This window comes from Prinia subflava, chromosome 5, assembly GCF_021018805.1.
Source record: "Prinia subflava isolate CZ2003 ecotype Zambia chromosome 5, Cam_Psub_1.2, whole genome shotgun sequence".
In the NCBI taxonomy this organism is placed as follows: domain Eukaryota; kingdom Metazoa; phylum Chordata; class Aves; order Passeriformes; family Cisticolidae; genus Prinia; species Prinia subflava.
In genome coordinates this window covers 36,732,729-36,841,293 of record NC_086251.1, presented here as the reverse complement: position 1 = coordinate 36,841,293, position 108,565 = coordinate 36,732,729, and the positions used below count along the sequence as shown (strand labels likewise).

Here is a 108,565-nt window from a genome sequence, read left to right as displayed (position 1 = left end):
CCGTGACACTACACACAATGTTTAAAAGATTAGCTTAGATTAAATACACAGCTTTTTGAGAGGTAAAGCAAAATGACACGATTTTCACTCAAGCTGTTAAAACTCTGATCAAATACAGGAGCACGAATACTTGGTTTTGTATACAATGCTCTGTTACCACAATGCTCTGCCAGTTACCATCATCAAGCAATGTATTCTGCTTGAAATTAATTTATATGTTTAATGCCCTTCTTAAATTTTTTTTGCCTAATGTTGCACTTTTCATTAAGAGTCCCAAAATCACATGGTAACTTGGTGAAAAAGTATTTGTTTTCTTCTGTTATTTTGCCATTATTTTCCCTTTTATCTGTGCTCTGTTGTGAATGTGATCTCTATATAGTGATCATGAACATAATTTTCTTAACTTTGATCTGCAAGCGATATCATCCATACAGAGCACATTTGTCCTGCCTTGCCATATAACATAGCAGATTCAGAAGTGGAAATAGTCCAAGTCTCCTCTTGAAACTGAATCTCTAATGTGGGCACTAGGGAGCTACCTTTGTTTTTATCAAATGCACATTATAGAAACAGCAAAGAATCAGAAATTAATTCAAATTTAATAAGGACCAGATTCATAGTCATTTTTTTATGACTGTGACCTTAGCCTAAGGACAGGACCCTTGGAAGATTTAAAAGCAAAAACCTAGAGACAGAAATTATGGTATTTAATCAACTTCATGTATCCAGCATGTCGAATGAAGACTTACATTTCTTTTGCTAGGAGAAACAATTGTCTCAGTGTCTGAGACACTGTAATGGTTTTGGGATACTCAGTCTGTGACATGCCTGTGACAAAGGCTGGTAAAACACATGTTCATCCCACTACAGCTTAGAGAAATACATTCCATCATGTCTGTACACCTCCAAGATTGTGCCAAATATGTTAAAATGTAATAATGGTTCTAGTGATTATTTGTTTGAGCATAGCTTTGTACGATAGCAGACTGAGGTAATGCCATGTGAATACACAACACGAATCGTGTACAAGCAGTTCCTTTTCCATTGCCAAGTCTTACACTGTCTGTGAACAGCTATGGTCAGAGTACATTTCATAACAGTCTCCTGCTAGTTGGGGTTTGGAAAGGACAAATACCATCTCATATACATGGTTCGCCCATTTAGCCTTTTTTTTTTTGTTAGAGCTCACCTTTTTCTCTTTCTTTTTTTTTTTTTTTTCCCCAGGAGTTATTTCAGTAGTATTTTGAGAGGCAAAATATTTACAGTTGGAAGACTTATTTTCACTTAAATCATGTAGCTTTGTAAATAAGTATGACACAATTTAGTAACATTTTCATAACGGGGCTGGAGCACAAGCAGATGATTTTGACACCTACCCTCTTAGCATCTGCAGGGTGAATATTTCAAGTGAGTTACAATAGTAGAGGGTAATAGAAGTTTCTAAACAAATTATGCTTTTTTATTCCAGCTGTGGAAAGATAACCAGACAGTTTAAACACACCACAGTGCTTGGGGTGATTTTGTGTCTGAGTCACTGCAACAGAAAAATGTAAGAAAATATTTGGAAAACAGCAGACTGGTTCCTCAGAAAACGTCTTCATGCACAGCTGCTGACTGGTAACTGTTTTGCTCTCAACTGAGACTCAGAAAGATGGATGGGAAAAATGCACTCTTAAAATCTACATTTTAAAAAACAGAGGAGAAAAAGGTGACCATAGGTGACTAAACAAATCCAAATTAAATTAAAAAGTGCTAAATAACTTTTTCTTTGGGACAATTCAAGAACAATTTTCAAAACACACCATTGCCCTGTTATCCAGAGAACCAAGACCCAGGACAGTCCTTAAGCCCAGCACCAGTGCAGGGTCAGTAGGACAATGCACAGCTCCAGTTAACACCCCAGTAAAATCCCAGTGCTGTGACTCGGTCAGGATGTTCTCTCTAGCTCCATTCAGAACAGGTAAAAGTAACAGAGCTCTTGTGAGGACAGGAAGTTCAAGGAAATCAAACTTTGAATGCCACTGATACATTTCACATGCTTCCAAGAAGTGAACTCCACCTGTTCTGTAAGCTACTAAACTTCTGTCATTTTAGGATATTATTCTTTTAATATCCCCGTTACTACCTCAGAAAGAGACTGCACCTGTTCCCAGATCTGGACTTAACATATCCCACAGATTTCTCCCTCTCCTGCATTTAAGAGTCTAGACAGCTATGTATATACTCACCACACAGAACAGTATCCTCTTAAATCACTAGGAGTTTTCCATAACAAGAGAGAAATTTACAATAAGAAAAATAAAAAATGTTCCAGGCAGCCAGACTTTGAGTACTGCAGAAATCTTTTATTGGCAGACAGCACAAAACATCATGCACTAAACTTGAGAGTGAGCACTGAGTCTGCCCCCAATGGCATTGATCTCATTATCAAACACACAAAGCTGCTTCTGGTTCAGAGCCAGCACACACTGCACACGTTCCAAAGTTATTTAGTACATCACAGACCAGAGAGCAGGCAAAGATGGACAATGCTGTACTCACCTTCTCATCAAATACCAGATACCAGGCACCCCAGGTGAAAACAGCTTCATTACAGATCATTTATTTCAAAGTAGCATAAGTATCTCCATAGGTAAAGAAACTGATTCTTTTTGCAGTGTTGGTAAAGAGCCCACGAGTTTGTCACCTTCAGAGATTTCAAGTAAACAAAAGCACATGAGCTGCCAAAGCTCCTCTCCTCATTTGTGCCCCTGAAATTAATATAGGCATACCAGATTCTGGTGCTACATGATAGTCCTGTTGTGCTCCTGATATCACACAAAATGCCACGGGGGACCTCACAGCAGACCTTATCACCAGTGCAGCTTCCAGCCCTCTGGTGATAGGAATCCCAGGTCCACCAGCTCCAGCACCACCACAATAACCCCACAGGCAGTGGCTCACTCTCAGCCTAACACACACCACAGCTGAGAGCACCTCCTGACTTCCTGAAACTTTCTACCTTTGCCTGGACATGCTGGGATTTCCCTGTTTCCATGTGGATTTTCAGTTTTTTGACATCTCAAGATAGACAAGAAAAGTGAAACGTGAGAAGAAGAAGAATGACAGAGAAAAATGAAGACTGATACAAACAATCTGGAAGACAAAAGATGCCTCCAGGTTTATCCTGCAGCATGCCTGCACAGTGACAGAGTCCTGTTCCGTAGTGTTGCTGCCTGATCTCAGTTCCTAGAAATCTCCTTTGAAATGATAAATCACATCATCAGTCCCAAGTAACAACATGCAGCAGAGCTGGACCTTAACTACTACACAAAAAAGAACACTCCACTGTAGAGATCATACGTAGCTCTGGAAAATTTTCTCTAACTCTGGTTCTGCTGAACCTGTGTCCACTTGTGCATCTGAAATCCTGTGTAGTGATATATTTACACATCTTGCATACATGTGATCTCATGTATCTATTCAGAATCCTTAAGAATAAAATGGTGCTTATCATCTCTCTGTATTGTAAGCTCTTCACTGTTCTCATGACAAGAAGGAAACATACTCGAAAGTGTAAAGTTAGGGCACAGAGGAATGAATCTAAAATAAAGCTGGAGCAAAATCAGAAAGGGGCTGGATGAGGCACAACCAGGAAGAAACATCCTGGGCAAGAAGAGTGTATTTCTATAAATGGGCTATTAGTACAAAGAAGACGAAGACAAGAGTTGGTTTGCTGATCATGGGGGAGAAAGCTGTCAGTAGATATGTAAGAGGCCAAAGAACTGAATTCATGTAATCAGTTTGCTAACACTAGGAGTACCAACAACAGATGGGTTAATAGAGCTGCCTGGAAGAGCAAAAAAGACATCACTGAGTAGCTGGATGGTTTCAGTTCAGCTGGTCAGGCTAATTTCATCATGGGATACTTGAAGGAGTAGGTGAAAAACAGTGTTATGAGCATTAGCAGTTCTCTCTCAGAGCTCATAAATATCAAATGATGAGGTCTAGAAAAAGGGAAAAAGAGTGATATCATGCTCTTATTTAAAAGAGGTGAATGGAGGGGCTGGGGAATTTCAGACCAATCTATTTGAATACTGTAGCAGCAGCAGGGTTTTGTGTCTTAGACACTGTAGAGATCCAAACCAGAAAAGGTTGATAGGGAGACATAATGAATTTCATAAAGAGAAATGACATAACATATTAAAAAAATCTCAGAGATGGTTTCAGGAGGAACGCCTTTTTAAACCAGTCAGGAAAAGCAACAAATAAACAAACTACTTCAAAGATCTTAAAAGGAGAGGGAGAAGAGTAAAAGCTAATAATGGATTTGCCAAGAACAAGCCATGTCAAGGTACTGTAATTTCCTTCTTTGTCAAAGAAGCAGATGTGGCAATAGAAAAGAATAAATGCACATCATCTTGACTTATTAAGGCTTTTGGCACAGTCTCTCATGATATTCCCTAGCACAAATAGGGTAGAGAAATACAGTCTAGATGAAACTATTGGAAGATACAGAACTAGTTGGGAAAAAAACCCAGCAGAATGCCACTGTAAGAGTGAAGGATACAAAGACTGGGTAGTGAGATCTGCAACAATCTGGTTTCACCTCAGGTCTCCTCCTGCTGAATAATTTTCTTGGCAGCCTGAACTTGGGAATGTGAATTTAATGCACCCACAAGTGACAGAACTCTTAACAGGGCACAAACTGTTTGGGCAACATAATTAATCAAACCACAAGAAGCCCACCTTGCTAGTATGTCTTAGCCATCACTTCAAATGCCAGTGTCTTCCAGGTCCTCCTTGAAGGGCTTTGCAAAGCCCCCTGAGCAAAATGTGGGGAGGAATGGGAGAGACAACGGAGTTGATTTATGTGTTTGAGGTTACTCTAGGTTCGAGGAAAACTGTAAAATATATGGAATGCATTTCAGAAAAGTAGATGTTGAGAAAAGAGATAGGAAAAGAAAAAGAAAATGGAAAAATCAACCAAACTGTATTTATATTGGTCATTTTTCCTGTCCTATCCCAGCCAAGAGGTATGATGGAACTCTTCATTAGAAACTGAAGAGCAAAGAATAGACTGTAGATAAACAGTTTATTAGCTCTTATCTACGCAAAATCATAGAGCCATTATTTAAAAATATTTTTATTTGTCTGGTAAAAGATAAAACCTAGCCTCTGTTTATTAAGCAAGTGAGCATTGCTCACCAGCAGTTCAGCTGAATTTTAAAAGTGAAACAACGCAGAAGGAATTTACTTCCACTTAAACTTGGGCAGGGATGCTTATCTTTAAAGTACACATCATTTTGTTATGATTATTGAATGGTGCTTTACCTGCAGCATTCCCTACCCAGAAGCCACTGTTTCCCACAGATGAGCAGTAAACAGCAGTAACACGGACACGTGCCTTTTGCACGGGGTTTGGTGAAGCAAATGAAGGAAGCTAATCGAGTCTCCTGCCTCAAGATTGCTTTTACTGTTCACATCCAGCTGAGCTTACAGCGCACCAGCAAGCAAAGGGTGTAACAAAAGACTTTCACACAGGCAATTTGAAAATGTAATGGGTTGAAGTCATTGTCAGTGCCAACAGGGGCACAAGTTTATGGGACAATTGGTAACAGAACACAAATACTACTTGTGTGAAAACTACTGTGCGTTTAACTACATGGAAATTAGCATGTAGTGGCAGGCTGACAACACAGTGAGCACCATATCATTACAAGATTATAGCCTTCCAAACCACAAGGCAAGACTACAGGTTATATGCTAATTCATTTTGGATCCTCTAAAGGTAATTACATGGTAATCTCCATGTAGTTACATGGTGTTTAATGGGAAACCCTATTAACTAATCATATAATTAAAGAGTAATTGCAAGATACTCCTTCCTTGTGACACCCATGGTGGCCAGATAAATTAAAAGTGATAGACCTTCACAGCATAACCTGTTCCTGTTACCAGACTTCAGGGCAATATCATGTCTCTCAAGACACTGAAGTAGATGAGAAAATGTACCAAAAGCCAGGGTGTTAATAATTCACTCAACACAGAAAATAGCGCCTCATACCCAGAACCACTGCTTGTTTCCACAAAATTACTAGGAAGGGAACCTCGCCATGCTCTTGGTATTTTCCTCACTTGATTTTCTTTCCATTTTCTCCCCACTTCTGCCTATAATTTCAGTTTCTGTAGCTTCTCAGTCGCAGCCATCCTCTTTTCTCTCAGCATGTTTAAGGCACATGGAGTCAACTCTTGCTCCATTATCTTCACTTTTTTTCCCTTTTCGTCCTCTAACAAACTTTTCAGTACTTCTGCTACTATTTTTGTTAATGTGAAAACTTCATCAAATTTTCCTTCCTTTTTCTTTCCCTTCTTCTGCTTTCTTTTCCTAGGACTCTCATTGTTTCCTCTCCTTTTTGCAGAGGACACTGCCATGCAAATGATAAATAAAGTTATTGAAACTCTCCCCTCAGACTTTCCAAAGCCAGGTCTGCAGCCAGAGAGGTTTCTCCATCTTTGTTCCATTATCCTGGTATCTTTTTTGCCTGGCTTTGACAGAAGTTGCTCACTGGTGCCACGGTGTTTTTCCAGACTGACACTCAGCCAGCCTTTCTGTGCCTCCTGACAGGTCACAGCGCTGACCCAGCCCGAGCTGCCCAGCACAGCCAGCTGGGGAGAGGGGCACGAGCAGTGCAGACCAGCACACAGCGCTGGCCAACTCCAAAAGGCCTCTCACGTGAACTGCTGAAGTTGCAAAAATGGCTGCATGCCAGAGAGGACTGAAAAATTGGAATTTCCCACAAAAGAGCATAAAAAATCCACTAAATCAAAACATTCCTGTTTTCACTTTTAAAAAAATTCTTTTATCTTGGATCAACTAAAATTAGTTATATAATAGCATCATCTACAGTAAAATACAAGTGAAAAAAAAAAAAAATCCACATCCTCAGCACCATTCAATGAACAAGCATTTTTCCAAAGAAAAACATCTGCCCAGAAGTTTCCAACCATATGCAATACTAAGCCTGTTCCCAGGACTTCCCCAGCCTATTGGGGATGCAGAATCATCATTCAAAAATGCAAAAGCAAGTGAAACATTAGACTAATAAACTGCCAAGAGCACAATGTGTGATCATCCATGACTGTGAAAGGACTATGGACTCTGCTTAATGTTAAAATACCAAGTCCCATTCACTGCTCTAATGAAGCCCGAGTCTCAAAACGTTGCTGAGCCCCCAAGAAAGGAAAGAAATGTTCCCACTCTTATTTTTTTTACAGAATTCATTCTGCCTAATCAAAGCACAGAACCAGCAGTGGATGCTGCTCCATCCTCACAGCGAGGAACAAAATAAAGATGGGTATGAACTCTGAAGGTAAGCTCCTTCAAGCTTCACCATGGCAGAACCTCACAATAAGGTAAGAAAACTATGGGTGACTACAATGTTACAGGAACACTGAGAGACAGGATTAAAACTCTGTCCACAAAATCGGGGTAGACAAAAGAGAGCAAAAGTGATGTGGTGTAATTCAATACAACAAATGCTTTATTCTCACCTTTCACTTTTTTACATCATATTTGTTCACTGCTTTTTATACAGGTCTAGAGCTGGATTTATGCAACAATAACCAAGGACCTTGAGGAGTCTGCTGTTATCCTAGAACTGCCTGCTGCAGCCATAAGAGTGAGCTCTGCAGAGAGGAGGAGAGACCAGGTAAGTGCATAGAAAAAGGACCAATTTGGTCTTTTTACTATGCTGAGCTTCTCTAACACTTTGGTGGGAAAATATATCAGCTTCTGTCCTCCCACCCGAGGGGGTTTGAAGAAACACGCCAGACTGGATCAACGCCATTGTGCCAGTGAACTGGTGATGCTAGGAAGGGCCATTCCCTTCAGTAAACTTGGCCCACAACATCTAACTGTGTACCTACTAGCAGGGAAAATGCAATGCCTGAGAAGTTTGAAGGTAGAAGGAAGTTTGAAGGTATTAGACCTACTGGTAGTGCTGAAAAGGCTGGGCAAGCTTTTGGGTTTCTTCAGTTCTACAGCCACATCAGAATGGTGAGTTCATACTTGGGCTTCTTGTTGCTTGAATGGCTGTTTCTTGATCAGTTTTTCACAGCTCTCCCAGCTGACACCCCGAGATTCTCCCTCCACCTGCAAACTTCACATTGTTTATATTGTTGGTCTACCACAACTGCAACAGTCTGAAGCAGAGGCAGCCCCACACTGCACTGCCATCACCCACAGTCTGAGACAGCTGTAGGTGCAGGTTGGTACCCAGTCAGGCCCAGTGCAACTCTTGGTTACACCCCACTGGGAATTACAGGTCACAGGGCAAGGGGCTGGATTTTCTGTGAGGGTGTCACACTCCTGGCATTGCACTGTCAGCATGCCAAATGATACCATCAGCCCTAAGTAGAGAATTTGGGGTGCTTGCATTTCTCTTCCAGCTAAATTTATCTATATATTTCAGTTCTACATCTCCTAGTATAATTCTTCAAAATACAGGTTCAGAGGGCATGGTGAAGCTAAAGAGAAGGGGAGGAAAGTGGGGAAAAAACCTGCTTTCATGGCCACTGCTACCTTGGCATTGGAAGGGAAGAGAGGCAGTGGTCAAACCAGACAAAGCCCTCCCAAGTCTCATGGCAGGTTTTACTTCCCCATCTCTGAAGCCTGTGTCAGGAGAGTTCCCTGAAAGGGAATGTGACACTGAAAAATTACATCTGATTGTGAGGCATTTTGGCAGTGAAACGAGTCTGCTGGGCCAGCGTATTCACAGCACAAAGCTGTTCCCACGTGTCCAGCAGCACACTACAGCCTGCTAACCACAGACCCTCCGAGCAGGGGAACGTACCAGCACACAGACCTGGCATCCAGGTTAGCCACTGCTGCCCCAAGGGTCTGCACAGGTAAGCAAAGCTAAGCAGCAAGCACGAGTAGCTCACAGTATTACTTCAATTTGGAGATAACAGACTTATTAATTAAGAATAGCAATAACTAGAGTAAAAGAGGTTATGAACTCTTTCTTTTCACTATAAAAGTCTGTATAAAAGTCTGCATGCTGTGCTGACACAGACACTTTTCAGAAAGGCAACTCCAGTTTATTAGCATTCAGAAATAAGCTTCCAGAGCAGACTGTGGCTTAGTAAAAGACACTGGAGTGCAGAGATTATTCTCTCCATCACTGCTTCTCTTTCCATATGCATTGGCAGCATTAAGACCCAGTCTCACAACACCCACTTCAGCTCCAAAGTTGTGACATTGGTGCCTTCCCTCTCCTCACCCTGGGCAGCTCTGGTCACTGCTTCAGCAGCTGTGGAGCTGTTGGATTCCAGATGCATCCCAGGAGGGAGCAGAAGAGAGGAGCAGCACCGCTCCTCACAGGCACAGAGCATGACATTCTCTGAGCTCCCAAAACAACTTTTACTCACTGATCTGATTAATTTCAAACAGCCATTATCTCATAATTTATTAGTTTCAAAATCTCCAGAAACCCTGGGGATACAGAGACTAAGGAGCAGCCAGCACCTGGTGAAGTGTAACAAGTAAGGTCAGAACCAGGTGCACGAATGTCAAATGGAAATCTGCTGGAGATTTGGAAAACCAGTGCTTTTCTGGTCTGTGTGAACAGTCAGTCACCCTGGGATCTCAGGCTGGAAGGGACACACACATGAAGGGTACAAGAACCTTATGATGAACTTTAAGAACTGTTCTAAACTTAAGATCACTCTGAGCCAGTATTAGCTCTTGATATTTTGCTCTCACTTTCATTTTCATTTGTCTAGAGGTAGTCACATTAAGAAATATAAAATGTGTTTTAAAATATTCACCTTTTTGAGACCCATACCAGCTGCATTTTAGACACTCTGACCTCTTTTTCCCCCTAGAAATAAAGCCAGAAAAGGCCAGTGATGACTGAATTCTCTCTTTATAGCATCAGCTGGTGCCAAGTGAAGTCTGTGAGAGCTGTTTGAAAGGTGTCACAGGAGAGCAACCTTATGGTGTCTGAAGTAATCTGTTTTCAAGCTGTGTAGAAGTGCTTTGCTCTTCACAGTCATTTCTCAATTCTTGCTTAGCTTTAGTTATCCCAAATAGTGCAAATACACCAGGAACTCACATGGTTAGCTCCTTTGTCACTGACTCAGATCCCTACTTTGATAATGCACCCTCTGCAATGCTGTGTAAATCAGCAGGTTAGAGAAGAGACTTCAGGATTTAAACCTTTCCATTAATTCACACTGTGCAGAAAAATCAATATTCAGCAAATGTCCAGGTGCCCTGACAGGCCATATGCAGCCTGTGCCAACTTGATAATTATAATTTCTTTAGTAGATATGCTATGCTGATAGGGAGGTATATCATGCATGAAAGCATACTGGAAACAAAGAAGCTGTAACTTCCTCATCAGAGCTCCAAGTCACAAGGAAGTAACCTTGAAACACAAATCCAGGAGGTGAAATGTAAGCTCTAAGAAACCACATCTCAGCATGGAAAAGAAAAAAGTATTGGCAACAGACATCAGAAAAATCTGGATGACAGGACTGCAGGCTAAGGTCATCATTCTAATGCAAAATCATAAAGCAAATCTAGGTACTGGTTTTGACTCTTTAAATTATTCACAGTCAATGGTGACCTTCCAGGATTTGGTTCCCGGTTCAGCATTTCAGTGTCTCATTGTATTGAAAAGATGTTTTCCCTGACCTTTGCAAAGTTTTATCCACTACCTGTTATCTTGACAGAAAATATATCTGCTGCAGATACAGAGGGGGAAAAAAAAATCAAAAATTTCTCACTTCTCTGAAAACAAAAAAAATATATCTCAAACATAAATTATTTCTAAAAAAATTATGTATTAAACAGTATGTGCTTATTAATAAATTACAAGGCAAACAGATGTAGAAGTCACTTTCATTGTATTGTTGAAGGTGTTCATGTCAATAAAACACGCAGAAGAATTTTTAGATGATTGTTTACATGAGATAAATACTAAAATAAGGGCATACTAAGCAACTTCGAAATAGGAGTGATGGATTGTTCCCTATTGTTCTGAAAGAACATCTGGCAGTATTTGTTCACACACACTCAAGGTGACCTTTCCTCATTAGAAGTGATTTCCACTCCAAGTTTCCAAACTAATTGCTTGACAGCCTATTCTATAAAAATTACGCAAATCATACCTAGATAGCTGAATTGATATAAACATAATTTTAATAGGAGCATCCTAAGTGTTCTATGAAAATTATAGTAAATCACAAACTTATTTGTTCTTTTACTATCTCCTGCATATCAGAAAGTGTAACTGAGCATTCAATCCACAGTAACTTACTGTCATAGTGGTGGCGAGAAGAAAAGAACTCAAAGGCCTTGCAGCAGCCCTCTTGTTAGAGGGCAGAAATGAGTTGAGACACAGACTTCTTGTTTATCACATCATGAAGAGGGTCCTGGTTTATTCCTCTTTACAGCTCAGCCATCCTGACTCCAACCATTCACTGACTCTGGCTGCAGCAAGCTCCTGCTGGAGGTTTCCCTTGCAGCCTCTCATTGCTGGTTATTTCTGCTAAACTCTGACTGCAGGTATTGGTTTGCAGGCTCTGACTGCAGGCTTTTACCCAGCTAGACTGTGACTGACTGCAGGTTCCAACAACAGCTCTGACTGCAGACCCACACTGACCTCACTGCAGGGATTCTCTTGCCCCAGGATCCTCCTTTTTCACGGCCCTCACGTTGATGATCCTCCATGATGATCCCCTCACCTGCTCACCCCCTCCCTTCTATCACACTGATCTTTACTGGATACAGCTGTGACTCATTGGGGTGAGGCTGTGCTGGGTAATTAACACAGCTGGGACTGATGAGGGCCAGGCCACCTGCACTCCCTTCTCCACCACAAAGGAACAGACAAATAGAACTCCTCAAAAGTGGTGAGTTTTGGCCTTGATTTACTTATTTCAGCTGAGGAAGGTCTCTCTGATCTTGCAGCTCTTCTGGAAGTACGTTTTGTTCCCCCAGACAAACTGAAGGTTGCCAAGGGGGCAGCAGAAACCTGTGCCACACGCGGGGCCGCAGGCAGGGACACCAGCGATGCCCAAGCGCTGGCAGCTGCAGGGAGGCACAGCCAGGCCTGTAAGCAAAGTAAACGTGACAGCACAGAGGCTTCCGGTGGAGCATCACTAGGCACAGACATAAATAAATGTACCAAGTATTGTGTCCCTATACAAAAGTAGCTCCACAAAGCCCTACTGCTTTATGTATGCTGGAATTAAAGGCACAGAGCAATCTGGGCTGAAAAACCTTCCTGTTTTGGTAGCATGGTTTGCATTCCTTCTTACAGACAGGTTTACATCTCTTCACAGGCATTCAGTTAGTTCAGGCCTGTTCATTCCCTGGAGCAAAGATTCTTTTGTATGCCAAATTTGAGCACGTGAGTATTTTCAGTAGAAAGATTACACCTTCAAGATATGCAGGCATCAGGTATTCAGGATGCAGATGAAGATTACATCTTTGTACAAACTGTATTCAAGGCAATCGTACTGGAGACCGAGATAATTTCAGTCCTTTTGAGTATTTTTTTTAACATCATAAAATTGGGCTAAAGCCCAATTCTCCTCCTCTGAATGACAATTACCTGAGCCAAGCCATGATCTGTGCCATCTCCTCATATTCCATTTTAGCAATGGAACAGAGAGGATTTCTCAGCCAGAAGCTTCCTTGCCTCTGCTGCTAACGTTTTTGTATTTGTTTCTTCAGTAGAAAACGACTACTTCTTCTACTAAAGAAGTAGTAGAAGTCCTATTTCTACTGTATTTATTTGTTTTGTAGGTCTTAGGAGAAGACCCCAGGGGCATCCGATTGAGCCACCTCCAAACTGGACAAAAAGAACAGAGGCTGCAAGGCAGTGCCTTACTGAGCCACACCAGGTGTGCTTCACAAAGGGAGAGGAGGAGGAGAGTTACTCTCTCTTCCTTTTTGAAGTCACACTAATTATATAAGTTGTGTAAAAATAATGTTATAAATGTACATTGTAGTGTTTCATGAAATGTAAATTGCAAGCCTGTAGAAGAGAATGTTACATAAATATAGTCACAATCAATTAGCTGGATCTAGAATCAATTATATATGGTATATATCCTATTACTGTACACTTAGACAAAGATCTGAGGTAATTGCACATCTATTTATTTTTGTCACAAGATTTTAAATTAATGCACATAATTTTAACAATGGCCCGGTATACAATATACCAAAATTTAGAATAAAAATACTTAAGAAATAAGATGCAATTCATTCCAGTTTGAAAATCAAAGCCTTCATATTACCGATTCTGTTTTGAAAATGTAAAGAAAATGTATATCTATTTTAAAATAACACATAAATGTCTTGAAAAAAGCTTATTTTAACATATTGTATGGGTAGGCATATAAATCAGAAATTACCAAGGAACATAAGTTTCTTGACATCTGTCATACAGATAAAGCCAAGAAAAATAAGGGTATTTTCTGGTGAAGAACTAAATTAATGGAATCTGCCTCAAATGACTATACTGCTTGGGTTGGTACATTCTGAAAGTCTTCACCCAAATGCTGCTGTCAGTTCCAACACCTCCTGCTCTTTAGAACATAAGACCTAGCTCAGTGTTCTTTGTTTAATAACGGAGGCATTTCAGGAAAACAGAAAAAGTAAGAACCAGGGAAGTTTGGTTGATAGTTTTTGTTTTGTTTGCATTTTTTTTTTAAGAATGAAAAGCAGAAGAAAAAATCAATGCAAAGGAAGTCACTGACTTTCCATGGGGAAAATTTTTTATGAACAAAAGTGTTCATGTCTCATGTATCTTCCCCGCTGTGAATGCAGTTTTCATATTTTGTGTGTTGAGCTACAAAAAAGCACTCCAGCAAATTTCTAAGAAATAGAATCTGATTTTTTAAATGCTATTCCTATTAAAGATAATCCAGAGATAAACTGCTACGTGTTACTTCATTCTGTTACAGCCACTCAAAAAACCAATCTCATTGATGGAGCAGAAGAACCAGGCAATGATAGTCATCACCACTCCACAAAACTGCTTGTGCTGAAGAGTTTAGCACTGTGACTTCCATCTGAGGTTAAAAAGGTGACTCTACATGACTCAACAGCATAACTCTGATTTCTAAAGTGACTGCAATACAAAATGAACTTTACAGGTAAAATCCCTGCCCCCAAGTCACTTACTTCCTTCTGTATTAATAAAGGCTGTTATTTCATCCCCTAATGGAGTAGTGAGATTAAAGTTATGAAAGGAAACATCTCATTTTGGGAATTATGTCAAGACAGGTGATTCTCACAGTCATTGTGAGAAAAAAAAGGTCATGTTTCTCTTTGAAAGGGAATAACTAGGTCAGATTCTTAACTCAGAGAATTACTGCATTAGTCACATGTGTGAGAGCTTCCCTGTACAACCACAACTTTGCACTTTTGCTCTTCCTCGCCTCCTAATGGAAAACATGCAGTTATTAGGACTTTTTTCTTAAAAAAAACCCTGCATTTAGTTTGCAAGCACACACAGAGACTTCTGTGTATCTCTGTATTTCTGCATACTCCTAGTCCTCAGCTTTGGATGCAGAACTTCATTCCCTATTGAAATTTTCACCACGTTCCACTTTGCTCCACTGTGGCACCCGAACAGACCACAGCTGACACACCTTGCACCAGTTCCAAGGAAGGGGCAGGAAGTGCTAGGCAGGCCAAAAAAGGGATCTGCAGCACCTGGATTTGATTTACAACCTCCAGAGCATCAAACAGTGAAACCCATTTGGATGCAGCAGGGATGGGCCATGCCCCCACCATGGGCTCTGGGAGGTGAGCCTTGCTCAGCCTGTCACTGAGCCCCAGCACTGAGGCCCATTCGAGCCTCGTGTCTCCCAGAGGGTGACTTGGTTAGGAAAATTTCTCATACCAAGAAATGCTAGAAAAAGCATCTCCATTTCACAGCTCTTTCTCAGTGAATTAAGGAGGCTGATTTTTCCCTTTCAGGAGGAGGTTTTGTGTTTTGAGCCCCTGTAATGCAAGGAAAGGGGCTGGTCAAGGTCTATACAACAAACACCAAGATGCACACAATGTCTTGTAGTCCATGTGAGTGACTTTAGCAGGACCACCCCACTCCCTGCCCCCAGCTGGGCAGAGCAGCGCTGCCCACACGTTCTTTGTGGGGAGCTGGAATTACATTCCAACTGCACTGACCCTCTGAAAGCAGTGTGATCCTCTGTTGTCAGATCACTTGACATTGCTTACACCAAGACAACAGCAGAAGAAGACAAAATGACAAACACTGGTAATGAGCAGTCAATACAAGCTTCTGGATGAAGGTTTTGACAGTATTTCTGCTCTTATGGAACCTCCGCTTCACAAGACTATCTTCCAATGTAGCTCATTAAAAGAGCAAAAATGCTCCAAACTCCCTTCAAGGAAGCAAGGCCTAAAGTGAGCCAGGCAGAGGTTTCCTGGGCAAGATGATGAATCAGTACAACTCGGGCAGCGCGTGTCTCCCCCATGCACACACAGAGCTGTGCATCTCAGGCTGGAGGTCAGTCAACGATTTTTGGACCACGTGCCAAAATAAACTCCTAGATGTCTTGTGGGAAAAATCCCTGGAGATTAAAATTCAGCAGTTTCAAGTGCTGAATCTAATAGTTTGTGTACAGTCATGAAACAAAATTGATCTTAATCAAAATGAAACAATCCTCTTGAAGAGTTTGGCATTTATTGCTAGGAAACTTCACTGCTGCTGTCTTGTCAAGCTGTTAACTGGCCCTCTACAGAAACAGAGTGATCCGGCTCTCTCCGACACATCACAGGAGTGAAATGAAGTCTTTTGTACAACTAGGGATTAGTAATCATTGTATTTCTAATTTGCAGAGAGATGACTAAGAGCTTGGCTCTGAGATAGAGGCAACTTACCTTCTTTATGCTACTATGCAAACAACAGATCTACCTCTCTGCAATTTATTTGACCCCTTCTGCCCCATGGATGCCAAGCTCCATTACTTTGTATTTTACTGGCACTAAGATAGAGAGGAGAGGTTATACAAAACATACATTTCATATGGCCCATCAGAAACTATAAAACTGTATTATAAACAATTTCTGAGTTTTCTTAGTTGAACATATTAAAGTGCTAATTTTTAAAAGAAAACAGTTCTTCTAAAGATAATGAACACACTTTCAAAATAACATGAGACCAACAAAAGTTTTAGAAACATCTTCACATTTGGTTCCAAGTCATGCTTGACAAATGCACATTGGAATAGTAAAGGTTTATTCCAAACTTAAGAGTTACTTAAGCAGAAACCAACCAAATGTGTACTCCTATTTTTGCAGTTGAACCTCAGTGGAAATCAGGAGAGGTACTGATTCAAAGATGAACCTGCTTCTGGCCATTGCCAAGCTGCCAGCAACAGTGGTAGCACCTCTGGGATAATGTATTTAAAAAGGGGGAAGAGTTATTGGGCAGAAGCAAACTGCAGCCAGAGAACAGAGAAGAAATGTGAGAGGAACAACTCTGCAGACACCAAGGTCAGTGAAGGAGGGGCAGGAGATGCTCCAGGCACCAGCGCAGAGGTTCCTCTGCAGCCCATGAGGAAGACCACGGTGAAGCATCTGTGACCCTGCAGCCCATGGACATCCAAGGTGAAGCAGAGATCCACCTGAAACCCATGGAGGACTCCATGCAGGAACAGGTGAGCCTGTGGGAAGCCCATGCTGGAGGAGGCTCCTGGCAGGACCTGTGGTGCCATGGAGGACCCACAGTGGAACAGTCTGTTCCTGATGGACTACACCACGTGGAAGGGACCTCCGCCAGAGCAGTTCATGAAAAGCTACAGCCTGGGGGAAGGACTCACTTTGGAGAAGCTTGTGGACGACGGCCTGGCTCCTGCTGGAGCAGGTGAACGGTGCAGAGTCCTCTCCCTTATGAGGAAAGAGCAACAGAGACAACATGTGACAAACTGACTGGAGCTCCCATCCTATGTGGCTGCAGAGGAGAAGGTGGAGAATTCAGGAGTGAGGCGGACCCCAGGAAGAAGGGAAGGATGAATGAAAAGTGCTTCAAGATTTGGGTGTATTTCTCATCATCTTATGCTGATTTGATTGGTAATAAACTAATTTTGACAAGTTGAGTCTGTTCTGCCCATGACTAACCAGTGAGTGATCTCTCCCTGTCCTTTTCTTGAGTCATAAGATTCCATGACATATTCTCTCCCGTTTCATGTTTGAACACAACTTGGCAGGCTATTTTCTCATACCATTTTGTTGACCCTTAGCTGTCTCTGTGTCCCAAGAGGCTCATGTAAGTCCTTAATGAGAGTGGACAGCTCTGCCACACTCTCCCATCACCCATGCAGAGATCCTTCCAAAGCAGCAGAGTCACAAGGGTAAGGTGTCATTTCCAGAGGTCACTCTGAGCACAGGATTTTATCTTGGGACCGGTAACACTTGAGAATTTAACACAGGGTCATGTGTTGCCTGCAAATAACACTGCATTACTCAAATGCAAGGCAAATCAAAGCAGAGATCAAAGCCTGGAACAACTGCAAGGTCTGCTGCAGGTGCAGAACAGGAATACGGTTCCCGAGTATTGCACACAGCAACTGTCCTTCTACAAAGGGAACAGCAGCAGCCAACAAACACTGACCAGCACCAGCCCTGGCAGCGACATTGAACAGTCTGATAAGAAGCACCCACACACTATGGAGTAAATAGATCCCTGTTTTCCCAGGGAGAGCAGATAACAACACGAAGAACAAACATTTCAGTGAGTCACTTCCTGTATCAGTGACATGCAAACCTACAGTCTAAAGGTTCAATGCTGACACAGTTCAGGGTGTGACTTTTCTCAACAGCAAATCACAGAATGAGTTTGGAGTTCACTTAAAAGGCAAAAACTGCTGTTCAAATGCTGCTGGCTCCTCCAGGGCCAGTGCAAAAACATGCTGCATCCACAACCTGGGTTGAACAGGTGTATTTTCACAATCCTGAACCATGACCATTAACTCATGTGGTTTTCAATTCTAAAGATCATATTTTATCTACCACAGTTCCTCATTTTTCCCATGCCAATTTAACCTTAAGTAAGGTTAAATAAAGAAAGTCATATACTTAAAGAGTTTCATGTTGCTTGTGGGTTTGTGTTCTCAAGGTATGATATTAGCAACTGGTTAGAGGAGTTCCATTCTGACTATCCAAAATTATGTCCAATTAGTATTCTTCCTTCTGGTGACTGCAGTTCTTAAAAACTAGACAGAAAATAAAGAACAATCCTATCTCTGACCATTGTTTTAAAGAAGTTATAACCTCACTTCTAAGCACAAAATTCCCTCTAGGAGCCCCTGTACATAAATCTTTTTATCTGAGGAACCAACACCATTGAAGTACTGGAAATGGAAATGTGAAACCTTATAGAGAAAAAATAACCGGAATAGAATGAAACGTCAAGTTACTTCATATTAAGCTCAGGTACAATAATTCAGCAGGGTATTAAAATTTTTCCTGACACTTGGTATCACCTAAGTGCATGGCAAAGTGCTTTGCAGAGATTGTCTTGTTATTGTGTTCAACTTCAGCTCCTGTGGTAAAGACAGCCAAAATGCTAACTTTAATAAATGATCACCCTGTGATGGCACATTATCTGATGTGAAACAGACTGACCAAGAACTGAGACATCCCATTCCTCAAGGAACATTCTGTATTAAATGTTTTCAACTATTCACTTGAAAATACATTTTTCAATTGCTTCCCCAAATTGCAGAAACAGTCATAAATTAGGGCTCCTGATGCTCTGCTGAGTCCTGCCACCTCTCTGAAGCACCAGTACCAACACAACCCCAGAGTGGCCAGGCACCCCAGGTCATCTGGCTGTACTTTTCTGGCAGAAGTGGGAAAGATTCAATTCCCATTTTATTTCTGACCATATAATGTTTTATTTCCTTTCATATGCCAGTCACATTTACGAACAGATAAAATATCCCCTGCTTTGCCCTGACCCATCTGCCTATCCTAAAAATGCAACCCTGCTTATATTTTTTGCTGTGCCAAACAAATTCCTATTGCTTCCTGGCATGAGGTCATTCCAGGCAAATACTGGTACATCATCTCTCTTCCATCCTGTCACCTGCTACTGCAGATTCATACTTAGGATTCTGTAGACAGGCACTGATGGGGAATAATACATAACTTGTCTGAGTCATATTCTTTGTGAAAATGGCAGACCTTTTCAGGCAGTGGAAAGCAATCCATTTCAACAGCAAAGACCTTGTCCAAACATCTTAAATACTATCAGTTTCTTAGAAAAATACATTTTTAAAAAATCGAAGTATTTTAAATAAATTACTCTAGAGTATGATGTTTTCAATGTTCACGAGCTGCAAACTCTAAATAATTAACAGGCATTTTATCAGAAGTTTCATTTTGTTTTAATGAAGATGTATATCCCATCAGGGTAATAAAATCAACAATTCACTGAGACACTGACTAGTTTCCTATATTAAACCTACAGGGAAGAAGTTATTCAGCATCAAACAGCTCTGTCACTTCTTTCTCTAGAGAAATAATTTTTTGGATGCATTACTAATAGACAAGGAAAACTGTTTTACAAAAAGAGGTTTATTTACAATATCAAGAAATCAAGACAAAAGTGATACAGCACTGTGTTAATAAGAAATGCATTTTTTTGAAGTGTTACCAAGCTACAACTCACAGGCTTACAAAAGCTTAGGATATTAAGGCATTAAAAAAGAGGTGCCAGTAGTGCTGGCACTCATGAACAAATGTGGGGTTGGTTTTCAAAGCTGAGGTGTATTTTCCCAGACTTTGAACACTTGTGTTAAAAACTAAGTCTCCAAAATAGCCATTGGGCCCCCATTATCCTGCAGAGGCAAGAGTAGAGTGCAAACTCAAAACCTCCTGACACCATCTCAAATGTAATTAATTAGAGGCCACAAGGTACCACAGACAATTTTCGTTTACATGGAAATTCTTCCTCTAAAAAGAGACATGTAGAGACTTCTCAATCCAGCAAATAAGTCAACGTGGAAATTCATCCCTGTCTGTCTGGCCAGCTACAGACTCATCTCACATCACCCTCAAATACCTGCTGCTGAGCAGAAGAGTATTCAGGCTCCTGAACTTCACTTAGCACAGTATTTTTAATGAGATAAAAAATACTTCCAACATTCACACAGTAGACAAAGATTCCAAAATTACATCTACCAAATGTGGGTTTGGCTAAATAAGACAGTTTCTCACCCTGTTTATTCTTCCTAAATATGCAGCAAAACTTGGCTTTAAAAATATATTATAGCATTTCTTCCATAATTATTGGGGGGAAGAAAGTTGTCCCTAAAAGTAAAAAGTACTTTTAATAACCATTAGAGAGTCATAAGCTAACTTTTCAGAAAAGGTAACCAGAACTTTGTATTTTTAATACAGACCTTGTTTAGTAACAAGAAGCACACATGGTGTAGGCAAGTGTAGGGAGTCTCCTGCCTTTCTCTCAAAGAAACAGGAAAACCTCTGGACCACAGGAAATAACACAAATTTTAGAAAATCCCAGTGGTATGAGGGAAAACACTTCAAATAAATCTGTAAGCCCTCAAAACAATGTTAAAGGACAGCAGATGTTCTTCCCCCCCACTAGCTTGTTTGGAGACTCACACACTCCCTAGAAGAAGTCCTTTATTTGCATTGACTAAAGTGGGTATTCAGATCCAGACTCATACAAATGGAGAAATTGAGACCAATAGGTGCATAAGGAAGGACAGGCTGTGCCCATCCTCCTCTTGCTGAAACACATCCACCCACTCTGAATACACAAAGATAATGGAAAAAGATAGACCTTCCACTATATTTTTTCTTCAGACTTTAATATAACATAAAACAGAGCTCAAAAAAAAAAAGGCAAGTCTTAAATTTTAGACTGAAAACTACTTTGGGAATTAATTTTTTCTTTTGCTGCTTTGTGGTATGTGGCTAACAAACCAGCACCTTGGCTGAAATGCTGCCAAAATAACATGTAATCATCATTGTAACTCCTGCCATTATAAGTCAATTCTGAAATTAAATCAGCAATTCAGATTCACCTTATGTCAACTGTTTTTAAGCGGGAGGCTTTCCCCCAGCCATCTCCACCAGGAAGCATTTCTGTTAAATAAAAATGGCAACAATATAGGTCCAGCTATGGCCATGAGAAAATAAAATCACATGTGGGTATCAAAACCCAAATGCAAAACTCCAGAGCTTTATCTCAAATTTGTAAGCATCTAAAATGCCAGGTATTAACCTAAGAATTGATAATTTTATTCATTGCCTCATTAGGTAAGAGCAATCAGTAAGGCTGGGAAATGAGGATCAAAGAAACCCCAGTCTAAGTCATTAAGCCAAAAAAAATGAGCTGTGATTATAACTATGTTCTTTACTTGCTCCACAAGCAATGCAGCTTTATCAGAAGGAGTGATGAACATTCCGTGATGGTCCTGAGCAAAGACTAAGCCAGGTGACTGAAGACCTCTCCTAAGTTTAGGAACTATGGATTTGAATCTTCTTAACCAAAGGTGGGTGTAGAACAAGTTTCTTGGGTCTTGGACAACTACTGCAAACCAAGTAGGAAAATAAGCATGGAGATCCTATCCCCACCAGGATCTGGAAGGACAAGAGTAGTTCCTGTGACTTGGGTTGTTGGGTACTGAGCCCATGTGTCAGTGTCAGGACTGGGGACGCTCTGAAAGCAGCTTTGCACATAACTACCAAAATCCCACAGTGTAAATTGTCACACAGCAGTCGGCCAAAGTGAAACCCACACTTATTATGTGGAAGATGTTCATGGGGGTTTCACTTGCTGAATGGGATCCAAGTCCAACTGTTTGCAGTAAGTTCAGAATTATAGAAGGTGTTGCTAATGCACAAATTACCTGCTTCTGCCACTTCTCCTCTGTATTAATACTAATTCATCAACACAATCACCAATCAGAGCAACTAAAACAGGTTGTAGTTTGAACTCGAATTAGTAGAAAAAACTAACCTGCAAGCTACTTTTTTCTCATAACTTCAAGTAACATTTTTTTTTGTTATGAGGATCTAGCATCTAAGTATTGCACAAACTATAGCCTCAACAGCTGAACAATTCATTAGCTGAACATACCAGTATAAATTTTACAGCAAATACTCCACTAGCACAAACAATTTTATACCTTCTTTCAGTTTCATTTTTATTAAAACAAAAAACTTCTGAAAGCCAAGAAATGCACTGTGTTAAGACACAGTCGGTAGGCTCCTCACCCAAGGAACTGCAGGAATTATATGCAAACACAAGAACTGTTGTGGTCATTATACAAAGGGCCATGTTGTAAAGACAAAACTAAGTCTGACAGCAATGCAAAAGGATCTTGGGAGTCTTGAGAATCTTGCTGTTAACTTACACAGGAGGCAAACTGGGACTGATAATTGCCTCTGTCTCTGGTCTCGTGCCTTCCTAGCCTTCCTCTTTCCTCCTCTGTGGGATTTTCCAGTGTGTAACTGAACTCCCAGCACTACAGACTTCAGTAATTCTGTGCTGGTAACCTACGAGCACAGTAACTCTCCCTTGCTGGTGACCAAAGATCATCTACCCATATAGCTTAGAAAAGCCAGGCCCTCTTGCTAGGATTAGCATTTTTAGAACAAAAACGTATTAGTACGCAAGGAAATATCAATTAGAATAAAGTGAAATATTTGAGCTGAAAAGAGCAAACAGCACTGTGTGTCAAGTCTGTAAGTTATATTTATAAACTACAGTAAAATACCACTGTCTCCTGCTAAATCTAGGACTGATCCAACCAACCTCTTCATCCAACAATTTACATCAATGATTTTATGAATACAACTTCAAATGCAGTATGTTGAGCAGAATTCATTACTATGTATTTAACAGTGCACTGTATAATAAAAAATACAAATATGTGTTTCTATAACATTAAGAAGCAATAACACTTTGCCAGTACCCTTTATTTACTTTACAGGAGGAAGTCTGGGAAACAGTTTTTCACTCTTATTTGGGTTGACTGTTGGTAACCTTAAACACAGAAATGTCCTACCAATTCTGTACAATTATATACATATATTTAAAATTACTGACAAATCAATAACATTATGTAATCCTTCCACAAAACTGATAACTAAATATGAATTTTCAGGCTGGCATAGAAACTATGCTTAATCATTATAACAGATAAAGGTATTCAAAATAGTTCTGCAGCTGAACGATTCAACAGAGCAAAACCACAGTACTTAATTAAAAGGGGGGGAAAGGTAAAATGGAGTAAAAATAAAAGAAAACTTGAAAGCAAATTGCATCCTTCAACTAACCCAAGAAATAATGAGAAAGAAACAAAAGGGGAGATGAACAACCACCTATCTGAATACTGATTATTCACCCAGGCTCAACATGAACTGGATGTCAGACATTTAAAAACCTTTTAATATAATGAAAATTACAAGTACTAACATTCAGATTGTATCACTGCCTTTTAATAAAACTAGTCAGAAATCCAGGTTTTCTACTGAAATGTGAGATTATACCAGCCAAAACCACCACAGGATTATTTACAGACATGTATACCAACAATTAAGCTATGTAAAGCAAAGCTAATAAATATGCAGAGACAAAACTTAACTTAAAAAAAATGTTACCAATAAAGTATGAAAGCAGAACACTAAGCCAGCTCTAATTTTTGTAAAATATATCAGACAACTGAGAGGAACTGAGTATTTTGTCAATTCTACAGACCACAATAATATGCTACTGAAAAAGCTGACCACTGATATGAGACTTCATGGGGGAGGGTGCAGGAAAGGAAGTTCAGAGATTGACCTGAAGCAAAAAAATCAGCAGTCTTGGACTATGTAATTTACATATTTAGAAAATCACATAAGCCTGAAATTCAACTCATCACTTGTATCCAGATTTTTCATGTTAAACTCTGGGTAAGAATATTATTTAAATATTCTTAATGTAAATGTATACCACTTTTTAATGTTGTATCATTCCAATAAGAAAAAAAAACTACATCCAAAATTCTGACTAAGGAAAATCTTGGCCCCTCAGGGATCAATAGCAGAACTCCCTAACGGTTAAATTCACTCTATGGTAGGGTTACAATGTATGTTTAAGACACCAATACTTGACTGTGTAGATGGAAAAGCCTAAATGTCAACTCAAAGATATAATTGTAAATGAAAACTCAATCCCTGAAGGCATAATCTTTCACTTCCACACATCAACACAAAAATAAAGATCACAGGCAATGAAAAAACAAACCAGAAGGCCACGCAGTTTGAAAATCAAATATTTCTTTACCTCAAAAATGTATCTTTACATTCAAATTCCAAGTTGCTGCGATGTAGTAGGAACATGCAATCATAAATTTAATTTATCTTGATCATTTGCATTCCCTGGCAAACTGAGCTCAGGAAAAACATCAGTTTTCAGTGAAGACCTCTGTTGCCTTGTCTTCTGTCTGAGTTCATTATAATGTAAAACAGTCAAGAAATAAGCCTCAGGGTCACATAATCCATTCTCCACTAAACTGCGAATTGCCTCACGATCGAACTTTATCCAATAATGAATGAATTTGCTCATCATCCATCACAAGAATTCTTCAGAGTGTATGTGGATTTTTTTAATTTTCTTTTAAGATGAACACACAAAAGTACAGCAGTTACAGAACTGATTTGCTTCTTAAACTTATGGTTAGTTTGACAGTTAACCATGTAAAAAGCTGAACAAAAACTGAAGGAAATTAGAGCATTGCAAATTTGATTTTTTCAGCAGGATTTATGTCTAGGCATACCTCTCACTGTTCTCCTTGCATGGAGAGGCATGTTTTTTGTTCTTGACCTTAAAATAGGGCACACATAAAAAATGTACTTCATCACTTCTTGCTTGATGATGTTACAATTCAGCAGTTAAATACTGTCTGTCATCATCTGCATACTTGAACCTTTTTGGACATGGCAAAACAATGATGGGAAAAGCAGTAATTATTACAATCATAATTTAACCTCTGGTAAACTATTTCCTAAAGAAGTTCTTAGAACTAACATGTGGCCTCCATGTAATTAGGTAGCAGGACTCTTCTGCACCGGCTGCATCAAAAATCACTTTTTTGCTAAGTTTGAGTGGTTAATGCTTCAAGCAGGAGGTACTGGTAGTCTTCTTAATATTTCCACAGCTATCTTTAGATAGGCTTTGGCCTGCAAAAACAGAAACATACATTGAGCACTCCATTTTCTATAAAAATGAATATTTCACAACTCATTAGGTATTTGTTCTTTTATACAAAAAGAGAAAATCAAAGCTGTTTAAATAAATAGGTTAAATTTAGCCAGTATTCAGGAAGAACAATGCATTAAATACACAGAATAAGCACAAGCATTATATTAAAAATTGGGGGGGAGTTTAAATTTAACTTAACAATTTGTCTTTAACAACAAGCAGAGTCAATAGTCTTCTAGAGAAGAAGTGATGAGGAAGACAGACTCTTTAGTCCCACAGGTACTATTAATTATAAACTTCCCTGACAACCAGGATGCACTGTGCACAGGATAGAGAATCAGAGAAAACAACAACATTCAAAAAAATCTGAGACAATTAATTCACTACAGACTAGACTATCACTATGGAATTTCCTATTCAGATATTTAAAGTATTTTTTAAAAAAGACACCTTTCCGAAAGACTGAAGTGGGTATTGGAAAGAACCAGTTCCACAACACTCGAATCCACCCAGTTACAGCTTTCACACCAACCTGTGGCACACCTGGTCATACACCTTGAGCTGGAGGGCACAATAGCACAGAACTGCAGGACTATGGAGAGTAACCACAGCAAGCATACTTACGTTAACATCTCTAGAAACCATGACACAGCTAGGACCATGATCAATCCACCATCAATTATTAACAAATCTAATGTCAAGGGACTTGTATAAAAACACTGTCCAAAGTCCAACACAGAATAAACACCAAAATGAAACCAAATTATTCCTGTACCAAGTTCAACAACTCCTAGTCTAAAGAGAACTTCTTTTAAAAATCTAAGATTGATAAAAGAATGTTTATACACACTGCACACTGTTCCAGAGGTTGATTACTTCCATTATTAAAAATCTACACCTTAACTATAATTTGAATTTGTCATACTTCAGCTTCCAGCTGGTGCATTACATTCTGTGTCTGGCTAGTACACAGCCAAGTCCCCTGAGCTTGCTCTTCTGCTCCTACTCTGTTCAATCATGATAAACCTACTCCATCTTCTCCAGTAAGTCTGCGTACAGAGACCACACTAACAACCTTTCCTGTTGTCCTCAAACAAATCTCGACAATAAAAAAAATCTCCTACCACACTGATTTCTCCTGTCTCCTGCAGGATGGCTCTAACCATGAATTAGTCTTTGTGTCCCTGATGACCCTTTAAAACAGCAAACAAACTGACACATGCCAGAGGCCAGAGCTTGTGGGGCAGGAAGAGAAGGCCTGTCTGTCACACCAAGACCATCAGCACTCACTGTCACTGCTCTGAACAAGGTGTCAGCCTTCTGCACTGCTCACATCTCCTTTTTAGGGATTTGCTTCTGGTTTGTAGGGTTTTCTATCCGGGCACTCCCACCCTCAATACCTCATAATCTCAGTGCTCACCTTGCCTTAAAACTAAAGCCATAAAATCTTTGAGTTTGGAAGAAATGCAAACGGCAAGATGTCTCTTGTCTTGGAGATAGCAACACATTTTCTCTCACATACATGACTTTGTGGCAAGAATGATAAAAAGAATTTAGAACTTAATTCACAATCATGAATTTCAAACTTCTATGGTCACAGTTGCAGTGCAGTTGGGTAACAGCCTGCGCACAACACTCGCCTCACTCAGCTATTACTGCCCTGGGTGGTCCAGCTACCCCCAGCTAACCACTCACCTAGACAAGATAAGAGACTCACTTGAAGTAAGGTGACTGACTGAAGTCAAGCTGCCTTTGTGGTTAAGTACTTGACTAATTGGTGTAGGAGCACTCCAGGTGGGAATTTCAAACTATCTGGAACAGTCCTGCAGGCAGCTCCCACTTTTCATGCATTTTAATGAGTCAAGTAAGAACCTCTATAAGAAACCTGGCCCCTTCTAAAGACTGCCCAGGCTGTTTGCCTGCTCCAGAGTTGACCAATTTGTACATAGAATTATAAATTCACTGTAAACAAACTCAACTGCTTGCATAAATGTTACTTTATCTCAAGATCCCAAAAAACTTAAGATACTTTTCCCACAAAATGCTGTTAATGAGTGCCTGAGCAACACTTCCCAATGTAGACTGACCCTCACTTGCCAAGCAGCTGATCACCACTTTGCAACAGGAGGTTCCTGCTGCAGCTCTTTGTAGCCAGCACGCCAGCATTACCTAGACAGTGTTCTCTGCAACAGATCTTGCCTGCTGAGCTTCAGTTTTTGTTTTCCTGGAACACAGCTTTGTCTGTTGAACAGACCAGTATCTCATACATGTCCTTACAAAACTATACTAGTCACCTAGCTTTGGCAAAAATAAACTGTTTCAAGCCTTGGTTTCCTGTTTTTGAAGAAATCGTTTAGCTGTGAGTCTATTAATCAACACACCTGAAGGGTCTAAACAGAATCCTGGTGACCATCAACATGCACTACATAAAAACAACCCCACATATATTGAATAGTTTTTTCCTGCTTGCGATCTTTCCAATGTGGCATGTGTAGACAGAGAGCACAGCTCAGTTCAGCTGTTTAATCCATCATTACTTGGCAAAAGAAGTTGGGTTGCAACTGAAAACAGACAGGGTTTACTATTTTCTTTCCAGGTGAAAAACCAGCAGAGAAAGAGTAAAGGATGAGTTCTTATTCATGATCCATAACCTTTTTCATTTTAACAGGATAAAAGCAAACTTGTCAGGCCAGTTTGAAAGTTCTAAATTAATGGTTTATAGACTTTCTGAAAACCTTCTTTTTGCTGACAGACAACTTTTTATTGATTAACAACATATCAGTTATGATTCCTTCCCACTTCATGAGGATGAAGTGCACAGGAAGACGGAATGCCCTAAAACCAGACCAGACTTGTTTGTTATGAACACTGCCCAGATGGGGTCTGAGAGCAGCACTAGGACAGGCAGAAGTCGAAGGTGATGTTCAGAGTCAAAAAAAAGCTGGGAAACAGCCACATGAGAGACTGCTCACCTCTCAAGCAGTGGTACAGTGCCAGTAGGGCACAGTTCTTAAGACCCCAAGAACAGCTGATGATGAAGTGACTGATGACAGCATAGATGGTGGAGTAGGAAACAGAGAACTTGTAATGAAGTTCACCAGGAAATGGAGTGAAAAGTCCTACTTAGCAGAAATAATCAGAATATCCTGATTCATCACTCTGTAACAAATCTATATTATCATGGGCTAACAGATGTGGGGTAGATTTAAACTGGAAAACGTTTCATAAGCCCTACAGGAATCCTAGGGAAATATGAGCCTTTCTGTTATGGCATTTCATTCTCCCTAAAAATCTTACCTGTGAGGGAAGTATGCATCATTGCTAAGATTACTGCAGGCTGTGCAGGTCGTAGCTGACTCTGCCCTGTTGTCATGGATTGAATTGGTGTGGCCTGACCTGCTGGTTTGCTTTCCACTGGACTGCAGACCTCAGCCTGCCAATAGCTCACTACAGTGCCTGCCAGCATCTGGCACCACAGCCACACAAACACAAACCCCAACTTACAATCAACAAAGTCAAAGCAGGGGGGAGCTGATATCACATCTTCCTTCAGCCAAACCGCTGCGTGCAAACAACTTCAGACCAGAAAATCAGAAACACACACTGATGCCATCACTCGGCTGTAGGCCCCATACACCATAAGATATAAATCCCAGGACTGACATGGCTTCTAATGTCTATTTCTGATTACAAGACTCCAAGACCATTAAGCTGCTTTATCCAGCCCAGCAATCCAAAGGAGAATCTGTGCAAGTCCTGACTTTCTGGAATATCAAATGCTGTGGATGCTAATATACCCGAAAAGAAGGAAAAGGAATTTAAATCTGCTAAATAACCTATAAGGACTCACAGTTACTGAAGAAAACTAGCTACTTTGAGCAACTAATCCAATAGTGACTATCACAAGGACAAATACTAGTCTTAGCTACCATCCACATGAAAGAAGCATAGCCAGCCATGTTATCATTGATAACTTTGGTTCTTAACACTCCCTGCACAACCATGTTCCATTTGCCAGTTCAATCAGATTTTTAAATAGCTTTAATCTCCATGGAAATTGCTAGTTACTTTGACAGAACTCTAGCCTTCAGTGCATAACTGGAGCTGCCTTCCAACATCTATTTTACTGTGATCAACTCAGAAGGCACTAAAAACATGATGACAAACACAGCTTTAAATGAGTGTGCTTCAGATAAAAGCTTCGTGCCACCCAGAGAAATTCTTGGTTGCTACAAGAAGTCCAGAGACTATCCCACTCTGTCCCCCTCTGGGCAGTTCCACCATAACATTCTTCTTTGTATGTGCTGGCAACTCTTGCCAAATCAAGTTAGAAAGGCAAACTTAAAGACAGTAAAAGTCAATTCATACACTGTAACATGAAATGGAAGAGACGGGTAAGTAAGCTGGGTTTACAAAACTAAAATCTCAAGACCTTAGCACACATGGGAAACTTCCTATTAATTCCATGTATCAGCAGTTGTAACAACCAAACCATTCTTGGAGGCAGCCCCAGCTGGGTAACACTGCTATCCCAAGGTGCCGCTACAGATCTCTGAAACACACCCTGCCCAAAACACATGGGTAAGTAGAACAGTGCAAATCAAATGCAGTATAGTAACATCTTTCAAATAGACTATCCTACACTCAGTATTTTCTTCAGCAGACAGAACCATAAATGAGGGTCTGATGATACACTGTACTATCTACACCCTGAATGAAGGATTTGAACCCACACGTACCAAATGCTATCACGATAATTCAAAGGAAGCCTCGATGATAAAGGCATATTATAAATCATACCTCTGTATAAATCATACTTTAGCCTTCTTTAGGGTTTGCTTTTCTTTTGAAAAATATCACACCCTGGATTGACCACTCATTAAATGGAATTATTGATGACAACTAAACCACAAAACAGGATTCTATGACTATCTGCTACCAGTACTTCAATTTTTCTCCAACTACTTCTTGCAATCTTTAAAAGGCTGTATGTTTTTATCCTGCTTATATATCACCCTTTCATAAGCATTCTACAGCAAATGTGTTTCTGAATACAAATTTGAGTTGTCTCTTTGGATGGCACCACAGCAGGGTTTGTAACATTCTGATTTAATTGAAAAAGGATTATTAACTTATTTTGCTCTGTTCTGTGGGAAATGGATATGTAGAGAATTCTCAAAACCTGACAGAAGGCTCACATATAATATGCATCTGTATGCAAACTCAGAGATAAGAAATGCTGACTTAGAAATGCCATGGATGAGGACGGACACTGTTGAGAAAGAAATGGAACTAGAAACAAGTTTCAAAGGATGGCCTTGCAAATAAGACTAGATACTTTAGAGAAATAGAACGATCAAAGGTGCACTGTAGTAGGACTCACAAGGGGTAATTTTATATGATTTGCTTTAAGGCATCAACAGCATTGTGTGGCAAAAGCTGATAGGCCAAGAAACACTTACAATGTATTGTAATTAGGAAACAGTCATCTTCTTATTCTGATGGCAAGAATTTTAACATCTGTATTGTCTCGCCCTTCATATGAGACTGAAAATGCAATAGAAGTTTTTAAAATGCCTCTCAGTTGCCCCATCTCTGAGTCAGAAAAGGGCATAATCCAACACTGTTCCATCAGACTGCTGATGCCTTGTGTCCCTGCTTTCCACCTGACTGGGCTTTTTCTCTTCCCTTATAGATCAGTGTGCAATTTATTGGACTCAAAATCCTTCACCTGTATATATAGGATATGAATGGACACACTGGTACAGCAAATGTATTTTGTACTTGCTTGAGCTGCTTCTTTGACCTTAAGACAGGTGGGAGTTTGGGGCTCAAAAATCACAGATAGCCTGTCTGTTCTGCCAAGGTATTGATAAATCCACTGTGACATCCAGGCTGTGATAGACCCAAAAGTTTCTAGCAGGACTTCCTCCCAAGATAACCACCAACTGCTCCATAACTCTCTGGGCTTTAGGCTCATAGAAGGAAGAGCTCTCAGGAATCTCTACTTCTCTTTCTCCCAGTGTGATGGAGAGTTCACTGGGCATTTAAGCAGCTCCTTTGGTGGATGAATAACTCTACTGCAATTAATCATGTTCTATATCTCTTGTTGTGCATCTTATCTGCAAGCTTCAGGATGTTTCTTCCAAACACCTGTTGTGCTGCTGGCTCCTTTCCATGGTCCATAGGAAGTTCCAGTACATCTGAGCATGATCCATTTCACCTGCTTTCAGTGATTCCTCATTAGTTTTCCCTATTCTACCTTTTCCCCTTTTTCCCCCTATTCTACCATTTTAGCAGCATTCCTGATTTTCATTTCCAGCTCTTGCTGTACAGTGATTCTTGCATCTGTCTGAGTATGCAAAAAAAAAGGAGCCTTGGCCAGCTAATTCACCTCCACAGTGTGATGGAGGAGAGAAATGCTCAGGTAATCTCCAGAAGGGTCTCACTCCAGAAGGTAAGCCCTCACTGCTGAATAAAGTAAGCAAGCATTAGCTTCTTGTAGAGAATCTTGGATCACTCCCAAATACTGCACTAGCCTGACCATGCAAGTACAGCAATATTCTGTTTCTTCATCACAAAGTTTTATCAATTAAGAGTATTAAGAAAAAGCTACAAAAAGACATGATTTAAACAACTAAGCTATTAGAAACACTAATGTAGACAATGTTATACCAAGAGCAAAATGATTTTACCAGCACTTTTACTTCTACCAGGGGACTGCCTCAAGCTTTACCAGAAGAGAACTCCAGTCATCAAACCTTCCTATCCTTTAGCTGTATTTCCAACACTTTCCATAAGCAGATTAGTCTTGTGTGTTCTGTGCCTTCCCTGAGGAAGTACTTTCTAAGTTCACATGCACCATTCTACAAGTAGTTTTCCTTTTTAGTTCTTTAGTAATTTCCTTGTCATTTATGAGAGGGAAATCCCTTTTCCACCAACTACATCTAAGCTTTAAAATAATAAATTTAGACAAATTTGCTTAGACATTTTGAAATTCTAGTGTGAAGTCAGAGATATACTTTAATATATCTACAAGACAAGATGAAGCCCACAGCAGATGTGTAAGCAAAAATGTATTAACTGACGTATTTTAGAAACCATCTTATTCTAGAGCTCAAGAGATGTTACAACATGCTGGGTTTCTAAGAAGTCAATCACCATCCCTATTTCCTACTGTTTGAATCTGCTCGGTATTATTTCAGGTCTGTGATTCTGCATTTCATTTGCAAGGGTGTTCTAACAAAATCAGAAGAGAATTTTGTACAAAAATCCCCAGCAATTTAAGCGACAAGAGCAGAGAATTTCAGCAGACATTGTTCTCTACTCAGAAAGTTGTTATTGCATGAATAGCCACAATTTCAGTTTATTTGAGAAACATGGTGATGACTGTCATGTATTAATGATTAGAATCTGACCTGATATGACCTCTCCCACCCTCAGTTATGTGCTAAGAATTTAGTTTTTCTTTGAAAATGTAATAGAACAATATTTTTTCTGTCCTTAAAATGAGAAGAAAACCAGGGATAAAGGGAAATTCTTTTTCATTCTGTAGAGATTACTGACATTTAAAAAAACCCACATTCTCCGAGGAGAATGATTATCTCTCAGACACAATGGTAGAGAAGGATATTAAGGGTTTTCCCCAGAGTCACACATATTTGTCAATCTTTATTCCCCTGCATATTTAACTTAATTGCCACAAATGGTGATTATAACCCACCCTTTTGTTATCAAGAACATAGTTCAAGGAGGAACAGATGGCAACACAACAGACTTTCTTGCCTTTTTATTTTCAGAATGCTATCCCATACACGTCTGAATTCTTAGCTCAGCAGTCCAGCAGGCTGCACACTCCTGGTCATTACAGATTTCAGATGCGGTGAGCCTCCCATCTCAGCTTCCCAGCTGTTTTACTACAACTTTGACCAACGCCATGCATCCATTCAAACCTTCACACTGCTGATCAATCTTCCCAGAGAGAACCTACCATATGGACTATAGGGATTCCTTTTTAAAAGGACCTGGACTCAAGATCACTACATTATTCCATAGCACGGGCCTTGCCCAAACCTAGCAAAAATACGGCATTCAATCAGAAGTCAACACACCATAATGCTGCCCCTTGTCTTTCAAAACAAAATTACAATTATAAGACTGTCACTGATCTTCCAGAATCCTGTTCAGCACGTTAATAACACTGGATTAACAACGTTCATGCTCTCCTCCTCTCTTTTTTTCCTTCCAGAATACTGGGAAGGAAAAAACATATTTCAGCATGTGCCTAGCAATCATGACATTGAAAAAGCTACCAATATTCAAATGTTCCATAGGTATAGTCTACCTTATTGTGAATTGATTCTATCTGTTATCAGCATTAATAACTTTTTCACTATACACCTTTACATCAAAGCAGCAGTCAAGAGTGGGGCTGCATTATGCCATATACTGTGCACAGCACCCTGCCCTACAGAGCCTGGCAGACAAACTCTAGCAGAGAAAGAAAATCACAGACAGGAAAATCTTACTCTACACCAGCATTAATGGAATTCTATATGTACAACTACTTTTCTTCACAGATTTGCATATCTGACTCCCACCACCTCACCAGCTCGCATTTTCCATTGACAATAAAATGTTATGGTAAATACACTGAAAAATCCATGTCCTCTTGTGTATAAATGGTTCCACTTCCTGCTGAAAACAACCCAGGTACTGACAATATGAAATTTTGTTCCAAACATCTTTGGGTAAGACCCTTTGACAGTTTCCAGGCTCAGCTACCAAAGGCTTAACTGACAGTTTTAGAGGACCTACATTAGCTGCAAGATCTCATGAGGCCTGACACTGACCTTCCTCCTCTTAGCGTGCCAGGACCTGGATCAGATCTTTTCTATTCTGAATGATTCAGCCTAATTAAACAAAACCAAACCCACAGAAGCAGAACAAATGACCAGCATTCCAAAATCAAGGGCCCGAGTTACTTACTGATACCATCTCCTTTTACTTTATTTCCTTACTTCATTCCAAACCACATTTCTTTCCAAAGAGCAGTAAGAAGCAGCACTCTCCACTCACTTTCAGAGGAGAGCTTTCTGCTCTAAGTGCAGTGCACCAAACTTACAGCATCACTTTGAGGCTGAGAGATCACAACAGGCTGTCCTGAATCACATGTCTCCCGTATATTAACGTGCAGTGGAACATCTCCTGCATCAAAAATACCAAGAAACACATATGTGAATACCTAGTATTTCCTAAATGTTTCCTTAAAATAACCCTAAAGCAACTTGAAATCCAATTCTCATTCAGTATACTTTGTGAATTGCTTTATCTCCAAAAATTAGCATTTAAAATGAAAATTGGCTGCAGTGTAGCTTCCTTACATCCATAACGAATAATGCCAAATATATTTTAGATTTTTCATTCTCTGAATATAAAGGACGATGCCTTAGTCATTTATTAGAGAAGGAAGGGCTTTTTGCTTTAAACACAAAAAATACAGGCTGAGATACAAATTATTTTGTTTACGTGAAACGAATTGCCTGAGTGTTAGGCAACTGTTCACCATGTAACTTACTGTTCAGCCTATCTCCTCATTGTAAGTTCTTTTCAGTGCTGTTTTAAGATTTTAATCACTGTTCAAAGACTTCTTTGAATACTTTATTTCCAAATAATAGCATTTGTTATTGTCCTTATTAGGCCTTGGATTCAATTCAAAGGTGGACAACTATTCAGCTCATTCTTCTTTCCAACAGAAATCTTCTTTATATTCTGCTTTTATAATGAGCAGGGAACTGTCAGAGAGGAAAGGAACATTCTAAAGGAGAATCAATTAGCAGCCCTTTTCCATTCTGAGACATACTTTCTGAAACACAAATTTCACCACTACAAAAAAACTTGGGAGATTCCTACGTTTAGTTCACTGCTACATAAATAATTTTGAAGTGAACTGAAGACCAACTTTCTTTTACTGGAAGACACAGCTACATTTTACATTATGGACAGATGAAGACAGAACAGCCTACCTTAGTTCAATCCTGACATATCAGAATCCGTGGAAGTTTAATTCATACATTTTAGCAACCTGACTTAACTCAAACCAAGGCCAGTGTAAATTACTGAGATTCAATGTATTCAGAAAAAGATAAAACTGTAAGAAAATTGACCAAGTTTAATAAATAAATAATCCAGAACCCAAAGCAAGTAGGAATACCAACAAATAGTAAACACAAAAGCTGTGGCTCCATGATTTGTGTGTGGAATTTTGAAGAACCTTATTATTATTTAGGATAATTACAGTCCCTTCAATCTTTTTTTCTTACTTCATCAGTCATGAATAAAATCGGGTATAATACTCTGTTCATGCATTCGTAAAAAAATTCAGCGAGTCCTCTGAAAGTTTTTTAACTATAAACACCCTTAATTGAGTAAGGTAACTTTGTAAATCTCCCTGACATTCACTTCCAAGTCTTATTTTATGTAGAGACTAATCTTCTCTTTCTTCCTAAGATGTTCTGTTAATGAAAAAAATACTTTTTCACTATCAGCTTAATAACAATCTCCAATAATTACAAAATAACAGCCTTTCTCAGACTTACAAACATATGCTGGTACTACAGGAGCATAACAGGACTTGTAAGAACATAAGTGCAGTCAGAAGAAACAGAAAAATGCACTATAATTTTAAAAAAATCAAATATCTATAATTTCAGCAGAAGACATCAAAACCATCTGCACAGCTGTTTGGGTAATAAGGGTTTAAGGAAAATAAAAACTTTTGCAGTATTCTTCACTACCCAATATGATGAGAACTTGTCATCCTAAGTTTTTCTGATATTAACAACTACTGCTGACTACAAAGAAAGAGAGAAATTTAAATTTACTGTACGAAGAAAAACCAAAGTTTTAAAAATCTGGCAGTCATTGCTGATGGTCAGGAACCAGATAGTGTAAAAAAAAGCCAGGAATTTCAAAGGTCAGGATGGAACACACAGAAATTATTATCTCAGTATCATGTATACCAATGGCATAGCTTTCTGGTCATGGTAACAGCCCTCAAACTTGGGGAAAAAAACGTCAGAGATGGGGAGAGAAAAATCAGCAGCACAAAGTCTCTCTCACAAACCTTGTCACATTTTCCTGTAGAGAACAGTAAAAATAAAGACAATCAGAAGTATATTAAATCATGGACTACACTTGAAAGTCTCCTGGCAACTGCTGATTGTCTTCTATCATAAACAAAAATAAGGTATTCAGTAATACCAATGACAGCCAACTCTGAGCAAGTGGAAGGATGATACTTTTCAATCCTGCACACTGTTAGCCTGTGGAATTCGTCAGAAATTGAGTGACAAACATCTTGTTGGGTTTCCAAGGATGACTAGGTACTTATCTAAACAAACACAACAGCCATAGGAGTCGGAAAATATAGGCAAAACAAACACATATATGCACTTTAGAGATATATATTTAAAAATATGTTCTCAAGGTTTTTGGGCAGAATTCAAGTAATCCTGAGATAAAACTTCCATTTGGGATGGATTAACATAAAATCTGTAAGCAGTAATTCTTGCAATATCATATGTTATTATTATGTAATGGTCAGGCCTGGAAAGAGGACCATGCTAATCAGATCAAGTACTGTAATTCTAAATGTAACCCTTGGGGCTTTACTCTTAATCTTAGTCTGGTTTTGCATTGACAGCTTCAAGTTAAACTTCACCCTGCTGTATTTTGTACATCTCATCTATGCCCTGCTAAATCTGTACATCTCTCACATCACTCCTAATTAAATCCAATCACAATCAGTTCTGCACTCTCAGGAAATAACAAAAAACACCTATGAGACCAATGCCATGGTACATCATTTGTGCCTCTGTATCTAAATGCATGTTTGATTCAACTATTTGCAGAGCATCTGCACCCATCCATATAACCCAGGGCTGTAGAAGTCCCCTTGGGCTCTGATCACAACTCATTATACATTCAGAAAACTAAAAGATAGCCCAAAAGCATGTCTTTAATTATGTGTTGCCTTGCTATCTTAAATCTATGTCAGACCTCGATGTTTCTGTGTTGATCTTTCTAAGTGAGCTTCCTGGTTCTTCTTAATGAATTAGCTATGGAAAGTCATTGAGATAATTAGAGTAATACATGGAAACACATCATTAGCACATGCAATTACCCCATTTACCAACTTAATTACGCTGTGTTATGTTCTTTACTTACAGCGCAGGTTGAACCATGCCTTTTAAATCAGTAATGTATATTTTAAAGATCCATGTATATTTCAGCCTACAGGCATGACAGATAGCTTAATCATAGCTAATTATTGAATGGTTTAAGTCAGAAGGGACCTTAAAAATCATTTAGTTCCAAGCCCCCTTCCATGGACAGGGACACCTTCAAATAGCGCAGGTGGCTCAGAGCCCCATTCAACCTGCCCTTGAACATTTTCAGGAAGGGAGCACCCATAACTCCGGACAACCTGTGCCACTCTCTCACAGTAAACAACTTCTTCCTAATATTGAATCTAAATCTACCCTCCTTCAGTTTAGAGTAATTCTCCATTGCTCTATCATTGCCTGCCTTTGTAAAAAGCCTCAAGCTTTAAGACCCATTTAGGCACCAGAAGGCTGCTGTAAGGCCTCCACTGAGTCAATATGTAATAACTCATTTCATTTAATTGAAATAAATGAAAAAACATTTATTGATATTACTGGACAGGTCTGTCCTAAGACTAAACAGGATTCTTGGTGACTTTTAAAAATTGCTGTACAGTCAACCACATAATGAATTTCAGGTAATACAGCACATTGATATCAAAACAATTCACGTTCTGAGTTGTTTGTAAATACAAAGATTTAAGACACAATTCAAGAATTTTCATAAGCAGTCAACATCACCATTACAAGACTGACAAGGAACAGAGTATATTACTTATTAGTTCCATTATATCTGAAAACAGTCTGAATACAAAGTAATCTAGGATTATGCAGTTTCATAGTTCAGTTAATGCTCCATGCACATCATTAAATTTTTTTTCAAAAATAAAACCATTTCCATATTCTTACCCAAAACATCCAATCCAAGGGTTTTTGCCAGATCTCTTACGCCATCAGCTCCAAAAATATGTGTCTCATGCTTACATTTGGGACATTGAAAAACACTCATATTTTGAACCAGTCCTAAAACCTGTCAAAGGAAAGGCAAAGAAAGGATGTTCAAAGCAAGTACTGGTATTTCCATTTTTCATCTCTGATAATACAGAATAAATTATCTACTAAGAACCAACACAGAGTGGTTATTTAAAATAGGAATCAGACTCATTAATATCATCAGCTGTTACTGTCACCTCAGTGGCACCAACATCTGTGCATTATTTCAATTTTTTCACATTTACACCACTTGAAGACCAACAGCCTTATTTGTAACAAAAAGTAACTCTTGCACAAACCTAACTTGCTAAGAATTCTCCCTGCCAGTAATTCAGGTGGTCTCTCCTTATTAGAGAAGAAAGACATCCACTATGCTAATGAAGCATGTCTAGGAGGAAACAGCAGTGTTCAATGAGACCAACAAATATATCTAAATAGAAGTGAATGTACAACTTCTGGCACTGAACTTAAAATAGAGTGTATTATTTATAATAAAAATATGTAATATAATATATATATAAAAGTTTCCTTAGCTATAAGCTGAAATTTATCAAAAGATGGTCACCTGTTTTTTCTATACAACCATAAAGTATATCTGCTAAAGTATCTGCGTCTCCCTTTATTTATGTAAAACTCTCAGATGGTTCAAAGCAAGGAACACCTTGAGAAATAATAATGTTTAAAAAACTTTTTCTGCTTCCAATTTAACACCTCAAACTGACTTTCCCCCTTTTCTACTCTCTCCCAGGGACGGTCAGAGAAGCAAGAGAAACAAGATTCTATTTACTGGCACATTATTACAAGTCATTTTATCATTCAGTTCTTAAATTAGTAGAGACAGGAAATACTACATGACCAAGGGTAGAAGGGGCAAGAACAGCAAAAAGGGACCTGTACAGCCACAGCCTTCTACGGATGACCTTGAGGCAGGCAATCATCCTGCTCTCCCCTGAAGTCAAGTCACAGCGTTTTTACTGTGTTGGTAAACCAAAGAACATTGAAAGGAGTATTTTTTGACAAAAGAAAAATATTATTTTCACCAGGATTATAGGACAGCCATTTTTGACAGTACACAGGGGGAAAAAAGTAATTTGAAATATACACTTTAATTAATTTATTTTCAGGTATCTTGGGGTTTGAACTTTCTGTTCTCTTCAAAGTAAACATACAACATCTATGATTCAGCAAATTTATCATTAAAGAAAAATTTATGTAGTCCATTACTGTTTTGTGACTATTTAAGCATTATTACAGATGTTTTGTTCATATTTTAATAACCTAGTAATTAAGAAGTCCCTCAGCCAATACAAAGGCAAATACTGAGATACAGCTGTATCTCCAATGCTGGACCAGTTTTAGAGGCCTTATACACTGTCCTTTTTTGTTTCCATTTAAACAAACCTTATTAAACGCAAATGACATCCTCATGACACAATTTTAATTTTTCAGTATTAGTCCTGTTTGTCGGCCAATAAATAGTGCATATTTAATAATATATAATTTATTCTACTGGAATATGAAGACACCACTTAAAAATACTAAGTATAATATAGAGCATTTGCAAACACACAACTTTACTGCTGAAGTGTATTTTTACTATGCATATTTCTGCACATATATTTACAGAAGGGAGCTGATTATGACCTTCAGAGCTTTTAAATCTACAAAGTAACAGGTCTTGCTAATGAAGTCAGTAATAACCCTCATTTCCCTGCCCAAATAATAGACTTGTAATAGCTTCAATGCAGCTGTTACTGTCTACACAAACTATTCCATAAGTGTGTGTGAATTCTATTCTAGTCCTTGGTGAGCTGGGCAAATTTGGCTCAGGAACAACATGAAAACTTGTAAGCATCACAATACAGAAGCTAACCTATGGTAGCAGCACGGAGCTGCACTCCATTTAGTGTAATCGTTATCTTAAATGGTGAAGAGGCATCTGGCAAGAAATAACAGGAAATGAAGAATTCTTTCATTAAGAGTTATCTGCACACAATTTCTGAATGTTTACATATTTCTTGTGCTCAGCTAACTTTTTGGTTACACAATAAATCATGCTTAAATCCAAATATACAACCTTCTAAGTTAAAGAAAATACAGCAATGAAATGAAAGCTCTCTGTATTTACATTAGGAGACAATTCCTGAGAAACCCACTTCAGTCACTCACTGAACTTACGGACAGATGGTGCTGAGGTCTGACTTCAGTCTGATGGGGACTGAAGTGACCAGGGTACAGTTGCTCTGCCATCAACTTCCTGTGTGGTCAGTCACTTCACACTGAAGTGCTTCAAGTAAACATGCACAATATTTCTGTCTTCCTACCTTTCACCTTATAATGAGCAATTTCTGCCTCCAACATCTGATTCCCAACATGAAACCATAATCACAGCTAGTTACTCTGGATGCTTCAGAAATACCAGTAAGAACACAGCAAAATAAGCCATTTTACTACAACTCAGAAAGAAACACATAGCTGAGTTTATCTAAGCAGTTTTTTGAAACCTGCAAAATCCATGGCATAACCTTCCAATTCAAGGAAACTTCCAGAAAAGTTGCAGATTTAACTAAAACCTTGCCTTTTCTTTCAGGGATATGATTGGTAAGAAACTATAATGAACTGAACTCAGCCTCAGCAGGTAGAAATAGGCAGCTTTTTTCCTAAATACTCAAAATTATTCACTTTGAGTCACCTTGGGAATGCAAGAAAACATTGGCCAAACTTGTGTAACAGACAAGAATTTTGAAATTTGTGATAGGAGTCAGCAACACTTTGCAAATTCCTTCTTCACTGTAAGTGTAGGTGTCCTCCACTGCACAAGAGATGTCACCTCTTTTAATTATTGTGTCCTAAGACTGAAAATATGAATTTTGCCCTGTAATCCTGGCTTTAATGCTGACTCTCCTTGCCAGATTTTCATTAGTTCCTTTCAGTCATTCTACTTCAATTTCAATAAAGGACAAAAAACATTAACAATCGTGACTTTACTGTGGTAATACGACATACGTCAGTTGAGTCTTTGATAACTTTAATAACTATTACCAGGTACCAGTGGAGTGAGGGGAAGGTGGAATACAGGGCTGTATGTACATGGGAGAGACCGCAGTTCATTAAATATAAGAAAGCATACTCAGGAGTTCAACAACCTATAGACTCTGCTTGTTCAAAAAGTCAGCTCTTTGCAAGCACTTCCTGAAAGATTAAAGACTTTAGACATTAGAAATTTAAAGATCAGTTAATTATGTAATCAGGATATGTAATTTTAGCACAGACCTGCAGATTCCACCTCTTTGACATAAACCTCAGATCTGAACTTTTCCATGAAAAATTACGTAACTTCACACTCTCTAGATCCTCATATTTAGTTGACATTTAGAAATGAAGTACCTAGGCAGAAGCTGCTTTAAAACTCAAGTAAATGACACATTTGTACACATGTACATACAGGGCAGAATAAAATGAAGCAGGGTAGAATAAAGTAAAGCAGCTTAATGAAAAGGTAAGGCCTGGTAACTGGTTTGAGCACATTCAAACTCAATATGTTGTGTAACAGCTTTATCGTGACTTTTCACTTGATTTGACAAGATCTGGTAATTCCAATGAATCAAAACAGATCATATCTTCCACTAGTCAAATCAGTATTAGCCAAGCTCATCCTAGAATGCACGATTTTCTTAGAGGCCATTTTCTTCAAAAACATTGAACAAAGCAGTTTTAGAAAGAAATCTTGGTAATTTCTCATTAAAACAAAAGGAAAATTCAGTGAAGTATTAACTTGAACACAATTTAAATTGAAGAAAATAATTGTACATCATTTGAGCAAACCCAATCATAAAACCAAACCAAAACGTTCTGTATATTATTCTTCTTGTTTTCCTTCCGGCAGCAAATTATAAGTGTTACAGTACTTTAATTTTGATGCAAATGTGCTTAAAGAATAGTTATTAATAAGGAATTCAAAGTATTTCTTTTGTTAAGCCATCCTGTAAATTAAAAAAAGGGAAAGCATTCAATTCAACTTTCTGTTGCATATTTTTTTAATTAGGAAAGCACTAGCTATGAAAGAAACTTCCTTTCTTAAGGAAGATTAAAAGTGACCCTCACACAGGTAAGCAAGAAAACACCTTTTTTCCTTACAATTTATGATAAGGAAGCATTTCAAAACATATTCTTTCATCAACTGCCCATTTCGAAGTAAAAATGAATCTCTACATAAACATTTTCCAGAGTATTACATTCAGTTACTTAGCAACTTGTAGCACCCAGAGAAAATATCAAGTCAAGGATGTTAGTCTGTTTAATATTTTCTCCTAATTGTGGATATTCTTAAATTTCTCATTTCCCAAACAAGTAAGCTAAGATATAAGCTATAAACCTCATGAAAAACAGTGATGAGACAGCCTTCTACTTGTCACAATAGTTACAGAGCCCTTCAAATGGCAAAATAACTAGATATACACATATTTACATAAAAATTTGGGGGTTGTTTCTTAAAAAATACCAATAAATGAATTTTCTGTATGTCACGAAATTTTAGGCCCCAATACAGACAGTGCTGAAGAGGACATGTAATGAGGACATACACTACAACTGAAAGGCATGAATTACTTGGTAAAATATTCCATTCATCAATCTGTCCCGTTCCACATGATGAAACAAACAGATTTTAAACAAATCTCAGGCCTCGTCCTGAGAAAATTCTCTCCTTTCTGTTTAACCAAGTTCCTGATACAGATAGAAGATGGATTCTAAGCCTTTTAATATGAATTTATTAAATACAGGTGATTTCTGAATGTTCCCCTATTACTGCATATGGATTTTTTTTACATTTTGGAAAAAGAAAAATCTACTGGTATATTTTTTATATAGAGACTTACAGGTACATGGACTTTTCTAAACATTTCAGCTCCTTTGTGAGCATCCAATAAAGCCACATCTTGTGGAGTGGAGACGATCACAGCTCCTGGGGGAAAAAAACCAATGAAATCCCATTAAAACGAATATTATTAATTATTCTGCTAAATGTTTTAAATATTTAGTACATGCTACTAAATTCAAAGTAGTCATATGCATATTGTCAAAGCCAGAAGTCAAACGCATATATATATATATGCTTTTAAAGAAGAAAATTATGCCAGATTTTGTATTATACAATTATCAAAATAACAGATATGGTATGAAGTGATAAAAATATTTTAGATACTTTCACCGTAACTTTTTCTATGTAGAACCCATTTATAAATGAGAAAAATTATCTAGTATCATACAATCATCTACATGCTGACAGACTGCAGAGGTGGTAGTCTGAGAATACCTACACAGTAACGGTCCCGTGCCATAATTATATTTGAAAGCTTTTAACTTAACAATAACCCTTGTTCTAAAATCAGAAGGCAGCTGCTTGTAATCAGACGTGTGTTTTCTGAACCTGCTACACTTTGTTGAACCATATCACACCAGACACCACTTGTATGAATGACACCACAGAGGAAGAGGCCAACTGATGCACGCTTGTACTAGGTTTGAACAAAGTGTTGCTCATTGTTCAGACATGGCTCCAGGTTACCTGATAATTAGCACTCCTGAGAGTTATTAAGCATACAAAACAGAGCTCCTTGTCAAAGTTAGATTCTAAAGTAAAGTAAGCCTACAGGTTACTACCCCATATAGTTATTACTTCTTGATTAATACAGCATGAAAAACAAATACAGACATCAGAATATTCCACATCACTTCACAAAGAGCATCCTTTTCCAAGTGCTCAGGGGTTTCAAATCTTATTTCCTCAAAACTTGCAGGGAAAAACTGTTCACGCTTGTCCCCATTTTATAAAAACGTGATGTACAAGGGAGCATTACTGGTCAATTGATTAGCTTTGGTTTCATATTGATCATCTACTGTCAATCTTTATTACAAAAAGATTTCTGTAGAGTGACATTAAGCCAACTATGCACAAGAAATTTATGTCAAACTTCACACTAGTAGCAATTACAACAGAGAATTCTAAATGCTTGGGACAGTTTCCTACTGGGCCTGCAGTTTCCAATCCTCAGTGTACATGGCAAAGGAAGAGGTGGGTAGATTTCCAGAGGCACACAGCGCTGGCAGGGACTGGAGCACCAGAAGCCTTCCAAGAGCACTGCTGGCTCTGGCAGCACTGGGACAGGGAGCCCTGCCCCTTACACCATCCATCCTCCTACTGCCTGCTGACAGCCAGCCGTTTCCAAACACCGCCTGACAGCGTGTTTGAATGTTTTCAGCCAGCATTCTTAACCACTAATTTGTGAAAGAAAAATACAATCTGGCACCTCACTCCTGAAAAGCTGCCAATCTCTGCCTTACACAGTATTGTATACAAGTCCAAAAACAGAATGGCACACATCATGTACCGAGCAAATGCAATCTTCCTATTTGCTATAACTCTGGCATCCAAATAATTTTCTGGTATTCCCAACCAACCTGTCTTCAATGGGATCACAAAGAAAAACGTGTAAGCCTTTCAGTTACACTGAAATCACCTTAGCTCCTCAATTTACCAAGCACAGGGTTACTTTACAAGCAGCATTGAAACATAGGGTCAATGCCACAAAAGGAATATACCTTTCCTTAAAAACACAGGCCATAAATAATTAGACTCAGTGTCCTTGAGATTTTTGCATATTTGTAAAACCAAAATCTTTCAATACTTGAAAAAATGCTTACTACTTTCTTTACAAGCAAAATTGGAAATATATGCCTTGTGTGTATACACACTTTTATTTACACTCCTCTCTGAAGATGCTGGCTCAGCATTCCTGGGATCTTCACACAGAACCTCATATGCAGTTAACAAGACTGAAGTCTATGTTTTCTATTTTATTTTTAATTGTTTCAAGAATCTAACAATTGGCATGGCATGAAGGACAGACTATGCAAAACAAAAACACCCTCTAGAACCACAAGCAGCTTAACAGAGCTATTTCTTACTAACATTCTCATCCAAAGGGAAAAAAACCAAAAATGCCAAAAATACCCAGTGGCACATAACAGAGTTTGGGCTGCCACAAGCACCAACTGTCTGAGCAAAAAAACCTCTGGCTCCTGAAATACAGGAGTTAAAATTATGCTTGTGGGCAATTTCCATCATTTCTTCCATAGAATGAAGGTCAACATGCTCAAGAAGCTTCTGTTGAGGGTGTAATAGTTGTTTCTCTCCTATTTTCCTTTTTACTCTGAGCTAGCTACAGGCAAAATTTATCTACAGCCAGCTTGTACTGACTTACACCAACACCCTATAAAACAAGTATCTTCTCTCTTTCTTTGCTACATTTGCTAGTCCAACAAACCCAACCTGAAGTTCAAGAATTTCAATTATTTGCAGCATTATTTCCTTTACTAGCAACTAAATATGGCAAATGAGACTTTTCACAGTGCTCCCCTCCCTGAATAAGTTTGCATATATTTAAATCAGAAAATGATTGAAATAGTAAGCCAGAAAAAACACAGCCCACACTCTCCTTGCTATCTTGACTCCACACAGTTCACAGGAATATCAAGCAGTAAAAGAGTTATTTTGATCAATAAAGTAACAATGGAATTCATACACACAGTATGCCTCTTGAAGTAATACGTGCAATGTTTACACAAGTGTCTGAATGAGACAAACTGAGGCTGACAAATTGAATGGAGAAGCTGCAGAAACTATAATGCTATCACATCGCACATTGAAACATACTAAAAATTCTGTTTGCAGTTGTGTGCAGAAAAATAGTTCTTGTGCCTTGAGCATACTAAGGATATCTAAGTAGAGCACATTTATGTTTAACTGACTTACTCATGCATTCCATTTTTTTTAAAATTTCCATGTATTTCCTTTGACAACAAGCTGATGCATGTTCACCGAATCACACAGAACCTGTGAATGGGTCAGGCTGGAAGGCATCACTGCAGGTCACCCAGTCCAATCCCCCTGCTCAAGCAGGGTCCCTTAGAATATGTTACTAAGCATTCTGACCAGGTAACTTTCGAGTATCTTTAGTGATGGAGACTCCACAACCACTCTGGGCAGCCTGTCCTGGTTTTTAATCCCCTGCACATTAAAGAAGTTCCTACTGATGTTCAGGTGGAATTTCCTGTACATCCGTTTCTGCCCACTGCCTCTCTTTCTACCACTCAGTATCAGCACTTTCTACCACTCAGATCCTCCTTGACATCCTCCCTTCAGATACCTATATACATTGGTAAGATCCTCTCTCAGGCTTCTCTTTTCTCTAAACAGCCCCCAGTACCTCATAAGTGACATGCTGCCATTCCTTGCTGGTCTACCTACAGCAGCTCCATGACTCTTTTGTACTGAGGGATCCAGAACTGGACTCAGCACTCCAGGCAAGATAATATTAGTAAAAACTCTGTTAACTGTGTTTTTAATCCTTAGGACACATTATAGAGACAGAACTAACAATACTCTGTAACACTGATGTTTGCCTATTTCAACCCCAGGTCCTTGTAAATCCTCTTTAAAGAAAGATGTGCCTACACATCAGATTGGTACCCTTCTGGTGGACTAGTGCTCAGGAAATTACAAGCACTGAAACAGTCTATAACTTCTGTGTTGAGAAAATACCACCTATATTCACTAGATCATTAAGGCTTGCATTAGATGCTTGGAGTTACAAAGCATAAGGTGAAATCTCACCAAACCTTAGCTATAGTCAATTTGTACCCAAGCAAAAAACACAGAGCTCTAAAAAGCTGCTGATCAGCAGCAGTGAAGGAGGTCTGCCTTAGGATGAAAAGGATGCCCCTAATATATTCTTTGTCCCCTCCAGTGTCTTCACAGACACATTTCAGAATCAGGCTGCGTGTCTCTCATCCAAGACAGATGATTAAGAATCCCACCACACACAACTATTAGACCATGTCTTCTTGTATCAGCCTCTTAGCAAACAGGGCCACCTCAAAAGCTGTGAGTATAACTGTGAGTTCTAGAGGATAAAGACAGAGAATAATCATATCTGCCGACTGACAGGCACTGAACACCCTTGGCAAGGAAACACATTCAGGCCTCAGTACAACTGTAGATGGCCTGATCTCACCACACCACTTGTACTTCTTGTAGTTTTTGCTACCTTTTCCATGCATCAAATTCAAACTTCTAGGTGACATCTTCCAGTCACAAATTACCTGGTTAACCAGACTCTTCTCTACTGCAGATCTCTTCAGAGCCCCTCTGACCTTCTGGTAAACTTGTCCCTTCACAGATAAAATTTGCTTGCAATTACAGATACATCTTTGCACTTGAAGATGCAGAAAAAGGTCTTGCAAGAACAAAGACTTCTGTCTGTGCTGCAACTTCAATTGGCAATGATTAGAGATAAACTTACATTAGAAAATGGTTCATCTTCTTGGATAAACCTTATAAAGAAGTTCCTTTAGCTTTTGTGTGTGGCATCTCATTACAAACAGCAATTTAAAATAACCACAAGTGTGATTTCTGCATTACAGGATCTTCACTTATACCTTATAATATACCTCAGACCTGTCCCAAAGGCTGGATCCTATCTGCATCACACCTCCAGCTACCTTCTTCTTGGAGGAGTCATTGGAGAACTGCTCAGACAGGGGATGTTTCCAACAGCTACACCTCCTCCTCTGCCCAGGAACTAGCAGGTAGTAAGACCCAGGACACTACCAAATTGCCCACATGAAAAGAGAACAGAAATCTTACAGCAATATTCCTCAGGCTCTGTCACATGCTGGATAAAGCTGTCACCCTAAAGCTAAATTGCCCTCATCTACACTGATCAGTAAGTATTACAACACCCATCTCACACCAGATAACACAGGGAAAGATGCGGAATGACAACTCTCACAGTGGTACAACGTTTGGTTTTGGTCACGGCAAACTGAACACATATGTTACACTAATGCAATTTACAATGAAGTATTTATTTAGTGAAGTGGAAACACTGAAAACGTTCATAACAACATCTGTGAACAACTATCTGCAAAGTACAGGCCTCAAACAAAAAGCTAACCACTCACAGACACTGCCACTGCCCACTCTTTCTTGGCTATCTGAATTTGCATTTTTCTGCTCAACTCCATTCCATCTCCTGCTTTCAAGGGCATTTGCCAATCATATCTAGATTATTATGAGAATTGTACTAGGCAAGAACGAAGTCCAAATAGTCTCTTTGACAAACGAATGGGTTTTTTTTAAATGAGAGGTCCTAATCCAAAGAGGAGAACTGGGTAAAAGAGTAATTCTACTGCAGAAAAAAGACAACAGTGAGATTACTTCAGAATCAGCTCCCCAAACTATTTTGTTGTTTACCTGTTTCCCCTGAAAGTGGGGATGGTAAGGAGCAGATTTGAACATTACTTTTTCCAGAAGAAATAGCTACAGGAGAAAATGCAGTACCATTATTCACGAATTTCTCACCTTTAGCAATCATCAGCTGAACACCAGGCTAGTTTGTTCTTCCTATTCAGAATAATTGGTCTAAAAACCAACAAGGCAATTGCAGTTAATCTAGTACTTAGCATACACTTAGCCACTGTTGCCAGACCTCAGAGAGCCCAGTTTGCAGAGCCTCTACTCTTCACAATTTTTTCCCGTACCCAGAAACTATTTTTCAGAAACAATAAAATTTAAAGAACTTGCACTGAAGACACTATCAATTCAGCTTCAACAGGTAATATGTGTTAAATCAAACTCCATGAGCCAAGAATGAAATTTAAATTCATATTGAAAGTGTGAGGTATTAACATATAAACTCATACTCATATTTTGGTCTCTAAATTAAGTTTAGAGAAGCTACTGAGTCTGACAATTCATAATGAAGCAACAGGAGTGTCCAAAACTAAGATAACCCTAACAAGAATTTACATTTGTCAATTACATTTATTTTGACAACAGAAGCAGACTATTTCAACATGCAAATTATATTTGCATAAATATAAAGAAATGCTTTAAAATCCCCACTGGTGCGACTCAGCATCTTTTTCTGTTTTTCCATCTATCCTAAACCCACTTGCCTTTCCTTTCCTGCAGCTATCTAAAACATCAAAATAGAGCATGAAATGAAGGGTAAATCTACATCAAAATCTGATATTGAAAATATTTGCTGTTCAGAATTAGATCAAGTAAAATTTACTATTACCCAAATGGCTCCCATAAAACAGCTTCAAAAACTTACTGCAGAAACTAATTATGCATCTTCACGGTAGAAGAAGAAAGCAAGCTCAGAAACTGAGAAAAACATTGTGTATTACCATTAAACTGAAAGGAAAGATCAGATGCCTTACACCTGCGGTGTGCACCAAGGGGTAAACAAACACTTCAACAAAGAGCAATGACAGAACACAGATACACTTCTTAAACTGTATGCTACACACAATTTGTCCTGTAGTACTGGGCTTTTTTGATCATTTCCCTTCAGAAAAGACAAGAGAACAGCAGCATACCTACTCAGCTTTCAATTTCAGATAGCTTAAAAAGTCACCCTTACACAAGTCACAATTCTTTTCTGTGCCAAATCATGCACAGTTTTATAAAACATCAATAGGATTTTTTAAAGCTGATTTGAAATTCTCCATTTATTTTGTTTAATGTTCATTTCTGAAGAGGCAAAACTCCCTGTTCGTCACCTGTAACTCCCTGTTCTTGTACATTATTACATATTGAGCAAAGATCTGGTTCTGTTCAGTCCCACACACTGCTATAAAATAGTTGTGCACAAGGCTGCACCCTGGTCTGTGTGACACTGACACAAATAAATAATTTAGTTTGCAAGTTTGGTGTGCTACATGGCAAAGAATTTAAAAGTGCCAAATGTCTTCAAGTTGGTGGCATCCTTTTACTTTTTCCTATTCAATGTACATTGAACAGAAATAAGACTTTTAATGTTTAACCAGTACAGACAAAAATAGCTTTTTGGTTTTATTTAAAATAATCTATCGAAACACTGCTGCCACAAGAAATCCTATTAACTACAGTTCTTTGAAAATTCATTATTGAACTAACAAAAATTCCTTTAATAAATATTTCAGCCCTACTTGGAAAAGGCATTCAGGAGATAATCAGGACATACATATCGCTGAAAGATGCAAACATTCAGAAAAATTACACCATTTATAGGATAAGGCAATTTAAAAACGGTAGGAACTCTGTGTTATGTTGATTTTAAATCTGAGAGGTGATGAAAGTAATTTCCTGTATGACTAGCAATGACAATGCTCCTGCTTTTATAGAACTTGAGAAACAAAATAGTATTGACTTTGCTTTCACTCTGCTTATCTTGACTAATTGTCTTCCTGATGCCTATTAACAACCTTTTTAGAGCTTATTATTACAAAGATTATATATGCTTTGTATGGGGGAAAAAGTTACTTTTAGAAGATGGGAAAATTAAGAGCACGCAAATAAAACCTGAAGCCTTTTACCTTTCCATCTCCTTTAAAAAAGCAGTCAGCTGAATACTGCTTACTTCATTAAAATCATTAAAAGATAGCTCAATAAGATGTGAAATTATTTGTTAGTCTCAGTCAGCTTCCCACTGGGCAGATGTATACATCTAATGGGTTTCACTGCTCTGGTACCTCAATATCCAGAGAAAAGGGTGATATGACCAACTTCAGCAAATGGAACAATTGCAGTATTAACCTGGAGCTGGTTTTGCCAGCTAAGACAGGATCAGTCTCTAGAGCTGTCAAGCTGTCACCCTTGAGTGCCTTCCCTTAAACATGAATAAGGAGAGGGCAGCAGACAGGCTAACTGAATGGTCAGCCCCCACAATGCAGCTTCTCGAGGCACAAAGGCTCGTGCAGGGCTCTGAGACCGCCTCTTGAGCAGAGATGCTCTTGCTGCTTCCCACACAGCCCTCGCACTCCAAAGAGAGAGAATAATGAACTGCTTTCCCAGTCTTTAGGGAGGCTAATTATCCATCTCCAATAATATTTATTAAATTTATGGCTCCTTTAGCTAAATGATCAAACAAATCCACAGAGTTAGATTTCGCAATTTAGCAACTCGGTAATGCAAAAGAATCACAAGCCTTATCTTTCATAATAGCATTAGCTCATATGATATCTTGATAGCAAACATCATATCTGAAATCCTCTGGTTTTAAAATGTTTTAAAAGCTGGAAAATGTGTAAGGATGTTTCTAACTTTTCCAAGCATGTATGCCCAATACATGTTAAAGAACTCATTTCTGGAAGTTTTGTCCATGCAAAAGATGGAACAGAAGAATAAAGTAGAAGTATGGAAGCAGAACTCAACACAAATTAATTAACAATGGACATGAACAAAGCTATTTTCAGACTGACCCTGGATTTCTATTTGGAAATGAAACTTGCACCTGAAGAAAGCAGTGGTGTTTATGCAGAAATAGGCAGCACATTTTCAAGCTATCATAACATTCCTCTACAAGTTTGTTGAAGAATGACTGCAACGTGAGCAAAATTACAGATGATTTGCGTGACAGAATACAGATGATAGGCTAAATAAAATGTGTTTCCTTGTAAGCGGACTAAGTCTACTAAAACCAAAATCCACAGTTTCCTTTTCCACCTTCTTTTAAAGTAGGACAAGTTCCCACACAAAACTGCTGCTCCAGCCAAGGCTGTGTGAGACTGACAGTCTCTTTAATGACTAATGGAATTATACGACACATCTTGTTGTGCTGCTTTTACACCCTTTAGATATTCCTCTAGTCCCCTTTTGACTCAAGAAAGCTATGGGATGTGATGCAGGAGAAGAAACCAGTCCTGTAAAATTAAAACCCAATACCATTTCATATATCCTGTCAATGTCTCTCTTACACTCAGATGTTGCAAAGCTACAGTTTTTCATGCCCCATCTGGGAGAACCCACCACAAGCAAAACATCATTACCAGTGCTCTTTGTCCCACTCACAGAAAATTCTCTAAGTGGCTGGCAATAATATGTGTGTGGGTTTTGTACATTTATTTACAGGCAAAATAAAAATATTCTACACTATCTATCCCGAGAAAGTCACAGATTAATAATGAAGGAATCATAATGCAAATACTGTATCTCACATATGCACAAATGCAAATCAAAGAACAACTTTCATGCAAATTAAATAATGCACTTTAAATTTACTAAACTAAGATACATATGTTGTCTCTGAGGAAAAACAGAAATTATTCCACTAATACCATGACTGTTCAAGGCATCTTCAAAGGATAAAGAAAGAACAAGAAAATCAGAGAGGGAACAGAGTTGCACAACACCAAATACTTTCTGTACCAAAGTAAAAGACAACAGACAGCTTAGAAAATATTAATTACAAATGAAGATGGAGTTCCCAAACCAAGAGAATTCTGTACACTGCTCCAAAGATATGCTCATCAAAATCTGTAACATTCTCTTCCACACCCTTGGAAGGAACCAAGTTGAAGAAAATAAAAACATGCTAACCAATGTGATGGACTCTTTGAGAGAAGAGACAGAAATCAAGTAACGAGCAAAAGAAGAAAGAAGAAGAAAGAAGTTGTTCAAGCTGCAATACACAAAAATATGTCCTTCCAGTGAGGGTGAAAAATAGCCACAATAAAAATGAGAGAAAACTCTTCCTAAATCACAACTTCATCAAGCCAGTAAGAGCACAGGGAATTATACATCTTATCACTCCTTGTCTGCAGTGTTTGTCTTCATCAAAAGCAGAACACATTATTTTTTTTAAACAGCAAAAGTCAACCTCAGCACAGTCAACAAAACTAGCTAATGAGAAATACAAATGCAAAGTGATGCTATCAGTCCTAATTTTATGAAGCTAGGATTGACGAAAAATAAGCTGAACTGAAAAACTGTAGGAATAAAGCAAAGCAATTTCAGATTTCAAATAAAAATCAGACATCAGCAAAATTTAGAAGACATACAGGATTAAAGTAATTTCCATCACCTCTTGGTCCCAGAGGACCCAGTGCACCACCACAACCACTCAAAATCCTGAAAGCACTGCAGAGTTCTGTGGGGAAAGGGCACAACAATCCCTTGGAAATTAAGAGTATAATGGCCTTTTCTATGTTAAATCAGGACATTTAGGGGCACTGTAGTAAGCAGAAATTATCGATACCTGTTGTACTTTTAAAAGCTCCTAGTAAAGTCATAACTCCTTAACTTCATAATTTTACTGCCCTTATGTACATTATTTAATTAAATTCTACCTTACCAAATACTTCTGTGCCACGGTAAAGTTTCACCTTATTGCTTAAAACCCTGGGAGTTAAAGGCCTTCCTGCTTTGCTACTGACACATGCAACCTACTAGGCACTACATCTAAGAAAATGGGTATGAATCACTCCTTTATTTTATTCTCTTCATTATGTAGTAGGTACAGAGAAAGAAATTTTCTACTACAAAACTTATCAGTTTTTGGAAAGACTGTCTTTCCTTCCAGAGTTACAGTTGACTTCTCTATCTTGTCAAAACTTAGCTTAAAAGAAAGTAACACAACTGTAATGTTAACATGTTAAAAATCACCAATAATGTTTCCAACACAACTGATGAAACAATTTATTACCATGTTGGAAAGATAAATAAAAGTAATTTTTGACTGGTGTTTTAAGAAAAGATTTTTCTAAAGCTATCAAACTTAATTAACTACAAATCTCTGGAATCGTTCAAGCAATACACGTACCTGCAATTGGAATATTCTGTGATACTGACAGCTGCACATCTCCAGTCCCAGGGGGCATGTCAATCACTAAGTAGTCCAGTTGACCCCAGTCAACCTAAAAGACAACAACATAAATATATGTGGAGATTTACATATTTTTATTTAGGGCACTTTGTGCAGGTCCTTATTTCTTGTAATGTAAACAAGTGAACCAAGGACATCTAAAAGAATAATACTGAGATGCCCTCTTAGTGACTCTTTCAGCACAAGATCAAAACATTAGTTTCCTGAGACACCATCTTGGCTGATCACTCAAAACTATGAGTGCAACTTTATCATTAACTTAATTAGTATAATTATTATTTAATTATTTACCACCCCCCCCCCCCAAAATTAGAAATAACTTAGGATGTTTACTTTGCAGCTGCTTAATTATGGATTAGAAGCAAGTATTATGTTAAACTCAAGTTAAAAACAAGGGGTTTGTGCAACAAATATCACTTAGGAGTTATTTCCATTAATTTAAGACTACTTTCCTTCTTTCTTTATCACTTGTTGAAACGACATTGTTTATTTACTAAATACATACTTGGCCTTTTTTTTTGTTTTATTGTTATGACATTAGAGCTATCAGTACTGGATTTTTTCCTAGGAAAAAGAGGTCTTGGGAGAAAATAAAAATAAAGAAACAGAATATCTCAGATTTGTTAAATCATAATCACCAGGTATGATTACACAGAGTGACAACATTGTTAACATCCCCGAATTTTAAAAGTTTAATGGTTGCTAGACATCAAATGAGAGCACCCATTAAAGATATTAGACTCCTTTATGAAAATGCTGGGATTACTTACATTTTTTTTTACTAGGACAGACTTTACAGGAGAGCCAAAAAACTCTCCCTAGAGCATAGTGCACCAATATAAATGTTTTCTTGATGAGAACAGAAATTATCCTAGGCCTACACTATATAATGGACAGCCTATCTATACTTTATCTAAACACTTCCCAACAGATATAATGCAATTATATTTGTTGGGAAGTGTTTAGATAAAGTATAGGTATGTTTCTGATTCATACAACATATACAGGATACAACTGTATGCACTACTTTAAAACAGGAAAATGCCAAAGTAGAGTATTGTATTTTACACATTTCCTCAAGTGTCACTTTAACAGCAAAAATAATCAACACTTTGCCAGTCCCCTAGTTACTGTCATGGAATACAAGACCCTGTCAGGGCAACACTCATCCATTTTCATTCAGTTCTTGTATGGATGATGACCTTCCAGGGAAGCACATCCCACATGAAATCCAGATCACTAACCCACTACACAGTACAGGGAGAAATGGAATTTTTCAAGGCAGACTAAGGAAGATTTTAGAGCACTTATGAGAGAACAGGGATGGGAAAGGTTAGCTGAAAATTTTTATTTAGCTGTCTAAATTAGAGACTCTCAGGCACACCTCCCTTTTCTCATTTTCTATATAAAGGCTGCAAGAGCACTAAACCATGCCTAAGACTGTCTAGCTAAACAGGAAATGCCACTTATGTTAACCACAGCAAATGCTGCACTTTTTCACGTTGGATTTTGACCTATGTCATCTAACATCCACATTTTGTAAAAAATATGACATACATCTAGCAGACTATATCTAGCCATTTATAATCATATTGATACTATATAACCCCAAAGAAAATCTACATAGATGTGCAAAAATACACATAGTGAAACAATCATGGGTAGAGAGGCTGTTTTATCTGAAAAAAAAAGTCTGGTTTTTACTTTGGTTTTCTTAACTGATCTTGTTTATATTCACCAAATAAATACCAGTGCTGATGAATGCCTCCATGTCCAGTAAAAACTCCTTTGCTCACATGAAAGAATGAACTTCAAATTTCTGTGCTTCTTAATTAAAAATCAACCACTATAAAGGTGACAAATTGAAGTTCTATAGATGTAGTAGTTTACAACATGAATAAAGCCACATTCCTTGAAGACTTGCAACACACAGACCTTCCATAAGTAACATGCACAAATCTCAACATGGAAAATCTGGATCTTTCGTAATAATCACAACCATTTTGAAATGCTAGGTAAGTATAGGCAGTTTTAGTTTTTAAAAAGGATTAATGGATTAATTCAAAATACCTCCCCCCTCCTACATCTTCATGAAGCCTGATTCTGGCATCTTTTGTTAAGTCCATATATATATATACACAATATATACAATTCCAATAATGATATTCTCCTTCTTTAAATGCTTCTACAAAATAGAACTAATAAACTGGTTTTTTGCTTTCTACCTTGCAGCAAGATGCAGTCTGGAAACACATCTATGAGCAGCACAGCACTACTGTCATTCTAACATGGTTTCTAATCACTTGGTCTGCCAAATGCACTTGCTTCTTGGATACATTGTTGGAAAAAATCTGGATAGTTCGTAGCTTTCAGCCCTTTTCTCCAGGAACTACAATTCAAGTCCTTTTGGGTACAGCACTGCCTTTTGGAGTAGTATAAAACAATCCAAATCCTACCCTTATCAGAGGTAACTGGAATGAAAAATATTTTCTCAAGCTAAAAACTGTCTGGTTTTTGCTAACTTTAAGCTAGCTCCTTCTGTGAAACAAAGTGAGCTTCTGGGCTTGACCTAGAGTTTTTCTTTTCAGCCTTACCACGTTTTGCTTCTCCATTCTCTTCAAGCACTAGTATCCTTCATTAAGCTCCATGTGATTGTCCAACGTACCAAGCATTACAGTGTGCAACGCTACTGGAGGCGACCGCAAACGCCAGCAGCCCAAAGCCCTTCCTAGACATTCCGATTTGTGGGGATACACAAAGTTTTGCTCAAGAAGTTGCTTTCAAAATTTACCCCATGTAGGAGCAGGGGAGGAGGGGTACAGAAATGAGAGGACACCAGAGCTCTCTGCCTCAAGCTTCTCAGTAGGAAGCGACTCCATGACATCCAATATGCACTTTCTGCACTGTCCTACAAATAATGATTTTTAATAAAGTTATAAACCTTTGAAAACTGAAGTCAATAAAAGAGTCTTAAGCACATGGTGAATCTCATGGTAAATCTCATTGCTAGGCAACAGCAAAAATACTCTGTTAACACATAACAGATTAAATTATTACACTTGAAATTATGACACTTTATTTAATTTATGGCAGTGTAAACATCTTATTTCATATATTTTCTTCAAATTCATAGATTGAAATGAAAAAGAAATTAGTTGCCTATCAAATTAAGTGTATTCTCTTTCAATACTTACAAAATTTGAGCACAGAAAAATGGAGAAGCTACACCATTCCAGCAGCAATGGAGAGGACATTTTGCCACTGTGTAGAGTAGGAGGAAGACAGGCTTCTGTCCTACAAATTCAGAAAAAGTCATAGTAAAGATGCCAAGGTCCCTAAGTACTGAATATATAAGAGGACTACCCTCCACAAATCTCTCTGAGCCACACCACTGCTGGTGGTGCTGAAATGGTGAAAGTCAGGGGGCAAACTAGACTGGAAAACCATCCCTAATTAAAACTAATCTTATTTTTTATTTTAAATGTAATCGAGTAATTATCCCCAAAATGTCATTTTCCTCTTTTTCATTTGTAATTCAGGTCAAGAAGGAAGAGCTGCACCAAAATGATACGGCCATAATTTCTGGAAAGAACTGAGCTACTTTATTTGTCTTGTAGTGAGCAGTGGTGTCTAGACATTTAGGTCTGCTCAGACTTGGGTTTGGTAATGCTGCACATAACCCCATTTCTCACTGTGAACTTTCTCTTACTGGCTTCTCTTCTGCAAGGATTGGATGACATTCAGTTGCTCCTCCATTACCCTCCCACAGGAATACCAGCAGCGTGAAAATCTTTTATTAAACACGTTATTGAATGTAATTTGGATATTTTGTTATAGAAATGTACACTTTATTTAACGGCAGAAGAAATTCCAGGTCTGTTACTAAACTGCAGCATAGTAGAAAGAAAGAGGGGAACGATATTTTTAATTAAATTTAGAACTGGAACATAAAATCAAGACTGGCTTTTTGAAATCTACTACTGCCATTAATTCAACATTATTAAAATGGAACACATAATCAGGCTGTGATATAAAACACTAATTTGAATGCAAATCCTGTTTATATGCAACAATTTACCAAATCAGGACCACTGTCCTCATGTTCTCAATGAGTTCCAAGAAGTGTGTCTGTATGCAAATGCGGTTTCACACAAGAAAATGAGCTCAGATTAACAGCACATTTGCAAGCAATAGGCAGACAGGGCTACAAAAGCCTGCCTTGTAGCATCTGAAATCTGTCAGCACCTTTGCATGTACAGAGGTGTTAATGTCTTTGCCCCTCTAATGTATACAGTGTGTAAAACATTTCAAAGCATAGAAATGTAATTGCATTTTCCTTAAGCACAGCATTCATCTTTTTTTAAAAAGGTTTAACTTGACATTTATTGTTAAGCAAAGTAATTAAGTGCCATGTGCTTCTGTGTATTTTCCCATGCTCAGAAACCCCATGAATGCTTCTATGTAAATCACTTTAATCAATCATTCTGTTTATGTGACAAGCCATAATCAAAATACCAGATATGCATTTTGAGTAGGGGTTCTAAATAGCAACTTAAACCCAAGGTAGAACACAGATATAGATGACATTTCTGCTGAGGATCGAAGCCTGAGCATCCTCTGTGCATGAGGCAGCAATGACAGAGCATTAGAACAGAAGAGGGATTGCTACTCTGAAGTAATACTCATGTTTGGTTGTTTGGTAAATAACAGAAGATATTACTCATTTGTTCTTAATAAGAGGAATACATGCAGAGTTACAATCAAGCACGATGCAGGTGCAGACTTGGCAGCAGCCAGCCAAACTCTGAACACCAGTATCGGAAGGCCAGCAAGAGCTACACTGCAGGCAGCTTAACTTCTATTCCTGCCAGACCCATCCTCCTCTCCCAGCTACTTTGTGTGTATGTTAATGACTTAATACAGGCAAACAGCTGAACAAAGTAAAGGTAAGAAAATTGTGTTCCTAAACCAAGATTTATATACCTATTCACGTGTACTTATGTGTTAAGATAGAACACGCATTTAAAATAAAACCGTGTATTTTAAGATAAAACATGTATTTAAAAATAATTCCTTGCAAAATTACTTACAAGATGCTGCTTAGACACACACACACATTAGGAACAAGTAAATAGCTTCACAAGGTAAGCAAACAGATAATTTAGAAACAGTATAATGAACTACGGTATTTTAATCTAATTTTTTAATGTACTCTCAGAAGTATAAAGATTTGATAAAGAAAGGAGACATTCCCAAGACATAAACCAGAAAATTTTTAGCCCCTATGGAAACTTTCTCTTTGGTAGTATCATAACAGGATACGCCACAGTGCTTAACACAACTCGACACTTTCTGAACAAACACAACTGTCCCTTTGACTTGTCCTCTGATGCTTAACCAATCTCCAAGCCTTGCAATGTAACACCACAAAAAACAGATGCACTGCAACAGTTCAAATTCCCTCTAAGGTATTTATGAGCAGTCTGTTTTGCCAAGTTCAAAAAGAAATTGAGGTGAAGCGTAAGAAAAGTTTGCTACAAAGACATCCACAAGAAGGAAATTCTCCTGGTCTTTCTCTATGTAGGTTAAGAGTAACTTCTAGAAATAAGTGCCTAGGAAGAATGCCAGAGTGCTGTTCAATTCAACAACTGAAACAGAAACTGGCCTCCTCCTCTTCCTGCCTGTTGGCTTTCAATAGTGTTAAGTACTGAAGGCAAACACACCAATCTGAAGTTTTCTGCCATCTTCATTTGTATAACCAACAAAACCAAACACCTGCCAGAAGGCAACAATAAGGAGGTTATTCTCTGTGGGGTGTTCCAGGAGACAGGAAGGCACTCAACACCAAGCTTCTTCAGCAAGCCCAGTCAACATCACATCAGCTTGAAGGGAAAATGGAACCCAGCTGTGGGGGAGTCTGGGATGTCCACAAGAGCCTGGGGACGAACTCTGGGGGTGACTGACAAGGAATAATTCTGATCAAGACGGTATCAGCACTACCACAAATAAAAAGCTCCTCCTCTAGGTTCAAGCTGTTACTACAAAGAGCATTTGTGAGCTGTGATTTCCATTTCCCAGTCTGTTCTCCAAAAGATGAGAGTTTGGAAAGTTGACTTCTGTTATGCAGTCTTGAGATTGATAATTGGTCTGCTGTCCTCTATCCTTGAACCACAGTCTGCAATACATAATGTGCAGAAACTTATCTTCAGAAATACAGCATGGGGTTTTTTTCCCAGGTTCTACAACACAGAACTGCCTGTAGTTCAGTTGCTGAATAATGACAACAGGAAAAGAAATAGAGAATAAGCAAGTGTCTATTCCTGTGTCTTTCTGAAATAAAACTAAATACAAAAGTAAAGATAAACAAATCAGAAGCAATTAGGCTAGCTTCACATCTCCTAATTAAACTAATCACCAGGTTGATACAGCTATGTTAAAAATATCATCTAAACCACAAATTCTCTTTGAGTTCTTCTTACTAATATACAAAGGCAAAATCATTGTTTAGCTATCAAACCCAAACAAGACATTTTAAAGGCAGTATTATCAGGACCCAACTTCAGTTCATAAAATTTATGTAAGCTGCCTGAATCAGATTTTCCCTAAAACAACAACAGAAGGAAATATTGAAACTCTTGGGAACACATATCAAAAGGGAGACAAAAGCCCACCCCCCATATGTATTTCAGCCTATACTTCTGTAATGATGTTAAAAGCTGATATATAATTTAAGACTGAATACTTAAAACTGTGCAATGGAAACCAATGTTCTTAAATTGCTCCCTATGTTATTTAACTTCCCTAAGTTTCAGTATATTTTCTGTAATTAAAAAAAAATGTATAATTTCCTTACCAGGGTACCAACAGACTATTATCAGTATAATTTAAAGACCCTCACTGAAACAATGATTTTAAATCAACAATTAAACTAAAAATCATTAGATTAAAATGTCAGAAAATTCTGTTTCTCAGCTACAATGCATAATGCTTTTTTTGTACAGAAAAAGGAACTTCTAGGAAGGCCACGCTAAGGCCTTCTGAAAAAAGATTACTGAAGAATTAACACTATAGGTGTTATTCAAGTAACTTCAAATGCTGCTGAAAAAAATCCTCCAGTATTACCATAAATAGTGCAACACAAAAACTAAAATAGAATCAAGATGTAGACCACTGAAGACAGTAAATCTCAATACAGAACTTAATTTTCTGCCTGGTGAGAAGTCACCAGATTTTAAAGTAACTAGCCTTGAGTTGAAACATGAATTTTAAACAATAAAATGCTGGCTTGTTGTTTTTTTTTTTTAAACAACCTGTTTTTCACAAATACGGATTAAAATTTGTCTTCCAAAATTTCTGTACTTTAAGTCACAGGTGTATCTTCCTCAGTCACTGCATTCAAAAAAGTCACCGCTTGCAAATGAAGCCAGTGTTGGAGAGTCTGCTTGAATTATCTCGAAGCACAAAAATCAATACTTTCAACAAAGTAACAACAGGGCTGCACAAAATACAGAACCTTTCAACTCTACAGGAAGATTGAAGAAGATGAAAGAGTGTGAGAAAAGAATGTAAGCAAGAATATGTATAAGACTGAACAGAGCAGATTTACGACTATGGGACTGTGCCTGTGAAGTTGGTATATGTTCTCTGTCAAAAAAACTGCCTTTAGGTCAGAAAGGTGGAAGAAAAATTGGATATACATTGTCCTTACAAATAGCAGAACACAGAAAGGGTATTAAAGAGACATACAAGATGTAAAAACAAAAACAAATAGTTTTTAAAACTATATACATTTTGCTGTCACACACATACCATAGCCACAGTTTAAAGATGTGCTGAATGTCATAGTCCTGGAGTATTAAGAGCATTTATAATGAATTAGACAACAGATAATCTGCTAAAGTGTCAAATTACAGATTGCCAAAATAATTGCTATACCCACAAAACCATGCTTTTGCATTCACCTGTGTCCTCAGTTATGAATCTGCAACAATAGAAGTGTTACTATTTGTATTTTAAACCCGATTAAAATATTTTGCGGAAGGTGCTGATACCATGAGTCTCAGGGACATCCAGAGATCAGTGCCAAACAGAGTGTCTTCATATTTTTATTCATTTCTTAGCTTTAGCTCCAGTTCTTATTTAATAGGTTTTTTAATACAGAATAAAAAAATCCAGCAGAAAAAGAATTTTAAATGAGTTTCCACTTTAGTTGCATAGTAAGAGCTGGATTCCAAAGGCAGCATTCTGCTAGGAAAGCATACTCTTTCCTTTAAAAGGTATTATTGATGGAGCAAGACACAGTAAGAAGTGAAACACCTTCTACAGCTTCATAAATAGTACAAAAAAACAGGTTTTTCTTTGTTAGGGAGGGGGAGGGGGAAAAAAGCCCCGTGACACTAATCTCTGGTACCTTAAGCACAATTACTTTACGTTTGTGTCAATCACTTGGGATGTGAGAAATAATCACTTTCTACAAAGAATACTGGTACAAAACCTGCTGCTATTCTTGGATATCTGCAGTTATTTCCTGGGAGCAAAAGAGATATGGGAGGATGGTTTGAGTGAAGGATCAATCTGTCAGCTTCCAACAGACAGAATTAAAGCTGGATTATTAAAAAGAAAAGAAATAAGTCTGCGCAATCAGTTTAACATATGTTAATTCAATATTAATTTTTAAAAGCTGTTTATACAGTTACCTTCATAGCTATTTAGTAAAACTGATGTGTAATGCTAAACAATGTGTCAAAGTTTAATCAATATTTCAAGGTAGCGAGGTTCCACTTGCATTTTGATCAAAAAGATCAACAAGAAAGGCTGAAAGATGGGAAAACAAATGCTCAAAAATCAACTTTGTGTTGGTGGAGCTAACCATTCTCCCAAACACCTTAACTGCTCAGAAAGGGAAACAGAAAGTCTCCATTGAGCACAAAATATCATCCTGAATCCCATTTGGGATCCATTAATTATACACACATTTGTGGGAAATGAGCAAGCCTTACAAGCCCAATCTAGCAGGCACTCTCTAAATGCACCTGCCACTGGTAACACTGAACCTAACACAAAGCTGAGCACCTGGCCATTAAAAAACAGAAGAATCAAACCAAAAGCAAAATCACAAAGCCTGTGGTTCTGCTGTTATAATAGTAACAGCTTAGTATCAGAATTAGACATATGAGAGAACTTACCTATGAATGGGAATATGTGAGTTTTCACTTCCCAGGCAGGTGGTATTTATCTGGATAAAACTGTGTAAGCAAAAATGCAAAAGCTACAGAAGCCACCATGATCCTATGTAAGGCCAGCAGTTGAGGTACTCACCTGGAAAGCTAAAGCTTCAGGTTAACTGAATTTCCTGCACAGACCTGGTCATGCTCCCCCTTCACAGGTCTAGTCCTGGCCTCAGGACTCTTGCCTCTCTAGCTGCAGTGCAGAGGTGCTTGCAGAGGTGACCGCAGGGCACTCTCTGGGATGGCAGCTAATACAGCCTGAAATGCTAAACTGCTAGCATAACCAAACTTGCACCTCTCATGTCCAGGCTTCCAAGGCTGTTATTATGAACAGTGAATAAGCCTGTGAAGTTCAGCTGAAAGAAGGATATTGGCACATGACAGAAGATGCTCAGTTTTGGCTTTAAATCTTCACACAGCTGTCCAATAAGGTTACATTTAGGTGCTGAAATCCAGCACAGAGACAGAAAGTGAGCCCACAGGCTTTTCCTTATAACCCTCTTGCTCAACATCTTCAGCACTGCTTAATTCCCCCTGGCAAACCTACTCCCACTAGCTTAGACCATTAATTTCCACTTATTCCACACTAAGCTCTAAATTTCAGCACTCCCAAGATACAGCATCTGCTTAACAAGAATCTGCTAAGCCATTGCCAAAGAGTCTGAAGGTACCTCCAGGAGTGCAAAGCAACCCCTCAATAACACTTAGAAAAGTAAGGGATGTATTCTCAGCACTCCAGGTAGGCAATGACTCCAAGCTAAGCTTTGGTTTAACGTTTCATTCCTGCAGGTAGTGCACCAGCTTTAGGCATAAGCACAGCCATGCTCGTGTCCCTTTTTGCATCTAGCCTACAGCAGCTACAAACAAAGAACAAACCCTCTTATCAGTAGAGGAGAACAGAAAAAGCAGAAGAGTAGCATTAGGTTCCCCTATTTTTTTTGAAAAAGTTTACATAAATAATGGAAGTTTCATTTAAAAAAGAAAACAAGCAGTGCCTTCTCTTTCCCTCACGCCTCTACCACCACTATTCTTGTTTAGCAAACACTTCACATCATGCTTAAATCACTACCCTCTTTCCAAGAATGATGCCATTTAAGCACAAAGTTCTGAACTCTGCCACAGAGAAACCTTAAACCTCAAAACACTTTCCTTTAAAACTTTGAGGGCAAAAAAAAAATCTAACCCCACCACAGCCATTTTGAGACACTATGAGCTCTCTGCCATTTCTTCCTGTCTAGTCAACAAACCCAGCAGAACAGTTGCATGTTTTGCATTTGTTTTTTATGCAAAGGAGTGCAGACACATGCATACCTGTGCAGTGTGTGCAAGAGATGAGACTACTGGAAGCAGAGCAAAGAGAACACTTTCCCAGCCTGTTCCCACAGCAGCAGTAACTGCACAGTCATAACCATGACAGCTGAGGAACCAGGCCAAGAAATGTTTGCTGTAAATACATTCTCACTATGCTGTTAGGCTTTTTTTTTTGCCTTTTTTTTAATCCTCAAAGACATTTAAAATACATTCACTGCAAATGCTTCCAGTTCAGCAATAAGATGTTGGCTAATGCCTTTGGGTTTTTCTGGTTTTCTTAACACTTCTTTCTATGACTGTCAATTCCTTTCAGCAACTATAATCCCTTTTCATATCAGCTGCTAATGCAAGCCAATAAAGCAACAGGGAGCTGTATGGATCCTGCTTCATTAAGGGAAGAAAAGCAAGAGAACAGGTTCTGTAGCTTCAGCTGGAAACAAAAAGAATCAAGCCCATATTCGTTCAGTCACACCCACCCCAAAACACACAGGAATACGGGAGTCAAAGGGTGACAACAGAAGTACTCTAACTGGGGGGCAGAGGAGTGGAAAGAGCTTTCTGTCATCTCCCACACTTCTGGCTCCAGTACATCACTGCATCCATGTTCAGCTTCTGATCTCCAGGAAGTACCATAATTTCCTTTAAATATGTACATACTGAATGGGACTGGTTAAGGCAGTCCTCTGGACAGACAGGACCTTTCAAAGTGATTATTAACACAAGCAAATTAGTGATGATATACAAATTCCTGTAGCAGGCTTTTCTAAACATCAACATCACAGCTGAATTATGGTGCAGAATTAATTAGTCTAGAGATTTCCATTTATTTAAGTTGGTTCTGAAAGAGAAGAAACTAGTTTATTTATCCTTTAGTCTCAGCAAAAAAAAAAACTTAACAAAAAAGGAGTATAAGAATTTTTAAAAATTTTTTGTAAGGTGTGAATGGGTCATCTTAGTTTGCCCTTGAAAAATTTCCTTCATTTCAGTGATAAAACAAGAGAATGAAACTTGACCTCCCTTGATTTAAAGGAAAGCTTATTAAAGACTTGAGAAAAATCTCACAAGCATTCGGAGTTATTGTTTACCATCTTCCAGCTGTAGATGCAGTCTTAGTGGCATTTCCTAGTGCAGTTTTAGCACTGGTAGTTCAGTCACTATTTATTACTGACTCTTGTTTCTCTTTTCAGAATACCTCCAATAGCAGAAGACTTTTCTAAATAGAACAAATACATAATACCAATGGTCTTTCGTTTAGGGATGAAATGTCTGAATCTTTTCATTCCCATACTGTAGATCACAAAAAATAAAAATAGAAAAGCTTTACAACTCTCTAAAGATGCAACTGCTCCTATTGCTTTGATTAACTTTTTCCTTTTGCCAAAACTATAAGGTGGCAGACTTTAGCCTGAACTAACCATATCTATGTCCACCTCAGGGTGAGGCATCTCAAAATAGAAGAAATAAACAGAAGAAATATCTTTTTATTGTGGAAAAGCTGACAAACTTTCCACTGTAGTGACACTGTAAGTAGGAGTACTGTATTTTAGAATTATGCACTGCAAATATGCAGAAAACTACATCTTTGTTGTTTATAATATAAGCATATACATATAGCAGCTTTGTTTAGTGCTGTGAAATGTAAACTGTAAGTATCTGCTACTGACTATCTGCTTCAATTACTTGGAGATAAATTGGATAAACACATGAATTTTGTGAAACACATGTCAGTTTTGAAATTAGCAAGTACCCTAAGATGGATGGATATTTGCCAAAACACAAAACAGAGGAAGAGGAGAACAGTATTAATCTGCACTAAAGCATATACATTTCTGGTACCTATCTTCTGCTGATACACAAACAAGTGTGCATAGACTCTTCCATTTGTACTAGAACATGAAAAGCCTACAAAAGGTTGAAAAACAAAGAGCTATTTATGCTTCTTATCCCTTTTGCTAAAATTTCCCATTGCACCATCTCATTCTTTTCCTGCCTTGAAAATTCAGTGCCAAAATGCAAGTTAAATGCCTTCAATGTTCATCTCTTGATAGTTCCCTTCCTAAACCAAAGAGTTTTAAAAATAAAATCCACATTAAAAAAATCATCTGGCTTCACAGCAGTGCTCCTTCTTCACTTGCTCTTTACATTTACAATAAGGATAATTTTCAGCATTGATTCACTATTACTATTCTAGGCATCCTTTCAAGTCACTGAAAATATAGCTACAAAAAAATCAGAGCCATCAAATTGTTATTGTCTTCCTCTCGGCCATGAATGATTCCATTCTCAGTTAATTCCCATTTCAGTACTCCCTACCATCCACCAACACTGTCTCAATTTTGTTCTGATAAGACAGGTTTTGCCCACAATAATAATAATAATTTCATCTTTGACACTTACCATGTAAATGACGAAACACAGCAAAAGGGGTACTTTCTGCAATTTGTTTAAGAAATGGATCTAAAGGATGACAAGTTTTTGCTATCCTTAAAATCCAAGGTTTGCACCTATTACCTTAAAACATTGCCAAAGAGTGTAGAGATCAACCCAGGAAGGAAAAACAATCCCTCAAACAGTACCACTGGGAATGACAAGTGATGTATTCCCACTACCCCAGGTATGCAGTAGCTCCAGGCTAGGCTTTGGTTTAAATTTCCATTCCTGCAGGCAGGGCACTAACTGCTGAGGCACTCCAATATTCACTGCAGCAATACCAACCTCCCTTTTTGCATCTAACCTACAGCAGCTAGAAAGAAAGAGCAGATCCCTTTATTAGTGAGAAAAAAAAAAGAGCGGCATTAGGTTTCTCCTGTAGTCCACATTTGGAAATTTTCCATATAAATAAATACCACCAGCATTCCTATTTAGAAAACACTTTAAAACATGGTAGCCTTCAATTCATGTATCCAGGATCCACTCCTGCACTCATTCCTGGTTGCCTTTCATCTAAAAAACATCTGATATAAAAGATCTACTATACTTGCTTTTTTAAGATGACTTTTGCTACCATCTTTGAATTTTTCTTTGTCCAATTAGATTTCAAATTACTCAGGGCTGACACTGATGGCAAAATTAAATAAACAAAGAGATAAAAATCAATGTATGCTTCTCCATGCACTACAGAGAATGGCCAGATCTCAGTTTGAGTTTCATAGAAACCTGCATCCTAGATAGTAAACTACTAAAGCTAATGCAAAAAAACTGTGGGAAGTCTTCAGCAAAACTTCTTTTTGCCATCCCTACTCAATTCTTAGTGCTCAAGAGCACATCAATGTGTGCTTTAAACCCCTCCTAGATCAAGGTACTTCTATAAAGAGGTATGACAGAAAAAGAAAAAAATGTATTTCTTCTATTTTTTTCATAGTTCATATTAAGGTTGCTCATTCAAGAGATAAGGCCTATTTGTGTTTGACTTATGTCTCCATGTCAGCACCTCTACAGTCTAAAGAGACAAATGCTGCTGAGGAAAGGATGGTCTCAGTCATGATGTTGAAACACACTCATTTGACTGCAACACTTAATTGTATGACTCCCCCGCTTAGTGATTACGGCAGTCATATTAGAGAGACACCTACATTCCGTTTAGGTTTTGACTAAGTGCTCTAACCAATGATTTCTGGAAGGCAGAACCATTTTCTTCTCTCTGAGCTTCAATGGAGTTACAGACCGACAGTCAAATAGGCAGCGGGAAGCAAATTTCAGAGCTAATCCCAGATTCACAGAACAACTTAGGTCTGAAGGACCTCGGGGATCTCTGTCTGCACAAAGCAGAAACAACTTAGAGCACGTTACTCAGACTCTAGCCCAAGTGAGTTCTTAGTATCTTCCAAAAAAGTTCCAAGAATCTCTACTGACAACCTGTTCTGACACGCAATTGCTTCAAGTGTAAAAAGGAAACCACCAACACCCCCTCACATTTCTTACTACATATTGCAATGTACATTCATGACCTCTTTGTTATTAATGTGCACATCCACAAAGAATCTACTTTCATTTTCTCTGTATGTATCCATTAGGCAGTCCAAGACAGCAGTTCATATCTCCCTTGAACTGTCTCCAAACAAAATAAACCCAGTTCCTCAGTGTCTCTTTGCACATTACATGCTTGACCCCCCAGTATCACCTTGATAGCTCTTTGCTGGAGAATATACAGGCAAGGTAGCCCATACAATCAAAAGCTAAGCAATTGCATAGGTATCTGCAAAAGACAATTAGGTTCTGAAGAATACCAGTCATGGTGAATTGCAGTGATACATTCACATTCATCTCAGGCATTCTAAACAGACATATGTCATTCACACGCATAGACACTGAGAACCAAGAACACAGAATACATTGTGCTCAAAAGAGAAATGGTTTTATAAATTTATTTTATAACTATAAAAAAGTAACAAAGAAAAATGTTTGTATTGATTTGGAAGTTGTAAATACTAGTCTTTGTATGTCTCTGCATCTCTCACATAAAATGATAACTCTACAGTGCTGAACACTGCACAAACACAGAATGAAATTTCCATGGTCCCAAAAATGTAAGGCAAAAAACAATACATGGTCACAAATAGAAGCCAAAGGACAACTCTTAGGAAACCACACTAACCAATCAGGCAGATGGCTCAGCATGTAGTACTTAACTACTTCAGTAACTACGTTCTTGTTGTTTATTGCTTCCACTCAAATACGAAGCATTCCTCCTAATGTGGAAAGCTTTCCCCTAGTTTTTCCATTGTCCCATTTACAAGAAATGCATTTATACACACAGACACAAGGCAGTGCAAAGCTAGAAATTTACAGGCTGAAAAATTTATGAGTTACAACACAAGAGGGTTATGTACACACATGCCAAACAAAATTGGACTGATGTCTACATATACACCATATACAGACCATTCTGCTGCCTAGAATGTGCACAGTAAAACAGACAGTGGCAGCAAGGTAGCTATTTTGCTAGGTATTACATTTGCTCTCCATACCTCATCTATTTTTGTCTTCTCAAGTGCAGCATTAACATACAGCTAAATAACTCACACTTAAAGAAATTTTGGCCCCAATCTATACCTGTAACCTCTCCAATGGAAATGGTGTAAAGGATTATACCAATAACAACACACACACTTCTCAAATAGTAGCAACTGCATGTAGGAATTTGTCACAGCAGCCCTCTTGTTAGAGGGCAGAAATGAGTCAAGACACAGACTTCTTGTTTATCACATCATGAAGAGGGTCCTGGTTCATTCCTCTTTACAGCTCAGCCATCCTGACTCCAACCATTCACTGACTCTGGTTGCAGCAAGCTCCTGCTGGAGGTTTCCCTTGCAGCCTCTCACTGCTGGTTATTTCTGCTAAACTCTGACTGCAGGTATTGGTTTGCAGACTCTGACTGCAGGCTTTTACCCAGCTAGACTGTGACTGCAGGTTCCAACAACAGGCTCTGACTGCAGACCCACACTGACCTCACAGCAGGGATTCTCTCTCCCCAGGAGCCTCCTTCTTCATAATTCTCTAGTTCCCTCTTCCTCAAGGTTCATCCTCTTTCATGATTCTCCTCTCAGCAGCTAACCCACTCCCTTTTATCACACTTATCTTTATTGGATATGGCTGTGACTCATCAGGGACAAGGCTGTATTGGGTAATTAACAGAGCTGTTACTTATCAGGCACCAGGTCACCTGTACTCCTCCTGCAGGAATTTACCAAATAATGTCCCTCAAACAAAAACAGTATTGAATATCTATAATCTCCTCTACAGAGATGAGTCACTGCAGACTGACAAGAAACCCAAAACAAGATAGTCTCCATAGTACTTGCTTTCTAAAAACCAAATACTACTTGGTTTCCAAGTTACCTTAATCCCGAATCTTTAAACATCAGTTTTTACTGTTCTATTCACACAATAGTTGCTTTTATGGTGGCTTTCTCATATAGGCTCTTGAAATGCCAAGATACTAAAACCCATAGTCTGCTCAATATTTTAAATACTATTTATCTACTCCCTATAACGTATGAGTGTTGGTTCTGGCTGCAGTAGAGTTAATTTTCTTCACCATGACAACATGATATACTCTACAGCTACCTATGCATGATGACTGAGCATCAGAGAATTATGCTACAAAAAAGGTCCAAGCACATATACATACATTCACACCTTCCACTATATGATTACTGCCATCACTACCTCTGGCACAAGCTGAATTTGAAAGAAAGTAGCACACACAGTCCTCACTGCTAGCCAAATTTTCCAAATTATGTACAGATTAAATAATCACAAACCGAGTTCAAATTTTTTTAAAGGGTGAGGCTGAATCTTTAGACTACAGCCCTATTCAGCTCTGAATTAGCTAATAAAATAACTTCAACCCTTCTGCTTAATTTATGGTTTTCAACATAAATTTACAGGGCATAAAGCCTGCCCATGCATCAAAATGCAAGGCTCCACTTCCTTTTGCTGATGCGCAATGGCTCTGCATTGGAAGTTTTATTTAATTTGCTTTCTGCTGACTTCCCTGTATTTTTCCTTTCTAGTTATATCCTTCCCAGTGAAACTTAAGGATTTTTTAAATTTTCTTTCAATACAGACCTTGACTAAAACAGAAACTAAAGTGGTGCTAAAATAAGCAGAAAGAAAGAGTTGGAGAAATTGCAATTTGATGATAATAAGCGTATTTTAGAGACTCACTGGAATTAAGCCATTGCAGGAAAAACGTTGTCTGTCTGGGAACAGGGCTTCATCCTTATCAAGTACACCAAAGGAACCTTTAGGATTCACAAACACTTAGCAGCACTGAGGCTCTGCTTCATAGCCATAATACAACCAAAGATGCATAAAGTATTCTGGATACTCTTGAAAACTATGATAAGGAAGAAGTACAACAGTCCTGCCTCTTAAGATCTGACTAGCCTAGCAAAAACATTGGTTAAAATATCATGTCAGAGTAGGAGATCCTACTGAGGGTGTTAATCAACCTGAGAGTCATGCCTTGAAAAAAGAGCAGATTTCTAGGCTAGTGTCAAGGGGACTGTTCACATAAAACAGAACTGCTGGTATCTCTAATCCATGTTGTGCAGGCAGCACTTGCTTCCAGAGGTGATATAACTTTATCTATTGATAGGACAAAGATACAAGGAGAATACTACATAATAAAGTATGCTCTTGCATTTTATCTGTAGTTACATTTTTATTTGATTTTTTAAAAAGAGAAGCAGACTTGTGTGCAGAATATCGAATTTTTTTCCTTCTCTGCTGATAGTTCAGCTAGGTAACACAGAGAATAAGATAGTGAATTCAAGATTAGAGAAACCAACACTTGCTATCTTGAATATCAGAAGTTTTACTGATTACTCCCTAAACAAGAAACCCCCTCCATTTGTATTGCTTGTATGAGTACAGCAGATAGTAAATTGGCAGTCAGCACAGTTCCACTTCCTTTCTCAGAGCCTTTTGGCAGAATAATTGCCACATTTTCCAAGAGATACAGCAGGTTTGTATTGGCATCCTTCTAATTGTTCTTTCGCCACTCAACTGCCAAGATGCCCTAAGGCAGAAAAGAGAATGGTGCTAGAAAATACAGAGTGTATGTGTTGCCATACAGAGTATGGGACAGTGGTAATGGTATTTGAAATCCCTGTTGAAAAAGCAGTTCAAATCAGAGAGCAAGTTTTGCTTGCCTTGTCTTTTTTTTTAATAATCTTTGTATGTCTAAGGTTTTTAGCTACCTCCTTGATACTTATTTCAACAGCTTTTCAAGTACAGGCTTTAGGCAACTCTCAAAAAATATTGTATCTTGACTGTGCTTAGCCTAAAGGTTAATCATAAGTCACTCCCACAACACACACAGCAAAATGATGCATTTTAAGGTAGGTTGTTTAATCTGAACCAAATACCATCACACTGAGTCAAGATACAGAGAGTAAAGGAACAAAGTAAATGGGACTAGACGAAAGAGTAGGCAGCTTCTCAAGTGAAGTGCAAACTGCATAGAAAAAGCCCAGTGCTATGGATGGCACTGGAGAGCCATCAAAGCTTTCTTACCGAGACATCCATTATATCTTCCAAGAAGAGACATCTAAAACTTAAAACTTCTATCTCACCAACAGGCATGCAAGATTCAAAAGAAGTGTTAACAGAAGTGAAAGACTTTTTACATGAAGGTAACTGTGACAAGGAAATAAGAGTTAAAACCCACGTAAAGTGATAGACCATCCTAAAGGTGTAAATGGGCCTAAAGTACATCTTATGTAAACAAAGAAATCACTTCTCAGCCACAAAAAAAAATTGGGTAATTTATAAACTAGAGATATATTTAACAGAAAGAGTTATGAATATGTTTATAAAGATTAAATGTTCAATTACTGTTTGCAACTCACTTTCACAACAGGTGAAAACGAAAATTTCCTTCTGTATTTCTTGTTCTTTCAATAGATTAAAATCATCACTTTCCTTCTTTTCTATTGACCAATTCTTTTGTTATAGAATCAATATGCTACATATTTTCATTTATATACTAATTTGATACAGATACATCAATATATAGGTAATGTAGGTAATATAGTATCCTAAACTGTTTACTTTGCTTGGTACTAAAAAGCACATTTCTTTCAAATTCTGCTAAAGGAGAACAATATGATGTGTTGCAGAACACCACTCTTGCCCATGAGATATGCATTACCAAAGAAACATCAAGCACTCACTGCTCAATACTTTACTATTACTGTCTGTTATCTACGTAGTCTGACACTACGCAACAAACCTGTATTACAAAGAGTGAGACCACATGCAGTACATATATACAAAAAGCATTATGTATATATTTAACAAAGTAACAATTACATAAATTTTTGCAAGTTCCAAGTGTAAGAGAAGCATTTAAACACTCATTACAGGCACACATATTTATGAGTCAACAACTCCCCATTACAGAATTCGGAAAGTAAGCAATTCAAATGCTTTACTGCAGTATCTGAAGCATGATGAACTCTGGAAAACAGATTGTTTCATATGGAAGAAAAAAAGAAAATGCATCCAAAATTATTCACAGAATGAATGCATAGTCTTGATGCTATCAAACAAATAAAAAACCTCTCCACCATCTAACCGTAAACACAAATATGAAATACCACCAGTGCTTTTAGGGCAAAAGTCTGGGAACATCTATGTGTTCTGTCAGGGTGAATTAATTATTTTAAGAACTTAGTATTTTATCAGCTTGTCTGAATGCATAGGGACTCCCCCCATTATACTACAAATCTAGATTAGGGAGCTAATTTAAATGGTTTCTATGCAGCTAATCAGATAAGCTATTTCTTAAGAATATGGTTTTAGGAAGTTAAATACAAGCAGAAGTACTTTACTTTTACAAGCAACTTTATCCTGTTAAACAAGAGGTAATAGCTAAGACCAACCAGAACAGATAAAGAGAAAACAAGAAAAATTTTTGAAGTCCCCAACAGACCACAAAATTTTTTCTTACATAAAACAGAATGACAGTATCTTTAAAAGGATCATCATATGTTGTGGTTCTCTCTTGTTCAGGTGTCCAAGGTTATTAAACTATTGGTCCTACAGTTAATCCATTCCTGAGACTGGCTGATAAGTGCAGAAGGGAGATTACAATTTTTAAAAACAAAATAGCACATCTCAGTCTGGAAAACACATTCTTTCCTTAAAGCCACCTGGACATAAGACAGACCCACTGATTTTCCCTGTGACCTTCTTTTCAAAGGAAGAGATGCAAACTTTTTCCAGCTCAGATTTAAGACTATCCTGATCATTATGCAAAAGCAAAATGCATGTGGGCAGGAGAAATTTAGCCATAAAGCCTTCCTCTTTCACAGCTTAGGTTTCACTGCCAGGAAAATCAGCGATGCCCTGAGCATTAATGGACTTGTCTGGTTCCCACAGCATGGCTGGCCAGCGTGTAACTGCACTGGTTGCTAGGGAGCAGCGAGCTCATTACACAGCATCCCCCACACCCTGCACAAGGATGCTGGCACACACTGCCCATCTGGGACACCGCTGACTGAGCAACAGCACTGCAGGGCCTGCCAGCCTCCCGTCTCCCAGGGCACAGCATGCCAACACAGCAGGTGCTACCTTCAGTTCTACCTTCAAGGTTTTACATCCTAGTTTCCTGAGCCAGCCAGCGCAACACAGCACACAAACACGTGAGAATGGTCTCCACAGCTATTGGCGCGGATACCCCTTACTTTTAAAGGTCAATTCTAGCCAAAGATGTTCCTCCTGAAATTTTGGCAGATGTGTGGTTTTTCTGACCAGAGCAGTAAGTGCCACTATTCTAAAATCTGTGTTAACAGAGAATTCAGTAAAAATGGAAAAATGCTGAAAAAATTGTTTTCAGTTATTAAAGGAGCACAATATTTGGAAGCATTTAAAGAAGACATACAGCAACCTTGTGATCTCCAGGCTGTATACAGTAGATCCCTAGAATGGATGTTGGCTGTGAACAATCTGGGTCACTTCAAAGTCTAAACATGCAACCTTAATGCATTTTTTCAGCTGTTTGTCTCATTAGCACTTCACAGATCTCTTCACAATTAAAGAAAAAAAAATCTGCCACAGAATAAAGAAGTCAGCCTACATCTACAAGCCAGAAAATTTATTAACTAACAATCTATCTGCATTACACAGAGATTGTAGCTAATGATTTTCCTGTACCTGTCACATCAAATGCCATCCAAGAATTCTTAGTGCTGGTGAATTAACAAGCACATAAGGGAATACAGCTGTAGATATGCATAGATATCTACATATATACATTGAAATACTTAGGCAACTTCAAAATGCCTCTTTTTTAAAACAACTGCATAAAGAAACATGAAAAGGAATGAGAAGGAAGGCAAATTGGGGTAATTCACTCATTAAAGGCATAGAACAACAGCTCTGTTTGAGGGGTATAGGCAAACACAAAAGTATCAATTTTCCCCTTCACCTGAATTTAAAAAGACCAAGACACAAGAATACTCACCACTAACATATGAAATAATGTCATGGACACTCATGTATCAGTTAAATGCATTTTAAAACAACTGATTACTTTGAAGCAGAAATACATAACTAAGCCTTACCTGTCTCAACAATTTTTCAACAGCTGACATTACCATCAGCCCTCTCCACACAACTGGGGCAGTCTCTTCTATCAAGAAACCCATAGACATGCTGAAACATTAAGGCAAAAACTTGAGCTTTACAGCACAGTATCAAGTACATCTGAAAAGAAACTTGATTTAAATAAAAACATATGCTCACCATGCGATTCCATAGTTCTTAAGGGGCCTCATTAGATTTTCTAAAACAAAAGCAAACAAGGGGTTTTTTTTGGAGGGGAGATAGTTTTAGGGTATTTTGGGGTTTTTTTAAAGAAATGAGAGGACACATTAATCTTTTAAGAGCAATTTTCCCTCTCTATTTCATAGTTGTTCACCTTTCCCCCCCTCTCTCGTCATTAAGTATATACATCTACCTATTCTGCCCAAGAATCTGACTCCACTTTTCCTTAGGTTGCTACATTTTACTAATACCATTCATCTTCTGCCAGAATAACAATGTGTTTGCCTATAATATAATGTCACTTAGCACTGACAAAATCAATTCTATCTTTATGAAATCCCTATGCTGGAAGGCATAGATTCCCTATCAGGAATCACCAAAAGCTGAGTCATTTATATTGGAACAACACCAAAGTCATACAACATGGTGGGATTTTAACTTTTATTTTTTAATCTATCCTATTCACTATTCTCATTAATCAGAAGAGTATTCCCATTAACGAACCGGAGTTTGGTGGAATTTGTCCCTTTCTGTTAAATCTGCTACAGAAACCTTAGAGTAGAGATACCAAATAAAGCCACCCTTAAACTATACATTGTCAACAGCCCCAGGTAACTAGTCACAGATTTCTTTACAATGATAGAAATCTGCAGGAATTCTAAAATTTCTGTAGGAACAAAAGATGCTTATTTGAATACTGCAGAGGTATTGTCCTTGTCATGCTTATTCCTATGCCCTACAGTGTCAAAAACAAAAAGCTGGGGGGGGGGGAGGGGGGGACATTGCAATTGTTCTGCTGGCAAAGGGGTATGCAAGTAGAAAGCAAACAATAAAAAAGAAGGCATTAAAAACAAAAATCTCGCAAAAGCCGAAACTCTTCTTTGTGGTTTCTACCACCTAAACCCACACCTTATCTCAAAATGGCATGCACACACACAAAAAAGAACAAATGGAATTCTATTTGGTCTAGCTGATGTCTTGGAAGAGCATGCACACGCAGGGACCAGCAGAAAATAGGAATATTTTAAGCAATATAAAACATATTGTAATACAGATTTTGACAGAAATCCTTGATGCACCCAAAGTAAAATACATAAAAAGAGTAAAAAAAACCAGTGCATTCAAAGCTGAACTCCAAATTCAGACAAAATAACAACCATGAGCATACAAATTAAACAGCCAAACTCTACAGATGAAAGCTTTCAAGCAATCAAGTAAGTGAGCATTCAAGGCATGCAATTTTGTAGAAATATGGCAGAGAATAAATTGGATGTTTTGGTTTGCAAATCAAAAATAACAAAACAGGAAGACAAACAAATCACTTGTATGACTGCTGCATTCAGGAATGAGTTGGGAGCTATTACTGAAAAAGAGATTGGCTTGGACTGATACACTGTACCAATGGATACAGCTCTTCTTGACTTGTGCAGCTCTTCAGTGTTGAGTCAGGGCTTACTTTGGTGGCATTATACTGTCTGACCACATTTCTAGCAATCACAGTCTTCCTTCTCCCCCTGCAGTAACAAGTTTAGTTATGAAGAGGTTGATGACATTGGAACTACAGCCTAGAGCCATTTCTAGACACTGTTTTGGTGTCCTTGTAAACAAGATATACACCACTACAAGTTAAAATACTGTTAGAAGTATTGAGAGAAATTACTACATATTTACCTAAGAGAGGGGTTAAAAAAAAGAAGAAATAGGGAAAAAGTATTTGGAACAGAGTCATTGCAGACTCTAGGCTTCCATCATTTTTCATCATGAAATAGGGACAATTTTACAACAGAACAAACTAAAAAGGGGAGGCCAAGCTTTGACTGCCAGTCATGAGGCTCAGGAACTGGAGAGTAAGATGAATGGTAAAGATGCATTACTCTGGGAAGGCCACCAAAACACTAAGCCACTTCTCAGTTCAGTCCAACTGTTCTACACCATGTCAAACACAGAGACATCTCAACATCCACCACCTGCATGGGCAGTTTCTTCTGCACAGAGACCAGGTACACAGACTGAGCTCACACACTTTCCAACATCTCCCTCTCCTTCACAAAACAGGAGAGCTGCTGTGAGTAGACAAACACTAACTACAGAGCAGCAAAAGGGGCCTCTGTTTTTAAAAATATATGCATGGTTTATTTCTCAACAGCAGAGTTTCCTTTTATGAAAACTGCATCTCATTTTCTTTGGTTAACAACAAGGACTATAAAATGCTCTGAGCAGGAAGATTTAATCAAATTTATACAATGCACAGGAACAATTCACAACTTGCTGTATGTTCTGGCTATAATGTTCTTCATATTTTCAAAGTAATACAAAATACTGCAGAGCTCCCCACTGTTTGCCTACTGCTAAAAATCATTCTTAAGACTAATCTCAAATCTAAAGTGCTTCAGTAGGCATTGGTAATCACCCTTGCCTCATCAAAAGCAACAGGCCTTCCTTCTCTTTCGCCATGGGTCTCATGAAGATTTTCTAAAACATAACATATAAAGAAGATTTAGCTTAATGAGATCTCAGTAACATCTCTAATTCCCATTGCTCTTAGAGTATGCTTTTCTGTTATCAGAAGCCTACCATACAGCTCCAAAAATTCAACACACAACAAAACAGATTTCTTACAATCACAACACACAGCAATACCATACCACCTATGCCAAGAGATAAATAAAATAGCCTAGTTTGCAATTTTCCAGTAGGCTTGATGGCCTTATGTAAAAGACTGCTGTGTTTTCACCAAACATACAAAATCAGATCAGTAAGATCAACACAGCACCAATGACATGTCAGTAAATGCCTTTTCTGATAGAATGCACACAGGGCACCAGAAAAAGCAGACATGCAAATTCATGACAGCATTACAGCAGACTGCTGATTAGGAGAGTTCTGGGACTGGTCTGAAGATTGAATTGTTACTCACATGGGGAAGAGTAACACTGACGTAATGAAGATGGATCATTACATCAGTGAAGATCCATTTTGTAATTATTTTTTACTACGCTTTTTCTCCCCAAACAAATCAAGCCTTGCAAACAGACTATCCTAACAAGGTATATGAGTTACTCCACTTTTTCTCTAAAAAGATTGACATAGCTGTCCAATAATGGCCAGGGTCACGGGGTCAGTACAGTACAGAAGGCATGTACAGAACTACATACATACATGTATATATATGGTTTTCACTGGAATCCCATTACATTTCCCCACAGTATATTGTATGGTATATGCTTTGGATTTGTGATTAAGAGAGTGTCAAAAACTGTTCTGCTTCTCATACCACCCCACCAGTAAGCAGGCTGCGGGTACACAGGAAACTGGGACACAGCCTGAGCACATGACCACAACTGACCGAAGGGATATCCTGCACCATATGGCCTCATGCTCAGCATATAAAGCTGGGGAGACAAAAAAGAAATGGGAGCACATTCAGCACATTATGGTGTTAGTCTTCCCAAAAAACAGTTACATGTGATGGAGCCCGGGGTTAAGCCACAAAGAGCCATTCCAACTCTTGGCTTAGTTTTCAAAGTCTGTTGAGTGATACGTTAGCACAGGCAAAGCTTACATTCAGTCTTACCCCATCAGGTAAGTAAAGCCTATTATTCCAGAAGATTGTGATGTTACGCTACACCTCCTTAGAAGGAATGACACTGTTTTAAGAAAAGCAAAGGTAGCTTATAATTATTAAATATTAATGCAGTGGATCATGCAACACCCTAGAAAATGTATTTTGAACTCACTGGCTTAGCAAGCACAAATGCAGAAGAGTTGATCTGAGTTTTCAAGTATCTGAACTAAGGAGAAAATTGGGGTTTTTTTGTTATTTCAAAGATGGAAAAAAAGGACAGATGGAGACATGGGACAGGAAGAGTAAAAAAATGGTTGGTCTTTACCTGTGTAAACATAGATGTCTCCTGCCACTCTGGATGCCTTAGGGAGCTGAAATTTGTACAGGGCTAGCAGATTTGACAGAGGGCATAGGGAGAGACATACCTTCTGAAGGGGCAGCTAGAAGCCTGACACCATACTCGAGGCATGTTTAAAGTAGTACTGGTTTCCTAAGCAAAGACAAGTGAATTCCACCCACAGAATGGTAAAGGGGAAAGAAATGCTACAGAGGGGAGGGGAATGAATAGCAACAGCACCCCAAAGTACCTTGAAATAAAACAATCGATGGCCTCAGTCTATGAAAGAGGGTAAAGGATGCTGTCACCAAAAGGTTAGTCAAAGTCATAAATTTTAAATACTTGCTTTAACTGTAATCATTGTTTTAACTGCTTATGCCAGAAGCCTACAATATTCTATGGCAAGTGACAGACTAATTGAGACTTCAGGCTTGATTTCACACTGTGTTGTAAGTTTATTTGCAGGATTGCCCCAGAAATACTACAATTTGTATTTTAAGCTTGAAGAGCTCCACACAAGGAAGGCAGTGATTGCCCATTACATCCTGCACTAATAGTGTTATCTAACCACGAAGACATCCCAAATACTTAACCAAAGCAAACTAGTAATGAGACTTAAAGAGCATAATTCCATCTTCACCATTCAATTTGAAGAAATATTATGCATATGAAATGCAACTTTTCCCAAGAGATTTGATTCTCGTATTTAGAGGTCCTACCAGTCCCATTACCTGAGAAGGTTTTACAGTTTTTTTCCCCTCCCAACAGACTACAGAGGAAACAAAGCTCTGTAAAAGCTTTGTCATTAACAGAACAGTTTTGCAGATATGACTTCATCAGTCCTACCTAAAAGCAAAAGAACTAATTGCTTGCTGGAAGACTGTACTTCAAAAGCAAATCTGGCACAAGTAAAGAGCACAGCGATTCAGAAACATCTTTGTTACATTTTAAAGCAGCACTGACTTGTTAGGTTCAAAACACAGGACTAGTTTTAAGTATCATGCCATTACCTTCCATCACAAATGTCTTCCTTACGATTGCTAAAATAACCCACATTTTGAAATGCCCTCAGATCCCCAAGGAGCCAACACTTTTATTTATAGTGGATCAAAAGCTTTATTAGACTAATTTAGGCAGGTTCTTTTAGTTCATTATACCCACAAGGAATGAAATACACTAACCCAACATTCAGTTTAAGGCATCTGTTCTGACACACAAAAACCTCTGGGAAAGCTCATGTCATCTGAAGCAATGACTTGCTGCTGTGACAGGGGGATAGCCCTGGTCAGTCACATAACAGGGTGCCAGACAGCAGAGCAGAACACAGAGCAGCAGGAACCCCAGGGGCAGAGATTCACTACATAACAGCTTTAATTTAAGACCCAACTTCAAAAAAATGTTCCAGTTAACTAGGGACTTTCACTGCTTTCAAAGCAAAACTACAGAACTCAACACACTTGCGTCAATTCAGCCTTTTTAGATTCAATACTGTAATCAAGACACACACACATCCCCTCCCCCCCCAAAAAAACAAACAGAAATTTAAGTGAAAAGATATGGGAGGAAAAAAAAACCTGTTCAAATGATTATGTGTAATGGTGCTAATTTTCACCAAGATTGAGTTATTCTTTTTCATAGTAGCTGGTATGGGGCTGTGTTTTGGATTTCTGACTTTAAAAAGTGCTAGTAACAGAGGGATACCTTTGTTATTGCTAAGCAGTGCTATTGCTATACAGTCCATGTCTTTTCTGCTTGTGACCCCAGCCCACCAGCAAAGCAGGCTGGGGTGCACCAGGAACTGGGAGAGGACACAATCAGAAAGCTGATCCCAGGTTACAAAGGGGATACCCCACACCATACGGCATCACACTCAGCATAGAAATGATTAGGACCATCAACTAAAGCAAAGGGAAGAGATGCTAGCTTTTCAACTCTTATTGTCACTTTTGGCCTCTGGGCTCCATAGCGAAAGGATTATATCACTTTTTTTCCTGTTTTTGATCTATTCTGATTCATTTCTCCATTACAAAAAGTCACCCCATTGTACTGCAGAGGAGAAGGAAAGAGAGAATACAGCAAGAAGCCCACAGAGGAAAAAAAAGCACAAAAGTGAAATTGCAAGGCAAAAATATTGAGAAAATTCAGAATTAGTTACAGTCCTTCAATTTTTCTTCTAGCAGAGAAATGGAAACATTTATTCCTCCAAAACAAGCAAAAAGGTAAATGTCTAAAAAAGCATGACTAATTTCTTTTATGTATGTATTATGAAAAGAGTATCTATCATGTTCCTATAACAAAGCCATTTTGCAATTTAATTCCAGTTTCTATACCAGCTGAACCAAAAAAACATTTGTATCTCTAAGAGTAAACTTTATAATATAATAAATATCTGCTAGCCACAATTCAAATAAAATCATCTGGAATTACTGCACTGCAGGATTAACAACATAAAGAGTAATACAAATCTGCCTTCAAGTACTTCAAATGTATTATTTCAGGTTACAGTGCTTCAATAATTTATACTGGAACGGCATTTCGTAAAATTTGATTTGCTATTTATCTAAAAATGACTGCTCTCAGTAAGAGGCTTTAATTACTACACTACATTTCTCATCTTACACTTTCTGTAATTGTATGAATTTATATATAATGAAAAATAAAATTTAAATAAATTAATTCCCTAGAGGTTTTTTCCTTTTAAACAGCAGCTAACAACTGTATGCCTATAAATAATTCCTTGCAGAATTGTGTATCCTCCATCTCCTTTCCCCTCCAAGATCTTTGATTTTTTTCCACAAGTGAACTCAACAATAGCTGGACTAATCCACCTCGAGGTTTTTTGTTACAGGTTTTGAGGGCAACAGTCAAGGTCTGGAATAAAATATTAAATACTTAAGTAGTCTTCTCATTTTCAACTACTTGATCACATTTGAAAAAACCTCCAAAACATAAAACACAATTAATTACCACATTCTCAATCATTATTTTATTACATGTAAGATACATGGGACTACTGCACTTCTGCCATCCAGATAAACTGGGGTAAGACATCACCAAAGGAAACACAAGGTCTCAGTTCAGGCTACTTTCAAAACAGAATCAATAAAACAGATCATTAGACTATACACAATCTAAAAATCCCTTGCTCACCAATCAAGAGCTAGTGTCAGTAGCAAAATTTTTTTGAAAGAATCAAATTTAGGGTTTTCTTAAAATTAATCATGATGCAGTTCCACTGACAAAGCATGATAAACACAACTTGAGACTTCAAGCCTTACCTTTAAAGTTAAATCCTTAGTAAAGATTAAGAAATTTCTTCATGGTTATTACCAAAATAACTATGCTACCTACATAACACTTTGCCTATTTCACTAGTCCACTCCCAATTTTCTATTTATGACCCTCAAATGAATGCACCACAATCCCTTAATACTATTCCAGCAGATATCTTTAAATAGTCACAACTATTTTAAATTCTTACATTGTTATGAGAGTCTGCTATCATAGTCTTAAGATACGTAAATGTATCCCAGTGAAAAAATTCAAGTATCCATTTCCATAGTTCTTGCAATTTTATTAGATAAAATGGGGCAGTCACAAACACTTAGCTTTCTCTAAGAAATTACACTTTATTTTAGATTGTGAAAATAGATGTCTACAACTGATCTTTTGAATACACTGTTTTATCAAGAACTGAAAGACACTGAAGCTATCATAAAACAGCAACAAAGTTTTGAAATACTAAGAGTGGAGTCACGTGTCGTGAAGATTTACCCACCAAAACCTTCATAATTAAATAAAATAAAGAAACTTGATCTGGTAAAATGGTAAATGTTTCTGGCAATATAATAGTTTTTACTCTCCGCCATCCAGTTTAAATGGCAGATTAAAAAGGAAAAAAAAAACGAAATCATGTGATTCATTAAGCCAGAAAACTGCTTTTTAGGTAAATTATTTGGGGAAAGAAGAGAAGTAATGCTTTTGTAACTTATGCTATTAGCATTGCCCTGCATATATACTGTAGCTGATGTAAATATTAATTCCATAGTTAGATAATCCTCCATTAGCTAATTAAATTCAATCGTGAACTTATTAACCAGTATTTCCCTGACCATTTAGTTAAAGTATTTTGAATGACAACCTCTTAAATGTTAGCAGACTTTTCAACGTTCTACAGTCTGCAAAATTAAATTAATGTAGTATCTTCCATTTATACAGACTCCTCACTAAGAACTCCTAATTTATTCTAAATGCTTAAATTATAGCATAACCATAATAATTTCTATTCAGAAGTAATAATTGCTGCATGGACTTATTTTGTATGGAGCTGGGTATCCCTAATCCCTTTTCATGTGAGAAAAGAAATAGAAATCAAAGATTGCAAAAGGGCTCAGAATCTCCCAGGATTACTCTACAGGTTCATTTTTAAATCCATGCCTCACAATGAAGAAAGCATTAGACATTAAACATTTTTTTATTATTGCTATGTTATGAAAAATGTGTTTAATTGACTTAGTGTTATGTAGACATAGTTTATGCACTTCTGTAACACAGAATTGCCTGGGCTCTCGCTGTTGCTATGCCATATTTCTTCAGAGCTTGTTTTACTCTCAAAAATATAGTAAGAAACCAGAAGATAACACTAAACCTCATTATACCAAAATACATGTCATACATGTTTTTATATCAATACATTTATATACACCTATATATATACCATATATATACACATCCTATGACTGATCACTTCTTTGAAAGCTTATCCCATCTGTCACTAATTAAAGGAATCTTTGACTAAACTTCAGTTAGACTTTCCTCTTTCTTATTTTGCAATTAGACCATTGTTGAGAGTACTTCTCTTGCTGCTACTCTTCAGTTTCATCAACTCAATAGTTAAAAACACATAGAGTAGTGAACAGAATCACTGAAATAAAAATTCTATCTTGTTATTCAAACCAAATTACTATGTCTTTCTCAGCAGACTTGTGTCATCTGTCAAGCTTTTCAAACTTACAAATTCATTTCTCTGTCTGTTAAAAAAAGGTATGTTCTTTAAATCCTGATCTTTACTTGTGCATTCCATACAGAACAAGAAAGAATATATTTCAGTGATCAAAATGTTAGTGCTTACAAGACAACAGCAGCAGTTTTAGGTCAAGGAAATTTTCCAATTTTTTTCTATTACATTGAATTCCACACTTTTAAAAATGCTTGAAACACTAGACTACACACAAAACACAGCTTACAGAGGATTCTATTCAGCTGTTTACCAGAAATATCTAGTCACTGAAACAAAACTGAGCTGCTCAATATCTGCGTGAACACAGTCTTAAGTTCAAGCACTCCTAGCAAGTTGATTTGTACAACCATAAGAAACAGACTGGGCAATTTGCTGTTTAATTTGTAGCTCAAGATATGGATTTAAATTAGGTATGGATTGATAAAGTACATAGCAAAACAACCAAGGAGTTCTAAATTATCTAATCCATTTTTCAGACAGCAAGGAAAAAAAAATAGAGGAACAAAAGTCAACGTCACATAAAAATGAAGAGAGGAGAGATATGAATACCACAACATAGTCCCTTTTGTGTTCATATTGCACAATACACTTCAAATACAAAATTCATAGCAAAAAAAATCTGTTACAGGAAAACACAGCCTGTATGACATACATCCTCAATGGAGTTCAAAGTACAAGTGAATGCAAGAATACTTCCATTTGTATCAGGAATTCAAATCCTACTGATGATACATGAAAAGGCTCAGTTATTTATTTATTTATCACTCAGCAGCCTTTTGACTTCAAAAGATATAACAAAAATCCAACAAATAAAACTAAGTACTCTCCTTCTCTTTTAGGAATTTATCTAAATAAAACCTGTATTTGTAAGCTAGGTACTTAAATGTAGGAAGTACTCAATTTGACAGCTGTCTGTATAAGCATATCCAGTGCATCAGTACATGAAAATATATTACTTTTTCTTTATCCAGAGTATAGAGCATAATCATAAGGAGATATAATTTTAATGATATATGAAATCCTAAGTTTGCCACATTAAGTTTTCAGAGGTTGATACTGCAAGCTTAATAACAAACCTTTAAAGATACTGGCACGGTTTCATTCTGTATGCTTTATACCAGGTGAGAACATATAGATCAACAACCGTAATACCCATATACATGCACAAATTAGGATGAGTTACAAATGAACATTCTACAACAACACTAGGGTAGATAACAGAGGGATGGAACACCTCTCCTATGAGGAAACACTGAGAGCATCAGTGCTATTCAGCCCAGAGAAAGGAACACTCCACGGAGACCTTATTGAAGCCTTTTAGTACTTAAAGGGGACTTGCAGGAAAGATGGGAACAAATTTTTTATGACAAGACATAATGGTTTTAAATTAGAAGAGAGATAGGGCAGACTAGATATAAGGAAGAAATGTTTTACAATTAAGCTGGTGAAACACTGAAACAAGTTGCCAAGAGTGGTGGTAGATATGAAACACTCAAGATCAGGAGCTCTGAGCAACCTGACCCAGGTGAAGATGTCCCTGCTCATTGTGGGAGGGTTAGGCTAGGTTCCCTTCAACCCAAACCCTTCCATGATAAAAAAGAGAGATCATGGCATGAAAAGAAGCAGGAGTACTTAACTTCCCTTTCACCTCGCAGTTACTGCCCACTAACATTGCAGTTGATTACTGCACTGAGGCCCTTTCATGTCCTGTTTCAACTGTCCTTGACCCCTCCCTGACAACACTCATGGCCAGTTCTCCAGAAGGCCACTTTCTTCAGAAGGATCCTAGTATGTCTTAATGCCTCAACCAGCTGCTACAGAGTGCAAAGCGTTTTGTATGTGGTTACATGTTTTTAAGGTTTTTACTCACATGCACTCTCACAGGATAATCAAACCAAAGTTTGATTAAAAAAATCATATCACCCCAGTGTCCTTACCACCCTAAAAGAAAACACACTGCCTTACACTAAAACATGACTTGAACAGGGTATCAAGATAAAGCCATTCTTCACTTTCATCCTTGATTGGCCTGGGTTGAAGTTAAATTTCTGAAAGGTAAACGGACTTGATGGGATCTTTCACTCTATCACCTCATTTCTCTGAAGACTAAATTTACATTTCCCCAGAATTCTTCCTAGCAGAAGGAAAACTAGGAGTTTTGTCTACTGTCTTCTGGTAGGGAAGTGACCACCACTGCATCCCTAAACACACAACTTCAAATATAAATGAGTCAAGTGGCATGGCACATATGGCTGAAGAGAGATCAAACAGAATCATTTTAATGATATTTCATACAAGCTACTGTAATGATCCCTCTCTTACTGGTTTTGTGGGGTTTTTGTTTTGTTTGTGGGTTGTTTGTTTTTTTGTTTGTTTTTTTTGGGGGGGGGGGTTGTGGTTTTTTGTGGTGTTTTTTGGGGGGGTTGGGGTTTTTCTGTTGTTTTGTTTGTTTGTTTTGTTTTTTGTTGTTTTGTGGGTGGTTTTTTTTTTATTCTGTTTGCAACCCTTCTGTGGACCATGCTCATCCCTGCACAGACAAGACAACAAGAAAAAATCCCTTCTACTTACTTGGCGTTAATTCTGGGTTTCCTTTTAAGTTCATCATCTTTGGAATGGAAGGTCCATATATGTCTGCATCAAGTAAACCAACTTCTTTCGTCTGTGTAAGAAACAAAAGAAGTAACTGTCAAAATGTCTTCCTTTCTGTATTATTAACTGAACAAAATTCAATACTGTTTAAAGAAATAAAAATAAGATTTTGATTTGAGACATCAGGTATCACTGTTTCCTTTCTTTCTAAATAGCAATTGAAGATGAAATATAGCAATGTCTACAGGTTGGGTCAGTTGCCTTCACAAGAGCTAGATTCTGCATCCAGAGAATCTTCACTTGCACAGTTTCTTACCTACAATGCAGACCACAGGCTTTATATTAACAAGCATTATAACCAACATTCTCTCTACTCCATGTACTTTTATACAGAACTCGCACCTCAACTTTTTAAACAAGGTATCCAAGTTTTGTTTTAAAAGCACAAAAACAAACAAACGCAAAACAAAATGGGAGGTTTGTAAGTATATGCAAATGAATGCAATTTAAATCATACTAGTGATTGCAATGAATGTGAAAAACATAAAAAACATTTTTATCTTCTATTACATGGCCAGAGTACATTTTTGCAGACATCTTGAAGTTACTGAAATGCAAGTCTCTGAAGCTAATTAATAACATGTTATCCAACACATTTACACAAAATCCATGCTAAAAATGGATTTATTCAACTACGTATGGTACATTAGGCAATAAATTTTAAATAAAAAATATTCCAGCAGTGTAGTCTAGACTTACAAAACTCCTTTCTATATTCTTTTTTTAATAGATACACATACATATTTTGTGGAAATTAAACTATTTTTCCTACAGATGGCAAGACAGTACCAATTACCAAGTTCTGCAAATTAAATAGTAAAGAGCAAGCCCTTTAAAGTGCTGAATGTCAAGTTTCTCTAATATAGAAAGCTCACTGTATTCAACATTTTGCAAAATTGCAAACAAGTATGTTTAAGAGCTTGTTTGAAAGGTTAAAGTAGCAAGAGGAGCTTTTCCAACAATGCAAATCAGACTTCCACTGTCAGTGTTTCAAACTGTGTACTTCATTTTTTGGATGATGCTTTCCTAATTTGGTATCTTATGTTAAGCCATTTTGCTATCACAGTTTTGATGGAAAAGATAAAGATAAGTAAAAAAAAGCATTACCATATTTGATCTACTATGTACTTCAAAAAGTAAGTTTTTACTGCAAAAATCAACTAAATTAGGATTCAGTTATTCGATATACTTTTATTAGCAAAACAGAGCAAAGCATATATCAGTATTATTTAATTTAGATTTTTAACACTTTCTTTATAATGTCTTGTGAAAACTATTAGACAAAAGTGCAGGAGTTACTGTAACAAATGCTTCTCCTTCTTGCCTCCTGTTGAAAGATGCAATTTCAGAAACATTGAAAAGACCCACCTCTATAAAAGACTTTAAAGACATAGAAAACAGACTATTAGAGCTTCTTTGTTCTTATACAAAACGCATGTTTTAACAGATTAGAAAGATTCATGACTCAGTCCCTTTATCTGTTGGCAGCTAATCAAACCCATCAAAACATCATCTACAGCCTGTTCCACCCAATTCCTTCCCAAATGAAAGCAAGTAATTGCTGAAAAACCTACATAGCGTTTTAAACCTGAGGACATACTTCCCCTGAATTTGTTGAGGATTTTCCCTCTCATTCAAGGACTGTGACGATTGATTGCAATGATCTCACAACTCACCAGAGTTTCACTTTCAGCCCAAAGGGACTAAAGATTTAAGATGACCTAAATGAATTAGAATGACTTCATGACCTCCTGGACATAATCAGGTATTCACCACTACAGGCCACTTGTTCCTAGGAGTCCACAGCACTGTATCTACTATATCTATATTACCTAAGTAAGTACAAAATTTCCTGAAATAAAGAATAAATACATCCACACAGGAGAAAAATATCCTTCTATTACCTAGAAGACTTTACAAATCCAGCTACTACTTTAAATTACCAAGCTAATATAATAAACCCAACCACTTCTCTGAAGAATTTACACACTCACTCAAAAGTTTAAAAAGTGCCTGTTTCTGAGATGCACTCTTTTTGTTCATGGATATGGTTCAATAAAATTGTTGTCATCAAACAGAAGAATAATTAACAGATTGTCAAGTTTCTACGATTCATGTTAACGAAAGCACAAGTGTTCCTGTAAGCATAGTGCTTTCTACAGGACTATAGGAAAAAGGTCTTTCAGAAATCTTTAAATCACTGACACTTAAGAACGTCACTTAAGATAGCCTAAGGCAGGGGGTTTTCCTTCACCAAGCAATTCAACATGTCAGGTAAGCAGAGTTCACACCGCCTAGAAACTGCAGCTTACACAGAAAGCATTGGCCCAACAAGCTCTGGTTTTCTTTCTCCCAACTATCCCTGTTTTTGTAGTATGTCAACATCCCTACAATGCCTTTACTCAAAGTTTAATTATCTCAGTAAAATATTATGGCAGCTACCAAGGGATTTTGAAGACATGCACAGTACAGTCCAGATAATTTCTTCCAGTATTTACAATGTTTTAAATCCCCAAGAGAAGAAATAATATGCACACACCTGGATGCTACCATATGAAATTGTTAATCAGAGTTAGCAGATACTTCTCATGCTGAGTGAAATATAACCCAGATGCATGAGTTACAATAATTAAAAAATTAAATTAGATTTTAATAAATTGTTTTTTCTCCCCATACAACCCACACCTCATATAAAAAAGCACATCCTTCAAAGCATCGCTGTATTAAAACAAACCCTAAGAAAATATACGTAACACCACAGAAGGTAAAAAAACCACATCTGGGCAGAAGGAATAGATTATGAGGAATCAAAAGCACAACCAAAAAGGCAACTTAGGAAAAAAGAAGGAGAGGAAAACACTCTAAGATTGCTTTTATGTCCTCTGACATTATTTTGATATGCATATACTTCTCATACCAATGGTGCATCTTTTTTTTTTAATAGTACTCATTCCACAGATGGAAATGCAATAATTAAAGCACACCCAAGCACGCAGAAGTCCCCCTGCTACTAAGTGTTTTCCAGAGCACAGCACACGCCACTGCTACAGCCTCTCTCAGCACTCTGGCAGGAAAAGGATTTAGAAGATCTAACTCCACCATCTCCTTATGGCTGTATTTTCTCCTTATAAACATATTTCTCTTCTGTGCTATTAAACAAACAGCATTTCCATCTCTCCAGATGGCATAGCAATAACCAAGTTCAAAACAGCTGTTCTCAAGTTAACATTTGTCCTTTTCCTTTCACCTGCCCAGCTGTGAAAGTTTAAATCAATCTTCAAATTTACTACACTTGGAAACTATCTTCTAGAAACCTTATTTTTCAGTTGCCTTACTGCAAATTCTGCAGCTTAAGCTCTAAATAAACAAGTGACAGTGTAACCATTCTCATATGATTTAATCACGTCACTGGAAGCTACTTAAAAACAATATACAAACACATGCAGTATCATTGGCCTCCTCTTGCAGCATAGGATCCTTATCAAAATTCCATCAGGCAGAGACCATGAAATAAGAAATAAACATATTGTCTCAGCACATGAAAACACAGAGGTATTCCCATGCCAGAAAAAGCTATACTTAAAAACTCACAAATGTTCTCATTTACCTAATTATCAGTGCTTTTAAGGTTCCCCCACTGTAGGTAAACAGTCTCTGGCACAGGCTAACTACTGCTAGGATTTGGTATTTCTGCAGTACTGGTACTGTCATGGTCTCATCTGATCCCTGGTGACCTCAAGAACACAAAAATTTCACATAATAAAGAACTAACTCTTCTTCATCTTCTACTTTTACATCGTTGACTAAGTAATTCTTTGTACTTCACTATCATTAATCTTCTCAGCAAAATTTTAATTTGCCCATTAGACTTTTATGAAGATTTCTACCAAACATTCTTTCGAGGTACTCTAAGTTACATAATCACTGCAGATCTTAACCCATTAAAAATAAAGTGAAGTTTTCATTCTAATTTAGAAAATTCTCTCACCTACATGAAGAAACAAAAGCTAGTTTTCACAGTCACCAGGTACAGATTCTGTATTTACAAGAAAATCAAATGCTACATCAATAAACAAAGAAGATGTTCTTGCAGGTATCCCTGAGAGATCAGAATTCTACAGCTTCATTTTGTGCAGTGTACAAATTACAGGCACAGACAACCTCACTAAAAAGATCCTTTCCTTTACCTTCTCTGGCAAGATTCTCTACATGATTAATTTTCAGCTTCATCCTTGAACCTGGCCACTGCCTTGCGAGTCATAGAGATTTGGAAGACAGCAGTATTCTAAATTAATGATTTTCAAGCTCTGAACTTAGTTGTAATTCTTTCAGTGGAAAAACTAAAATGAAGTTGTTGAAGGCCAAAGTCCTGGCAGACAGAGGTCATGTAAAAAAAAACTAATAAATTTTGCCTCCTTCTCTCTTCCTTATGCAGATTAGAAAGTATTCAATTGCCATTATGTTCATTCTCTTGGGCAGGCAAATGTTGCTGTACACAATCCTTGTACAGGTGGCATCAATTGATGCTAATGACAAAATGATCCATATCTTTCCTCCTCTTAGCTCTTTGAGCAGATCCTTAAGAACTGTTTTGTCCCTCCCTACACCTTCTTTATGTAGGTTCCCTTTTCTGGTTTTCAGTGATTATTAATTACAGAATCAATTATATTTTCCAGTAAGTTTTCAACCAAACGAAACCAGTTTCACTCACATATCACAAATGACCCCTCCACACAACTCTGTGTGGTGGACACTCTGGTGGTATTTTTTCCAAGTCACCAAATGCTTTATTGAGGAACAGACCTGATTAAAGACTTCATATCAACAGAGAGAAAAAAAGGGAGAAAAAAAAGAATAAAAATAAGAGTTCATAAAAAGCTTCTATAATTAGCTGTTAATCAACACAGCCTATGTTACTGCTAAACATCCAGAGACTCTTTGACAGCATTAATTTCATTTTTGCTCATATTTTTGAGACTTTTTCCCATACTTGGTAGGGCATTACGTATCCCCACTGGATGCTAGTAGATAGTATTTTACTTTGAAGTAAACTCTGCCAACCACCAGAGTTCCCTGGAGTTTAGCCTGGGAGGGATAAAGGCACAGGTTAATGAGCTGCTATTGTTCTATACAGTGAAGACATTGCTACACCAGAAGTGCTCCCAATATTCAGCAGCTGTAGTCCATTCCAAAGACAGAAATTCCAGCTCTGCCTAGTGAAGGTGCCAGTTACTTTAAAGCTGATGCTCTTAATCCATCACCAGGACTCTCAATTTACCCTTTTAATGTCATTATAGACTTAGAGCTAATCCCAAAGTGCAAGCAGCAACACACAGGACAAAAGGGAACTTTAAAATCAGGATAGGCTATGGATTCCTCATTTGACATACTGACACAATGAATAGCCATCTTTTAATCCTTAATTCTCTAACTCTTTCAACTGCACACTATTTAAGTGCCTAGCTGTAAATTGGATTAAAGCCAAAAATGTACCACTGCAGCTTCTTCTCTCTGTGCTAGAAATGTAAACTTCCTTTAAACACTCAGTCTGCTACTGGTTTAAAAGGCCTTTTCCTTTACGTGAAGTGTCTCCAATTTTCTGTCAGCCGCAGGACTCCTTCAGCACATCTTTTCTATAACAGCAGCTACTACTGCAGGAGCTACTACTCAGTGTTCTTAACAATTGTGTACAGTAATTCAACCTTGTTTGGCCTTTCTGCACATTATCCATCCTGATGAAAAAAAAAAATTCTATACAGAAACATTTGAAAAATCAATTACCAAAACAGATTCTTCAGCATTAGCTAGCATTTCCCAGCAATTCCTAGCATTACCTATACATCTCTACAAGATGCCTCTCCACTTTCACAGTATGTCAAATTATTATGAAAAAAGGTCCACCCTTCACATGAGTCTCTGGTACATGCACTGGGCTTTCAATGACTTAAAGACTAAGGATACAGGTATTTAACTTCAAAACAAACCAAAAAAGACTTTAAAAAGGAAGTGTTCTTCAAATTAAACATATAGTTGTCTGATTTAAGTAATATACTTTAGGAGGTCTACATTAAAATATATTTTTAATTTTGCTCATTTTTATTTGAACAACAGCAACATTTTTCAAACTTTCTTATCTGATTTTTTTCAACTGATCTAGAAGCTAAGCTACCACCGCAAATAAAGCAAATCAATTCTAACTGGCAGCTCCAACTTTACTGAAACTTTTCAGCATTAAGCAATAAGCATGAAGAAATTGGCTGCAGTAATTAAAGTCTTCTGATTCTCTATGCAACCGAGTTAAAGATGCCTAGAAATCAAACCCAAACAATGAGAAAAGCTGCACAGGAAGAGGACAAAACAAGTCAAAACTTGCCTTCATGCTATGATTACTCAGTGAGGGATCCCATTATTGTCTAAATTCTTCTGGTTTTATTTGTTTCCCTGCATGGGAAATGTACAATAAGAAATGTATATCCATTGAAAAGTCATCTATGAATGTAGCAGTCAGGTATTGTCCTGTGGACAAACAGCTTAATTACAGTAGCCAAATATATATATATATATAAAAAAAAAAAAAAAAAAAAAAGCTGGAATGTAGAAACAGTAAGCTGGGTGGCTTATGAGTTTCAAAATGTGTGGGTTTTGATTCAATATACGGTTTGAGGAAATTGAAATTTATTTTATTACTACAGTAGTGAGTTCACACGAAGAGCCGGCTCTTATCTACGTCATTACTGTGCTGTAACTTACTACACAGGCCTGAGAAATTTCTTGTCCGCCTATGCTCACGCCGGTCAGACACGCAGGCGCGGTTTCGGGTTCAAGGAGAACCACACCAAGCGCTGCGGGGCGGGACGCTCCGGCGGGACAGGGGGGGACACTCCGGCGGGACACCGGGCGGGGGGGGGACACACTCCGGCGGGACACCGGGCGGGGGAGCGGGACACACTCCGGCGGGACACCGGGCGGGGGAGGGGGACACACTCCGGCGGGACACCGGGCAGGGGGGCGACACACTCCGGCGGGACACCGGGCGGGGGAGGGGGACACACTCCGGCGGGACACCGGGCAGGGGGAGGGGGACACACTCCGGCGGGACACTCGGGCTGAGCCCCGCGCGGCGCCCCCGCCGCTCCCCACAGCGCCCGCGGCCCGCGCGCCCCCTGCCGGGCCGCCGCCGCCAGCCCCGCGTTGCGCAGCAAGCGGGAAAGGCTTTGCTTGGGAACACGGGGAAATCTGCTCCCCGGCTAAAAGTCACCCTTCATGCGGTTCATACTTTGGTCCTGCCCTGCACGACCCAGTGAGCCCCTGGCGCAGGGCTACGCTAGAATACGGAAAGCTGCTGCCCCTCACTACGTGCCCCCAGTACCGCAGGCAGAAGCCCCTTGCTTATCCGTACATGCCAGCTTGGTCCATATGGTTTTACTTCTTGCTCCTCTGCCCTTGACAACACAAAAAACATTTCATCCTATAGTGGAAATGTAAATCTTCCCGAATGAAAAGGCAAGCCAAAGGAAATCTGACTGGGGAGCTTGCCTCAGTGACAGCACAAGCATGCAGCCTCCCAACTGGATTTGTGCCATCCTTAGTCATGCACAGCTGGTGTTTGCTCACTAAAATACTCTGTTCATAAACAAGCAATCCCTACCCTATTATTGCTGCCATCTAATAATTCAACTTGTTTCTACTATAATAAATTGTCTCTGGCCAGGCAGCTTTCATAAATAGTCATTCTAGTCTGAATATGAATTGTCCTGGCACAAAACCCAAAAATTCTTCCCAAGTGCTCCTAGGGGAGCACAACTGACTGCTGGTACATCAAAAGAATGAAAAGAATCAGCTGTCAAACTAAGCAAGCAATTAACAATAGGACACAAGGGTAAAACTTGAAGTTATTTCTTAACACAAAAAGAACACTGTATAGATTTACAGGCCCTGGTACAGGCCCAAGAGCTTATATATTTCTTAACTAATCCATCTGCAACAGGTAACCTAGAGTACCAAAAAAACTAATATTCTAGGAAGGTGTAAGAAGCTGCCCTGCTTATCTTCTGTGGCTCTGAATCAAAAAACAAAGCCAAACAACCAAAACAAAACTGAAACAAGAAAAACAACCAAAACCACAGGAAAAAACCCCTACTCTGTCTTGGACATGGTATCTAGGCATCTAAATGAACTTCTGTCTTGAATTATTTACTCTGTAACCATGAGGTAAAAATATGCAAAGCAGACTGAATGCCAGCATGCAAGACTTTGAACTAGTAAGCTCTAACCCTGGCTCTGCCAACAACAGTGTGTGACTGTGACAATGTCCAAGGCTCTGTGGATACCTTAGTATTTCAGACCATCATTACAGTAATGGAAAAAGCTGCCATGTAAAAAAAAATAAAATCAAATACATATATCAGTAGAAACAGTGGGGGTTTTGTTTTTTAACTACAGAATGCCGATTTTTAAAAGACAGGTTTTCTTTTTCAAGGGGACGAAAAATCCTTTACAGTTTGACTGTTAATCTTTTTACTTATGATACACAAAACAACAAAAAGATGTCACAGCTGTTACTGAAAGCAGCAAGTATCTACTCTAATCCCATCTCCTATGAGAGCATAGCATCTTTCACAGATCTCACTCACCAGAAAACAGTTGTTTTCAATAGTCTGGAACCTGTTTTATCTTAGAAAAAGAACACCAGTTAGAAGCACAGAACTTGTACCACAGACTAATGAAGTAAGCACAGACCTCTATAGTTATAGTGACCTATTTTCCTCCACAAGTCCTTTCTTTCCTCCTTTAAGCAGTACATCAAGTTCAAGATCAGTTTCTATAAATTTTATTTTGTTAATAAGAGACATAAGGACTGTTAATGAAGTTGCAGGGGCCTCTCAAAGCTCTGATCTACTGACCATCATTACTGCTTCTTCTGAGAGAGATGAACTTACAATTCACAAAATGAAGGAAACAAAAATCATGGCAAGATGAGGCACAATCAACAGTTACTAGATGTAAAATAAAGGCATCCATTGCTGCATACCTAAGGACAAAAATTCACTATAAAATACAGCAGGAGGCACCAATGGACTCTGAAAAACAACCTCCTTATTTACTTCATTCACCATTACAAAACTGGAAATTGCAATGATTTCTAGAATTCAGAGCACTGGACATTTCCAGCCTGGAACAAGGTCAGAGAGATTCTCATTTCAAACCTTATCTCAGAAAATTAATGAACTGAAATCAATGTGAATACACAAATGAACAAACCAGCAACTTCAAGCCCAAAGGTTAAACATGATGCATGCCATAATTATTTTAAGGAAAATTAACCACAGAAGAAAAACTATATTAATGCATGAACAAACAAGATAGTTGCTTATTTTATCCACCTTGATTTCATACTAACTTGTAACTACATCAATGCACAATTTTATCACAGTAACACCCACTAACTTGTGACCACCAGTTCACACAATTCACAGCTATTTCATCAATTTCAGCTGCACTTCATTGATTAACATCCACCAGATGCTGGCCTCCAACTTCACACACCACCACATAATTGTAACATCAAAACTCCTAATAAAGGATATAATCCCAAAACTTACATATATCAGAATTACTAAGAGATACTTTATCTAAATATATATTTTTATATGCATAAAACTGCATGTTTGAGAAATATCAGACACCATCTACAGAAAATTATGTGCAATTGGTTGACATGGTTTCCATGGAGCTACTCAATGGCCATCCCACAAAATAGATCACACTGCAGACTAATATTTGTTTTACAAAACTATTAGAGCAAATGTCATGTTTTAAAGTTCATTAGAAGGAATCCTTTAAGCAGTTTTGCTTTTCAAGATGACAGATTCTTCTGTGAGATCCAATTATTCCAACACAGTCTATTTAAAACACAGAATTAAAGACTGTGAAATAACAAGATCAGATGCCATCACAAACAGTACGTATTTCATATAACAGCTTTAAACACTCCTCTTATTAAGTGTGACTGAGTCTATGGAAATATTTTTAAATCTTTTACAAATTCCTCCAGGAAGCTTGCAGACTGTACGTAGTCCTCACTTCGTCCTGACGTTTTTTGTTTTACTTGTCTTTTACAACAAGAAGATGCTACATTTGCCTGATTAAAGTACTTGAGGATACTTTGTATTTAATTATACAGCCTCACATTGCAAAGGAGGCTTGCTTCTGAGTTTATCTGTGTGCCAATAATGCGCACAATGGAACTAGTCCCAGTCTACAGCAGCAGGTGGACATAACAAACATCTGTGGGTTTTACTCCTGAATGGGACACCTACATCTATTTATAGTTCAGGCAACAGTTTTAGTAATACCAAGCTGGGAAATCACTCAAAAAATTGTATTTCCAAGTTTTAGGGAAGATACGGGGGTTTCTGGGTTTTTTTGACTTAGCTGTTTGTAAAGTATTTTCATAAATAATTTCTTCAGAAAGAGTAAATCTGTGGAGCTATTAAAAATGTTTTGGACACTATTCAGCATTAACTCCTATTTTTTCCAAGTCAGTGTTCTGAAGTGATAGAATTTAATTATTAAGTGTCTCCAACCTGCAGAAGCATTCTCTATGACATCTACACATCCTTCCAAGACTGCAGATCAACTCAGTGATACACCAGGGAAAGGACACAACCAAACCCAGAAGCAGAATGAGATCTACTAAGTTATTCGTGGTACCAATAAAACATAAACAAACTGACAGGAACTCAAAAGCCTATCAAAAACAAATTAGAAATTACATTAATTACACTAAACGTATGTGACTGCCCTCAGCAGTAACCATTTTATTTATGACACACATTTCACATTAAGGCTGATAATTAAATGTTCACCTACCGAATCATTTGCTGCTAGGGCAAGGGCTATATTTACTGTAAGAAAGAAGAGAAAAAACAAAGTTGAAGTGTAGGAAAACTTAATTCCTAAATACTGAGAATGTTATCACTGCTAACAAGAGAAAATATAAATATATCACTTATTTAATAATTACATCATCATCTCAGTTCACAGCTTCTTGCATCTCTACAACATTTGCAGTTTAAGCAGCACCTAGATTTCAGTTCATGTTTGTTAATCAGCAAACAAACTCAAGCTAATCTGCAGAAACTTGCAGACTTTCAGTTTCTAGAGGACACTACAAAATAAAAATATAGTCTCATTTTTTTGCCGAAGAATGACATTAAGAAAAACTTTTGGAAGTACCCACTTTTGAGAGAGCACACCATACTATAAAACTAAACTAAACTTACCATCAGTAACCTTCACCATACTCTACAGTGAACTTTCATAAAGCTAGAAATTAGGTAAGCATTGACTATTAAAAGTGACCAAAAAGATGATCATATCCCTTTTTTTGGTTTCTTGTGATACATTGAATAGAGATGTTTTCTGGAAGAACGTGCAATGTGTGCTTTTCATTTGATTTTTATGTCAGAAAACAAAGTCACATCTACCTGAAAACATCTGTAAATAAAAAAAACAGACAAAAAGAGGTGAACTAAACTAGTTCAACTAAAAAGAACATTTGTTTAAAGCTTTTACATTTCCATCAGTACTTAACTCTCATAACTAAATAGCATGTGCAAATGGTATCTTTAAGAGTTCACCAGCTTCAGTTATGTTGGGAGACCTCCTAGATGCTTCAGTATAAACAAACAGTCATTTTTATAAACCAAAAAGTTACATGTTTTAGGAAAAAAAAAAAAAAAAGCACGAGAAAAAATCCAACACACACAACCCTTTCTTGGGTAACATCTTTTGCTTCCTTTACACGTTGCTGTACGTCACTCCCTCAAGAATGGTAAGCTGCAATCAGCCTTGTGCTGGAAGAGTACAAAAGTTCTGAAAACAAGCTGGGGAGGTAGAGCTTGGACTCCAAGAACTCTAAGTTCCTTCAAACAAAACAATGAGTTAACAAGGACAACTGTGCAGCCTTCTCAAAGAGGCAGACAGCCTCCTTTCTCCTAAGCTAACAAAGAACATCAATTTTATTCTTCAATTTGATATTTAAACAGATGCTCTATTAGCTATCCCCCAAATCAGAGGAAAATTCACCCTCTGAAACCTGGAGAGACAAAGATTTTCTTAAACTTATTACACACTTTACACATCCGTCTTTTTAAACAGCTTTCAAGTGTGAAAACTAAAGTATGATCCACAATGCTTCTTCAATAAGGGATATTTGACTACTGAAGGAAAAGAAGGGAGACAGTGAGAACAACATAGCATGAAAAGATAAGGTTTTCAGCTGGATATCTAGCTGAACACTTCATTTTGAATCCCAGCTGAATCTTGCATTCCCTTGTTTTTGTATTACTGTCAGTTCCAAGAAGGCATAAACACGCAGAATAGGACCTAACCTGAGCCTGAACATTCATACTGGCTCTAATTAAGCTCCCATAAACCAGGAGTGCAGGCCATCAAGGCAATACATGCCAGAAATTCTATACAACTTCACAGCATGCTCCAAGAAAAGCCAGTAAGGTCTCTCAACCTACACTAAACCTGCCAACCAGTGTAAGGAATGATGCACAGGGAGACCAGAGTTGGTCTAATCCAACCTAAACCTCCAGTTAGTCTCGTGTAAACTAAACCTTCCCTGACACAGCTTCAAGCTGAGTCAGGAGGAACTTCGGCTGGATATTAGGGAAAAGTTCTTCACTCAGAGGGTGATTGGGCACTGAAACAGACTCCCAGTGAAGTGGTCAAAGCACCACCCTGACAGCATTCAGAAACCCTTTGGACAATGCTCTCAGGGACAGGCTGTGACTCTTGGGGATGTTCCTGTACAGGATGAGGAGTTGGGACTTGATCTTAGTGGGTCCCTTCCAATTCAGCATATTCTGTGATTCTATAACACTAGTCCTCTTGAAATCAGTACAAGTCTAAGAAGGTTTATTAACTTGTAACTTCCAAATCCAAACTGGCCCTAGAAATAGCACAGTTGAACTCACCAAACACTCAGCTAACAATACAAGTAAAACTTCTTGGTCCAAAATCAGACAAGTACAGAGACAGCAGTGTGTCTGTCTGACAGGGTTAATACACATCATCAGTAAAATACCAATAGATAATTTGGATGAACTTCAGAGGGAAACTTTCAATACCTACATTTCAATGTAAGTGCCATTTAGAAATAGAGTTTATGAGAATATTACAACATATTAAGAAGGGCCAAAATCAAAAAACTTTCAGTAATAGTACATCCTACAGAATCAATGTATGCAAGAGGGGAAAAAAAACCAAAACACAGTTAATATGACTGAGATATAGTATCAGCTTCCCTGAACAATAATGAAAAATCTCAGCCTCTTGGTCTTAGTTAAAAATGCCTGAAGGTCCATGTAGTCAGTTTTTGTATTTTCCTCAAATATCAGGATTAGCGGATTGTAAGCAAGAACATTCATCCAATTTTGTTCTACTTCCACAGCTGAAAACAGTAAGACTTTCATTAAATTAGAAACTTCCCCTCTTTCAAGACCACTCTTGGACTTCTTTTCATGCCAGGATCAATTTTCTTCAGTAGTCTCATCTTTAGGGTAGTGCAAAAAGGGAATAGATGAGCAAGAATTAAAAAACAAACAAACCAAAAAAACCCCAGACTTTGGACAGGTGTGGTAAAAGCAGAAGAATGCCATTAAAAGAGAGAAACTCGACAGGAAAGCAGCAGGGAACATCACAAACAAACAAACCAACATATTAGACAAACAGAAACAACAAAAAAGCTAAGTATTTAAACATGCATTGAAAAATATTTTTCCAGTAATATAATTCCTTTTAATCATTGACTACACTAATTTCAGAAGACCAAAAAGCACTGGAGGCACAAGAGACTACAACATGAAAGCCATATGCAATAAACAGAATAAGTTATTCAACAGGTTAGGGAATGACCTTGAAAACTTGACAAAGAACGCAGACGCTCTTTTCCTGAAATGGAGATCCAGAGCAACTGAAACACAACTACACTGGAGAGAACAGGAAAAACCCCTGACAGGCCTTCTGACATGCACTCAAGACTGATAATATTTTCTGTGATGCTTTAGGAATTACTCGTCTCCTTTCTTTTCAATTCCCGCTTTCAAAATGCATCAACAGAGTTGTCACCAAACATGTTCCCCACAAAGAGGAAAAAAATATATTTTTAAGTACATAATTCAGTAATGCAATATTTTTGTATACACAAGTTATCTGAAAATCAATTGCTCATCTGAACCATGAAACTTATCCTCATTGTAATAAACAAGAATATAGATTTCCTTCTCAATATTATTACAATGAATTACAACATTAATTTTAAAAGGCTGTCCACTACAGACACATGTAAATTCTTCATTTACATTTGCAGTATCTTATTTAATGCTTGTTGAACCCTGATTTTTATTTTTAAATGCACAGGAATGAACTCACAGCTCTAAGTATTATTTATACATGTGTTACGTTTTATGTAGAAATTGTACACAAATGCCAGTCAAAAGAACTTAAATTCAGCTACTTGTTTGCAGACACGAAGAGAATAAACTGAATTTACTTTTCAAATTATGTTCATTTTGTAAACTGTCAACTGATGAACACATATTTGATTATTTTTAGTAACCTGCAACAACTAGTCTATGTATTATAATGCCATACCTTTTGATGGTTAAGAAAGACAAGTTTTAATTGTTTTGCATGTCTTTCTACAGGTAGGTGTATCCTATGTATAGGGTAGATAGCAGATAAACAGAAAAAAAAATTCTTTTTTAAGAACAGTTACTTTTAGTACAGATATCATGTTAGTCTGTTCTAGAAATTATTAGACAATCAGTCTGTTTCAAGCATGGCTGAAACATAAACCCCAAAATGATACATTGAGAGCTATATCCATGTGTTCTTCACAACACGTGGAGATGAACAGCAGACATCCTTCAACTAAAGGATAACTTCTTCAAGAGATCTTCAAACAAAATTTTAACACTTTACAGAGATCTTTTCAAAGAAGTTTACTGTCAGTGTCATAGAATCATAGAATGGTTTGTGTTGGAAGGGACCCTAAGGATGACCTAGCTCCAAGCCCCTGCCTTGGACAGGGGCACCTTCCACTAGACAAGGTTGTGCAAAACCCCATCTAACCTGCCTTGAACACTTCCAGGGATGGGACATCCACCCCTTGTCTGGGCAACCTGTTCTAGTGCCTCACCAACCTCACAGAACAGAATTTCTTCCTAGTAGCTAATCTACATCACTTCTAGTTTAGAACTATTCACCCTTGTCCTATCTGCCCACATAAAGAGTCACACTCCTTCCTTTTTAAGCCCCCTTTGTGTACTGGAAGGTTCTCTAAGAGTCTCCTTGATGTCTTCTGTTCTCCAGGCTAAACAACCCCAACTCTCCCAGCCTGTCCTCGGAGTAGAGGTGCTCCAGCGCTCTGATCATCTGTGTGCTACTTGTTGGACACACTCTCACAGGTCTTTCTTCTACTGCAGGACCCAGACCTGGATGCAATGCAGCTATCCAGCCAATTCCTAATCCACCAAGTAGTCCATCCATCAACTCCCAGTCTCTCCAGTTCAGAGGCAAGGATGTCATACAGGACAGAGCCAAATGCCTTGCCGACGTCCAGGCTGATGACACCAGTCACTCTTCCCTCATCCACAACCACTGTAAGAAGGCCACCACATTTGTTGGCACAACAAATATTTTTCCATTCTGTCATCTGTTTAACTCAATTTCTGCAATACTGGTAATGCATGTACTGTCCCATTCTACCACCTAGGAACAGGTGGTAGAGGAAAAAATAGAGAAAAATTAATTCAAAACCTAATAGTAGAATTGAGAGAAGAGTTCAAGGTGCTTCACAAGGCTCTGATCAATTTGTGTGGTTAATAAGTACTGTTTGACCTTTTCTTTATAAATCACCTACATAAGTAGTTGAGAAAACTAAACAGCCCTGATCTTGAAACTTTCTAAATATCAGTATCCTCTACGAGGCATGTGACTATGCTGATGTGGCACAGAAAAGCAATGTATTAGCACGCCTAAGCGGCCAGGGACGGTGGAACAGTGTCTCTGCACTAGCACATGATCTCCTTCACCTCAGCCTACATTACCTCTTAAGATGTCCCAATGTCTCAGGCCAGCACTGCAGTATTACAGAGATAGGATTTCAAAGCTCAATTCACACCTAAGTTAAAGCCAAAATTTCTGTATCCAAGTAGATTCTCAATGGCTGCAACAGGACTTGTCAGAGTGTTATGGAACTCAGTTGCAAGGTAATGACACAAACACCTAAATATTTCATACAAAATATTAGAAAATGTGCAAAGAAAATGATTAAAAAAAAAGAAACCTTACCTGCTGTTGTCGATTTTCCAACTCCCCCTTTTCCAGAAGCCACAACCACCACCTGCTTAACTCCTTCTATCGGCTTCTGCTTCGGCAGCCCTCGCGACAGGATCCGAGCACGTTTGTCCCTCAGAGCCTCATCCCCAGAGCCTGAGGACTACCAAAACCGAAAAGCAAGTGAATACACGTGCACCAACCTGCAATTTTCGTAGAGAAAGCTGACAGGAAGGAATCTGCCAGCACACTAAGAAATTTTCACTTCTTGTCTAAAAAAACCTTCTGCACAGGGGCTCTCCCAAAGCGAGTCTGCTTCACAGGCAGGCAAGGACTGGGCTAACTTAAGTAACTCCAGTCACACGATTTTTTGACAAACACTCCAATATGATTGATCTTCACAGTCAAAGAAAAAAAAAAGAACTTGTGTTGAAATACACCAAAACACTGGTTAAAAGTCAGAAGCTTTATGAAATGGACCAGACTTGGCGGTCCTTTCGGTACAGTTGTGTCAGGCACAGCAACAGCGAAGGAGCAGGAACCCAAGGTGCTGAGGGCAGGCGGTGCCGGACCAGCAGCTGTCCGAGGGCTGTCCCTGTCCGGAGCCGAGCCACAGCACTGCAAACGCCCCGCTCCGCTGCTCCTGCCGCGGAAGAGCCACACAGCCACACGCGGGGTCCACACGGCCCGAGCAGCCGAGCCGAGCATCCCCGCAGGCAGCGTCCCACCTGCTCCTGGCTGGCACAGCGGTACCGCCACGGGCGCCTAGCGCCACGCACTGCTCCCATGGAGTTCCCGCGAGTCCGGGTAAAAAGCGGGCAGAGCCCATCCATCTTCCTCTCTCCCGGCCCGGCGCTGCCCCAGACCGGCCCCTGCCGCCAGTGCCTGCAGCGACTGCAATCCTGTCCCGCAGGACACGGCCCGCCAAGGCACCCGCGCACGGACAGACCGTCCCGCCCGCCGCCCCGCAAGCACAAGAGACAGCCCAGCCCGGCCCTCGCCAGCCCCGGCACAGCTCCCGCCTCACTCACCACGGGGCGGGCGGACAGAGAGGCGCAAGCGGCGGGCGCATAGCCCGGGCCGCCCCGCCGCGCCGCCGGAGCCCTCCCGCCGGCGGCGCCGGGCAGGAGGCGGGCGGCGCGCAGCGCCCAGCGCCAGGCAGCACCTGCCATGGCCGCGGCCGCCCCGGGCGCGCTGAGATGGCGCCGTGCGGCCGCGCCTCAGCCCGCCCCCCGCGCCCCGCTCCGCCCGCTGCCCCGCCGGCGGGGCTGGCGCTGGGCGGGCCCGCAGCCCGCGGGCAGCGCGCTGCTTGCCGAAGCTGAGGGTGCAGCGCCGAGAGGGCCTGCGAGGTACAGAGCTGCGGGAAGCGACCCCCGCCCTCCTGCCGAGCGGTGGCACTGGGAAGCAGCAGCACGGAAAGCTGATCCCTGCCGCTGTCCGTAAGGAAACCGGGGCCAAGAAATCGCCACCGGTGACCGCATGCATTGCAAACTGCCCTCGGGCTCATTCCTCGTAATGCTGTAATTGTGCCCGCAGAGGCTGGTTCTGGCGCTCTCTGCAGTGCTCCTTCGGCTCGTCGGTGCATTTTGAATTCTCGTCTTGGCCCCCAAAATGGTTGGGCAAGAGCTCGGTCCCGTTTTAGTTTGTGTCCTCTACAAATACAATTAATATATCCCATTTCCTCTTTTGGATCATTACCTAAAAAAGCAAAGAGACCTGTAGCCGAGACAGATGCCACCTGTTTGGTGGGGGTTTTTGCTTCTTTTGATTTGGATTGTTTTTAAATTATACCAGCACACAGAATCACAGAATTAGTCAAGCTGAAAGGCCACCACCGTGGATCATCTGGTCCAGCCTCGCTGCTCAAACAGGGTCATTCTAGAGCACACGGCTCAAGATTCCATCCAGATGGTTCTTAAATATTTCCAGTGAGGGAGACTCCACAGCCTTTCTAAGCCATCTCTTGCAGTGCTTTATTGTGCTTCCTGCACAATAAAGTTGTTCTTCCTCAAATTCAGGTGGAACTTCATGTGCATCAGTTTCTGCACATTGCCTCTTGTCATGTTGTTTGGCACTGATCATGGTTCTAGTGATAGTTTTGATTTTCCATCCAGTTTACCCTCACTCAGTAAAAGTTCATCAAAACCCATTTCTGTTCCTTATGTCATGTGAGATTTGCTTAAAGCTTTAAGAGATGCATCATCTCCTGCTTCTCTCCCACCTAAAAGTCTTGTGATCTTCTGCAAGGAAATTAGATTGGTTTGGCATGATTTGCTCTTAAAATTCCGTGAATAGTCCTTACTCAGCTAAGTGCTATTATAGAAATAATTCCCATCTTAGCACTTTCAGGTCATTAGTTTGCAAATATAAAATACAGTGTAGACAATGTCTTTTGTTGGCATCTGTTGTAATACTTAATGGATCAGAGGATTTTACATCAGTTTAAAGTGTTATTATGATAAACATTTCCTCTCCTTCCCAGTGAGCAGAATTTTCACCATTTAAAATGTTGGTTTTTAAATTATATTATTAAAAGGTCTAATCAAGCATGTTGCTAAACCCTACCATTTCCAAAGGCATGATCCAGTGCTCAGCTACAACACATAAATTGCAATGCTGAAAATTATATTTTTCCCATCGTTGAAGTGATTCTCATTCGACCTACATTTTTTATGTACCCACATGAGCATATTTTGCGTATGTACAGACACCTACATTTTGCATGTCCACAGACACCTGAAGAAGTCAAATCATTTTCCAGTAATTTACCCTACTGTCAAATCAAACTGAAAAAGAATACTGAAAATTAACAAGCCACTTCATTTTGAAACTGTGATATAGATATGCCTCCAGGGCTTTTTTTCCCTGCCTCTGGAAACCATGTTACCTCTTGCATTGCAGGAAATTTGCACAATTGTTTTTCCTAGCTCGAGCAGTTGGAGGCAGGTTAAAGTGCAAGATATTGCGCATGTCGCCTCCATGGAATCGGTGCTGGGCAATCACAGGTAGGTGCACAGTTAAGACATGCATCACTTCAAGGTCTTTACAGAGAAAAGAACATGGCAAAAACATACAATACATTTTCATACGTTTTGTAACGTTCTCTTGTAGAGACGGACAAGACATTCAGAGTGCTTCAATAAAACTTCAGAAGGCTTCAAGCATCAGGACCTTGTTATCTAGAAGTCTTCCATACCTTTTCCATGTAGCCTCCCATGGGCAGCTCCACACAACTCTGGTTTTCTCTCCTTCTTCCTTCTGCAGTTCCAGCTCACTCCTTCCTCTCCCTAGCACGGCCACCTAACCCTGTCTGTCCCTCGCACGACCTCCTGTCCCCTCCTCCTCACAGCACGGCCAGCAGACTCCAAGGGACTCCCTCGCAGCCAGCTCACTCTTTTATCACAGCCATGGCTGTGAGGGCAGGGCTGCTCCCACTCTGTGGTAATTAACACAGCTGCGGTGTATCGGGCTAAGAGTGCCTTCAGCGCTAGCTCTGTCTTTCCACAGGATACACTTGTTCATTTTGAGAATAGCATCCATGACAATAGTACTCAAATATTTTTGTGGGGTTTTGTAGAGCTCATGCAGCACAAACTAAAATGGAGCTAACAATCCTCAATATTTTTAATTTCTTTTAGCACTGATTTGTTAACTCCCTGTTAGCAGAGTAGCTAACATGGCAGTAGATTGTATTGAATATGAGTATGAAAAGTAGTATTGGGCCATTAGAAAGGGAATCACTTTGCTCAGCAATACAGCAGGCATTTCCAAAATGCCTTGACTTTAGTGGAATTCACTGCAGTTTGATTGAGTAGTGTTTCTATCTCTACTGATTGTGAAAACAGTTTTCTGGATTTTACACTTCTCTCAATTGTTCTTGGCTTCCTATTTAAATTTTAACATTTGAAAATATTGTTATATATTGTTTGCCTGATGTACTGTTGCAATCCACATACAGAAGTAAAATATCAGTCTAGGAATATGCAAACAAAAATTAACAAAATTTTTACTGCCAGACTTGAGTCTTGATGGAAACTACAGGTAATCTCAGCATCTTTCAGAAAATTCCACTTTGGACTTTTCAAATGTGTAACAAAATGAAAGATACAATATATAATTTTAATGCAAATTGGTAACATTTTCTCTAAGCAAATGTAGGAAAATGCTTTATAGGCTCTAAATTACTATTCAGCCTGAACAATAACATGATAAAAATAAAATTGATTTTTGTCTGAAATGAGATTGTCTTGTGTTTAAATATATTCTTTCTCTATCCAAAATCAAATAAGGGTATCCAGGTATATATTATCCCCTCCCATCAAATCAATGTTTAATTAATATATTAACACAATAGCAAAGATTTCTTACCAAACTAACTCCAAAATTTAAAAATTAAATACCATTTGAAAAATGACTTGGTACATAATTAGTTTGGTTTGTGTGCAGTAGGATGTAAGTGGCTTAAAAAAATACACAAGAAACAATAACAATTTAATAATTTTTCTTTATCATGTGTATTAGTATTGCCAGTAAATATAAGACCACATAATCAATCCAATCATCCAATGTGAAAGCTTTGCCAAATCTTAAATTGAGAAAGAAATTGTTTGCTTTCATTCAGTTTCACTAAATAAGGAAGAAGGCCTTGAAGAATTGAGAGCAATTTAGTTTATATTTTGCTTTCCTGTGGAATTTTAAACAGT

The 108,565-nt window shown here is 38.4% G+C and overlaps 1 protein-coding gene across 5 annotated transcripts; it reads right to left on the bottom strand.

Moving 5' to 3' along the window:
• Nucleotides 1–24,311: 24,311 nt before the first annotated feature.
• NUBPL (NUBP iron-sulfur cluster assembly factor, mitochondrial) lies at nt 24,312–105,092 on the bottom strand. 5 transcript variants are annotated; one of them, XM_063398882.1, is made up of 11 exons: nt 104,894–105,092; nt 103,878–104,025; nt 98,382–98,416; nt 87,429–87,519; nt 75,918–75,957; nt 75,737–75,827; nt 54,061–54,154; nt 43,288–43,373; nt 38,327–38,447; nt 34,378–34,460; nt 24,312–25,231 (listed from the first exon to the last, which is right to left on the bottom strand). In XM_063398882.1, exons 1-11 carry the CDS (start codon nt 105,032–105,034, stop codon nt 25,169–25,171), a joined length of 993 nt encoding a protein of 330 aa, XP_063254952.1. In that variant the 5' UTR covers nt 105,035–105,092; the 3' UTR covers nt 24,312–25,168. The 5 variants fall into 5 exon arrangements, with proteins under 5 accessions (XP_063254952.1, XP_063254953.1, XP_063254954.1 ...); XM_063398883.1 differs by lacking the exons at nt 98,382–98,416; nt 104,894–105,092 and having other exon boundaries at nt 103,878–104,015; XM_063398884.1 differs by lacking the exons at nt 75,918–75,957; nt 103,878–104,025; nt 104,894–105,092 and having other exon boundaries at nt 98,382–98,419.
• Nucleotides 105,093–108,565: the final 3,473 nt, after the last annotated feature.

What these genes read in the sequence shown, in the direction of transcription:
- NUBPL (XM_063398882.1), bottom strand. Translation starts at nt 105,034, where the DNA reads ATGGCAGGTGCTGCCTGGCGCTGGGCGCTGCGCGCCGCCCGCCTCCTG. An exon ending in CCCTAGCAGCAAATGATTCG is followed by an intron (nt 87,520 to 98,381) that starts GTAGGTGAACAT and finishes TTTCTTACACAG; the next exon opens with ACGAAAGAAGTTGGTTTACT. An exon ending in CTCAGCCTCAAAGTGATGCT is followed by an intron (nt 25,232 to 34,377) that starts GTAAGTTTGGTG and finishes CTGTTTTTGCAG; the next exon opens with GCCAAAGCCTATCTAAAGAT.